At 38.0% G+C, this 110319-nt stretch overlaps 1 protein-coding gene across 3 annotated transcripts; it reads left to right on the plus strand.

Annotated features, from left to right (window-relative positions):
• Nucleotides 1-13407: 13407 nt before the first annotated feature.
• dlg4a (discs, large homolog 4a (Drosophila)) lies at nucleotides 13408-100182 on the plus strand. 3 transcript variants are annotated; one of them, XM_032576911.1, is made up of 22 exons: nucleotides 13408-14074; nucleotides 60274-60435; nucleotides 69130-69186; nucleotides 84691-84744; nucleotides 85387-85437; nucleotides 85560-85684; nucleotides 87074-87243; nucleotides 87395-87531; nucleotides 89278-89422; nucleotides 91231-91366; nucleotides 91455-91611; nucleotides 91701-91803; nucleotides 92808-92922; nucleotides 93416-93592; nucleotides 93697-93739; nucleotides 93813-93843; nucleotides 94174-94221; nucleotides 94359-94460; nucleotides 94628-94800; nucleotides 96300-96412; nucleotides 96500-96591; nucleotides 97266-100182. In XM_032576911.1, exons 1-22 carry the CDS (start codon nucleotides 14045-14047, stop codon nucleotides 97370-97372), a joined length of 2328 nt encoding a protein of 775 aa, XP_032432802.1. In that variant the 5' UTR covers nucleotides 13408-14044; the 3' UTR covers nucleotides 97373-100182. The 3 variants fall into 3 exon arrangements, with proteins under 3 accessions (XP_032432802.1, XP_032432801.1, XP_032432800.1); XM_032576910.1 differs by lacking the exon at nucleotides 13408-14074 and adding an exon at nucleotides 31462-31571; XM_032576909.1 differs by lacking the exon at nucleotides 13408-14074 and adding an exon at nucleotides 48377-48530.
• The last annotated feature ends 10137 nt before the right edge of the window (nucleotides 100183-110319 follow it).

Below are 110319 nucleotides of genomic sequence, written 5' to 3' on the forward strand. Positions count from 1 at the left end.
CAGACACAAACCAAGACTTGTCTTTACAATCAGGTAGCGTTTGCATGCTGCACAGACACTGTAATAAAGCTTCAGTTCTTTGTCACAGGCAAGCATGTTGGTAGCACCATAAGTAACCAAACATGTGCCTATATTATGGGGTTCCTATGTGGCTTTGAAAAGTCTGTAAAAGTATGTAATAATAAGATCTGAGCTTGGAAAAAGACTTGCATATTACAAACAGTTATTTGAATAATTTTCACCCATAGCCCTAAATCTCACAAACTCCACTTTCATTATTTCTATGGAGGCCTAATGCAGTTAAAATATTGTAATAAATTATATTGGTTGATTGATTATTTTTCAACTAGAACTGCACATAATAATTCAACAATAGAAATGTGATTCTATTGTTGAATGTTGAAATGATAATATTGATAAAAAGGAATCCAAATATTCTATTTTTTCCATCACAATATCACCTGCATTTTTTGTTAGCCTTATATTTTTTGATCTCCATTTCCTCAATGCAAAGGTAAGTGGAAATCTATCCAGTAGGCTAAAATATTAATGGCATTCAAAATGTGCATTTAAAATATATTGAGATCTATTCTGTCAAATATTGCACCCGAGCAGTCCTTTATGATTGCATTACTGAAAGTGTATTTATGTATATTGTGATATACATGGTGCAGCCCTATTTAAAGCCCTTTGTCACAGAAACAGATAAAATTTGAATGAAACAAGAAGTAAAAAACAAGCAGCAAAGCAAACTCCACTTGTTTGTAAGAAAACTTGTTAAACTCTCTTACCGTAAATTTACCAAAATTCTCTATCAATATACGAGAGAATCTATTTACGTCGCTGTTAGAACTCCCCATAAAGATATAAATGACGTGTTCAAAGAGATTACTAGTCTGAAATGAGACAGTTCTTGAAACAGGCTTCTCAGTCAAGCAGTCTCAGTCATTGATTTCTCAATAAGCACTTGCCAAAATCTGTCCTCACTTCATTGTCTTTAGGGCATTTCACATTCTCTACAGTTTATTTTTTTCAGTTGTCTATAGTCCCTCATATGTCCGTTACCTTATGCCAATGCCCTCACCTTTTTCAAAACCAGTAATCACTTCTTGATGGACATAAACACTCCAGCAATTGTCAGATCCTCCTGTTACAGAGTTTTTGCTCAGGTTCTCTCACTGGTTTGTCATTTCTTTGTCTTGTTCTTAAGTCTCTGTGCTTCTAATGATGATGCATGCCCTTTGTTTGCTTTGGAAGCATATTCTACTTTAAGTAGTGTTATTCATTCTGGCTTATACAGTAATGAGCAATGAACACGAACTAAGAAATTAAGAAGGTATACAAAGCTTCTGTAGTCAGAAGCAAACAAGCTAAAATAAATCTGTTCTAGGGAGGGTAAGCAAAGAAACATAAATTTGGAGAAAATTAAGGAGCCAAACATAATCCTGACTGCATAAAACATTCAAGAGCTTTTACAAATAGTTTAAGCATTTGGTGTAAACAGATGGTTAGGTACTGCATTTCCAAAATGACAACAAACTGCACTAACACAGTGTTCTGTGTTAAGCTTTGTGGGAAAATACTTAGCTAGCAGACTGTCTTGTACTTGTCTGCAATTGTATTTAAGTGATGTTTTGAAAGTCTGGCTCAGTGAGGTCATCTAAACCAATGATGTCCAGAGTTTCTTTCTTTCTTTAACTTCAATACAGCCTTTGTAAATGTGAGAAATATCAACATAAAAGACTTGATGGAGACCTTGCAATAGGTCTCAATGTGTGGGACGTCAGTAGAAGTGTGGCAGCGCAATGACACATTATCACATCATTATCATTATTTAAGACTGCTGCTACTGCTTTCTTAAAAGAAACTTAAACATGATATATAACACCTACAGAATACATCAGCAGCAGGATTTCTGCAACAAAAGGCAACACCTGAGAACTAGTTCAAATGATTTGCCTTACACTCCACAAACACACATCAGATCCAGTCTGGGAAGTCTATTGAAGATGCAAAACTTTATCCCTCACTCTGCATAAGCGCCTGCAGCTGTGTGTACTTTACTTTTCTCTACAGCTTCTGCACCACCATTAGCATCTTTTGGTAAGCCCTGAGGTAGAGAAACTGACATTGTTCTTTGAGTGGGAGCCTAGCAGCCAACCTGAAACTATTTTTCACAATGAAGGTCTGTGTGCAAGTTGTGTGAGTAAAATTGAGAGAGAACAACAATGGGGAACTGTTGACACTGTGATTTAATACATGTATTTTATTCAATGTTTGGAGAGCTGAAGATAAATGTCCACCTCAGTGGACAATCAAGATTATCTCACCTAGTCTTTACTGTTCTCTATTTCAAAAAATGAGCAGTAGAGTGATGACAACTTGTCAGTCTCTGTGTAAAAATAAAGAAACAAGGGGGTTTCTTTCATTCTTCCCTCCAAAACATCATCTTGGACTTGAAAAGTTAAATACGACCAGGAGATTTCAAGGTTAGAATTTATTCATGATCAACACAGAAAAACTGCAAGTACTAGTAAACCAAGAACTAAATAGTAGCTCGTTTTGAATGTATATTTTTGTTTGTTTGTTTTGATATGAAAACTAGAAAAGCCCATGGCATAGCTTCATTGGAAACTCTACATTACAACTTATGTGAGTGTAAAAAAAAACAACAAATGAGAGTAAATATTCTGGCACAGAGTGGGTTGTGAGTGCTATGTTATTACAATTACATTTCTGAGCCGCACATGGCCTCTTCTACTCACTTTTTACTTTTAAAGTCTTTAATAAAACACACAAAAGACAGTAAATTACTTTGGTGTGATTTTGCTAACTTTGCTCCGAAGTTTTAACCATGAGCAACTTCAAAGACTGAACTCACAGTTCTTGTGTCCACATAAAAGTCAGATTTACTGTGCCAAAAGAGTAGTTCCTTAGAGAAGTGAGAAGTTGATACAAACTAGTATCAATAAAGACGAGAGCTTTGTAAGAGTATTAGAAAGCTTGTTATACAATCCTACAGCTTCAAAGAATTTAAGGATATTGTTTAAATTATTATTACTATAAACTGATTGATTAAAAACAACCCAGTTCAGCTTATCTTTCGGAGTTTGGGAGTTTGACCCAGCTGGGTCAGGTTTTCACTGCAAAAAATGGTTGATGTGACTCTTATCTGATGCTAAGACTAAAGGTTAAAAATAACTCTAAACCTGGCTTACTAAAGAACTTGTTTGGTTGAATGAACAGTTTCTATATCTGGTTAAATTCTCCCCTAAAATAATCAGTTTATCAAAGGATATGGGCACCGAGGTCATCATGTCTAAAAAGACAAAATATTGAACTTGAATAACAGATTTTAGACAGACTATGTAGCACTATATTAAATATTGCCTCTTTATATTTACTTTATGACAAATTCTTTGATCTAAGTGTGAATATTGAGCAGTAAAGTAAAAACCCAGTTTGATGTCAGGGCTGCTTTCAGTCATTGACTGTGGCTCTTGATGCATGATGCAGAATTGAGATGTATTTTTATTTTAAATTTAACAAGGCTTAATGTCTGCAGACTAATGTTATTAGAAGGCAGACGAAGAAGAGCGTCTTCAGTGTTCCTTTAAAGAATTTATTAGTACTTAATAGTGGCTCATTAAACTTTTAATTCTAGGGGTCAGTTGTGCCTTTAGAGGAATTTTATCCAATTGAAAAAGGGGCAAAAAAATGTGTCTTTGGACTGAAACCGGTGTCAACCAGTGAACTAAAATCATTAATACAACCTATGGACTTTATAATAATAATAACACAGGGTTTACCATCTTTTAATTTCTTATTTTATCCTTTTGAAAAGGTTGATCAGATTGTCTAACAGACTATGAAGAACAAGCAGATCTTTTCTAGTCTCTTCTGCAACAACAACAAAAAATTTCTGACAGAGTGTACCGGGTGTTAGAAAAAAAAACCTGGGCCTTGGACACAAACAAAACAAAATGAAAAAAAAAAAGATTTCAGCCGAGTTGAAAAAAGTGGCATGAAAAATAAGTGAGAATTGGGGTGCTATATGGCATAATGGCAGAGTGGGTGCACCAATTATGAAGGGTGTTGAGCTCCGCATTTTAGTTTTAGCAGGCTGGAATTTAATTCCTGGTTATTGAGCCTTTGCAGCATGTTTTCCCCTTCTTCATCTACCCTTTCCTTTCTGAGTGCTGAGCAACAAAAGAGTTTAAAAAAGAAAACAATCAAAAATCGTACAAGCAAGCTGCAGGTATTCAAAACATTATGAATTAATACCAACAACAATCATGTGTGTCCAACTAAGATTAAATCTTCAGCAGCAACTCAGAAATTGACCAGCAGATGGTGTTCAACTCCATGCATTACCAGCCCAGACAGTCTTCCGTGTTCCTTCATATCTCAGTGAACATCTTCTTTAAAAGCTAATTTTACTCTTCATAGCTGCTGTATATAACAGAGAATATTCTCAATGTACTATTGTATGGATCAAAATTTCTGGTTTTAGGCAAAAATTAGAAAATATCAATGGGACATCTATGCTACCTCTGCGTAAAAGCAGTTTCTGAAAATGTTGTACCTCTGCAATTAGTGACATCAACCTCAACTTTGTGTATAATCATTTGCTGTGTTCATCCCACACTAACATCAGCACATACATTGTACCCACAAGGTTACATAATCCCAGAAACATTCTCTTACTCTGGTGTATTTTTCAGATTAACATTAGGGCTTTACTCCCACCACCAGCTACTTACTCATGCTGATATGCCATGAGGGCGAATGTGAGCTATATCATTACATGCTGCAGTGGACAAGTGAATGCATTAGCACCCTAAGAAGTCCCCAGCTGCCTATTAATTAGCAAGCTTGTGGGTTGGTGGGCAATATCAGCAAGGAAAGGTTACTGCAAGCTAACAAGCAAGGCGAGTGTTAGTCAGCATAGTACGTTGTCCAATGTAAGACTGGTTTTGCTGCATCTTAACAAGCCTGTGAGATAGCTGTTGAAACATGAGTCTTTTTTATGGTGCTTCTTGTGTATTGATCTGTTAATCTTGGTATTCCGAGTGAAATAACACTTTTTTTTGTCTGGTAGCTATTCTGTTTGCATTTGACAAATCTTCCTTATTAATGTGATCGGCAAGGAACAAAGAAACACAAATGATCCTTTTAGGCCAATTTCCATGTATTACTCATGCTGCCGGCATGTGCATGACGCCCACGACGCTTTGTCAATGTTCTATGCTGCAGCCTGGTTTACCTCTACCAGCCACTTGCATATCAAGGACCGCAGGGACGGCTTGAGTTACATTTTTGCTTCGCTTGGTGGTATCACGGCTCAGTCTGACGGTCAGACACATTCTCTGCCTGTCTGCACAAGAGGAAGCTATGGGATACATGTCACTGTACTACATGTTGTCAAGGCTATGAAGGAAAGCAAAGAGGAGGAGACGAGACTCTGGCTGCCTCTCATGCCCACTTGACATCACAATAAAATATGTTGGGCTTAAAGACTTCTTATCCTCTGTGACTTTGTCACTGGCTAACCCAATAAAAGAGTTAATTAAGTTGTTTGCCACAGACCTGTAGCTCTGCTAATAATCACCTATTTGATGGGATGAATAACACAGTGCTCTACAGGAGTATTTGTACCGTTTCAGGGGTTTGCCACATTACAAACACAAACTTTGACCTAATTTATTGGGATTTTATGTGATAAGCCAACAAGACGTTGTGCATTTCAGTGATGAGTGTTTTTTAAATGTAAAAATCCTAAGCAATTTTCCTTCTAGTACTAATTTGTATTGGTTTATCACAAAAAACTCCATAAAATACATGCTAAATTGCAAATTGTGAACAAGCTGAATCAGCGCACTATATGAATCAGTCAATATTATCAATTGACTTCTTTATGAGTGTATGTTTGGATCTGTATGTAAATCTAAATAAAAAAAATGTTGTACATTTTTTAAAGTAGTAATTCTTCACTTTATCATTTCCATTCTGTTGTACCATTTTCTTTCAGATGTTGGCAGTTTATTTTTAACCGTAAGTCGGGTTAACATAATATTGCTTTGAGTCAACAGTTCACCTTCCAGCAGGATGATAATCTTGAGGCGAAACATAGAGACAGAACAACAGAAAATCAAAGTTAAGAGCAAATCATATTCATTTGTTAAAATGGCCTAGTTAAAGCCCAGACTTAAAGCAAGCATAGAATCTGTAGATGTGCAATTTGACAGAGCTCAAACTATTTTGCAAAGCATAAAATATCATCTGATAGAGAATTATCCCAAAAGACTTGCAGCTCTGTAAGTATAATGAAAGCTGGTTCTACACATGTAAGAATATAACAAATGCTTGCCACACTCTTCAGATTTTATTTTTAACCTTTTATCTTTGAGTGATTTTTGCAGTTGTGTCATGAAGAAGAAGTGTGAGTCAAAAATGATTTAAAAGTTCAGATTGCATAATGTCAAAATGCCAAGTGCTGCAGACAGACTCCAGGCAGCATAAGCAATGTTTTTGTTAATGACACTTTTCTTTTTAAAAGAAGCAGAGTAAAGCCAGTGCTTTTATCAGTGCATCAAAAAATATATTTATATTTTTAGGTTTGTCGCAGCAGGTGTATCAACGCACCACTAACAAACCCCAAGCTTGCTCGTATGAACCAACTATCAAAAGCAATCTGTTGAGGCAGTCTTCATTACGTCTCTCAGAAACTAATTTGACGTACATCAGGAACCATCAGTGGCCATCTGTGTTGTGACACACAAATCCATACCCGGAATCCAAACTGTAGCATGTTTCCGCACATATGGTGAATTGCACACATCACCTGCACTGAGCATGGTATGCTGCTGGAATAAAGAGAGCAGCTGTGCCCGCCTAACAGTGACGACCCTCTAAGCAACACCAAGAAATTGGCACTTTCTCAAGCTAGTGAGCTGCCACCTGTGGGTGTCTCCTGTCCCTGACAAATCAGGAATGTTCTACATTTTTATGCAAGATGAATATTTTTGGCACAGAGCTAGTCTGCATGTAAAAATCTGAAATGTGTATCAATCATTTAATAAAAGCTAATGTTATTGTCATTTCTTGAAATAGACTTATCTTCCCCAAATAAATGAAGATTCTCAAAAAGTATTTTGAAAATATTTCAGATCACAAAACACATTTTAATATCAACGATAACTTGAGTTAATGCAAGATGAAGTTTCAAATGACAATTCAATCTATTAAGGGAAACAAGTAAATATATAAATGCTCCCTTGTCTTATATCATTTTTGTGTTTAGAGTCTTTCAGACACAGGTATGCTGGAAGATCTCCAAAAACAACGCACAGAGAGCTCCAACAGCAGATAAAAAAAACAAAGTCACTGACGTCTATCAGTCTGGAAAGGACGACAAAGCCATTTTGAAGCCTTTGGTACTGCAGTGACCCACAGTGAGAGAAAACATGAAACAGTGGCGATCTTTCCCAGGAGTGGCCAGCCAACCAAAATCACTTTAAAGGTGCATAAATGGCTCATGCAGGAGAGCTGAACAAAAAAAAAACTAAAAGAACATCCAAAACTCAGCAGTTTAAGGTCCATGATTAGGCAATAAGAAGAAGATTTGGTAAAAATCGCATCTATGAATATTGTTTTCCTCTGTGAAAATCTGAAAAAACCTTGTGAAAAACCCAACACTTTGGGGGAAACAATACATTTTGTGAAATTACATTTCCGCACAAGCCAAGGTTGGCTTGATATGTTTTTTTTTTGCTTTGCTTAATAAATGAAATCATCGTTTAAAAACTGTGTTTTGTATTTACTAAGTTTATCTTTGATATTAATGTTTGTTGCGCTGGAATGCATGTGATAAAAAGGCAAAAACTGAACCCGTCTATAAGGAGAGGAACGCATTTTCTTGGCTGTGTTCCTTCTGATGAGCTAAAAAGGTAGATGTGATAAATGCTGAGCCTGTGGCCCCACCTAATGTAAAAGTAGGCCACTGTTCAAAACAGCAGCCCCATGATCTGGATGCGCTGCTTGGGTCCAGCCTGTTTAGATGACCAAAGCTCGTCCTTGTCCTACTTTCGGGTCAGAAGCGCACCATTAGAGCCAAAAACTCTTAAGTCTTTAAGCAAAGCTGCACAGCAGGATGGACTCTGCATATTTCTGGGTGAGTGCTTTTGAAGTTTTATTAAAGGACTATCATAATGGAGGTTTGTCTACACCAGCTGAATTGCTTTCAGCATTCGAGCTCGTCCGCAGGGAGAGGTTTTTCTCTTTGCTTCTTGTAGCATGATATATTTTTAACAGCATGTGCATGTGTAAGTATGTGTGCCTGTGCGTAAGAGTGGGTGTTTTATATGGGAAAGAAAAGCCTTGCTGGTTGGAGATATATACTTTCTCCTCCTTTACATAATCCTCATCAGTGTTATGTAATTTTCCACAGACAAATTTTTTGGTAAGTTAAAACATAAAGTGTACACAATGTACCTCAAGGAAAAAAAAAAAAAAGTTTTGTAAACGAATACGTGAAGTCAAAACTGTTGGCGCACTTCACAGCACAATTGTCTAATCTTGTATAGAGGTCAGCCACGTTAGATCATGTGAGCATACCTATTCTCTGTCTCACAGCACACGCTCAAAAACAGCCCCTGTTATTGCTGGGCTATTATGTAACCTCTGAATATATTAATTTGTATCGCCTTTGCAAAACCATGATCACCTTTGAGTTTATAACTGAAATATTTAGTTTGTTAATCAAGTTCTGAAAAACACAGTCAAGGCATTCGACTTCACAGATTTTTACTTGCGTTTTTTTCATTTCATGGAGAAAAAGAAACTGTAAAAGTAACTGGACGTTGCAGATTACTTGTAAGCAGTTTATATGTTTTTCCTTTTAGTCAAGAGCAGAGATGCACCAATCATTTGATCAGCAAACAAAATTGATCAAATTTACCTCCATCAGCTCTTACGGGTGATTGGCAGTTCAAAAACTCAAAAAGTTGAGCGGTAAAAAGTTCAATTTGAGTTGTTCAAAACCCAAGCTGTCTTCTCTTTTGTACAAATTAGAGGTCTGTTTTTCTCAAAAATTAAATTTTTTTTTGTTTGTTTTTATCCCAATATTACATATTAAACATTTGCAGCAGAACAAAATATATGGTCCATCAACTTCCACCAGTTTTCCTGTTCTTCCTTTTTACCACACTTGTACAGAATTTGAAACAGTTTATCAATCGGCTTTCATTTTGTCAACCTTGAGCTGTGGATCACTAACGCTCCTCCAGACTTACCAGGAGTTTCCTGACTTTCTGCTCTCTTTTCCCTTCCTCTCTGTTTAAAGAGGAAGTCTTTATGTTTGCAGTTGTGCTAATATTAAAATAATTTCTGATGCTTGTCTGATGTGTTCCCTGGCCTTCATGATGCTGTTTGTTTACTCTAACAAACCTCTGAAACCTTCAGAGAACAACTGTTTATACTGAGATTAGTGGTGGACTTTAACATTTACAGAACGTTTTACCTGGATTAATTAATTGTTCTTAGTCAGGGGGTGAATACAAATAAATATTTATATACAGTATATATATATTTATTCTTCCACTTTACAACTATGGACTACACTGCAATGAAACTGCAGTAAAGTATAAGGTTTTATTATGGGATATAATCTGAAAAGCTCAAGGGTAGTGAATATTTTTTTCACATTTAAACTCTGCTTAATGATAAGTCCATGAAAGGCCAAGAGCTATGACTCATTAAATCTTGGGTCTTGTAGTTTGAGGGCTGTCTTGTAGGGTCTGATGGTGTAGCTCCTTTGAGACCTTTAGGTCTGAATGTTCACTGTCTGATTAGCGGGGCCCATTTTGTATTTTTATTAAAATACCAAGCTGAAACGGTTCAATCTTTTATTTAAATCTAAATAAAACTCCTCTCACCTCACGAACTGTCTGTGCATGTGGATCTGTCAGGATCTAAAAAAGGCAGTGGTAAATATTACATGTGGGGGTGTGTGGAGGTCAAGGCACAAAGTGCTTCTTGAGTTGTGGAGGGGGATTTTGTCCTTGTGGTGGACGGTGTCAGGAAATGCAGTCGCCATTGGGGGGAGTGCGTGGTCTGCCACAGTGTTTAGGTGGGCGGCATGTGTCACAGCAATCTCCACATGGGGGCCAGGACACTGTGTTTTTCTGGCAAAATGTTACAGTTTGATGTGAATCTATAATGAATTTCATCTGTCAGGGGATTTTATTGTTGCCGCTGATCAGTATAAGAACATATACAGTATGTGCATTTCACGTGTAATACTGGAGGCTGGCAGAGCTCCCTGCTGGGAAAATGAAACAGTAGTGTAATCTCTCAGTGGGTTTTCTCGTTCTTGATAATTTCATAATTCAAAACGGACCAAAAGGTTTCCAACAAAGATCATTGAGAAAGGAAAAGATGTCACACTAGTAAGGTTTTAAATACATAATTGATAAAGTCGTCACAAGGCATTAAAGCCTGGTGGGAAATATTAAATGTTATATGATGAAAGTATGAGATCTTACTTTAACTACCTCTGCTGGCTCTCTCAATAAAACTGAGTCACATTAGACTGATGTGATTCTAACAAGATGATCAGATGGTTTAGATCGGCGTTTCCCAATTCCGGTCCTCAGGCCGCCCTGCTCTGCATGTTTTAGATGTGCCTCTATTCCAGAGCAGCTGATTCAAATGATTGCATGACCATCAAGTGCTGCAGAAACCTGTTGATCACCCATATATTCAATCCAGGTGTGTAGCAGAAGGGAAACACCTAAAACATGCAGGGCAGGGAGGCCTGAGGACCGGAATTGGGAAACACTGGTTTAGATAAACTATAACTTTTCTGTAAAATTACACAAACCATATTTAGACCTATAGAACATTTCAGGTCCAGTTTTATCTGCTTCTGCTATTTTGTTGTTAATGGTTATATAGTTAAGATTAAATCTGCCTTCAAAAAGACAAGACTTCCATAAATAGATTCCACTAGTTGTGTCACATCAAGCGTCAGACAACTGATCACAGTCCTCTTGAGCAAGTTCATTTTTCTTTATTTTGACAACTATTTTGCTGGTTTTTTTTTTTTTTTTTTGATAACCCACTTTACAGGAATTTGCTTCATTGTCATAATAATGTAGCATAGATAACAGTAATGACAGCAATAACAGTAGTCTGCATAGATTACAAGAACATGTAGTGACAATAAAGACACTTTATGGCTAAGTTGTTAAAAAAACGACAACATATGATTTGTATCATACAGGTTTCCTAAAAATGAGCTAGTAGAACTTTTAAAGTTTCCTTAATTTCAAAAGTAGGAAAAAAATATATAATTTTGCTCCAACAAATATTAAGCCTAAAAATTATACTTTTATATTATTTATTAAGTCTCTTTTCAATTGTCCTCACACTTTTTTCAACCAACAAATACAAATAATAACATTAACAATAGAAATAACTGCTATTACATCATGTCTTTGGGAATAAATTTAAAGGCAATTTAATTGGCCTTTTTTGAACAATCTGGACAATTATTGTTACATCAGAATCTAAAATACGGCAAAACTGATCTGAATACTTTTAAATGAGACTATTAAGATGCACAAAATGTACGATATTTGTCTTTTTGTCACAAAAACCATCTTGCATAAAAGGCAGCACAAAGCCCGCAATGCAAAGACTGGTTAAGCTTTTTCAAAAATATTCTACATTTATAACAGATTTCTTTAAAACAAGGCGTGATTTGAAGACAAAAAAGTGAGTATCATTAGTTTTGTCAAAATATGACAAAAAACTCTTATTGTACCTAATAATATAGAGATAGAGGAGCATTCATGCGAGAACGGCCACTGAATCAGCATATAGATGAGACGGCAAAATCTGGCATAAACAACTGGGGTTCAAAGTTATGTATTCTTCCAAATTCACTTCTCAATTCTCAAACATGATTAGGTGCTCATGGCTTATAGTTCCAGGAAGAATATTTTTAAGCTCTAATGATGTTTCTGCTGCATCACCTGGTGCTATCTGGTACCATCTATGATGAAAATGTGCATGAGATATGATAGATCTAAGCGTTTTAGGTATAGTATTTGATATTTTGTTAGATTTCTTCATGCCTTCTCTACCTTTCTGAGGAAGTCTTTTAAAATTAATATGTTTCCAAAGACCTTTTCTAATACGATACTTGAAATTGCACATAAACAAAGACAGCTAAATGTAACTTTTTGTGACCATCATTGTCTTTAAGATTGTATATTTTAGTTTGGCCGTCCATGGCCAGTATTCATCAAGGCCTAATGGAAACTTGATTCTCCAATCCAATTTGAATGCTTCAGAATTTATGCTGAAATCTTTGAAAAGTTGCATGTCCCACCTCATATATACTAATTACAGCTAATTACATTGACATTTTTGGATTTTTATGGAGTCATTTGTTCAAAAATCACACAAGGGAGGATTATCACTGGAGAGTTTTTTAAAGGCTACCTAAAAAAGTGAAAGAGGAAGGAACTTTGATTCCTTTGATTTCCTCTTTCACACATTTGTAAAAGCATGCCTCTAAGTATTTTTGTAACAGTGGCCATCTGCAGGATCTGCCCATCTGTGGATGCCAGTGTGTTTGTATTGCACTGTTCATTTTCGATCAAAGCCTCTACTATTTGCCCTGGGGGATCGAATGTGTGGTCATCATTTAAAATTGCTTTTTTGCTGCACCATTGCTCCGGCGCTGTCGGGAGCTGGAAAGTGGGGACGAGGATGGGTGATGTCCAATTATAGATCTGATGATGTAAAGACACGAGAGCACATGTCTCCCCCCCTCTTTTTTTTTTGCTCTTCCCAGAGTGGTACAGTCCGCAGTCTTAAAGGCAGAGTGGTGCAAGAAAAGTGCTTTAACTTTTGCAGCATTTTCATGAAACTTTGCAAAATAGTTATCATGATGAAAGAAATGACAAAAACGGAAAAGATTCAGGGCCTAAGTAGTTTGTGGAAGTCACATTAATATGGATAGTTAGATATAGATCATGGTACCAGTCTAACGATTATCTGAATGTGATTTTCTGTGATTTTTACACTTGATTTTTAAAAAATTTAACGGACAAATGGATGCAAACACCTACACAGAAGCACAGTCACATGTGACAGTCTGAGGCAGGCACATTGCAGCATTGCTAAGGCAACAGCTGCAGAGTGCTCCAACAAGCAGATAAACCTCGGTGTGCTCAGCCTCTCGTCGTCGTTTTCATCTGGTTAATACAAACTCAGGTTTCAGGGGGATTTGCTCCTGTCTAAGAAGCTCTCGCGGTGCTTCATGTCTTTTTCTGTGATGCATATGTAATTCACACTCTCCTCCTCAACACATTTGCTTTCGGTCTAATTCCTTCTGTCTTCACATGCACACACTCGCATGCGCTCACCCACTCTCCTTCTCCTTCACGTCCCCCTCCCTCGCTTTTTCCTCTCCATCCTCTGCTGCTTTGCTCTTCTGTTGTCTGTTTTCTCTGTTTCCCTCCCTTTCCACACTGTGACTCCCCAAACCCCGTCTTTTCTTTTTGGTTGTTGTCGTCGCTAACCCCACCACCTCTGCTTTCCATCTCCATCCTCCCTTCTTTCTTTTTGTTTTCCCTCATTCTTTTTCCACCACCTGTCCTTTTGGATATCGGATACACGCCTCACCTTCCCATCTCTCTCCATTCTTTCTTCCCTTTCCTGCTAAATTCCAAAGACCACCCTCTCTCCTCTCCTTCTTCTCTCTCTTTTTATTGCTCTCTCTCTCTCTCTGTTTCCCTGTGGCCCTCCCCCTCCCTTTTCATGTTTCCCCCCTCCCTCCATCCTCTCTTTCCCTCGCTGGTTCAGTTAGTCAAAGAAGAGATTCACGGAAGGAGAGAAAAGGGGGGAAAGGCAGGACGAGAGTGAGAGCGCAGGAGTGGGGCAGGCTGGGGAGAGGGGCGTGGGGTCTCAGCCCTCTGTCGTGGGGGGTTGGGGGGGTTGAGATACACCCCAATATTTTGTTCTAAGTACCATGGACTGCCTCTGCATTGTGACTACAAAGGTAAGCTTATCTGTTGTCTCCTACACAAGCTCGTGCTCTGTGTGAGTGAAAGAGAGTGAGAGGTGCCACAACTGGAAAAAACAATTAATAGATTACAGAGGTATGCCATCTGCATAGATTGATATTCCATCTTGGAAATTGTTTCAGTCTTTGGTTTCTGTTTTGGGATTTGGACATTTCAGAGAGGCGCTGAATGAGCTGAGATAGCAAAGGTGTGTGGACTGGATATTCTTTGATTTCTCCCTCCCTGCATGACACTCTCTCCCACTCTCACCGCATCTCCTACTCGGTGTCATGCTTTAGGAGTTCGTACACCGGGGCTGGCTGACCTGCGTGGATGTTTTAAGGGCAGAGAGAGCCAGTGCTTTGCGGTGGCTTTGTGAAGCCAGAGCTGCAGGATGTGTCAGGAAGAGATCCTGGGTGGGAATTCTGCATGCCGTCCCGATATTCACCACCGCTTTCTATTAATCCGGAAAGCTAGAGCTAACGCACGGCGCACTTTTTCTACCACGCCAAATAAGTGATGTGTTATATTACAGACAACTGCTCAGCATCTCCAGTGCTGTGGTCTACAGCGTTGACTAAGAGAAAATAGTGCAGCTCTGATGCAGGGTGACACCTAACACTCTGAAGGGTCAGACGGTGTTCAGAGAGCTACAGTCTCAACTGGGTTCACACTTACATCTGAACTGATTCAACAGCGAGTGAGCAATACACCGTAGCACCTGCACCTGAGCGCCGGTACCAGCAGGAAGTGATGACAAAAAGTCAGAAACAAATAAAAATGCACAGAGGCTCTCACAGCTGTGTGAAGGCGGCGATCATCAAAGGCGTTTTTTCTTCTTTTTTTTCCTGCATTTGTGCTTATTTCATATTGGTAGCACAGACGTGAGTGCAGCTGGTGCTTTCGGATGTATTACATAAATTTGTGCTTAACTGTGGCATACTCATTTGCTTATCAACGTCTCTGTTTCCGTGGCAACAGAGAATATTGGTCAGTTAAACTTAGATAAGGAGGTGCAGTCAGATGAGGTGGCAGACATACTGTACAGTTTTAAAGAAGTACACACAGTACCTTGCAAATGGATGCATAACCCTTGATGCTTCTTCACATTTTGTCACATTAAAACGAAAAGAGGTATTTTACTGGGTTTCTATGTGATAGGCCAACACAAAGTAGAGCAGAAATGTGAAGTGGAGGGATTAGGATTAGCATAATTTTCCTGCACTTTTTAAAACAAAAATCTGAAAATACCCTAAATTTAAACTGCAGTTGAGTCAGCTGATTAGTAAATACAGACATAAACCCTGTGGAAGAAATTAATGTTCTTTTTTTGGGTCCACATATTAAACACTATATGTGATAAAAACTAAAACTGAGCATGGCCCTGGAGTAAAGCGTGGTGGAGGGAGCATCAGTCTGTGGGAATGCTTTTCATCAGAAGGGATAAGAAAGATGGGGCTAAATATGGAATGGTTTAACTGGAAGAAAACCTGTTAGTAGCGGCAAAAGACTTGAAACACAGGTTTGATCTCAGAGTACACACATGGATTTTATTTTAAGGACATCAGAATAAATAGCACTTGAAACAAATGCACACCACACTTCTCAGATTTTTACTCTATCAACATTTCTTTTCTCTGTAAACGTATGCGCTACTTTGTTTCACATAAAATTTCAATAACATTTATTGTTATGTAGTTTTAACATAATAGGTTGCGAAAAAGTTGCTATATATGAAATTCTGAAGATTAATTCAGATCTTTTTCCTGCTGAAATAACTTCCATATTGAGAATCATGCATTCTGTTAACCACTTATGGTAACCCTGTGTTGTTACGTAACAGTCCAGTATGATAAAGTCCAGAAAAAAAAGCAGAGTACGGAAGGTTTTAGGTTCCAGGGGTACATGCATGGAAAAGGCAGACAAAAAAACCCCCAATAACAACTGTGAGTTAAAGACCACAGTTGGTGGCAGTGGATATTTCAACAAACCCGTTCCAGAATCCTGCATCGCTATCAAAGTGAGAAAGGACTTACTGTAAAGCTGGCAAAGAGGAGTAGGCTTTTGCCAAGAACTTGTGAGACAGATGGTCAGTTTATAATAGAGCAAGTTAGCACACAAAAGTATGTTAAGGAATGCGTTGACTGATCTTCAAACTAGCCCTTTGTTAAGATATAGAAATGATAGGCTTTATTTTTCACAAAACTCTAAATACTATGAACAATTAACTGTGTGGAATTAAACAAACATTACTTTTAAAAGGTTTAAAAGGCTAGTTGAGATTTAGATACATGTATGCCAAAGTTGAATGAATTCAAATTCACAAATTATTGAGTATACAGCTTTAAATGTGACCTATTAAAATTTTATAAATGCCGGCTGCATTGCAGGTAAGGAGTGTGGCTTGCCATCATGTAGCAGCTGATGGGTAAGCAGCTCCCCGAGTGAGCTGTTCCCTGACACCCACATACTGTATAACAGGTTATGTGAACAATGTTGCTTCCCCTGCGAAGGTCTGTGCACAAAGTTTTACTGTGTGGGTGAAGGCACAATGAGCCAGCGAGTGACAAATGAATTAAATCACTATTGTACTAAGCGGTGACTTTTGTAATAAAAGAAATTGAAGCAAGTCTGTGGCCTTCTTTAGCACATCTTTAAATCATGAATACTCAATTCGGTTTATTTATATAGTGCCAATTCACAACATACAGTATGTATTGAGGCACTTTACAAAAAATAATTTCAATTTAATCATAAATACATTCCAATTGATCCTATTTGTCAAACAGTACAGTAAGATAAGCTTATTATTCAAATTAGTTTAAAAAGTTTCTGTCTAAGGAAACCCAGCATATTGCATGAAGTCATTGACTTAAAAATAATCCTACATCAGTTCTTCTGGGGTTTTTTTGTGTGTGTGTATGCTCCATCTTCTCAAACCAGTCGGTTGTGGCAGATGGCCACTCCTACCAAGCCAGGTTCTGGTTTCTTCCTGTTAAAGGGGAGTTTTTCCTCTCTACTGTCGCTACATGCATGCTCATACCAAGCACTCACTAGACAAGTGTTGCGTATTTTAGCCTAAATTTTCCTTTGCACACAGTTATGAGCATAATAAAATGACTGAATGATATATTTTAGTAAATAAATAGTTGCTTTTCACCTTGAAAGGTAGAACTGCAGAAGCTGGTCTCTCCTTTCCATATGTCTGCATTTGGAATGCAAGCTAAAAAAAACAACTGAACCTCCTAAAAGGCTTTAAAAATAGTGCATTTGTTGCTTGTCTGGCAGTGATGTTCATATAAAAGTAATAGGTTCCCATCTGGGAACCCTTATGTCATGTAACAGCAACAGTGCTCCAAAATATAGAAAACTTTCTTTCGGTTGTGGCCTAATTTTCCAACGTATGATTTGCATGTCTTGTTATAGTGGATTGGAGATAGTTAGTGTAGCGAAGGTCTGATGCTAAACTAAAAGGTGAGTTCACTGGTATGTTTTGCTACACATCTTCAATTTCTGATCATTCCACGTTTAAAATCTGACATACCAAGACTGATTCAATTCAAACTGTATTATTCTACACTTAATTCTATTTGTGAAAACTCAAAAAGAAATCAATATTGCTTTTTAGACACCTTCATTTGCCTTCAGTGAACTTAGCACACACAAAAATGTGTGTAATGCAGGTCTAAACATGAGAAAACATTGTGAATTTACTGGAACATCTAGTCTTGGAAGTAAGTTGTATCTCAAAAGGGAGAATAGCAGATGTTGCGCTAAACTATAAGTACCTTGTAATACCACAGACAGATGGCCACCTCTTCGTGGTGGTCATCTGTCTGTGGTATTACAAATACCTGCAACAAGTGATGAAAGTTCAGAGAAGTCAGCTAAACATCAGGAACAAGGTCAACAGACATGCCTTGCTCAGGTACCTAGTCAGGTAATCAGATACTCTGCTAGGGTAACTGATGTTAAAACACAAAAGCTACTCACCATGTTGGAGTCCACCTTCAATCCAGCATCCATAGGTGATGCACTATTTGCACAGAGGATTAGTGAGTATCAAAGAAACCATCCAGGATGAAATATCAAAGCTCCAAGAATACATCAGGAAAATGGCCCAGAAAGATGAAGCACTCAGTCAATGTCTCAGACAATGGAAACTAGAAGAGGAGGAGAAGAAGGAATCATCATGGGAGGAAAAGCCACTGCATGAGATTTATCACCGATAGCTTAAGTGGCTAGTATGACCAAATGATAACAATGGCTAGAAAGGGCTGGGCAGAAGGACAGCACAGAGGCGCTGACAATAGCAGCCCAGGAGCAGACCTTGAGCACCAAAGAAATAGAAGTCTAGATCTACCATACAAGGCATGCAAAGAGGCCCTAGAAACAATCCAACATCTTACAGTTAGGTGTACGATACTAGCAGGAAAGCAGGAAACTGGAAACCCCCAGGTCGTTCCCTACGAATCACCTCCCAAGGTGATAGAGAATGACTGTGCTAATATTCTGTGAGACCTTCAGATTCAAACAGACAAGATGGTAATGGCCCACCAACCGGACACTGTGTTTCTTAATCAGCAGCAGATGAGAGCTGTTATCGATGTGGGCATCCTAAATGAAGGAGACATCAGGAATAAAAAAACACAAGAACTACTAAGGGGCTCAGGAAAGAACTAGAAAGACACTGGCAGATGAAGGTAACTCTAGTGCCCATGGTCATCAGAGTCTGTATTATCCCTACTCTGGAGAAATATCTGACATCTCAGTCCAGAGCGCAGTCCTAGGAACAGCTAAGATACTGAGATGAACCCTCACAATTCAGGTCCTCTCTACCAGAGAGGACCTGAACTTGAGATGAAGAGCCATCCAGGGGGTGGGTGAGAGAGTAGTTTGTATACACACACACACACACACCCTAATGTGTGTAATGCAGGTCTAAACACAAGAAAACATTGCGAATTTACTGGAACATCTAGTCTTGGAAGTAAGTTGTATCTCAAAAGGGAGAATAGCAGATGTTGCGCTAAACTTTAAGTAACTTGTAATTCCACAGACAGAAGAACACCTCTTTAACTGTGGTGAAGAGGTGGTCTTCACCTATATATATATATATATATTCCTTAGGTGTCATTGACACCTTAAACATGAAGACCTAATGTTTCTGTTAAGATCTAACTTTTTTTTTTTGCCAGTTTATGTAATTTTCTACTCCTTCCTACACTAAAGAAATCTCTGACAAAAAAAACCCAATAAACTGCTAAATATTATACCAGTGACTCGCAGAGGAGTGATGTTACATAACACTTAGAACAGGAATATTAGGGCATATCAGCTTTGAAGAGACGTCACAGGATTTATATTTGGTTGTGAGCTTGACGTATCTTTAACTTTCTTTCCCCGTTTGGCAATGAGTCAGAGACGGATGGTTTTATGTTTCGGAGGACAGAACAAGTAAAGCACACAAAATCTGATCCCACCTCTGTTTTCTAAAAACATTCAGCAGAAAAATTTGTTTGCGTGAGAACAAGGCTATGGAGCACATTTTTACAGCGTTTATATTTTTCAGCCCTGTTTAGCTTGTTTCTCTTTCATTATCACTCCTCTTCTTGTTGCCACCTTCATTCCACTCCTCGGCTCTCACATTTCCAATTCCTGTAAAAAAAATATATTTGTCCTCTCTGCCTCCTTCACCTGCTTAATCCCTCACTCTGTCGTCTCTTCCAGACTCTTCCTTCCTTTATCTCATTTTACCTATTTTTTCCTTCTCACTCTCTTTCTCCCTTCTCTCCACTCAATACTTACCTTCTGCCCTCCTCTTCAGCACTTTCCAGCCTACTCCAGTTAGTGCTTCTTCTTATGAATTATACATTCACCAAGATGTATTCAAAGTCAGCAGCCTTTGCACATCTTACTGGCTTCATGTATGGCTACATTCTCTTTCCTTGAGTGGATTTTGGCCCGTTGCGTTTGTGTTTATCTTCGGTTGCCAGTCGACTAATATGAATATTTATTTCTCCAGAATATGTTATTGTGTGCATATGAGGGTGGGAAAGCTTATGGCTGCCGCATCTAAGACTTTTCAACAAGAAGTGAAGCTAAAGCCCGGCGCTCAGCCTTCCAAGAGTGTGCAACGCTACATGTACAATTTGCAGTGAGCCAGGATTAATGATCCAGTAGTGAGCTCAAATGATCCCCATTCAAGGACACGGGCGTCCATCAGGCCTTTACATGAAGCCACAGATCCTGTCAAGTTACTCTAGGGGCAGAGCGAGAGGAGGAAGGGATACCCCCACAGCAAGTTTGGTGGCATTAACACTTCTGTTGGACAATAGAAAATTGCTGAGTGGATAAAAAGAAATGAAAAGTACTCTACAAAAGAACAAATACTCTATGAACTTTATAATTTGCTGAATTACAACCACAAACTTCAAAAGTCCAGAAATGTAGGAAATGAAAGGAAAAGGATACATGTATATTTTTTATTATAATATTTTGTTAGGGAAATCTGAAAAATGTGCATTTGTATTAACTGACACTCCAAACCTCCAAGTGTTGGTCCATTCTGATTTAAATCAGATTAGATTAAGAACATCAGGCTTTAAGTATTGCTTTGAATTTTTAATTAGATTTAGGTCTAGACTTTGACAGGACCATTCTGCCAGATGGATATGTTTTGATGTAAACCCATTTACGTTCCGACTGTTTAGGGTTTGTGAAGGTAACCTTCGACCCAGTCACAAGTTTTTTGTAGCTTTTAACAATTTTTCCTCAAGAAATTCCCTGTATTTATTGAGCTCCAACCACCTTCCCATCAGCTATGAAAAAAATCCTATTGACATTGTAAATTATGCAATTAATAGAAACATAAAGAGCAACAATGAAAACACGTAGTTTTCACACCTACCTCATTATAAATTGGTACAGTAGCAAGAAGATATCGTAACTAATAGATTAATTCCTGGATTACAAGTCACTAATTTTTCCACATAACGTATGGATTTTTACCTATGGGTTTTGAAAGGCTGCAATGCTGCCTGATGAACAGGACAGAACAAGTTCAAGAGCGAATTTGCCTCAAAACAAATGACAGTAGATGTTTCCATCCACTTGTCAAGCAGATTTTGAGCAAACTTTTAAAATGTCGCAAAAAAAACATTTTGAAAATACGAATCAAGTGTGTATCATACTACTAGGCGGGAGCGAATCGACAATATGGACAGCTGCGACTTATAGACAAGTAAACTATATATGTACTTATTTTTCTTTTCAAAATTAGTAGGTGAAGTGTTTATTCTGGTGTGCTCAACAATACAGAAACTACAATAGTTGGGTTATGTCCCTAAAAGTTTTAATACTAAAAATGTATCTAGACATAGACAAATGCAAAATAGGCTTCTTAATAAACACTGAAAACATCCCTTATTTCATTAACAACTCATGCCCAATCAGATGCTAACTTCAGTGTCATCAGGCATATGTTGTGTGAAGTAATTTTTTCTAATAATACTAGGCGCCCATTCCCATTGACAGGACATGCAAATAGAAAATAACAGAGTCACTAAGGGTGACAGTGACATTTTTTATGTATTATTTCAGTCCCGTCTGATGTTATCAGATACTGATCTGATACAAAAAAATAGTGCAGAATTGACTTAAAACATTTTATTTTTAAACACATACATAGATGCACTGAAATACAAATTTATTTGCCAACTCTGAACCAGTAAAGAATATTTAAATACACCAGTAGTTTCACAAGTTGGGTCATACTTTCAAAAACAACACAACTTTAATTGGCTTAGTTAGTGCAATTAGGTACAATAAATAATAATAAAGAAACCGAAACTGACAAAAACAATAGGTTGACCTTGGTCAACAAGTAGTAATATGTTTCAAATGGTTGAGAAAGTTCAATTAGAAATTCTAAATATGATGTAAAATAAATAATAAAGCATAATGTTGCTCAGAGCACACAGCACAGAATTATACTGAATAGCCCTGCCTTTATGAATCAAGCACATTGTCACAACACCCGATCTAGAATTTTTTTCAATATCGGGACCGACACAGATATTAATATGGGATCGGTCCATCTCTAGTAGCAACCACATAAAAGTGGTGGAACAAGCACTTTTATATATCTGAATACAGGCTTTTGTGGCAGTATCATCCCCACAGCATGATGCTTCCACCACTGTTTCACTGTTGGTATAATGTACAGTGTTAGATTTGCACCACACACCACTTTGCATGTAGGACATAAAAGTTCAAATTTCGTCTTTTTGTTTAACCACTGCTCTGGGTGCTGGCATATGGCAGTCTGCATTAGAAGCACCTCTTGCCATTAAAGCAAGAGGTGCTTTCTTTCAATAATAGCTTTGCTGTTATCATATTTGGTCTTTAGTCAAACCCAAATGCGGGCAGAACCAGATGCAGAGAGGTCAAGGGAGTTTTTAATAGCTAAAAATAAAGATTTACTCTGCTGGCATGAAGATGTCGGAGCATGGAACTAGTTGTGAGGGTAACAAAAGAATTGAGCAATGAACAATGGAGAATAAATTACGAGGAAAGGGGGATGAATGACACTGGATCCAGGTGAGCTTGATCAGGGTGAATGTGGAAGAGCTGTGGCAGCATGAAAGCAAGGAGACTGAGGGAGGGAGACAAAAAAACACAGATAATAGACAGGGAACTGAACTGAAACACAAAATGATATATTAAAATGCCTAACAAGCCAAAATGGACAGCAGGAAGAACACAAGAAAGAAGTAACTAAACACAACGGAATAAACTCTTGGCAATACCCCAACACAAAACTAATGATAACAGAAAAATGAACTGAATGGCAATAAACCCCCCAGAAATGATCAGAAAACAAGCACATGAAAGCCAACACACAAACACCAGTGAATCATGACAATTATTGCCATAGTTCTATGAAATGCAGATTAAAAAAAAAAAAAATCGCACTCTCTTCTTCTTTATGTTACTCTACTTCATAATGGTTTGTGGCATAAAATCCCAATCCAGAACCTTAAAATTTGTGACATGTGGCAAAATATGAAAAGGCTCATATAGTATGACTATTTTAGCAAGCTCTCATAAACCTCCCAAATCCTAATTTCTTTTTTCTGTCAGTGTAGCCTCTTTCTTTTGAAGAAACATTGAAAATTACAAATGTTGTAAATGGTTTCCCTGCTTCTTTAACTGCATATTGCACCACTCACCCACACGTTCTGCCTCTTTCTGAAAAAGAAAGGCACACCTACATGATCAGACAGAATCCACACACACGGTGTCGTGCTCCTGCACAAGTGGCTTCTGTGCTGTTGTGCATTGTAACTGCAACCTTGTTTGAAGAATGCTGTGTGACGCTGCTGCGACACCAAAGGTGTAATTACTCAAGAAACTTCATTGTTGAGAATGTTGCTAAAGCATTAAACACCTCATAACTTTATCATGTTGGTGGTGGCTGAGTCAGAAAGACATCGTTTCCCACACAAATGCTCATCAACATTCTCATTTCACCAACTTAGACTTGCAGAACTAACAGAGGGGCTTGCTGTATGTTTTAGCCACGAGTAAATGTTTTAGTTTATTCATTATACCAGTCATCCCACCAGGCATATGAGCCACCGAGGCAGTTGTTAGGAGCTTTTCTTTGTCAAATGTACACAACCCAATCTGTTCTCCACATTGCTTCATTGGTATTTTTTGCTTCAAAGCTGCTCCATGAGGAACGCTTAAATAATTTGAGGACACAATGGTTACAAGAACGTTTTCTTTGCTCTATTTCTAATTTTAGAGGTTTTTACTAACCCTTTTCTACAGCCGTCGTAGTAATCAGTGTATGTTACTTCAAAACATAAACAAATTTCAGTAAAAATTGTGGCGTGCTTTTATAATCAGCCCTATTTATTCTGGTGCTCCTAAATAAAATCCTGCTCAACCAATTGCCCCAGATGTCAACAAGTAAGTAAAGCCAATTTAGATTCTAGAAAAAATATCTTCATCTTTACTGCTCTAAATATGTTCAAGTCCAGGGACAGTCCAATACTTCATTTAAAAATAAAAGACTACACAGGAAAAAAAAAAAAAACATTTTCCACAAGTCATCAGGAAGATACTGCAAACGTGAAGAAGAAGTTGGTCCGGTTAGATAAGACCAAATTTGAACGTTTTGTCCCATGTCATTGGGGCAGAAAACAAAGAAGGGATTAAAAAAAATGATTGGAGCTAAATCAAGGGGATAATAGAATCATATTACATCATCACATCATTAAAAGGCTTTAGATTGGGGAAGAAGTTCATCAAGGAGCATGAATACTTTTTAAACAGTGCATGGGTTTCAAGATGAATGCTCAACAGAACTCATAAATCATTGATGTTAAGCAATAGCAAAGTAAAGAGATGCTCCTTCTGGTAGTGGTGGGAAGATTAACCGGTCTGCATTGAGCCACTGACATGCGCATGCGTGATAGGAACACATTGGTAAGGCAGCTTTAAATTTCTTTGAATAATAATGAAAAATCTAATTACACAGGATTTTTACCTCATTGTATCGGTTCAATTCGATAGTTATGCAAAACATAAAAAATACAATAAAATAAAACAACTTATTGACCAAACAGCGTTTCTTGTAGACCGCAAAGCAGTGTCGCCAACCGCCACAAGATGAAGAAAATGTGCGGTCAGGCGCGCGTGCGTGATCACGACAACTAGCAAACATGGCGGAGCCAGGGGAATCGATGCTTTCACCTCCACACTGTAAATCTAAGGTTTGGCAACACTATGAATTTTATACGAGAAACGGACACCTTGATAAGGCAAATGCGACTTGTAAAGTGTGCCACGCTGCTGTCAAATACACTGGAACCAGGACTAACCTCACAACTCACTTAAAACGGCACATGGAATCGTGGAGATGCCAGTCAGTTCACCGTCTTCAGAGGCAGATTCACGTCGTTCTTCTTCCTTCAGTTCCACACATGGTGAGACCAGCATTTCATAATTTTTCAACGGACAATTGGCTATTATTGACTCCATTCCTGCAAAAGCCATAATAGATGCTTTGGACCCTTTGCATGTTATTGCTTACACACGCCCGCTCACCCCCAGCCTCCCCCCCACACACACAACCCCACGGAAATTTCGCGCATGCGCATAACGCTAGACGGAAAAAGACTATTCTTTTATTTGCCATCCATAGTCGCGCTGCCGCGATACAACAATTCGGTTAACTAACTGAAACCTGAAGGTATAGGTGTTAATTCAGTGCAGTGCGCCACAGCAAAAGCGAAAGGCAGCGCAGAAAACCGTTGCAGAATAACTCAAAACCTCTGGTATTCTTTTTTCTCAATCTCTGTATCGGCTATGCTATGCAGAGTCGTTGCTATAGCAACCGACAACGCTGCCACAAACACTCAAACATTTCCCACTCAAAAATGGACATATTTTTGTAAAGATCCCTTATCTATGAAATAAATGGCAATTCATTAATAAATTGTTACAATTTGAATTGCTTCATTAATTTTTATGAATGAAAAATTATTTATACAAACAATATATTTTTCAGCTAAGTTAATTTAAATCGAGATGCATCGACGACGAGAAGGTAAACCTCATCTAATTGAACCCCTGGTTGATGAGGAGGAATCTTAAATGTATCTGATCGTAGTTTGTGGATCCAGATGTGTATATCAGAGAGAGATCAGAGATGTCCATCCCGACCTTCTAGGAGATCATGTTGAAAACAGATCCGACTGAGAATCTTACCAAATGTTTTGGCTGTCAGCAGAGCTGTGCTTTCTGAAACTGTTCATATGACAGGTGACACTTTAGATCCATCATGGGTGGTTTAGGCTGGCGATTTTATCATCCCAAATTGAGTGAAGCTACTAATGGTGTAAAGATGAGCCTGCAAGACAAGAAACATAACTAACTGTTGTGGTGCTTGTTTCAACAGAACAATAAATAATCAAAATCAGAAGCAATGAAAAGAATTATGAAAAACTTTCATACTGCCAGAGCTGTTTTGAGATTCTTTTGACTAGAGCTCTGACTCTCCATTTCAAACAATACAGGTGTTTATTGTGCCTACTGGCTGCTATGTGTCACGATGTGAGGCTCTAGAAAGAAAAGGAAAGTACATTGACAAATATGAAGTTGCTGCTAATATTATCCATTAGAAAAGAATTTGCATTGCCTTTGTAAACGGATTTTCATAAAAGAGAGCGGGTTGTCTTTTTTTTTGTCAATGCAGCACACAATGACACCTTGTGGCATGATATTAAAACTACAGCTCAGGAGCTCATGACAACCTTGCTCAGAGGGATTGTCATGTTTCAGTTGCTGGTGTCGCCCATGAAAACGGTTTACTATCTGAGCGCAGGTTTATGCTGCTTTAGGACCAACTGGGTCTGTGTTCACTAGAGACATCACTGTCTGTGCCCTCGTAGGTGAAAGGCTTCATGTGACTGATATATTTCATCAGTTCTTCATTCACAGGAGCCGAAAGATTTCCAGACAATTCAGAGTATGAGTCACTTTTGAATGATTTGCTTTATGTTCAGTACCCATCTGTGGCTTTCAGTCTGAAAATTATTAAAATTACGATGAGCAAAGCAATGTCAGCTGACGTCAGCATGGAGAAAAATCCAAATTTGCTCACACTTAACACAGTTAAGCACAAGCACCGATGGTTAGTGTGACTTGTTTGTCTCCGGCTTTGTATCTTCATGTTCCTCTTATAGGTGATGTCAGTTGCCAAGCAACCAAGCAATCAGGGCCCGATTGTTGCCATGACAACATGGCAGGGGTATCATCATGGAGAGAATGGAGATGAAAGGAGGAAGGGAGGATTCAGAGATGAGAGAAAAAGGGAGAGATGGGGAGATATAGAGGGAGTCCTGGCATTGAGGGGTGTTGATAATGTGAGGCCCACAGCGTGAAGGTAGGAGGGTGACCTCTGTGGAGGTGGGGGGGAAGGATGCTCATGAATAAGGAGAACGGAAAATAAGCACTGGGGCCTGTGTGGTTGGATCGGTGAGCTACGCAGTGTTTGACACTGTTCTGACGGGCTTTGTCCCAGATGGAAATGTCACGATGTGCTCCAATAGTCTCCAGTTACTGTCAGAGAAGCTGATGCCGAAGCCACAGCTCGGTGTGTCGCTGAGGTCCAGAGGGCTTTGGGCCTAACGTCTGCAGGTGTCATCATCCATCTATCACGCAACAGCAGCTCACTGTAAAACAGTCAAATGGGGTCATGCTGCATTTAGTCTGTTTATCCCCTCACACAACCAAACTTTCCCCGTGAAACAGCTGAAAATGCTAAGTAACTGCAGACAAATTCAACCATTAAAACAATAATCAATTGAGGTAGGAATGATAACTGGCATACAAACATTGTCTGTATTGTCTTTGAGTGTTTCAATAAATCTCCCCTGGGCAAAACAACTCAAATTTTGATTGTGGCATGAATAAAACCAGAATGGTGGGCTAAACAGAATGAAATGAGAGAAGAGGGAACCTTCAATTCTCAAAAGTAACATATTTTACGGATTTCAGAACCCCATGAAATTATAAAACCTCATTATAAAATGAATGAAAACGAATATGGTGTCACCTTCACTAAAGTGACTTACAAAACTTTATTTCCCCTTTATTTGCTTTTTATCATGCTTCAATTGCAAACCTCAAAATATTTATTTGGGATTTTATGTGATAGACCATTTCAAAGTAGGCCATTATTTTCACAAGTCTTTTAGGGAAAATGTCTCTACCAAACTCAATTTTTTGTTCATTCTTCTTTGTAAAACAGATCAAGCTGAATCAGATTGGATGAAAAAGGCCTGCGAACATAAAGCTTAAAGTCTTGGCACAGATTCTCATTTGAATTTTGGTTTAGACTTTGATTGTGGCATTATATTAGGTGGAAAAGCGTTGATCTAAACCATACTGTTGTAGATCTGGCTGTGCATGTTTTTTCCAGGATCATACATTCTTCTGCAGTACAGTACAATATGAATAGGGCACAGCAAACCTATAGGCTGGTTTTCTTTCTTTCATGTCTATCTGTTTTTGAATGGTGTATTAAACATAGCTCTGTGAAATGTTCACTTGGGCAGTGCTTTGCAGATGTCTGTTAATAACTACTGTTATTATTGATACTGGGAGTAAATTAAAATTGGAAATTCATTCTCAGTATTAATAATTTGTAATTGGTTTCACTGTTTTTAGGGGTACTTAAGGTGAAAACATTGCAAACATTTTAGATTTTAGTTAAATATTTTTTAAAACGGTGCATAAATTTACATAATTTGGTCTCAATTTAAGCTAAGTGACCAAAGATTGCTTTGGACACGCTAAACAGCTTCACCACACCAGCGCCACAAATTTCACATGCCTTGTATGTTCCACTTGTGCCCACATGTGCAACATACTGTACATACCCATACATCAGCAATGACAAAGTAGTAACACAAATTTATCACTTGCAACACTTGCAAGTGTGTCTGTACTAATGAAAATGTATTTAAATAGACATGTTGGATTCTTGAAGCTGAAAGTTTGACCTACTTTCTAATTATTTCAACCTTTTTTTGTCTGACGCTTATAGGCATTCATAAAGCCACGGAATTTCAATTCAAGATGTTCAGCTGTTTCTGAAATATAAAGGCAGCTCCAGATCATCAAACTTCCACCAACATGCCTGATTTTAAAAAATACAAATTTTGAAAAGTTGCGTTAATGTTACAGGAAATGTAGTGCACACATTCAAAAAGAAAAAAAATCTAATTTGAAACATATTCCTAAGAATTTTTTTTTGTAGCTTTTACAAAAAATCATATATTTTTCAAATGTTTGTTAAAACTGCCACCATCCTGTGACAGTATAAGAGACACACTATCTGTGAAAAGCTCGAGCTGCCCCAGTTCCTCCCAGTGCTACTATTACCATCTGCAAAAATGCACCGCTCCCAGTCAAAATTAACCATTGAGAGCCAGAAGGAAGGTCTTAGTGCTGTCAGTCAATCTTGGGTACCTGCTGCTTAATGTACTGATGTTGGAGAAACAACTCCATTTATCTGCAATCATCAGTGGCTGTGCTAACTAGCCTAAGGATTCACGGCAGTCCCTGTTGAAGGAAAGAAGCTGTAGCGTAGCAGAGAGCAAGGGAAGGGTATGAGCAGTGCGTACATGAGCATGACTGACAGTGCTAAGACCCTCCATGCTCTGATTGGTTGCTTCTGATTGAGCTGGGTAGTTCTGTACTTAGCAATTTTGACAAATATGAAAAAAAATATATATATATATACTGTATATATATATTTAAAGTTAAACATCCAAGTGTTAATAAATTTCTGGTGTACAAAACTTATGATGAAAATAATGTTTGAATCACACTTATCTCCTAATTCTGAGGCTGACAGCTGCACACTGCTTCTTCACAAGGTTACTGCTCCAAGGCCCTGAACTGAATACAACACAAACATTCTGGACATTCTTTTTTTTTTTTCTTTTCAACGAACCGTTTCATTTCTAGAGGATAGAATAAGTAAGCTTTAAAGATGTGTGCATTACAAAAATAACATAATCAGATCTTTTCTTCACTTGGTGAGCCCTGGGAGATTGCAGGGTCCTGTTGACAGCTGGCCTCGGTTCCACAGTCTCAGTGACCTCAACGGGGCAAAGGAGGTTAAAAAATAAATAAAAAAAATAAGTGAGTGGTCTCAAAATAACATCTCAAGCTGGGTTGTTGACTCTGAAACCCTGTTTAAACAAAATATATATTTACACAGGATTTTCCTCTCTATTTTAATGTGATTTTATGTTAGACCTACAGAAAGTAAAAGATAACTACAAAGTGGAAGAAAAAGGGTAAACTGATTTTTTTTCATTATAATTAATCTGAAATTTGTGGTGTGCGTTTGTTTTTAAAACCCTTGAGTCAAACCTTCATAGAAACATATTTTGCTGAAATTACAGCTGTTAGTCTTTATCAGCTTTGTGTATCAGAGACCGAATGCTTTCCCCCTTTTGTCTTAATAAGATAGCTCAAGCTCAGTTAGACTGGATGGACACATTTTGAAGTCTTCCCACAGATTGCCTATTGTGATAGTTCTGCACTTTGGACCTTTAACACGTGTAGTCTACTGTATGTATTACCCAAGCCATTCATTTTGCCATCAGCCCTGAACATCTCCACTTTACCCGTTTTAAAAAAAGCTTGATCATGCTGCCATCGCCATATTTCATCATTGAGATTGGAACCTGTTGTTAGTTTTTTTTGCAACAGTCTATTACATGTTGGTCAAAAAGAAAACATTCCTTTTCATGTTTGCTGTATTCTGTACATGGGAAAAGGCTTTCTTTTAACAATGTCTCTCTTCCAAATCAGTGGACTGCATAAGTAATAGTTGCCTTGTCAACAGATTGTTGCACTGAAGCTGGGGATCTCTGCACGTCTCCCAGAGTTATCATGAACCTCTGCTTCTCCGATTTATGTTCTCCATGCCCACATTGTCAACTTAGGTGGGACAGTCATATCTTGCTAGGTTTGAAGTGGTGTTGTCCTTTTTTACTTCCAGATGGTAGATTTAACAGAACTCTGCAAGAATAATCTTTAAAGCTTGGAGTACTGTTTCTTTGTCCCTTTACTTTCTCCTTGACCTGTCTGCTGTGTTCCTTGTTCATCATGGTGCTGTTTGTTCAGAAATGTTGTCTAATAAACCCCCGAGGCCTTCAGAGAATAGCTGGATTTATACTGAGACCAAATGACACACAGGTGGACTGCACTGAAGGGTATTTAGAGTTATCAAAGCTAAGAGAGCATTCTCTTCAAATATCGGTAAAATAAATAAAGTATTTATTTTGGTAGCATTAGGAAATGTGAAAGAGTTCAAGGGATAGTAACACATTTGCTATGCCCATGAAATCAAAATAATAATTGCAAAGAGTTATGAACATGTATTGTGCCAACATAAAGTGCCTCATCAATGTATGATGGTGTGAGTCTTTGTGTGACAGTGCTTCAGTGAGGACACGAAGGGAAAAAAAATCTTGGAAAAGAAAATACTACCGAAGGTTGATTCATTGTCTGTACCACTCCTTTCCTTGTCCCTCTCTCACTCACCGGCAGTGGCAAACATATTTTATGAGTCACGATTGGAGCAGACTGGCCATCCTTCCTTTTCAGAGTCTTGTCTTTAACGTCAACACACATCCAACACCAACTACTCTGGCTTCTAGGAAAACTCTCTCTTTTCATCTGGTGTGACCCCCTCCTTCCCCATCTTCCTGTCTACCCTCTCTCCCTCCTCCCTCTGTTTTTATTTCCTCTTCCCCTTCCCCAGCCTCTCATCCCCTCTCTCTCTCTCTTTCTCCCCATCCCTCTCCTCCTTTACTGCGGGTGTCTGGGAGGCTGTTTTTCCTCTGTCTCTTGCTCATGAAGGGCCGCACTAAGCTCCCTTCGCTCTGCCCGTGTGTGGTAGGTAAAATCACCTCTGCGTTTGTGTCGTCTTTCCTTCTTCCATCACTCATTTGCTGCCTCTGTTTTGCATGTTAGCTCAAAGTCTGCTAGTCGCTCTGGCAGATTTAAGGGAGCTTAATATCTACATCAGAGTGCGCTGCATGGAGCATGCCCATAATTCGCTCCACTGTCATAGATACGTGTGAAATATGTGTGTGAGGATTCTGGTTTTGCTTTCATTGTACATGTGCTCTGTGTAAGGTTAAATCATCCACTCTGAGTGTTGCGTATGAACATGGCCTGGCACATGTGGTGCTGTTTAAGGGCGCATGTTCAGAAAAGCATATAGAGGGAAACTCTTCGAGACTTGTTGATTGTATCATTACACATTTGTAGTTTTATTCTCTTATTTGATAGCTTAGCTTTTTTAAGATATTTGAAAATAATTTATATAACTACATCACCATCCATCAGAGGACACAAGGACACTGGACTAGTATCCTCATAAGAGAAAAAAAAATCCTTCATAAAAAATGTCATTATTATTTTGCTAAAGATTCTGCTGATCTTTAAGTATCGACAAAAAAGGTATTTTAATCTTCTATAGTCGAACCAGATATATCGTAAACTGTGCAAATGAACGCATAGAAGAAAGTCCAAGAGTCCTCCTGTTTTAATTAAAGACGACTTCTTAATGCAACTCAACAGCCAGAAACCACTGCTAGTGTCACAGTATGTTTATAATTGTGGGAATTTGTGTTTATATGGTTGAAAACTACTTAGCAATTGGTAACCTGTGGAATTAATGTTTGAAAATTTATTTTAATTTTGAAATTTGAGACAATTGTAATTTCCATTCACTTCATGGTAAGACTCAACAGTTAGACACACTATTTTAGGTACACCTTGCTAGGACGGTGTTGGCTGCCCTTCAGAACGACACTAGTCCTGCATGAGTGATTCAACGTATGGTGAGAAACATTCCTCTGAGATTTTGGTCCATATTGACTTGATGGCATTGCTTTGTTCCTCCTGAGTTGTCTACTGCACATCTACAGTGTTCCATGACGTCACTGGATTGAGAATTAGTGATTACAAAGACAATTGGATTACATTGTCACATAACTAGCTTGAGATTATTTGAATTTTGTGATGTAGAAGTAACCATCTGATGGATAAACTATGGTCAATTAGTACTTAAGAACACAAAGTGTTCCGGAAAAAAAATATCCCTTAAAAGTGGTGGTTCTGGCAGGCATGGTGCTCAGGGTAAGCTCCTGCTTTTGTTGCCATCAATCTATTAAAACGAGAAATTTAGGTTCTGGGATAAAATTCCTTAATTTCTATTTATTGGTCAATAGTGGAACAGCTGGTAGCAGTTTTCTTGCAGCACGAAGGTCCGGGGTTCAGATCCTGATCTGAAGGATTTCTGCGTCAAGTTTGCATGTTCTTCCCATGCATGCATGGTTTCTCTCTGAATATTCTTACTTTTTCCCACTATCCAAAAACATGACTGTCAGGTTAATTGTTGTCTTAATTGCCTTTAGGTATGAATGTGTAGTTGTCTCGAGTGTCTTTGTCTTCCCTATGACATACCGGCAACTGGTCCCCGCTGTATGCTCCTCTTACCTTGTGAAATTGGATTTAGGCATCAGATCCCTCACAAGTGGGCATATGTGGATGGCTGCATTATTCAGTGAGAAAAAATTGTGGCACAATTAGTTGTACCACATTTTTTTTTACTTGTTTTAATTAGTGATCCATGACTTCTAGTTTCATTGGGGTATAAATATTAAGTGACATAGAAGCTAATTTTTCTTACCTAACTTTAATATGAAAAAGACAAGGGAAATACTTTTTATTTTTTCAGTGTACTTATGCAAAAACAACAACAACAAAAAAAGACAATATATAACCAAGCTTTTTATACATATGAACAAGTGGGACAATAAAAAAATTGGAGGGCACTTTAAAACCTCAAGTTCTGTCAGGCAAACCATTCTAGATCTGACTAACATAGCAACGTTGCATTATCATCTAGCATGGTTCACCACAAACCTCAATGCGACTCCAGGAAGCTTTTAGGGTTTCAAATGGGTTGTTGTGAGCATGGGAAACTAAACGCTGAGCTTTGTTTGACTGATCCTGAGATTTAATTGAGAAAAATAAAGATGACTTCTTATCGAAAACATTTTTTTATATGATGTTTGACACCTTGAACATTGTGTTACATAATGGTGTGAGATTACATGCAGCCGCTTATTTCAGAGAAAGATGACGTGGGAATATGAAAGCATGGAGATATTCTGATTGCTTGTCTTGAGTAGCCTCACCCAACCCAACAGCCTTCTGTCAGCCGCAGGAAATGATTGACCTGCATTAGTTTAAAAACTGAATGACAGACGTCATTCAAAATTAAAAACTGAACACACGTTGACTTAAACAGCTTTTAAAAACTTTTCAGCTGATAAACCACAAAAACAAGGCTCAGAGATTTAAGAAGCAAATTTTTGGTGGCACAGGCTATGCTGATAAATTGGTCAAACAAGAATGTAATGTCAAGAGAGCATTAGCAACCACCGCAATAGCAACTATTTTATATAGATTTGATTAGATTTCTGAGGGTCCTTTGGACTTTGGGACACCTTTATTATGCTATGTTGACTTAATCAAAGAAATAGGTAAACTTGTGTTGCTTTAACCACTGAATGTAGCTAAGATCATTACTGTTAAGAATTTCATTAAACATAAAACAAATGGATCAAGCCATTCTACTTTTTAACTTCCATTTTCACATAAAAATAAGCAATTTTGAATGTTAGTTTCAGAGAGGGCTTTTGAGTTGGGCAATATGGCTCACTGCCACGGGTGGCATAGAGGATACTAGAAGTACACTAGACAAGTTTTATAATGTTTATATCATTTGGAATGCTGGGGAATGAGTGGTTTCTTGTTTTGGACCAAATTAAATGATTGTTCCCATGTTTTTTGTTTCTTTTTTGACTAATTCTGATCTATATTTAAACATCTCAGTCTAAAATATCTAGAAGGTAGAAGGGTCAACCTTGGACTTGATTTCTCTACAGTGAACAAAGATCCTTTATATCAATTATCCAAAGATTTATGAAATATATTCTGTTTTGGATTTTAGGGATCTAAGTGGAACAATTTGAGTCAATCATGGGCTGTAAAGGATTCTCAAACACAAATGATCACAGAAGATATGATTGTAGCTGGGATGCAACAGTCAATTTTCTACTGGTCAATAATGATTTCTGGTGTTGTTTGAGTTCTTAGCTGCCAAGTTGGATATTGCATGATCATATTTTTTTAAGATGGGCAAAAAATAAAGATGATGCTGCAGATTCTTTGAGAGAGAATCTGTAGCATCTGTAATCCAACAGAAAATAAAGCACCTAAAGCACAGGTGTCAAACTCCAGTCCTCAAGGGCCGGTGTCCTGCATTGTTTAGATGTACCACAGGTCTAACATATTGGAATGAAATGTCTTAATTACCTCCTCCTTGCATAGATAAGTTCTCCAGAGCCTTGCTAATGACCTAATTATTCTATTCAGGTGTGGTGCAGCAAAGGCACATCTAAAAGTTGCAGGACAGTGGCCCTCCAGAACAGGAGTTTGACATCCCTGACCTAAAGGAACTTTATGCATCAAATCAGATGTCCCTCCTAGCTTTTTATCTGTATACATCCATCCATTTTCTAACACCCTTGTCCCTAGTGGGGTCGAGAGGGGTGCTGGTGCCTTTCTCCAGCTAATGTTCCGGGCGAGAGGCGGGGTAAACCCTGGACAGGTCGCCATTCTGTTGCCGGGCTAACTGTATACATCTTCTTTCAATTCAAATTTCCCCAAAATGTGTATTTTTAGACTTCAAAGGATAGAAGGTTTTTTGATTTTATGCTTTTATTGTTTAAGAAAAAAAAAATATTTTTAAGTGTTTGACCTGCTGATCCCCCATCAGAGCCGATCGAAACCTAATTCTGATGTCAATGCTCTGGATTTTCCCTCTCTGTTTGTTAGGTCCCACTTTGCCACATTATTATGCAGAACTACAGAAATCATTGCAACAACATCAGGGTCAACTTGATTTACTTTCAAACAACTCTCAGCTGTGATTAGAATCATCAGAACAAAAACATAATTCAACATCCACATGGATTTTGGATAAAATATTTTATAATCTAATATTAGTTTGAAATAAATTTCAAAAAGCTAAATTGCTTTCAACTACTACTTTTCCTTAATTTTCTTGCTTTTGTCATTTTCTAAACAGTGATGGTCATTTTATTGCACATTATTGCTTCTTTTAGTACCATGAATGGTCCTCTGATTGGAGAATTGTTTTTTTCTGTCCCATATTGAGCTGAAAAGAGACAGTAACATCTCAGTATGCTCATTGTTTACTGCTGTAATTTCCTTTTCGTTTGTTGATTAGCCCACAATTTCCAGTAAGCAGAAAAATGGCAAAAGCAATGGTGACAACTGACCAGTTGAGTCTAAAGTTTCAAATATTAACAGAGTTAATGAGGTTTAAAAACACCATAATGCTCGTGGTGATTTTGTTTAATACAATGCTAATTTAAAAACATTATAATTTGCATATCATTAATATGGAAACTTTGACCCCAAAAACTACAACAGCAATAAAAACGAGAAGCTATATGAGGTTGAAAAAGTAAGTGCTCATTGTTTTGTTGCTTTGCTAGTTTGTACTTTTGGAGTTTGGCCTTTTTGTGCTTGACTTAAATAGGTTTTTGTTTCCATGGTGGTTATTGAGATTTGGATTTTAAAAAAAATAGAAGTTTTTCTTGCTTTTCTTGTTTTGATTCCATATCTATACTTAGTGACATTTTAACCACAAACTATGTTTTTAAAGAATCTCTCATCCATGTTGACCCATCCAGTTCCGGCTTTCAATTTTAACTGGTGATGATCAAATTCAGTCCAGCATAATTCATATACAATAAATCAATCATTTATTTAGAGTTTAATTGGATCCTTTCACAAAGACACCACCTTTAGCAATAATTAGACAACTGCTGTGCACAACAACAATTTCTGACCACAATACACACTGTTGGTGGGTAACTAATCAACTCACCATTTACTAGTTTTCAAAAAATTGTAGAAAATTGATCTGGAAACTGACAGGTGACTTTCTTTCTGAATGTGCTTTCTTGTTTTTGCCATCATGGGCAGAGAACCATAGGGCTCATACTAAAGGCCTGCACTATTTTGCCCCAACCATGTGTCAGATTGAATGTGACTTGGGAATGTGTCATACTTGGTGTGATGTAAAGTAATTTTCTACAATGTCCACACAGTCTGCAGTAATAAAATATGTTCACAATCACAGTAATGTGATTGTGAACATATTTCCTCCTCCATTTGGTTTATGGTTCTAGACAGAGATCAGAACCAAAATGAATTGAAATTGGATGGCATATCAAATACTGTATTATATATTCAAAATTGACTTCACAGTGTTTTACAAAAAAGAAAATCTCAATTGTTAATATTCATGGTAACACTCATAATTTAATGTTAACAATTGTAATTTAATTACTGAGCTGAGAGATCAAGCATGTGAAATTTAAAAGAGATGTTTTTGATGCCATGATGAGCTCAACTTTAAGTGGGCAGTTAAATCGGGTCACAGTTCAACACTGGGCCTTTTTTCTCTCTGATGTGTCATAATGCAAATCTACGTACAGTATATGCAACACCATGAAAGTATTTTCAACATAAAGTTGATTAGCAGCTTTCTTAGAGCAGATAAAATAATTTCCTCCCTTTCTTTATTTAGCATGAAATCTGATACAGTTTCGCCTCCAGATCCATAAGATTTAGAAGTAGAATTGTAGAAACCTGAAGGTCTTTGTTTTTTTTTTCTGAGGATGTTATTGCACTGTTTTGAGACTGAATATTTTTCAGGACAGTTTATTTTCTTTAACCTCTAAAATACGTTTAGGGTAAGTACAATATCATACCAAATTCTTGTTAATGTTAATGTGAATTGATCTTCAAAAATAGTTACAGAGTGCTTTAGGTGAAGTAAAGTAGGGTTGCATTTTAAGAAAACACATAAATGCCATTAAATTAAGAGTCCTTACTTTGTTGTGTGTAATTTTGATCATCTGTATTTTGCAGGATATGTACTAGTACATTTTGCAACTGTTTTGCTTCCAGTTTTCAAGTGAACTACTCCAAACTTGTTCTCCACTTTTTAGCTAACCCTTGTAAACAGTGGAAAAATACATCCTGCCACATTTACCTGACTCTCAGCATCTTGGGAGGAGGCTTTGTTGGTTGGACTAACACCCTGTTGGGTTTCCTTCTTTCCAAGCCTCAGCCATAAGTGGGGGCCTGAGCCTCTTTGTTGCAGTTCATCAGAGTTGGTTAAAAATAGAACTACCTAGACTTTGATAGTCTTATAAAAATGTAAAACAGTTTGTAATGAATTGAGATTTTTATTAGCTCGCCTTGAAGATGATCGTCAAACTGATTGGGGGCTTTTGATGGTTTTTTTTATTTGTTCTTTTTTCAGGGTAGAATGATACAATAAGCAACTTTCTTGTGCACCAGATTTTTAAAAGCTAAGTTAAATGCACAAGTGTAAATGTGTTACAGATGTTCTCTATACAGCAGAGGGTCAAAATTATCCACTAATATTTTGATAAATATTATTACAATTTTCAGAGACTCACTAAAAAAATTGTCCATAGATTATTGACAGGTGCAGATAGATTAATTCTAAAATCTCAATGTCAAACTGCTTTATCCTTTTCAACACCGCCTCAAACATGTTTGGGGTCATAGACCTGTTGGAAGACATAACTTTGTCCATGTTTCAAACATTTGACTCCTCTCATCATTGAAGTCACATAGCTCGGTCTTTGTCACCTTTGACTATAAAACTTCTCTGCATAAGAAATTTGGTTTGTTCTGTTGGCAGCTACAAACTGAGATTCTGAGAACAACTTGCCCTGAGTTGTTCTTGAACATCCCAAACAATTTCTTTCATCTGGATTTGTTTGGAGGAACCAAGCTGAAGGTTTCAAACACTATGAAGCATGGTGGATGAAAGCATGCTTAGACTCTGGTTTGCTGCCAGTGGAACTACTGCATCCCTGGTAGTGAATGGAAAAATGAAGGCAAAGGAGTATCTACAAATAATTCAACTTCACATTAAATCAACAGACGAGAAAAACTTGGAGAGAATGTGTTATTCCAAGAAGTCAACGATCCTAAACACATGTCAACCAGTCTACAGAAACCTAACCTTGCCTTGTTAATGCTAAGGATTAGAGTGGTATATTGCATTGTATTGTCAAATCAATAAAAAAAAATCCCAAAATTGAATTTGTATTTAAGTTTATGAGTAATCTCCTGCCCAGTTATCAAGAAACATTCGAGATATTGGAAATACAGCAGTTAGCGTAAAAGTTTCTCCAGTTCAAAGGTTTCTTTGAAAGAGACTTTGTAGCAGAGGTGAGATTAAATCAAAGTTTGGTGCCAGAACCTGACTGTGGTTGGCTGTCCATGGTTACTGAACCTGTCATTGATTCGAACAATTCTGTGGTGAAAAAATAACATTTCTGAGCTGTCTCAGAAATGTTATTTTTTCACCACAGAATGTGTGAACGTGAGACATCTCTGGGATAACGTCACAAATAAAAATGAATGAAAGGCATTGTTAAAGCTAAACTTCTGGAGATTAAATCAGTTTGCAGAATCCCGGAATGCCGATTTTATATCCAACTTTAGAATAAACATCAGCCAGTTACTGAGGCAAACTGGTCCCAACTACACTGCAGTCTTGTGACCATCTCCTGTTACCAGAATAGTACACAGAGTGAATTGGGAACTTGAGTGCTTCAGTTGCCACAGAAACTAAGTCAAGGCTTAGCAACTCAACTCTGTGAAAACCCTCAATGTGAAACAGCAGAGGCAGCTCTTCTGCTTTGCTTTTAATAGTATCTTTATAAATGCATAAATGTGAATTTAAAATCTAATTCTCATCTTATGATAAAAAAAGAACTCTTTCTGTAATAAATTCTATTTTTATCAACAAAGGTTCTATCTACTCTCATTGCTGTGGAAAGAAATTGCTTTTATTATAGTATTTCTTTGTAATATTATTATTTGTAGGAGAGATAAATTGATACACCGTAAAATAACTTTCACTCCTACCCTTAAATACTTCACTGTTTATCTGAAATAAAACATCCACAGTTTAAATGTGAACTGTAACTTCTAAGGAGCTTGCAAAAAGTGCAACGTAAGGAAAAATCACAAACTTAAGGCTTTTAACATTGAAGTTTAGTGCAGTACTCATACACTGCAGCACTCTCATGGAGTTCATAGAAAGAAAGGCAATTCTTGACTTATTTTGATCTTTTTTATCAGCTTAATACAGTGCCACAAAAGTATTCATATGCTATAACCAATTTCACATTGTGCTAGATTAAACCACCAGCTTCAGTGTAATATATTGTGATTTTATACTTTTCATTGTCATAAATTTGCACTTAATTATGAAGTGAAGGGAAATTATTACATTATTTTCATTTTTAGGCCAAATAAAATGATGGAAAATGCAGCTTTCAATTGTATCCATGTGTTGGAATCAATCCTTGCAGAACAACTTTTCACTGCAATGCACAATCTTTAGACATTTAAATATGGATATTTTTGCCCATTTTTCTTTGTAAAATAGTTGAATCTTAGTCGTCCTGAGTTGCGCCGAAGGTTTTCAGTTGGATTTAGGTCAGATCACCTGAATGAACCTTACTGCAGCTCTGGCCGTATGTTTCCAGTTGTTGTCCTGTCTTACTGGATGGTGTAACTCTATTCAAGTCTTTTGGATTTTCATGTGGTCTAGCAGCCATCTTCCCAACAACTCACTTTTTTTTTTAACCTGTCCTGGCTGTTGAGAAAGAATGCTGATAGCGTTATGCTGCCAAAACCATGTTTCGTGGTGTGGATGGTATGTTCATGGTTCATGTTCAATGGTCATCTTCAGTCATAGCATTATGCATGAAACCAATTTTCAGTCTCGGTTGGTCTTCCTCCATGTTTGTTGTTTTTTCTAAATGGGTGTTAAGACTTGAACTTCTTATGCTTTACTTTGAACATTGGTTTCTTGCCACTCTGAACAGCTATGTGAAGGGCAGGCCTAACAGTTTTCTTGTCACTAAAGTCTCTCGTTCGAGCTGCTGTGCCTCCAGAGTTACCACAAACCTTTTATAGTGCATCTTTGATCACATTAGTGGAATGGTAGGTGCCATGGTTTTCATTTCTGAATAATCTTTGAGGTCTGATCAAAGCTTGAGATATTGTTTTTTAAGCTGATCCCGCTTTAGACTTCATCTTTAGCCATGACCTGTCTGCTGTATTCCTTGATCCTGATTGTTCACCAATCTTCTCTGAGAACTTCTGAGGTCTTCACTGAAGAGACCTCAGATTTATGCTGAGATGTTTCACACACTGTTTGACTCTACTGATTACGTGACTTTGGAAGGGAGATGGTTGCTGTTGATTTTATTTAGGGGTATCAAAGTCAAGGGATTTAAATGTGAACAATCACTAGGTGTAAAGCACTTATGCTGCTGTTCGAAAGACCCTAGTTAAAGGCTTTATTAATAAATGTCCATTTTTTTTGCATTGTATGCATATGGTTGTACTGAGATAGAGGCCGGATGAAGCTTCCCAGAGACCTGCACCACTAGTGTCAGCCATCGTGTAAACCGAGCCATGTTGGAGAAGTGAGAGGATGGATACAAAGAATGAGATGAATAGATGCTGTGAGACATTCTCTGCTCGTCAGAGGAAGAAAATAAGCTCTGTTTTCATAATTACAGTGTGAATGATGTTCTCACCCGATTGAAGGGGGGTTTGGATAATTATTCCCCAACAGTTTCATGTGACCATTCCATCTCTGTCTCTGAGCCTCTGGTTACCACCAACATAAGAAGAGAAATAAGTGCACTTTTGAAATGATAAATGATTAATTTTTAGCATGTTGACTTCAATCTTGCACAACATACTTTATACATAATGGATTGCTTGCACTCATGACTATTTGGAAGGATTCCATATGGACACATGAAATTTACACAGCTGGCTGATTCCGCATTAAAACAAAACCAGAAATAGGAAACATGAAACATTACAGGAAGATAAAACAGTAAGGGCGTTTTCATATCCTAAGCAAGCACTTCAATCCACATCATCCATCTTATTGTCCATTTCTTATAATTTGTCGACAGTAATCCAAGCTAATTTCAATAGTCTAGGTGAATGTACTCTAAAACAAGTGGTCGCAGGAGTAAATTGAAATACAACTCTCCTGAAATCTGATACTGCAGGTTTTGTGTGTGAATTCTGTAATTCTCACATTTGTCGTTTTTCAAGAGCTGAGATATCCTCAGGAGATTCCCAAGTGTCTCCAACTCCTCCAGTTCAGTGTTAAATCTGCTGAAAGGTGGACACTGGTGAAGGCTGGAGATTAGATTTGCTGCTTTTTTCGCGTGACAGATGACACAGAGTTGCTGAACTGCATAATACTATCTTCAATCGTGATCTTTTTAAATAAGCAAACACTGTTCAATTGACACCAAGAGATCATTTTACAGTCTTCTGTCTGGCACCTTTAAATTTGTTCAGTACTTCCTTCATGTCAACTAAACAGAAAATGCCACTTTAAGATTGCAAGTGAAAATGGTAGTTTAAGGTTTGTAGTGATTGTCAATTTATTTTTGGTTAAGGAGGTCATTTCCTTTAAAGACACTGAGTTTATTTTTTCCACTCACAAATGAAGACTGACAATAAAAAAACACAACTGGTTAATGAAGTGTATATTTAAACTGGAGGTTTTTACAAAACACAAAGTGTTCAAAAGAACGCCCCAGGAAAAAACTAATTATTCTACCTTTTTGTATTTGGGTTGATGACATCACAAGAGGCACAAGACCAGAAATAGACTTCTAGTATGTTTCAACATATATTCTGGAGCATTTGAGCATTTAAGTCTTTGTTTCAGCTCCAATCTATGATGATACTGTCACAAATTTGCCCTTGGAATTAGATTTTTCCAAGGGCAAAATAAATGCACATTACACTGTTAATATGCTGTTTGTTTCAGGAAGATAGGTATCATCACAAACAGTGTGATTGCTACTGCTGCTGCCTTATAGGTGCTGCAACCAGTTATTAGGTTTAGGGAGCAAATTAAGTTTTGTAATTTTTGGGATGACCTCAAGTCTTTTAATGTGAAAAAAAGCACAAATCCCTAAATTGGTTAGTGGAACAATACTTGTTTTCCACACCGTTAATGCACATACTGTATAATCTAACCGTGTATGTCTTACTTCGTGTATTGTAGTAAATTATTTTTTCAGAAATGTGTGTGAATGATATGTGTCACATCTGGCTCTGAACCCAGGACTGAATCAGCACAGTGTTTTGGCACTGGCAGTCACAGAGAGCCAACCTTAAATAGACAACGCTCACTTATTTTCTATCTTTTTTGGCAAAAAATAAAATAAAATCTCAAAGATAACACTCTTGATATATATAGTTCTGATTTAACACACGACGTTGCTAAAGTCGTACAGTTACAGACACAGTAACAAAGGAAAAATCTAATTCAATGGAGAGTGGACCATTTTTAGGTATCTACCACCCCCTGCAGATGTTGTCATGGAAACACTCTTTTGGGGATGTCGTTCTCTCTCTCTCTCTCCCTGCTTCTCTCTCTCTTTTCTCTCTTTCATACAATGCAGCATTAGGATGATAATGCTATGCTCAGCACACCACGCTTCAGATTTCCATGTGACTCCCGCTCTTACATAAGACTGAACTGGAGAGGAAAAGCCACTTAACTCAAATTATATCAATAGTTTACAGTATAGGTGTTTATTCATTCCCATACTGCTTGTTTGCTGATTTAATAATAAAAAAAATTATATAGATATACAGATTTTTCATAAATTGTGTTGCTGCCCTGTTGTATATTCTGGTAAAATGATAAAAAAAATACTGGTTTTCAGTGTCTTTCCTTTTTGACAGTATTTGTATCTTTAAAAGAGAGGAATCTATTAAGCTGAAACCAACCCTTTAATCGGTGTTGGAGGTTATCACTTGCCTGTGTGTGGACGTGGTGAAGTTGCTAATGAGTTTGGCACATTGCAGATTTCCCAGGAAATCCCCCCACGCTCTGGGGGGAGGATAACATTAAAAGAACCATCAGCAGGACACCGATGTATAGAGATTGGTCTCTGTATTCGATTTAACGCTGACATCACCCAGGGAGCCTTGAGCCCTGCGCCGCAGTCGGTTCTGAGATGAATGCACAATATTTAAATCCGGACTACCTGGTTCTCTCACTCCACCCTGTGGACTCAACAGGGCAGCACAAAGAAATGCAGGGGGCATCTAGGAGGATAGTGGATAACATATTGTTCATTCCTGTGGAAAGTGTTCAGTGTGATTATTCTTCTACTTTATTACAGATATTTAGAGATGTTAACACACAGTATCACCAGCCTGCTAGAAAAGGATGAATTACTCAAAGCATGTTCACTGTCTCTTGTTCAAACTTGTCCCAAAAACAGTATATTTTCTTACATTCCTGTCAAAAATTGCTGTAAGGGGCATAGGACACCTTTTTGATTACCTATTTCAACATTTACATATATTTTAGTAAAATGTATTTGTAGTGTGAGTGTAGCTGCTATTCAGATATCACAAGTAAAGGATAGAAATCTGATGTTATTTTTGGCTAGTATTATATAAAAATATGTTTAAACCTGCATAATGTAACTTTTATTAAAAAATATACAGTATATATATTTTTTTACATATTTGTTGAACTGTCATTATGTCCTGACAGTGTGGTGTGGGACAGTTAATCTGTGAAAACACTGAGCTTCTCTGCTTTTTCCCAGTACCTGGAGGCGGGTCTTAGCACTGTCAATCACAATCTTATGTGACGCTGCTCACCCTCTCTCCCCCATTGCTCTGTGCTAGGCTGCAGCTATCATAGCCTGTTGTGAATGCTTAATCTCGTCAGCAGGGCCACCAATAAACAAAAATAAATGATTCTTTCTGTAATTGTAAGTTGTTTATCCACCATTAGCACATGAATGTAATTGTTTAGGAGCAACAGCACCAAAATCCTCCTCCTGGCTCTGATTGGTTTGTTTTTGGTCAGGAGCCGTGCATTTCTTCAGATGACAATAGCAGGACATGGAGGATGTGGAGGAGATCGGTCTTTTCGCAGATTATCTGTCTTATAACAATGTCACGACATGGTGAAAGTTTTAACAAATATGTAAAAATCATATTCTTTATAAAAGTTACTTTCTGCAGCACTAAAGCATGAACGATTCTTTGGCAAAGGTGTACAAATTATTAATATAATTAAGAGGGATTAAAACACAGTGGGGAAAAAGAAAATGAATCGATTCTTTCTTTATCCAGCCAAGTTCAAAATAAAAACAAATATGGTTTGCATTATTGTCCAAAAGGCCTAAGCCATTTATTGTTTTTTTTTTGTACTTTGCTTCACTAATTAAAACCTTCCTTCTAATTTTTTTTTAAGTATTTCTTTGAACTTCTCTAGTTTTTGTCCACATTTTCACAATAAAGATATCAATTCTTCTTTTTTTGATATGTGTTTATTTTCCTTACCCTCTAAAAGACCACATTGGACAATGTGTGGCCAATTATGGGAACAAAACAGGGAAAAAAAGCATCTAAAGTCCAACAAGAAATTATGAAAGACATTTCAATAAGACTGGGTGTTAGTGGGCGTTGGTGGAAACCAAAAACATATGACAGGAAAATTAGTTTTCTTCAAAGCAAAAACTTTTACAGTAACAAACTTTCCTGAATTTCCAATTCCGATCATATTTTGGATGAAGGTTGAGGAACAGTGTGATCTCTTTTTAGTATGGGGCAGCTGTATAAGCCCTGTGGGTGAAACAATAGCCTTCAACGGAACAAGTGCAGATTCAGCAAAAACAGTTGCCACTGCTAGCACCAGTAACATTGATTTTTTTTACAATGTATTTTTTATTTAGTGGGCTTTTAAACACTTAGTCTGACTCTAACCTCATTCGGTAGATCTGCTTTGAAAAGTGGCCTGCCTTCTCCGCACAGCTACTATTACATTTACAGGAAATAAATACTCTGACTAGAGGAATGGTGCAGTGGGGGAAAAAAAACAAACATTTCACACCAGAGATCTTCTGTTTTTGATTTTTTGTCATATTTGCATCGTTTCAGATCTTTAAACTAATTTTAATATCAGCCAAGGATAACCTGAGTAAATTTATAATGCTGTTTTAAATGATGATCTCAACTATTAAGGTTGGAAATCTATCCAAATCAACCTGGTCCTACGTTCAACTATAATTGCCTTGCCTTTTTAAATTGTGAATAACTTTTTTTTTTTTTTTTAAACCAAGTTCAGTTACATCACCAATGTTTACAATGGATCTGTAGAATGAAGGAATTCTCATAAATACAACAATGGCAATATTAAGTATTCTGGGAGATTTTAAAAACTAACTCATTATGTCCTGATCTAAAATAATTTAAGGATAAATTTAAAAAAAAAACTGTTATTAGTCAAAATAGGGTTACAAACAATTTCTTAGGTTTGAAACTCCACTGGATCACAGAGAGCTATTTTCCACAGACATAGAAAACATGGAAAAATTGTGATCCCCTCCCAGGAGTGGTTGATCTACTAAAGTTATTTCAAGACTGCATTTATGATTCATTCAGGAGGTCGCACAATAACCTTGAACAACATCTAATCTCACCTTTTCCAGTTAAGGCTATCTGTTCATGATTCAGGAGTAAGAAGGGCAAATATGGCACTAGTGACAGAGCTCCAAAGTGTAAACCAATACTGGCCAAAAACAACTCAAAAGTTCACATTTTTCAAAAATATTACCCTAGATACATACAACTGAATAATCAAGACCTGAGATTAAAATGAGATGAAAATGTGATGTTTTGGAAGGTGTGTGCTATTACATCTGGGCATAAACTGACAGCATTTCAAAAGAAAAGAAAAGAGAATATGGTGGTAGCTGGATATTCATTGGTGTCTTGTTCAGGAGCTTGAATTCTTGCCACCATAGTTGGAACTACAATTTCACGTCAATGGCAACGATTCTGAAAGAGAATGTCCAACTATCGTTTGGTGACCTTAAGCTCAAGTGCACTTAGGTTATATAGCAGCACAATGGTCAAAAACATGCAGGCAAGTCCATCTCTGAAGGGCTCAAGAAGGCAAAGGTTTTGGAAACTGTTTTTGAAGATGTGTGGGCTAGCAGTCCTCCATAATGATGAAAAAAAAAAAACCTCTTGATGACAGTTGTTGACCCCAGAAGTTAGGTTAAAAAAAACAACCAAAAAAACAATTTCAATCAAGGAATTGTGAACTTTCAGTGCAACACCACGCTCAAGAAAATCCACTGTTGTTCCAAGATGGTGGAGTGACCTACCAAGTGTAACCAGAACCGATACATTGTTGTCCATCTTCAATAAACTCTTGAAGATCTAGTCCTCCAGAGTATCTCCTGTCCCAGCACACACACTGTACTTTCATGTTCCCTGTATCAACTTTCTCTTTCTGCAATTCCCTCTCTGCCTTTACTGTATTTCTACACTGTCACACCTGTCAAAACCTGATAGTGGTCGTCCTTTTAAGTGGCATATTAGTAGTTTTGCTTCCAACTGCATTGTTACACCCACATGTATAAGTCACTTTGGATAAAACCTGTCTGGCATATGTAAAAACATAAACACAAGCACAATAGGTTCTTTCCCTGATCTGAAAATTGCCTTTTGTAATTGCGCAGGTTATCTTGGTCCAATATTAGAAGTAGTTGTTAATGTAAAACATGTAGGTGTATCAAAAAAGCTAAGAAAAAAAAATCTTTCTCTCGATCTGGTGTCTGCCATGTGAATCAAATCATTCATAAAAATCATCTGTTTTTGTTGTGAACATAAAGATCATCGACCTTCCAGATATGAATGAATTCTGTCCTTTTAAAAGAATAGGGACAAAAGTCTGCACGTGGATTCATGTATGTTGCCACGTGCGATTGATGACAGACACGAGCAGCCAGTGTGTCAGTCCTGTGAATAAATAACGTTTATGCATCCACAACTTTTAGGGTTTAGCACCTTGGAGAGCTCCAGTTGCTTCATTCTATTTCAAGCCAACAGGGGGCGCAGCTATCACGCCGTTACATGTAGAGAGCAAACAAGCAAGCTACAACGTTGAAAATGTTTCCCAACCCTCCTGTGTAGTTTTTTTTTTAAATATATAATTGTGTGTAATTTACTTTTTTTTTTTTTTAAATTCCGTTTTATAGGATGGTAGGCGGTTTATCACTATTTGGACTCTGTGCGGCTCGCTGTTCAGAATCCAGCTGCGCTTTGTGTACAAACTTTACGGGTACTCAAGCAGAGAGCGGGGTAAAAGAGAGCAGGAAACAAACTGTGAATGATGCTCCTGCTGCTCCAAACCTTTAGTCTAAACGTGTGGACTCACGCGTTCATCGTCGAGACAGAGATGAATGATTTCCATTTTTTACAGTTACGTGCGAGCGCAAATATCGGACACTGAGAAAAGCGACGGTATTGCGGTCGCAGCGGGGCAGGCGGCCCTTTTTTTCTTTCTTTCTTTCTGTCTTCTTTTTTTTTTTTTTTTTTATCACCGGGGCATCAGCGACCCTTCCATCCATCCCCACATTCCTCAGCCTCGGCTGAGCTCTGGCTTCTCTGATCGTGCGGTGCTGTGCATGAGTGAGTCTGTGAGGCTCCGGACTGATGTCTCTGCCTGTCAGGAATTTAAAGTGTCTCTCACCGGTCATGTGCCAGTGTAAGGTCATCTGCAGCAACCGGACCCTCTCTCTTATGTTCGGGTGTAAGGTGAGCCAACATGCAAATCTGTATTCAAAGAAACGAGGCCTCTGGAGAGGGGGAACCGCCGTTCTGGTTTGTTTCCGCGGCTGATCCTTTTGTCTGTCGGGTTGATTAGCTTATCTATTATTTCTTCATCACTGAGTCCTTCCACACACGACCCCGGTTTTACCTTATAAGCACCGGGCGACCGAGCGTTTATTTTCATAAATGACCGGTTCCCATTTACGCACAGCAGGATGGTATTGCTGAAAGCTATTCCTTGGTATTAGCAAAAAATAAAAAAAAAATAACAATGTTTACTTCTAATAAATAAACGAGACATCGTTCATTTTCAGAGCTCTGCTCACACCAGGGCTAAAAATAAAGCCTTTAGGTTCACATTTCTTCTTTGCAGCCCAGCAGAGCAAATTGCATGATAGGATTTTGACCTTGGGAGATGCACTTTAATGCTCAGGGCCACTTAGATATCATTCATCATCAGGGAAACCATACACTGACACAGAGGCATAATCCCATCTGCAAACCAGGGAACATGAACTGTGCCCCCGCTGTTCTCTTCCATCCCTGTTGTGTTCCTAATCAAAACTGAGCAGTGGTTGCCTGCTGCTTATCAGAGAAAACAGCCTTTCTTGTTAAGTTGTGTGCATTTTTTTTTTTTTTTTAGATGTTTTGGGTTTTTCACTCTATCACAGATTTTGCCTCTCTTCCAGGTGAAAGTAATTGCAAAGCGGGTACAGTTGAGACTTTCCCTCTATATGACTGTCTGTTAGCACTACAATGCCAAATCATCTCTGCATTTAAAAAAAAAAAAGATATTTGTGGGACATGCTAGTGGTAAGCATATTTGAATATTTTATTCAAGATTTAAAAACAAAACATGTAACCTTTAATTTGTGTGTGATTAAAAAATGTCTGCAGATTTTTGTTAGAGAACTGTAGCAAGGATTGGCATCTTTGGGTTTCCATAGAAAACAGTAGACAGGGTGTGATGGCAGGACAGAAAAGGTTTCTCATTGCAATACTCCCAAAACAAACACAATTATGTGGTGTTTCCTAAACTCTGCTTGGATTTTAAGTGAAACTGTGAGAACTTAAACTGGTGGACTTCATGTAAAACAAAAATTGGATATATGGACAAGCATCTTGTGACTATTGCTAAGTATGATGGATTATCTGTAATAGGCATGTTTTTCCTCCAAATACTCTAAATGTTGTTTGAGGGCATCACATCAAAACGTTTTGAAATGCCTGGATGTTTAAAAATGATGCATTTCAGTCAGCCCACAACTCTCAACGCTCCAGAACTCCCAGTAGATCTTGTAGAGAAACCGTGGGGGCAAAAAGTGGGTTGTCCAAAGTTCTGCCAATAGTACCAACATATATTCTAACAGTTGCTTTTGTTGAAAACAAATATGTTGTAGCATATACATTTCATTCCTCATAGATTACAAACTTCATTGCTTTGTGCTGCTTTACGAAAACTGATTTGTTTTCAACCTTTTTTTTTTACAACTTTACCACAAGAGCCAATTCATTTTACAGTTTTTTGTTCATTGGTCCCTCATCCTTGTTTGCTGCCCTCTTTTGATTTATACGTGTGCTTATAATATGAACTAGCTACATAGCATAGCATACATGATTGATATGGTTTATTGTTGAGCTGAATTTCCATATTTGAAAGATGCAGCTGGTTTGTGGATGTTTGCTGAGAAGGTGGTCCTGCTGTTCTCGGTGTATTACAAGTACAGATATTCCCTTGTGTTCTTGAACCCACCTTGCTCCTGCTTCCATGCAGTATAATTATTTTTACCCAGGGTTTAGGCTACAATCATCCATCCTGCGATATCATAACTCCACAATTGTAAACTGTCTTCAGCATCTTTTCTTAGTGATTAACTGTAATAATCGTGCTTAATGTTTGTTTTACAAATGAGTAGAGTCTGTGTTTATTAGGTAGAGAATGCAGGAAAAACATTAGATTTCCAAAACTGTTTACTGAAAATTACTTAATTGTAAAAGAAATAGAACTAAATGAACTAAACATACTTTCTACTGGTGATCAAACATATTATGTCACTTTTTTTATTCTGATCTCAATGATTTCTGCTCAATATGTCCAGGATAATGGCGTAATATAAGGATAAAATTGATTCTGCTTTTTGGATTACTCATTTGGCAGCTAATTTATCTGTTCATTTTCTCAATACATCACAGATGTATTTAAGAAATATATTTTTATAAGTATATTGTGCTTTGATTTGGTCTCTAATAGTGTTTCAAACATTTAAGTCCTACAAAAGTAATAAAAATTAATGACTGCCTATCAATATGCAAATTAACAAAGGATTATTTACAGTATAGTGTATAATACTTCCCAAAATGATTAAACCTACAGTACAGACCAAAGGTTTGGACACACCTTTTAGTTCAATGAGTTTCCTTTATTTTCATGACTATTGACATTGTAGATTCACACTGAAGGCATCAAAACTATGAATAACACATGTGGAAATATGCACTAAACAAAAAAGTGTAAAACAACTGAAAATACCCCTTATATTCTAGTTTCTTCAAAGTAGCAACCTTTTGCTGTGATTACTACTTTGCACACACTCTGCATTTTCTTGATGAGCTTCAAGAGGTAGTCACCTGAAATGGTTTTCACTTCATAGGTGTGCCCTGTCAGGTTAATAAGTGGGATTTCTTGCCTTATAAATAGTCATGAGAATAAAGAAAACCCATTGAATTAGGAGGTGTGTCCAAACTTTTGGTCTGTACTGTATATAAGTCTGAATTAGTTCTCCATCCTAAAGAAAGGGTTTGCATGTCCTTGGAAGTGAATAACATTAATTGGGACTTTCATTTGCAGTCATCATCTTAGCTTTCATATTCAAAAGCCAACTTTTACCTTCACAATATTAAGTTCTTTTGAGCACAGTTACTGTAACTAATGTGCTGCACTCTGAGAACATGTGAAAAAGACTTCTAAGTATTGCTCATTTTCTTCTAGAATCAGGCATATTACAATAAATATTTAATAAATGTGTGATCATCTCTAATTAAGAGTTGATATGCCACTAATATCCCTGTTTGTAGGTGGCTAGTGGATGTATTGTGATGACACTGAGACATTTATCTCTAAGCTTTCCATTTTGCTGCTGTTAATAATGAAAAGGGTTCATGACTGCCACCTGCATTCTTCTTTCAAGGCCAATATTTGTGTGCAGGTTCAGTAATCCTAACAGCTTTGTTTACACTGTCGCAGTCTCCTGGGAAGTTGATATAGGTGGGAATTAATTTGGATCTTGGAGATGTACAGTATATTGCTGCAATGTACAACAATGTGTTAGAATGCTCCTTTATGGGCTGCAGCTATCAATATTTTATGTTTTATGCTCTTGTTTTTATTATTGTCAAGAGGACTGTCTTAGCAAAACTTCTTCCATAGGAGAACTTTCCCAAGGTGATGGTCTAAGGAATATATTTGCATAACCTCTGTTCTTTATCAAAACCTGCCACAAATTCTGATTTTACACTTTAATTAAGGAAGGTTTTTGCCTTTTTTGCTAGCATTCATCAGTGCTTTAATGTGCTTTTTATGCTTAATGCTCATCAGCGGCCTCGCAGCATTTAATCAAAAACAGCTGCCCTCACTGGAGTTTGTCTTCAGGCGATGATTCAGCGGCGCACTCACAGTGCAGGGCCCTGGGAGACGGAGCAATAGACAGAGGATCGAGTTTTGATGGGAACAGAGTGTTCATGTGATGAATGATTTACAACTTAGGGACCAGGGCGCCTTCATCTCGGTTTTAGGATCGATAATTATCTCATTGGGGGAATTGATTCAGTGATATCTTTACTGGGAAACAGATATGAAAATGATCTGCTGCCACTCACTTCCGGGCAGCCAATCAGATGATGCACAAAACAAAAAAGGAAGGACTTTGCTTCTCTTTGTTGTCTGGTTTTCACTGTATGCAAAATATTTTTTCTCACTATGTTTTTGACCTATTTTATTTATTTAAATCACAATCAACTGATACAGAGACATTGAAGCTCGCATCTGCCTTGCAACCTTGTTCTGTTTTGTGTGTGTGCCTGTACAGGAAAATGATGTGCCTGAAGCAAGTAAATGTTCAAGTAGTACTAGTACACTGACAATAAAATGTTGCATTCAATCTGCCCCTTGCAAGCCAGAAAAACATTCCACGAGATTTAATGAAGATCAAACTTAAAGCAGCTGATACAAATTTAAAACATGAACGTTTTAACTAAAATGACAATTATTTGCACTTCTAACAGTTTGGAAGTGCAAATAAGTGCACACGTACAATATCACACAATCTTAAAATGTAAAGAAGAGAATGAGTGAGAGTGAGAGAGAAAGAGAGAGAGAAAATGAGAGATATTATCTGAAATCAAATCTGAGTTTTATATCATTTTATAAAGTTACTCTCTCATCAAAAACATAACTGGAGTGTTGCTTTGATTCTTTCATATATTTGTTAAAACTGTCCCTGTCTCATGAGAATATTAATAGAAAGATAATCCGTGGGGGAAAAAAATCAAGCTCCTCTATCTCTTCTATGTGGTCCTACTGCCGTCTGCAGAAATACACAGCTTGGTCAGAAACAACCAATCAGAGCCAGGAGAAGGGTCTTAGCACTGTCAATCATTCTCATGTACATGCTGCTCACTCCGTCCACTTTGATCTGTGCTACGCTACTGATTATCTACTTTAAACAATACTATCACAACATAGTAACAAAAGTATTTTTGTTTAATTTAATTAAGATGCCAGAGAGAGTGCTGCCGTGACCAGAGTTTTATCTGGCCGCATGGCGCAAAGCGTAACACCGTTATACAAATAAACTGAACTAAACTGAATTGACATGCAGCCATTCCCTTCCTCCACCTCTGGGCATTGTCGGGGCTCTACTGTTCTTGCTAGGAAAGATAAATTTAGCTATTTCACTATATGTTGGGAACAGCATGTTCCCAACAAATTGAGGTGTGGATATTTTTTATTATGCATGACATATCAAAATGTCATAGAACCACGTTTTATTTTTAAAACAGTGTTTAAAACTGTTAAGCAGTCAACTCCAGGCTCTACTCAAAGAAATGGTCCGATGAATTAACCATGTAATATCAGCTTGATATACATTTAGTTACATTTTCTGGACCATAAACACATAAACTACTGGTACTAATTTATTCAATATTCAAAATCCACTCAAAAATACATATCATAGAGCAGTATTATAACCGGACTAATCAATGTGATTGATTTAGAAATAATTACTGATGCTATGTTTTAAATTAAACCAATTAGATCTTTCACAATAGAGTCTAATGAGAATGACACCTTGTCCAGCGATGAAATGGCGTCCTGTCCAGGGTGTACCCTGCCTCTCGCCCAATCACTGCTTGAGATAGGCAACCCCCCTGCCCCCTCCACCGTCTCCACCCAAGGACAAGCATGTTTAGATAACGGATGGAGGGATGGAAAATGATCCATGCAATGCTGGCCCACTTGCAGTAAGCAATAAAAATGGCAGCACAAAATTTAGTGTTTTTTAAAAGTTAGTTTTCCACAAAATTAACCAATTCATACCCATTTTAGCAACCATTGATTTAAAGTAATGTGTCATACTCTACTTATTGTCTGCTAGGACATCAAAAAAGTGACATAATACGTTTGTTTCTCCAACAAAATATCTTTACCAGCAGGAGATCCCATGAAGTTATTTTTGATTGGATCAGGGGTCATAATCTGTCATATTTCATAAACATGACACAAGCAGTCACCAGAACAAAGATGAATGAGAAGAGAGTGTCACACACATCAGACAAAAGTACATGAGATTTGACAACTTAAAAAACATGGCTGCAATTTAACTATTACTGAGATAAAACTCATACTTTAGGAATCATTACATAGGCTGCTGACTGGTAGGTGCCAAAAGTTGATTATAAGTACATTTTACATTTACTTTAAAAACAGGAATCATACCATCTAATTTTTCTATTTATTTTTTTAAATAATTGTCCAACAAAAAAACTTAAAATCACAAAAATAGCTACAATGAGCAACAATACCCCTTTTTCATGCTTTGTTGACTTTAACCTATATTTTGTCAGAACAGTTTATTTTTAGAATGGCCACAAAATGTGCAGCACATTTAGAGACCAAAGTTAACGCATACATTTTTTGCGTCGGTCTGTGTTACGATGCTGACGCTATCTTTTATGAATATCACCGTGATGTTGTAACATGGAATACCTGTCTTAAAGGAATTAAACCAAAAACTACCAGTAAAAGCTTTACAGTAACCAGTGGTGGGCTGGAAGCTAATGCAGAATAAACTGAATTAATTGTGCTGTCAGAAAAAGATCATGTTTCTGCGATACACCCCAGTAAGCATTTGGTACACAGACATGCATCAGCAAGCTGTAAAATGTAATCAATTTTGAGATTCATTGAAGTCCAAACAGAGTCACAGTTACTTGCCCAACAGGTTTCAAATATTCTTAAATAGCAAAATACATAAATAAGCCTTTAATACAGCATTTTTCACAAGAAGAGAAAATGGACAAGTGCCAGTGAAAGAAAAACATCAATATTAATCATAAGATCAGCAACAAAAGGAGCCGTTTTTCAATCTTTTTTTGTTGTATTTCAATTGGCCTGAGTCAACTTAAAGGAAAATTTAGATTTCCCTCTTTGTTACCTAGAATCCAATACCAAGCTGCTGTTTACCCACTTAGTTCAACCCATTACCCCCTCTGTGCTTAAAAGGCTCATTTTAAGAGCAAACCTTATGATCATTTGCTCTTTTTACTACATGTTAATTTCCCTGAACCTCATCAGATGAGGTAAAACGATGTCCACCGGCTTGAATATGTTTGCGGACAACTGGTGGGGATTAACACTAACGATCCCTCACTGTGACTGCTACAAACGTCAGAATGCATGCACTCAGCATAAAAATGGTGTGCACATGCTTCAGCGGACGGAGGGGGGATGGGATGAATTCACAGTTGCGGAGCTTTGCCTGAAGTCTAACCTGAACTGTGAGTTCTTTCATTCACTCAGGTTGATGTGAAGAGAACCTTTCTTTGGTTAATGAAGCAAAGCTTGCGGTTAAGATCGGACAGATAGTCACACTATAGACCCCACTTACTTTACCAAATGTCCAATTCACACTTTTTAAAGATTGTGGTGTTCTTAAGCTCTAAATGCTCTGAAAGGGCTTTAATGCAAACCAACAATAACAAAAAACAAGTCAGATGAAGGCTCTAAGAGTCCAGCGTTCTTATATTATTAAGTCACATCATCCACTTGAGCTTCTTGCCGCACAGGAAGCAGGTTTCAGTAAAATGTGGCACGATTTACTGTATCTATAACTCTAATGTGATTATTCAATTTGAAGATTGTTATTTGTGTGGATTTCTTATTCACAGAAAGCACGATCAGAAAATCACTTACCATGTGAAAGTTTCGCAATAAAATATATTGTATTGTATAAAACAGTTTTGTATCTATTGAAACTGTCACTATATCCAAACTGTATAATATGAGACAGATAATCTGTGAAAAATCTGTCTCCTCCATGTGATCCTACTTCCACCTGCAGAAATGCAAATCTCGGTCAAGAACAACCAGTCTGAGCCAGGAGGAGGGCATTAGCACTGTAATCATACCTGTGTATTTGCTGCTGCACCCCTTGCTCCCTGGTTCACTGCAGCTCCTTCTCCACAGAGGAGCCGACTGAATTTGCAGATTAGTTAGCATTTCCAGCGACGATAGTGGATAAACAGTTTTATTGTAACATTAAATTGCTTCTCCGGCTGCAGCAAAACGGCAGTCTTGAGGTTGTAGTCGCTGCTTACACCGAGCAATGCGTACATGAGCATGATTGACAGTGCTAAGACCTTTTTCTTGGCTCTGATTGGTTATTTCTGATCGAGCAGCGTATTTCTGGAGATGGCAATAGGACCACTGAAAGGAGGCAGGGCAGCTAGACTTTTTCACAGATTATCTGTCTTATATTCTGCTGTAAGAACATAGTGAAGGTTTTGACAAATATGGAAAAAATAAATAAATTTAATACAAGTTACCTACCTATCAGAACCACTTACAACTTAACCTTATGAAGACACAACTGAGATTTTTCCACGTTACTTCATATGACTGCAGCATTCTTTACTCTTTATCCAATTTAAATCACCTTTACTTGGAAACCATTTTTGCTATCAGTGAATGCAACTTTGTTAATTTCTTCATTATAGTATGAAGAATGCTGGAAAAACTGCTTAAATAGAAGCTTCCGTTTTGCACTGCGTTGAGATTAATGACTCCACCCAATTGATGAGTTATATTTGTGTGAAGATGGGGAATCTAGAGCGTCTCCGTGGGGGAAATAAAGAAGCTCTCCTTTGCTATAGTTCCCCGTTTTTATTTAGGTTGTCTGGATTCACACACTAGCATCCTGATGCGTGCAGCTCTAGGCACTCTGCCCCATGGTGAATGTTAAGTCTGTTGTTGAAGCGCGCACCGTAAAGGACATGAACACTTGTCAAAGTGCTGTGCTGAGATGCCCTGGAGTAAACGCCTGAAGGTAACATTTGGCAGGATATCTGAATCTCCTGATTGTTGCATATACATGAAATAAACAGTTTTACTGGTAGGTGTCGGCTGGCAGCAGCAATCGCGATACTGTAAATGAGATGAAAGCTGTGTTTGAGGTTTAGCACTTGCAAAGACACTTGTGAGTGAAAATAAACTGAGAAGGTTTGTATTTTTGATGGACTGTATTGGAGGAAAAAAAAAGAATTCAGATAATCATGACAGACAAACGGCTCTTTGAATGTAGTTGTCGTTCTGCGCATGTTTTAACTTGAAAGATAGAAAGCCATAAACTTAATATGTGGCTGGTTTAGGCTGGTTTATATACCTTAGAGTGAGGCGGTGTGAAGCTTTCTTAACTGCCATCCAGCAGGTGTTCTGGCCTACATATTTTATGTATAGAGATTAGTTTCTGCTGCTCAGATAGAAGACCTATTTCTAAAGCCTGGACCACTGATGAAATAGGTGAGCTCAGGAAGCATACACTGAATGATCTTATATTCCAACATACTTTAGGTCTGGGTGAATTTTAAACACATTAGCTAACATATATCCTCCACAAAGTATGCTTGAAACAAGCCCATCTAAAACTTCTCAAATAAGAAATACATTTATTTTGAAAGCAAATGTTGATAGATTACTCTGCACTGCTTAGATTCTTAGGAAATACCATCTTGACAGTCCCACTTTTTAAAATTTATAATAAACTCCAGTTTATATTGTTGGAATATTATGTGATGGATCAACACAAAGTGAGGTGCAAATTATTAAATCAAATATTTTTAGGGAACCTGCAAAAAAACAAAAACAAACTGTGTGGTGGAAGCAAACACTGCACTTTACCCTGATCCCCACTGTGAAACATAGTGTTGGCAGCATCATGGTTTGGGGATGTATTTCTTCAACAAGGCAAGGAAGCATGTCATAGTTTATAGGGAAAAAGAATTTAATAACAATGAAACATTTTTAGAGCATATTTTAATTTATTTGGCCTGTCTTAGGTTTATTCTTGTGAGCTAAATCTTATTGCATTTTCAGCAACTAAGTTTATTACTTATCTAGTTTAGGGTTGTAACTCTTGAAATCAGGACTGTTGCTGCTTCTCTTCCCTCTTTTCTCTCTGCCCTCCTTCCTGACTGATCAGTGTGAGGAAAAAAACCATGAGGGCCATAAAAACATCAAAAAGCCTCATTACTTGATTTCATGGAGAAATTTCAATTAGATAGATAAATAGACAAATATTTATTTTGTCAGGGACTATGCACAATGAAAACATTAACCACTAATTTCTACTTGTAGTCAACTGTTGATCACCAGGAGTGAACTAACATCCTTTGAGATTTAAATGGCTGCTCTTCTAACTGCCTTTAGACTCTGGCTGTACTGCAATGGTAACATTAGTTGATACATGAAGAAAAAGAAAACATTTTTCGCCCCTACATTTATTTTTGTCTATCTCTACAACAGAGCTGAAGCTCAAGCACTCAGGTCATCTGCAAAACGAAAAGCAAACCCTTCACTCAGATTTATTATTTATCCAATTCGTTACCTTTTAGTCAACTTTTGTTTTAATGCTGACTTATACATTATACGACTAATAAAGTTCATTTATTTCAGTAGCTCTTATCCAATTTACATGTCTGTGAATCCTGTTTCTAACCTCACAGTTTCCTACATGCCTCTCCAGAAGGGCACTTCTATTCTGCTCCATGAACTGAAAGTCACATCCCCCACCAGCAGGACAGAAGGCAGAGTGGCACCATGGATGTTGGTCCTGCAGGAAAGGGAGATCTGTGGAGCTGTGGGTTGTTTTGACCACTGATACATGAACATTAATAATGGTACCAAATTCTGTTAGGGTTTCTTAATAATTTTAAATCATTATCAGTTACTGTTAGAGCTGGGTGCAAAAAATGGGAGTGAGGGATATTTGGCTATATGATGCAGCGTTTGCATTAATATGGCAATAACTGACTGTGCAGAAAAAGCTTGTTATTCTATAATTAAAGAGCGGTGCATTCAACAATTACTCCTTTTTATTTGTCCTACTCCATCTTGATTTTTTTCTCCCCCACTTTGTGGCGGTGCTGATGGTCTCACTTTTTCATTTTACCCAGACCTCATTTGCTTTCTCCTCTATCTTTATCTGTTTCTCTCCCTCACTTTCTTGCTGTCTCAGTGTAATGTGATCGAGGACCGATGCTGCCAGCCCCAACTGTGGCACTGCAATCTCTGCTCTGCTCCGGTTGCTAGGCAGCCCGTCTTAGACAGAGCTCAGCGATGCACCTCCTTCTCCACGTCTGCTTTGGCCCCCTCCCCCAAAAAAAAACAAAAATAAAAAGAGCGAGGTGGGAAATTGTCAGGAATAACCAACAAACCAAAATGTATTTCTGAGGATTTATCTTTTTTAGAGAGCAGTGCTTCACATCTGCAGTGCAGCACAGTAAGAGCATTGTGATCCTGGGGGCTTTGGAGGTTGCGCGTGCGGATTTGTTGAATACAGGCTTCGAGGCACCGAACAGTGTGACAGATCTCCAGTGTGACTGCGCTACCCACCTTCTCGTGTGTTTGCGATGGAAATCGCAGTGTGCAGATTTTGTGTCATCGCGCCTAGAATGAAGCCTACCATGTGTGGCTGAAACAGTGGGCTGCTGGCAGGTTGCCCAGGTGTGGGATATTGGTAGGGGAGTGAGGTTGCCACGAAGAAGCTGCATGAACTGCTACCTCATAAAGCACTCATGAATCAATGCTCTAGTAGCTCCATGTGGCTGTGGGGGAGAATAACTATTCAAAGTAAAATGCCAGAACTCTTTCAAGGCCTTTGTTCCTATTATGTCTCCACTTTTCACTTGTAGGCGTCACACATGTTATGCGATGCACAAGCTGTGCTTATAGACTGCCAACATTTGGTTAAAGGAGGCAATCTGACAGGAATACCGCTTTGGTTGTCAGCCGAATTTGCTTTTATATTTCAGAGTTGTATTTCCTATGAATAAATCTCAATTTCTGATGATTTTGATAACATTAACTGATTAAATTACTACCCCAGGACCTGAGATCTTCTTAGTTGGATAATCTTGTCTGTGCCTCTTTGTTTGTGTGTGTGTCTTCTTGCAGAAGTACAGGTACCAGGATGAGGAGACGCCCCCCTTGGAGCACAGCCCAGCACATCTGGCTCCAGGGAAAAGTGCAGAGATGCTTCATATGAGTGACAAGAACCTCGCTGCCATGGAGGCCATACACGGCTACACGCCACACACACATATCTCTCCTGTCAAGGTATTAAATGCACACGTTTACTTATAGACGTTGTGGATGGATAGGTTGCAACATGCGGTGCAATGGACTCCAATTTGCAAATGCAGTACATTTCAAGAGCAATTCATTATTTCTTTGCTTGTGGATCCCAGTAATTTATCAACTATGCTTAATATTCAGTGCAGCATTGACAAAGTGATTGACCTCCTCTTTCAATAATCTGGAACACATTTTGTGCAGCAACTTTGCTGTCAAAATTTTTAAAAACCAAGATAATGAAGTCTTCACAAATATTTATATTGTGAACAATGATTAATGAACAGTTCCATTTAGACGTCTACATGGCCACGAACATTTTTCGAATCGTCCTTGACATTTGCAAAAACAGTAAGTGCATTTCTCAAACAATTCATACAAACAGCAACGCACCAATGATTACCTAAAAACAAAACAAAATTCTCAAAAAAATTAATATCTGTGTCAATGAACATGTTAGTGCCATCAGAATGACAAGTCCTTGAGTCGTTGTGTATGGATTACACAGTCAAATTGCTTTGTCATATTGTCAATATAACTGTGTACTCCAGAGGGATATTTTGAAATAAACTGTGACTACAGCTACTGGGCCACAAATTCTCACCCGGACCACAAGGATGATCTTCTTTGGCGATGCAGCGTGGAAAGAAAGTTTTAGAGTCAGTGTCTTATCCAGCCGTGAGGTCATCTCACGCCTCATCCACGGCATCCAGAAGGGTCAGCTGAGTACATAGCTGGCATATGCTTTACATCTGTTGAGAAAATTCCTCAGTGGGATTAAGGATTTATATTCAGTTTAAAAAACACCATAAGTTTATTGACGGTGCTACAACAAGCCTGTTGTCAAGGCTCGACTTTGTAAGGAACATTTTAACCAAACTTTGCAAATACCATATGTCATAATAAACAATAAATCAATTAATTGCGATATCAAAAATCTCCAGTTGGATGATTTATAGTTTTCTTTCTGCCAAAATTGGTCTTCAGTCTGGTACTTTGGACTCAACTAACCCTTTTGTTTTAGAAAGACAATTCTGTTTACATATACTTCATAATTCCTTTGATTTGTTGTTTCTGCTGTTTTGTTTATTTTGGATATTTAAAATGTCTTCCAGTCCCAGTGTAAAATGTTCATTATAATTTTTAAAGTTTACTGATCTTTGAGAATGTGTTCTTGCATTATTTTACCATCACCATTATATTATTTGAAAATGGTCTCAAAACAACAACATTATCATCCATCTCAATAATTACTGGGACAATTTATCGTCCAGCAAAATGTGTTCTTGTGACAGGTCTAACATGATGTATACTTTCTAACTGTTATCCTGAATAAATTCAAACCAGGGTTTTCAACTGTTTTTGCTAAAAATCCTCAAAGTTGTTGGGAAAAAAATAAAAATAAATACAGTATTTAAAGTCCTAAAATCAACTTGACATTTAGAGACATGGTGAGGTTTTCTATTTTTATCCAGAATTGCATGCGTATAACTGATTAGACCAAAAATGCACACACCCTGTTTAAAAATGTTGAAGTTACATTGGTTGGTGTCCTTCTAAATTTCTTTATCATTGGAAAATCCTGATGTAAGCAGGCTGACATTATGCTTTTGTTCATCATACCACCCAGACACAAAGCAGTATCTGATTTAACGTAACACCACATGTTGGCTGGTTTGGAGTCCTGCATTGCCCACCTAAGGGCACTGATAGGAACATAATCTTATTTGATAATTAAATATGGCCTGCCGTGCCGTCATGCATCAGCTTTGAGCCTGTATGAACATGAACATCAGGCGATCTGATATCTACACTCACAATGCGTCTGGACACAAGATACCTTAAGGACAGACAATAGGCAGATAATATGATCAAATAAACCAGGCATGGTCAAAGAGAAATGAGCACAAGTGATTCCAGTCAGCTTTTTTTTTAAAAACAAAGCTGTCATCATTATTTGTATGGATAAAATATGCTAAATTACATTGAACCCCCGCCCCCACCCCACAAAGATGGAGATCTTGATGCACTTAGGTGTGTGTCTGTACTGAGACGGACATCATAAGAGCTACCATTAGCAAAGCAAGCTGACATCAGTGGGAACATGAGCAGCTTGCTTGAAGTGCACTAACTCAGTTCTTCTGTAACTACAAATGTACCGGTGTAAGCTGCGGTGGCCACTTAAACAGGATGTATCTCATGTATCCACATATGTTATCCAACAACCTTTTTACCAATTGAGAGTGAGAAGATCCTGTTTTTATTTTTCTGTGATGGGGGACCAGTTCTTTCATATTTCCCACAGGCGGAGAGAAGTGAAGTCCCTAGATGAGCCGAAATGAAATGCTGCCATTTAATAAGCAGCAAAGAAAGGCTGGCTTATTGTGATTTCTTGCTGTCATTTAAATTATACACTCATCTCTTCGTGTGAGGAGAGCTAACCATTGCCCCTGAACATTGTCATTCTGATCTCATAAAGGGAACTTTAGTTACAGCTTATATATAAAAATACACAGCTAGATAGATAGATAGATAGATAGATAGATAGATAGATAGATAGATAGATAGATAGATAGATAGATAGATAGATAGATAGATAGATAGATAGATAATCACAAATTGTGTTTTAAAGCTGCAATAACTTTTATAAAGAATATATTTCTTTACATGTCTTTTTAAACTGTCGCCATGTTGTGACTGTATGTTATGAGACAAATATCTGTGAAAAGATCAATCTGACTCCACTGCCTCCCTGAGCTGTTATTGCATCTGAAGAAATGCACCGCTCCCGACCAAAATCAACCAATCAGAGCCAGGAGAAAGGCGTTGACGCCGTCACTCAACCTCATGTCACTCGCTGCTGTCTTACCGTTACAGAAAAACCGTTTGTCCGCCATCATTGGTGGCTATGCTAACTAGCCGTAGCGTTCACAACAAGATCTGCTGATGAGAAAAAGGTGGAGCGGTATCGGAGGGTGCAGAGAGGAAAGGGGATGAGCATCACCATACGAAATTGTGATTGACAAGCACTAAGACCCGCCTCCGGGTTCTCATTGGTTGTTTTTAGTTAGCACTGGAAGCACTGGGAAAAGGCAGAAAAGCTTGATTTTTTCCACACATTGTCTGTCTCATACCACAGTCGACATAGTCATAGATTCTACAAATATGTAAAAAAAAAAAAAACAATTTTTTATAAAAGTTACATACTGCAGCTTTAATAAATGTTATATTTTTGTGTCCTAGTTTAGTTTCTTTTTCTTCTAATCTTTGTGTTTAAGTCTCAGACAGAAAGAGATCTAGGTAAAAATAGGGTTTTGGACCGTTCGTGGTATTTCGTCCATTTCCTCGTGGATGAAAACATTTCTGAAAATGCCCCCATGTTGTTTTCAAAAAGAACATGCTGTTTTAGAAAAAAAAAAACATTTCTGTGTGGATTGTGCTTAAATGTGATAGATGATCCAAATGTTAATGTAAGACAGAACAAACAACTCGTACGTCAAAGAGGATGGGCTGATTAATCGAAAACTGATAAATACATTAATTAACGTGATAGGAGAGAGGCTTCATTCCTCTAAGTTGCTCTTCTAAAATCTGCCGTTATGTGTTAATCAACTCTGTTTAAGTGAGAGTAAAAATTATGATTAGTGCCTTCCAGTGTCTTCAGATCATTACTTGTTCAATCAGCTTACAGATGCTTGTGGAGTTTTTGTATCACTAGTACCACTTTGATTAAAAGTTCAAATTTAATGAGCTCGACCACAATCTGTAGTTATTCATTTATGACCAATACTATGATAAATCAACATCCATTTTAAAACATATTTATGTCTTTTTTATACTTTTTTTTTTTTCCTAAAACACGTCTCTTTAACCACAGTTAGCCAAATTTGCATACCCATTGTCCCCTAGTGTTAGTTATTATGGTACGAATATATTACAATAATGTTTTGCTGTGGAAGTTAAACCAAGTGCATATGAGCTGCACCAAAAACATTTACTTCTGACAATCAGCTGGGTGCACCAAGAAATTAGTTCTTTAGTTTTTTTTGTTTCAGTTGGTCGTGCTTTGTCTTTTTCCACCGATTCACAGAGTCAGAATAACTAAATGAATAATTATGTTGTATAAATAACATAATGTTAGTCACAAAGTTTGCAACACATCAAAATGTAGCAAAACAATGTAATACAAGCAGCACATGAAATTATTAAGAAACTCCAGGATTAAAAGCAGATATCATTAATCATTTGCTAAAAAGATGTCTACAGTTGTTCCACAAGGATGTGTCCTTGCACAACTATTGTTTATGTATCATATAAGTTATCTCTGTTTTAAGTGTATCATTCATATGGAATCAAATGACACTTTAACTTTTCAAGATTCAAAAGTTGTAATTGATTTTTATCTTTCATGTAAAGTGAAAACTCTTTACTGGAGAGTTGAATTCAATCTCTCTACGCCTCTGTCCATTTTAAGTTACATCCCAATTGAATCTTGTACATGCACTCTATTATTCTCTCACATTTCATGTGTTGTTTCAACAACTGGTTACATTAAAATATACAAAGGCAATAAAATATAAAACAAACAGAATGTTTTATATAACTATAAAACGATTATAACTAATCGTGCAGCTGTTCCAGTTGTCTAATTCTAATTACTAAGGCTGGGAAATTAGGATTTATTTTGCACGTAACATTTTATGGGGCATCTATAATGCATATTTTAGTTTGGTTACATGAGTAAATGTAATTAAACTAAACAAAATTAATATGACTATCAACAAATACAGTTTGTGCAACAAAAGGAACAGTTTATTTTGTTCAATCACTTTAAAATGCCAACTTTTTGGTCTCTAAAATTATGTTAATTCCACATCATTACATAACCAGTGACCCTGGAACATTTAATTTTGTGCATCAGTCCACCAGCAGTGTTTGTACATACTTCAAATTTCTGCAGATTTTTGGTGTCTTGGCTTTAAACCATTGAGGCCACTTTACCTTGAAGTAAAGGACAGACAAGCTGTTTCAATTTCCATCTCTATTTTCCTTTTGTACTGTTTAAAATGGCCAATGAAAAGCCTTTTTGAAAAGTGTTTTTGGCAATATTGTTCTCTTTTAGCTGCCTTGATTATGTATATATGTGCGTATGTACATGCATCTTAGGAGCTCTGGAAGTTGTGAGTTGAAATGCAGTCTTAAAAAAATCCACTGGGAGCATACCATGTCAGCTTGTTCGCAATGTTTGCCTAAACCTGACTAACTCCATTTCTATTTGTGGGTTACTGCTATTATTTATTTTTAAGCTTCGTGCTACTCTTCTCTTCTGGGAGAACCGAATTCACTGCAATGGAAAAAAAAATGTTTTGAACTTATTTAGATCAAAATTAACTGTGTGAATCATGTTATGGAAGTGTGAGAATCCTCTGGAAGGCAGAAACGCAAAAATACACTGAAAATACATAATTAACACATGGATGCTGCTTAGAAGCAAACCTCAAAATCCTTTTGATATTCTTTGAAAAGCAGGCTTAACTGACGAGTTTTAGGTGTGATACTTAAGATTAAGTTTACTTCTGAAATTATCTGCACCTGGATTACAAAAGTAGTGTTTTTTATGTAATTATATCCGTCTCTGTATTTACTATAATCTGCTGCTGTTACTCAAGGTCATGAAAGATGCAATAATGATGGCTGAGTTCCTATTACTAATTTATTACTAGTCAGTAAAAACAAGATGCCTGCTTTTAGATGAGATTTGCAATTAAAACACATTTTAAAATCACTTCAGTATGAATATAAGTCTTTAAAAAGTTGTCAGTGGGGATGCTGTGCACAATATGACTTATGTGAGCCAGATGTGGTTTGGGCAAAATTTTAAAATGAATTCAAAACACCAATAGAACACAAAATCACCAATGGCATGCTCACTAGCACCCCTGCTGCTTATTGTTTGTACAAAATTGTTCTGATAATAAAGTAGCTTTTGGTCTCCCTCTGTAACGTTTTACCACAAAGTGTGTGCCTTTTCCTCTTTCCATAATCTCTAAATCATCCAGATTCCAGGTGATGTTTTATGCTCTCTTCTCTCCACATAAGCCCACGCATAAAGGAATATGTATTTAGATTTTGTATGCGGTCGACCATTTCTTGTTGATTTGTTTATATGATTTAGATTATCCTATGACGCAGCAGTGAAGATATTTTTTTCAGTTTTCAGTCAGAGATTCACAGTTTTCAATTCAAATATTCTGGTATTTTAAAGCGTTAATGATCTAGTGCCTCTAACATGACACTCAGGACTTTTGAATGAGAAAAAGACCCACAGCATCACATATGCTCAACTGTGTTTAACAGTGAACATGGCGTGCTTCACTACATTTTCCTCACTGAACCTGTGGGCGGCGATTTAGGTTGAAATTTCAGTCCCATTATGGAGACACGATGATCCCAAGATGTTGCTGCATCCTTCTCACTGTGCAAAGTGGCAAGATAAATATAAATGGCTAAATGAATTGGGCCCCTTTGTTCTCTCACATTTAAACCCTAAGGAAGCAAGAATTGGTAATTAAACATTTTTTAGATTGTCCGATCAAAATTAAAAAGTAAAGGCTAATTTTAAAAAAACAAAACTACTTATGTTTACTGTAACAGTTGTGCTGCTGTTAATTTGCTTAAAATGATTATTTCCTATTGTAAGGCAGAATGACCTCTGAATGAACAATTTCACCACTAAAATCACTTTTTCTAAAATGTTTAGTGAGAGATTATGATTTTACTTAGTTGTGATTTTAGTTTTGGTTTCTTTTGATGTTAATATAACTTATAAAGGAATGTTGCACAGAAATGATCATGTGATTGATGATGACAATGATGATGACAATGCTTGGTATTCATGATTGATGTGGTTACTCTTCGCATAAGGATTTCCTCCTCACAGTACCATGACAACCAAAACACTAATAGACCCTTTATTTCTGCATATATATATTTTTTTTTACCAGAAGGCAAGTCTCGTTTAAAAGGGATTTTTTCCACGTTTCTAATGAATTTTCGCCTTTTGCCCCCCTTTTTCATCCTGCTCACCTTCTTCCTGCTCTCCTTCCCTGGCTCATCACCCGACGCTGGCAGCAGAAAATTAACTAAAGCTCAAATATATTAACAGGTTCTGGTGTTTGAAACTCTGCAGCTTAAAGGAAACTTACAGAGAAGGAATAACAAATAAGCAATATCTCACAGCCTAATTGTGCTGCTCTTCATTTGCAACAGAGGGAGAAAAGCCTATAACATTTCCAATGAACCCATTAAATAAGGGACAGTTTGATTCTGAGAAAAAGTGAGCAAAATTAAAGAAAAAAAAATGGGATGGTTTCCTCTTGATTAGTATTGTGCTGGAATACATCAACACAGCTGTCTAAATACTAAGACCTCAGTGTGCACTGCTGGTAGCTAAAACCTTTGCAGTGCATAGCAGCCACAGCACTGCTGTTAATTGTAAAAAGGGAGTTTTCAGAGTGGCTGTTTCAGCTGTGCAGAGCCTCACACAGATTTAAGAGGCATAAACAGATGTGCTGTTTGAATTGATTCTGCTTTTTATTCATATCTTAACTATCTTATTTATGAGCAAACGCTGACCCCATGCTGTGTTCTGCAATTCTGACTCTATTCTAGCTAATGATTTAAATCTGTAATTTATTTATAAAGATTCAAGGCTTTGATACGTCAAACATAATATAGAAAGGGTAGGAGAGTTAGGTAATATTTTTCCAGCTTCTCTGAATAAAGTTAAATTTGCAAGAAGATTGTTGCAAGTCTCATAAAGTGTTTTTCAATCATACAGTCAACAGTATGATTGTATCTTTATGCTTTGCGACTGTTTTCATGCCTATTTTTCGCCTTTTGTCACACTGCTGCCACATGTTTCCCTTTACATAATAAATACAAGAAGATGCATGGCTTTCAAAAATGCCACTGTCAAACATCACCCTTAAAACACCACACCCAATGTGAAACATGGTGTTGGCAGCATAATGCTGTGGAGGTAATTTCTACCGCAGGAACAGAGATGATAAATATATGGGAATTTTGGAAATAGCGACAATAATGCTAAACAAACACCCAGCCTTATAGATGTGTTAGAGTGGTCAAGTCAAAGTCCAGACCTAAATTTAATTCAGAATCTTACAATTTAAATGTGCTGTTTACACATACTTTACATCCAATCTGACTTAGCCTGGGCTGTTTGTTTTATGGTGGTAGATAGAAATATTTTTGTCTCGTTGCATAAAACTTGTAGAGACACACAGCAGAAGAGCCGTAGGTGTAAATGCAGCCAAAATGTGCCACACCTGTACTGTACCTGTAAAGGAAAAAAACAGAAAGCCATGTTTTATTTTAATTCTACTTCACAATAATGTTCTACTTTATGTAAAATCTAAATTACATTCAAGTTTGTGTTTGTGACCTGGTAAAATGTGAAAAAAGTTCAGGGTGTGTATGTATCGTTTCACTAGACGATGTATACGTCACACTTAATATAGATTTCTCAATAATCTTCAGAATTATTTGGCATATTTCACAAATGATGAGATAACGTGAAACTACATAGTGCCCGCTGTTCTTCCCTTTACCCATCCGCACGTCCTGCACAATTACCCTGTCCCTTCTGTTGTTTTACAGCCTGTGTTGATGTCCACGGGACACACTCCAATGTACACCTCCGCAGTTTCCACACTGGTAAGACCACGGCGATCCGTGATACTCCGTCAACGGTAACATCAGCAGTGTCATCATCTGTCATCATCCAAAAGCGGGATTTTTTTTTCTCTGTGTTTTCTTTTTTTAATATTTTCAATCCTCACTTCCTGTTTTGCGTTTTGTGTGGCTGGTTGTCGGCTGCCCATTCATCTGTATTTAATGTTCACTGTTATATTTATGAGGTCATGAATTTCCGTGTCATTTCAGTGTATTCATTCTTTATCAGTGTCATTTGAATCTTCTCTGTCGAGCAGATTCGTTCTGCTGGTGATCACTGTCTACTTCTGGACACAAAATATGCTGCTTCTTTCCACTGCAGTATTTCAGTGCATGAGGACATTTCTATGGAATCAGTTATGGCTCAAGAAAAACCCACAAACACAGCGATGCCTCGAGTCTTGAAGGTGTAAAATGAGGGGTTAAGAACATGTAATCTTTTGCAGGACACATTGGATCCTGTAGGTGGCAGTGTTAGACTGCACCCACTGACTTTCATAACCTTGAGAAGACATTTGTGTTGCACCAGTGGAACAGTTTTATGATCAGACAGGTTTCACTTGACTCGTGTACTATAACTTTTTATTGCAGGGCAAAGCGTGTGCATTATGGAATAGCGGTACACTGAAACGCTGCCTCTTATGCCTTTCTAGATATACGCATATCTTACCATAATTTCCGTCCCATTAAATTAAAGTCTGAGATTTTGTACGCACAATAAAAGATTGATTTATTTTAAGACTTCTCCTATTTTTCCAGGGCTGTGGTATGCATTAGAACTGAAAACAAACTTGGTGTAAAACAGCACAAATTTGAAAGTTCTTTTAATCAATCCTTTTAAGTAGAAATCATATTAGAAAAAGCTAAATTTCTTACATTTTGTCAAAATAGTTCAAACTTTTTATTTGATTAAATAGCAATAACTAATTTGTTTTGTGTTTGCCTAAACTTCACTTCTGCATTGGGGAATATTTGTCAATTTTTTGTATGCAGAAAACATGCTTTTCTGCATATATATACAGTATGTGTATATACAGTATATATATACAGTTCAGACCAAAAGTTTGGTTGAATTCCTTCTCATTGAATTCAATGAGAAGGTGTGTCCAAACTTTTGGTCTGTATTGTATGTATGTATACAAATTAAAACCTGCAGCCTGGATGTGTCCAGCATTCAAACTACACTTTCTCTCTCTATATATATACTATATATATATTTTTTTATTCGTCTGTGTTTGAATATACATATCAGTCTTACAGTTGTTTGCCTGCATCCCATTCAGTATTAAAGTGCTAGTTCCAGTTAAATATCAATTAAAATACCTTGCAAGCATTTTTTTTCATTTGTTACAATTTAAACTGAGTAAATATATTGAAATTTTTCCATGGTCCATATCTAATACGCTCCAAAATTCCCATTTTTATTGTTTTCATCTCATCTTGTTTTTGTATACCCACCCTGACCCTGTATAGAAATCTTCTAATACGGTATGTTTGTAATTAAACTGTAAACAGTCGGAGACAACATGTACAGCAGAAACTCATCAACCAGAAAAGCACACATGCGTCTCCGTAGTGGTATGCAGAAATCTTTCATTCTGCAGATGAGTGCATTACATTTTCTTCGCTGCTTCGGTAAAATGCGTACTGCCCTAAAGATGCATTGCAGTAATGCCTTTGAGTGTGTCTAAGTCTTTGCTGGTGGCATCGTGCCCATGTGGTTGTCATTGATGTGTAGGTGGTGTCGTCAGTCTGTCTCCTTATTGCTTTAATGGTGTAGGGTTTGCCAGTTTCAGTCCAGGATCCCATTGATTTATGGGTAAGATTGTCTCTGGAAACACCGCCAGGGTTTGGCAAGAGAGGGGGAGGTCTTTGGGTTGTGTGCATGATTTAGCAAAGAGGTGCTTTAGATGGAAATGACATCAGTTATTTGAAAAATTGTATGTAAAGCAATTAGACACGTTTTTCACATTGTAAAAAAACTTTTCATGTAGATGCTCAAACAGTGAGTCATATCACCTCTTGTTTCATGTGAACGAAGAAAGATTTAAATGTCATGCTGTTAATATTTTAATTAATTCAAATTATAAGAAGTTGAACAAGTTGTTCTTTAAAAGAGGAGATCCTTGCTGTATAAGCAAAACATGTCTCATCTTAACAGATCCTCTAATCCTGTAGGTATAAAAAAAAAATTTGTTTTTGTGTGTTTGATAAAATGTTTACATTCCCTTTTTGTTTCCGAATTCTCTTATATGGGCTGGCACTGTAGTTTCCTAGGTTGCCTTGGTATATTTTGGACTAAATCTAAATTAAATGGATGCCAATGAGACTGAAGGAGTTTGTGATGAAGTTTTCTCTTGTTGCTAAATCTATCAGTTTCCTCTACAAAGGTCTGCTAACAAAAATCCAAAATTTCAGTCTGTAAAATCCTCATGGAGCAGCAGGTGAATAGAAAATTAAAACAACAAGAAGAGTTTTACAGCTCACAACTAATTAGATCAAACTACATATGCGCTGTGGGAAAAGATGAGCAACAAAACAGTAGTTGAGCCGTCGCAACAGAAATGATCAAATTGAGACATGGCCGAGATGAAGCAGAGTGGATTTGCAGGACCAAATTGGTTTTAAGATTCTGAAATCATTATCATAAACTAAAAATAGAAGTTGAATTTAATTTTCATCTGTCAGAAGTTTGGAAATGAAGACAAAGGACCAAAATGCAGGCAAATCCCACAGCCAGACAAACAGCCAGAAAGCAGAAATAGCAAGAACTCCTTAATCTGATAAAGCTGCATAAGCTGGATACAGATATCAAGCAACAGGACGAGGAGCATCTAAAGACAACAATGTTCTGGCAGAAGAGAAAGAAAATAGAACCTATTAATATTTAGACTCTTACTGATAAACCTGCATGCTTCAAATAAGAGATTGTGCAATCGCTAAATCGTCCGAAGTCCGGTATTCTCTCTTACGCTTCTCTTTAGATTGGATTTAGGTCTGAGTACTGTCATTACCTCTATGCCTTCACATTTGTGATGGTAGGACAAAAAGTGGTTGTTGTTTTTTTTCCACATCACTCTGAAACATCTGGTTGGCATGCTAACAATGAAATTGCTAAACGGTGGCTCCCAGGTCAGATCCGACCAGCTCATGTGTTCACGGTAGCCAAAGTTTTACCTGATTACCAAATTAAGCACAAACTGATACAGTTATAACTATAGCCTAGCTTTAGACTGGCGTGACTAAAGCAATTTGACTGTTGATAAAACGTGTAGTTTGGCCAAACTCAATCACTCAAACAAGGCAGGCAGAAGAAGAAAGCTAAGTGAAACTTCAGCAGCTCCATGTTATATTCACAGCTTGCTTATGCATATTTCCAGATTTACTGGCCCACTGGCGACACTTAGAGGGTGAGCTGGGAAGGGGTTGATGATGTGAAAATAATTATTATACACACCAGAGACACATGATGAAAAAGTAATAAATACGAGTGCATGCCGTTAGATATTAAAACATCTGAAAAGTGATGCAGAAATTACCTTTCCGTACAATGTCTCCAGCCTCATTAGAAATAAGAGCCAACGGTGCATTTAAAGACACTGTATTTAAAGACACAGATGTATATAGAGCACATTAACCAGGTTTATCAAATTACCATATGATTATGTTGAATAAGCCAACAATTAAGAGCAGTTTACTGCAAGAGCCAGTTTCTCTATTGTGACTGAAACACCATCACAAGACAAAGATGAAGCATTTTCATTCTTTCAGAGTAGAAATTATATGTGATGTGCAAGTCCTACTTACACCGCTGTGGCTTGGTGGTTTGGTTCAGTCCAGGATTCATTAATTGTAATCAACAGAACCGACTAAAGGCTGGTCCAGCATGGGGCGGGTGGCTTCTTGACCAGATCCAGTTTTCTGTTTTTTTGCTGGTTGAATTACAGTTTTGGACTGCTCTACCACATTTGTAATGTTAATGGGGAAAAGTGCAAGCGTAAAATCTGAAATGCCTCAGGCTCACATTTTACTTCGATCTGGTTTGGTCTTTTTTTTTTTTTTTTTTATTTTGGTGATTGCCAGACATTAATCTCTCTGACCTCCATCTTCGCCATGTTTTATTCTGTTCTGCCTGTGAAGGCACAACATTGACACACTGTCCAACTAACTCCTCTAGAGATTGGCCTCAATGCCAGAAAACGGTGTCCCAAACAAAATATGTTCTTGTTCCTCAACTTTACCCAGGAACTTCTCCAACTCATCTTGTGAAAAGTTTCTCTTCTTCGCACATGCAAGCTGCGTCAGAGAATCGCTATAGGGATTTTATTTTTCTTTAATTATGCCTGAATTTCATTTTTTTTTAAACAATTAAAAATGCTGATCGTATTGACTATAAGCACTACTAATCAAAGACTTTCCCCTATCTTGGTTGGTTGAGAAAAATGTGTTTAATGTTTTTTTAAATATTAGTCTATGCAAACACATCTTAAGCACATTTGAACTGATGCATCATTTGTGAACAGTTTGATCTTATGCATTTCAGATTTTCTTCCCACAGTTCTCTATTCGCCTTTGTTCACAGTTGCTTAGAAACTTTGACTACAACCTGTTGGAAGTTGCTCTATCAACTAACGGTTGAAGGGCCCAAAAGAAAGGATACCATTCAACAAAGAAAAGCAACAATTATTTCTCCTTTAGCTAAAATAGTAAGGCAAACAAATGATTAGTAATAATATTTTTGTCAAAAACATGTCATGTATTATTATTTCAAATTGGATACAGTAAATAGACAAAAGCAAAATGAAAACACCTGAATATTATGAATTTAGTCATTTTGCTTTTTGTAGACTAATGCTGATATTAACTGGTTAATTATTTTGGCTGCCTGTTAACTAGCCTGCAGTGGGCTTCTTAACAAACACTCTAGTCCGAGTTGTGATGGGCAGCATTTTTATAGTCTCTTTTTTTCCACTTTTAAAAGTTGTTCTAATCAGTTGAGTTTCTAAAAGGAAATTAGTGCAATAGTTCTCTTTCAGCCAACTGACCATCGGCAACAGGTGGGGGAGGGGCCGAGCTGCAAGATTATTTGCACCGTGCAGGCAGAGAACAATGTTGCCAGTCTTTTTCTTGCATTTTACTAAAAAGATGTAAGAAGCTTTTTGGTATGAACTTTTTAAAGTCTATGTATGCTAGAAAGTTCCTATATAGCATAACTACTTATGCTCTTCTACTATCAAAAAGTGGAACTTTTAATATTTTTTGTTCCTTTACTGCAGGACTCTGATTCGGAAACCTGATTTAGATAAAACAGCCAACTCTTGAGATTTGCTTGACGCAAATTCATCCTCTAAAATGTCCCGATGCAGCTGCTTTTTGTACTAACAAACCTGCTGTTTTCTACGGTGCTTTCCCCCCATTGGTGTTCCTCTGTTGAGATCCTTCCTCATTGATTGTGCACTCCTGTCCGGTCAGTATCTGGCTTTTACCTTCATCTTCTCCTACCTGCTGACTTTTCTTTAATAAATGTTTAAATATGTCCCTGCAGCTTCAGTGTAATTACTGTGCAGCCGCAGCTCAGGTCTCTTGGGAAGAAGAGGCGCGAGAGGAGGAGGAGGAGGAGGAAAAAATATGCACACACAGAGAAAGGAAGAGAACAGTGTTCATGTTAGATGAGAATAGGGGGGAGATATTCCTGCATTCGGAACAGCAAGGAGCATTAGACGTTAGAGTAAAGGTAAACAGTTTATTTAACAGAGGGAAACCGCCAGCTGAAAGGTTTCTCCATCAGTCTGCCCTTACATAAATGTATTGGTTCTGCAAAGCCTCTAGATGCAAGGTCCACATACATTACATAACTGTGATAGATGTTTGCTTGCAGAAAAGAAAAGCTCAACTTTTAAACATGACAGTCAATGTCCCCAACGTTTCAAAGTTTTAAAGATAAAAAGTAAAAATACACTGGACCGCTCTAAAGTTTTATGTGTGGTCCGAAGAGGCAGACCTTTTGAAGTGGTCTCAGTTTTGAAATAGCTCTCCAGACCTTCTGGAGATAGTTTAGGGTTTTCATTTCAACATTCGCCATGGTTATTTCTTTTTAGTCAAATTCTTGTGCTTGACCACGACAGCATGTTGTGAAGCATGAGGAGTATTAGTGGAAAAGTCGCTGACGCAGAGAAAGAGTATCTTCAATTCAAGTCTTTAGGAATTAGGAAATAAATTCAGCAAAGACATGACACAGAACCTGATCTATGCATACGTTTTAAGTTGGATGTTTTCGGTTGATCGTTATTTAGGAATAACATTTCTGGAGTTCTCATATTTTTTGTGATTTACAAACGTACTCGTAGAAGATAAGGCGATTAAGCCAACGCACACCACACCAAAGCAATGTCAAAATGGTTGGCGATAACGACAAGGGGTTGAAGATTCCAATTTTATGTGACACAGCGTCAGTTACCAAGTGACATTCACTGTTTAAATAATGGTTTTATTTTTATACATATGTATTGTTGCATTAAGAGAAGGTTTTCAGGTCCTGTATGGAGTTGTTTTTTTTTTTTTTTACATGAATTCAAACGTTATGACAAATTATCAGAATCAGGTTTTATTTTAAAAGTGATTGAGTTTTTGACTTCATTAGAGTTAAACGCATGGGTTGTAGGGCTCTGTTTAGTTGAAACCGGGTAAACGTTTTGAAAAGTTTATAATCTTAACCCCTTACAGTCGAAATTAATCTACTATCACATATTTAAAAAATTGTGTTTTTGCTACAGTACAGATGCAAATTTGTTGGAGATCTTCTGTGAATATGTCAACATCTTAGCAATTTAGATATAAGACATGTTATGGACTTTAGGCATAATTGGTCTTAATTCTTCTCAATAATGGATATTAATTTATTTATGCTTTTATTGATTACACAAACACTTCAAATTTGGTCCATGTTGTTACACGGGATGTGACAAATACTTAGACTTCGGTTTGATAACATCAGCACATTTGGAGACTGAAAATGGAACAGGTTTCTTGGAGACTTGAATATAAAAAAATCGGATCATAAGTGATCGACTGAATGACGAGAGTCTTCACCCCGGTGTCATCGTGTTTAAAATATTTTTGCACTTATAGGATGAAGTTCGCAGTCCAGTCTCCTTCGGTTTGCCATTCTATGGAGGAGTCCGGTCAATTTGAGCTGCCTGTCCTTCGAGGTTCAGTCAAAGAATACATCCTCCCCCTCTCACATCACCAGAGCAGACATTACGCAGAGAGACAGCTAATTAATCGGCATCAAACTTCCCCGCGCTCTCCCTCAGCAGTGAGGATGGGAGGGGTGCCGAACAGTGGCAGCAATAAAAATGAACTGCTCTCTTTCTGAGCACAGACCAGCAGCAGCAGAGAGCCACCGTCATCGCAGTGCAAGGAGACCGGAGGACGGCAAGATCCACTTTTTTTTGTCTCGTTTTTATGTTTTCTGATGACGGATGAGCCGCTCTGAGAAACCGAAGAGCCACACTGGCTAGAAGCGATTTTTACAACTCAGACGTTGGTGGATGGAGATGAGCATTCTCTGCTAAAGTCTCCAGTGCACACTCAGGAAGAAGGAACCACTAATTGGGCTGTGCTCTGTGATCCTGGATCTGAAATGGTTTTAAAGCAGCATCCCGTGTCTTGAGGCAGTCTAACTTTGGCATCATGTTTTATTTAGACTGAATGTAGGCTCAAAGGGGTTGTGTTGATTGGAAAAGACTTTTTTTTTTTTTGAAGCAGTCTGGTTTTCCATGGTTTCTTCATTATGGCAGGGCCAAAGCCCACTGGATCGGTTTGCTCTCATTTTTTTGGTTGCACTTTGAAGAGGTTCCAAAGCTTCTAGAGCTTTCTTTATTCCACTTCTATTGGTCTTATTGGGCCCCCAGCAGAGTTTGATGTGGATTACCAGCAGTTTGCTTTTTTGAAACAGCAGCGTGATGTTCATGTCTGTGTGGTACGCAAAGAAGATGGGCAGCAGATTCCTCAGTAATGTACGGAAAGCCAAGAAGTATCGACATCATAAGATGGTAGGCAAATTTTAAAGACACCATGGTTCCTTACTTGGTGCTTAATGCAAAGCTGTCATCATAGCTGTATTTTATTTTATTTTTTCGTCATTCAATCTGAGAATTCATATGTGATCATAGCAAATATTGTAATGAGTGTTTAATGCTTCATTAAAATCAGTCCGATATGTAGGTATATGCATTAAAATAACATACTGGCATTGTAGTTAATTGGACCAACCAAGACTGAGTCAAGTTAAAACCAATGAGATACATTTCAGGATTTCCACCAGAAAACTTACTAAGCCTGGTTGAGCACCAGCCCTACCACCCTGAGCAGAAATGTGAAAATATCACTTGATAATTATGCGTTATTGGAAGACTGTAAGATTAATGCCTAAACACCAACTATAAAGTCTTACTAAAAGGCAATAATTAAAAACAAAACTAAGATAAATTAACAATGCCAAGCCTGGTGGGGGCACAAGTAAAGCCTGGAGGCCCTCCAGGCTTATAACACACTGAGGGAAACCCTGCATTTTAATAAACATTGATGTATTAATATTTACTGACATTTACAGCTGTAGACATAACTGTAGATGTTTAAACCAAATCTTCCTGCGGCAGCTTATTAGCAAGCTAGCCTACAAACAGAGCTCCAAACCAGTGGATATACTGGTTCAAATCAGGTTTTCATTTCAAGATCCAAACTTATTTGCCAGCAGGTCTTGGCAGGTCTTTGGAAGATAAATCCTGAGTCCTGCATGTCCAAGACTGGTCATTAGACGACAGTATCCAGTTTCCTGCACAGTAATTTAGCAACTGATATTCTAACAGGAGTTTCCACAGGACAATTTTACATTCCCAAACACACAAAAAGCCTCAATACACACAGCCACTGGGTTTAATAAACTCACATCTTGCGTCTCATCACAATGTGGGCTAATACTAGCATGCTTCCTCTTTGTTTTTAAATGACTTGTTAGCGGTTTAGGTTGCAACAAATGTTAATGTTGTTCCAGTTCATTTAAAAACAAAACCTTCAATAGGAGGCATTCAATTTAATTTATTATATGTTTGGGTTTGAAGCCTCCAAAATGTCACAGTTTAACATTAAGAAAAATTTCTCGTGGCGTTTATTTATTGTTTTTTATTCACTCGCTAATATCACAAAGTGGTGCATAGTGGTTGAGGTGAATAAGTAGATGTGTGAGTCACATTCAGGGATTTATTTAGTTCAGTGTCTTATTTCAAAGAACATTTTGTTGGCATGGAAAAGGGGGCATAGTGGTAAAATGGGCGTCTCATCTGCAGAGGCTTTGCCACTTTGAGGCCTTCGCTACATGTCATACCCTCCTCCCTTTGCCAATTTCCTGTGTGATTACTGTCAGTAAAAGTGACCAGACACACACACCAAAAAAATCTTTAAAGAAAGATAACATTTTACTGACAGTAAGTCAGGGTGGAGCCAAATGGCAGTGGATTTGCTTTGAGGAGAAAAATGCATGTTTTCACTTGTGTTTCAGCAAAAGTTTCCAATACACCAGCAAAACTCACAAGATTTGCTGCTAATCCCTTTTTAGAAACAAACAATAGAGAAGTCTGAACACGTACTAAATATAGCAACAAAGCGGTTGGTGCAGCATTCTGAGGATTACAATATGTGGAGACAAAGACAGTCAGTGCACTGCAGCAACCAGTACAGTCCCAGCTAGTATCAGTTTCTAAATATTTTTGCTTCATTAATATAAAGCTGCTCTTGAACAAGGAGACTGAAAGCACACAAGCTTTATAAGAACAACATTACTGTGAAGACCACAGCTTTAAGTATGTGAGTTTATTGTCCGGACTTGATTTGAGGAAATAATCTTGCTGCATATAGATGCTTCCTCTGTGGAGGATGAAAAGCAATGCCGTCTGCAGAGGCATGCCAGAGGAGAGCTTGGCTGAATAGCTTGTGCTGAAATATAGGTGGGAAAGAGCAGCCAAGCCCTGTAAATCCTCACCGTCCCTGATGCTGAAAGACTTGACAGAGTGGGAGAGAGGACACTGTCAAATTCCCTGCAGGGAAATTGTCTGCACTGTAGGCTTAGTTTCTGCCGGCTATACTTATTATCTCTCCCACCAGATAAAGATGTGTTTGACGTAGTGTTCAGCAGTAGACCCAGGCTACACAATGAAACCCTTACACAGGCACCATTACAATCGAACAGAGAGCAATAAAACACCCAAAGCTATTTGTGGAAAGCATGGGGGGAGTTTTATGTTCTCTCTTAGATATAACATGTTCACCGAGTTACACTTTAACCTCTTATTGTGTAAAAGTCACCATATCTATGGATTGTTGCAGGGAAATCACAATAGAAAGCAAATTATTTCTATTAGTACTGTGTAAATGTTGGTGCACAGTGACTTAATCTTTGATCTCTGCTGCAACAATGATTGGCAGTGCAATATGTAATGATATAAATAACACACATTGATGGTTGAAAGTTGCATATTTTCTGTGCAAGTAACCCTGAGTCACTTTCACAAATAGACTTGGCTGACTAAATTAAAAAGTATCCTTTAGAAGAAGCAATCCCACAAAAAGACGATTCAAAGCTTCACCTATGTAATAACATTCACAAAAGGCACTTGAGCACCAGGTGAGAACCAGTGTTGTATAAAGTACTGAAATCTCAGAGTCAAGTAAAAGTACAAGTACCTCTCCAAAATATGACTTTGGTAAAAGTCGAAGTCACTGACTGAAATGTTACTTGAGTTAAAGTCTTAAAGTATCTGAAACTTCTTGTACTTAAGTATGGAAATTACTGTAAAAATGGATGTACTCAAGTAATGTAATGAAAAGTACAAGTAAAAAGTAAAACAAAGCAAATGCAGTTTGAATGACATTTTTTATATTTTGGTAAACTTGTCAAATACACTTAAAATAATGTACACAACCAAGTGCAGGCAAAATTAAACCTGCTAATAGATATACCTGCAGGCATCATTTAGTTAAGAATATTAGGTGCTTTACCTATAGCACAAGGTTAACTTAACCTGCTTTACAACTGAACCAGCTTCTTAGTAAACCCTCCAGGACAGAAAATACAAAGTTTTTGTAAGCCTTAAGTTTTCCCTTCAAGTAAGGTCAGTGCTGAAAATGAGAAAAATAAATAGTACAGAAAATGCGGCCAACATGAAGAAAAAGAGCTGTTACGATTACTCTACTTCACAAATCAGTGAATCAGTCAATCCTACAGTCAGTAGGTGGTGCACACAACTGGTCATTATGCAAAAGAAAAAAAGAATTGGGAGGGAAATGCAGCTTATTGGCATCTGTAAACCTGGTTTTGAACTTGCATGCCTTTCCTATATTCGTTAAATTTAGTCTAAATTGCTATCGCTATGGCTTCTGTCCCCCCTTGAACAGAGGAGTCTAGGTAGCCTGCTACAGTCAACATTAGGCCTAAGCTAAATACACCACGCGTGGAACTGAAACAATGCCAAACAAAGTTCATTTATACAGGTAACGTTATGCTCAAGATTTCACAATAGTGCCTAGTGACCAAGCTATAGTTACTGAAACAGGAGGATTATAACCATTTCATAAGAAGTTACCTCGATGTGTTTCTTCAAGTTGGACGGGGAGTTTTTGTAAGATAGAATTTCCACATCTTCGGGCAGGAATAACATAAACTGCATGCGCTACGACGAATCTGTAACACCCACGAAAGAGAGTATTGTGTTTAAATAAGGCCATGGGCTCTCATCACCAGCTGGTGGTTCCCCTGGAGCCGTGTCCGACGTAGTTGCAGTCGTTGTGGTCTCCGTCTCCAGCTCCATGTGGCTGCTGCTGATTGCGAGACTTGCTTTGTGTTTAATGGGAGAAGCGAAACAGGTGTATCCTATTGGTGGTGATGAACCAGCCCAGGCAAGTAGGATACGGACTTTGTTCGGTAGCCTGCTTGCTACTTGCTAATCAGTAGGTGGGATCAAAACACTTGCGTTTCTCTCTCTCGCTTTTTTGTAACGAGTAACTAAACCACACATTGAAAATGTATCGGAGTAAAAGTACGCAATAAAGTTCGGAAATATAGTGAAGTAAAAGTGAAAGTCATCAAAAATTTTCATACTCGAGGAAAGTATGAAGTACTCCAAAATATACTTAAGTAAAGTAGTGAAGTATTTTTACTTCGTTACTATACAACACTGGTGAGAACCATTGCCCACACTAGCAGACACATTTACTCTCAATTAATGTGGCAGGTTGTGTCTCTTTCCACGAGACGCTCTGCCTTCTGATGATCAGTTTACGGTGAGCAGGCTTTGGTGGCATCAGTACCCGCTGATTGCGAGGGCAATTTAAAACATCGCATAAATATAACAAGGTGACGTTAAACTCTGGCAGGATTAGTGAGACAATGTCTGGTGGTCTGTGTAACATGTTGAAGAAGAATTTATCTCATTTTAGGCTTCAGGGCTTTGCTGTTACCTTGTGAAGATCTGAGCTCCAACATTACGATGCACTTAGATGTCTTAAGAAGTTCATGTTTGCTTGTTTTGAAGCAGTTTAAGAAAAGATCAATCTTCCTTGTATTCCTTAGTTACAATTCATAGTCAAAGAAAACCTGGATGACTGGACCTATGCACATTATGAATTTATAAATAATCTGTTTGAATATCTAAAGCACATTTTTCCTACTGGGTTTTTCAAACAGAATGGCTACTTTAGTTATTAGGGACCACAGTTAGTTGTTTATACAGGTCATTATTATATACTTTTTATGTTTCAGACCCATAGATGAGCACATGCATCATAAAACATAGTTCAGTGTGTTCAATAAGTATTTCTTTCCTTACTCAGTGTTTTAAATAATGTGAAGGCTTGCAGACAATTTGATTTTGTACTGTATATCTACATTAGCTGTAAAAAATGTGCACAGCCTTGTTGAAAAGCCAGATCTGTGTTCTTGCAACTTTAATGCACATTTTGTTTGAAAAATACATTTTTACAAATATTTGATATATTTATTTGTTTCCTGCCAGCATTTGTCACTCCTACTAAATTAAGCTATATAGCTACTCTCATCTCATCACAAAAAATTGGCACAGAAAACATTTTGATTAAAACATGTTATAGATATACAGTCTCTCGGTGCATAGCTGAAGGATTGTTGCTGGCAGGCAGTTTATCTTAAGAGCTGGGAAATGAATTGAGTGTGGCTGTTTTGTTGTTTGTGCGTGTCGCAGCTGTCAGGTCTGTGAAGGTCAGCAGGCTGGTTTCATACTGCTCTTTGCTGTTGTAAGCACTTTAGATACACTGTCTTCTCCATGTTAATCAGTTTGGTAAAGCACAGGATGTGCTTTCCAACGAACAAATGCCTCACTGTGTGTTTCCATCTTTCAGGATTACCTTGACGACGGAACGCGTCCTCGACAGAAACATGAATGAACAATAATGTAGCAGAGTTAGAGGTTTCTGGAGCTGCTTTTTAATATGCAAGCCTGTGCTTTCTTATTCAACTTGGCATATTGTGGTTCGATTTTGTTACACCTTTCAGAAAAGCTTCTGGAGGATCTAAGATCAGGGATGCTGCAGTGATTTTATGAATAGTGTCTGTCTTACAAACGTATTGAGGTTGTTTAGATAATGTTACGTTAAAACCCCAAGATCTTGTGGAATAGCAGAGGAATCTGCGATTAGTAGAGCTTTTTTGGCAGGTGCCTCTCCAGTAGTTCTTCAAAATTGAGCAAAGTTTTTAAATGTAAATTAATAAGAAAGACATGTTATAGCATTGTAAATGTTCTTAGGCGATATCAGCTGAAAATGTCCACAAAATAATGACTCTAACTGTGGATTGTTTTATCTACTTTAATTATTAGGTCAGACACCACATGCTCTGTGTCCTTATCTTCAATAGGTGTGGGTTTGAGTGGATGTAATTATCCCTTTTTGAAAGTTAAATTTGTCTAAGACATGAATAAAAATTCACAAGCTGTCTTTATTTTTCAAGGTTGTGTTGGTTTTCAGAAAAAAAAACATGTTTAGAAGGATAGAAGTGTAAAGATGGCTGACCTGTGTCATAAACCAGACTCGGTAAACCAATGTTTGTTTACACAAGAGTAAACCAACTCCTGTGTGTTTGGAGGAATATGATACCTAGTCACCAAATTGTTAGGGAGGGATGAAGAAGAAAGTTGGTTTTGAAAGAAATTTATGAGAACTTCTACGTAGGAGACGAGAAAAGTGAAACATGGCGGTGGCAGCATCATACTGTTGGAATTACGTTCTTCAGAAAACCATGAAGAGCAAGGCTGCTGAAGTCTTGAGACAGGGTTGAAGGTTGAGAAGATTATTAGTCTTTTGGCAGGATAACAGCTTAAAATATACAACCAGATATACAACAGGAAGCTTATTCATTAGGTATAATTGCGATACTATTTTAAGACCTGTTTTCTACAGACACTATCCATCCAGTCTGATGACTTGTAGATATTTTGAAAACAAAAAAATGGGCAAAATGTTCACTTTCTATATGTAACTGAGGAAATATAGGGAGGCTGAACTCACATTAACTCCACGTCTTTTTTAGTGGTGAAACATTGTGAAAACCGTATATCATTTCCCTCCGACTTCTCACTCTTTATCCTTTCTCACACTTTTCTCTCGAGTGCTCATTGAAAGAAGCTAAGAAGGCATATCATTGTAAAGACAAGCACCCTCACACCTCAAACAAGCTTAAGAAAAAAGCTTCGCCTGTAAGGCTGAAACAAAACAATGCCCCAAATCCCTATCCGCTCATTGATTCTCTATGTATTGTTCTTGATTAATAACTATTATAAACCTTGATAATTGGTCCATCCATTAATTTTGCACTAATGATATTGACTGTTACGTTGCAGCTAGTGAAAAAAAAAGGCAACCAGGAGGGACAGCCATTGTCCTCACAGAGGATAATTGGGCTAACGGTGTGACTTGACACCATCATTTTACCAACGCGGCTGTGTCCTCTTCATCCTTGGAGCATGCTGGATCATCGCCCATCTTCTGTCACTGCGGCTGCGTATTATAATTTAACTCGGTGCTTTTAAAAGATCCGCTGGACAGCGGGCGGACATCTTTGTCCTCAGTATTCATGAAATCACCATTTACAGCAGCAGTATGTACAAGCTGTAATTTAATTAGGCCAGTAGCTGCTGCAACACAAAGCAAACACCAAGAAGCTCAGTCTGAACAAACATTTCAGATAGCCAGGTTTATTTCTGTGTCTGTAATGGATGGTGTAACGACAAGTGGTTGTGGAGTTGTACTTTTGGTCTTTTAGCAGAGTGAGAACTGTATTGTGATGACTAAGAACTGTAATGGCCATCACTCTTAGCTGTTTTTGCAGCTTTCAGCGTCATATTAGAGCTTCTCTTATGACTTTGTGTCATTAAAGCTTGTTTTCTTCCCCTCTGCCTCCAGGGAAACACTCCTCCAGTGGTGGTGAACACTGACACACTTGATGGCTCGCCATATGTAAGGATAAAGTCTAATACTCTCTTTATAATTTTTTTCTGTGTCATGCTCTCTAGCTGTCCTCATAACTGATTGGTGTTATATGTATTGTACAATGTCTTAACCCTTAATGCAACAAAGTTATTGCTGAGTATTTCACTCTGTGTGACCATTTTTGGTGGAAACAGTGAGTTCCTACAGAAATTTCAGGTCAAAAAAAACCATTTTCAATCCTTTTAGTAAACTTTTTATGGATAGATGGATGAATGGACGGAAGGACAGGAGTTAAGAGTCGACTTTATTATCAGTTGTCGGAAAAGAAGATGAGACTTTCCACGATACTGTTGGTTTTACAAAGTTGCAGCACTCAGAAAAGTTTTTTCTAGGTCAGAACCTAAAAACAGCTGTTATGAAAGTTTCCTGTTACCTCTGGGATTGTTTTAAATTACAGCAGGAAGGTTGGTATTTTTAGTTAAGTTGTTCATTCAGAAGTGAGATCAGCCTAACAGAGAAGTGCTGCCTTATCAGTCACAAACACTTGATCACATTCCTTCACGATGATCCGACTTGCCATCATGGATTGTGTGTTATTGAAATATATTGTGCATCTGGAATCATAAAGGAAGGTAAAAATCGCTTAAATATGATGGTTTCTCCTGACAGGTAAATGGGACAGAAGGAGAAATTGAGTATGAGGAAATCACATTGGAAAGAGTGAGTTTGGGAATTTCAAATCTCAAATCTTTGTTCTCAGATTTTTGTTTTATAATTTCTCACAAGAATCTAAAACCAGATTTTTGAGATAGAAGTGTTACGTTTGTGTTTTCCCTCTGCAGGGCAATTCGGGCCTGGGCTTCAGCATAGCAGGGGGCACAGACAACCCTCACGTCGGGGACGACCCCAGTATCTTCATCACCAAAATTATACCCGGAGGAGCCGCTGCTCAGGATGGACGGCTCAGGTAGAATATTCCTTCAAACGAGAGCAGAACTCAGAAATCAAACCGGGATGCGTGGATGCTCCTGCAGCTAGAAGGCATAAAAAAAAACTCTCATACAATTTGATACAATTTGACAAAATATGAGAAAACTACTGGCAGCAAATCTTAGATGTAAATATTGTGCTTTTACCAAATGGGCTGTGGCAAATTAAATGTGTAATTAAAATGAAGGCATTAAAGGGTAACAGGAGGTTATTACAGTCAAGTACAATAAAGTTTTTATTTTCCCCTTATACACAATAAAAGCGTTGTCTTCCTCTTAAAGACAATGGAACAGAGTTTCCCCCTCAGAATAAGTACATGCGCTTATAGATTGTTTTGCTGATTATGCTGCAATAGACAAAATATGCACAGACATCTTCCTATTTCCAACTGACCTAAAAATGTCTGTCTGAAGTGACTGAGGCAGGAAAGCCTTTTATTAGTCTTTGCAGTTCGACACCAGCAAACACAAGTAAATGCACAGTAATAAAAGTGAAAACATTTCTCAAAGACTACTGCAGTACTTGTTGGAAAATGCAGCTTTATTTACCAATACCAAATTACTTATGCATAAACTCTGAGCGAAAGCAAAAAATAAATAAAAATGTGACCGCTTTTATAAAAAACAGTCACACAGCGTCAACAGGGATTGGTTTATTTCTGAAATAGGGACAGCTTTCTCTGGTTCAAACTCCCACATCCAATACCATATGTAGAGTGTTGCAAACTCCTACAAACCATCGTTTATGTTTTGGATCGTTATCATGTCAAAATACCCAATGGGTCACTGTCATCAATTAACTTTGTATTTAAAATGTGGTATTTCCAAAGAGTTTTGGATGTACATGGTTTCTAGAGCCTTAGGAAGGGAAAAAGACCCGCAGCATCACTGATCTAACATTGTGCTACACACTTGGTGCTTTCTGGAGCTGTTTGAGAACATTTTATCCAGCCGGCTGGGTCACGGTTGGATGAATGTTTAAGAGCCAGGTGCTTCCAGTTTTACATTTCATAGTAAAACCTTCATGTAATCAGTCAAGGACAGCATGATGATTTCCTGGAGATCAATGCTTTTCTGTGGTTAAAACTTCACCTTCACCTCTTCACCTTTTCAAAATTCTGCAAGCTATCATTTAAATTGCATAGTTTAGCTAATTGTTTTATTTCAGACCCAATGATGATGCATTTTCAGTTGAGCTGTGCAGTCTGCCGTACTTTAATACCAGGTATTTTAAAGAGTTGAAAATGCTATCTGCTCTAACATAGCCTCTGAACAACTATTGAACAACTCATTCTGTGTTTTCACATTTCCCACCCACAGTCTATCTCTGCACCTCTCTCTCTCTCTCTTTCTCTCCGTTTTCTTAGCGTGAACGACTGCATCCTCTTTGTGAATGATGTTGATGTGAGGGAGGTGACACACAGCCAAGCTGTAGAGGCCCTGAAGGAGGCAGGTGCTATTGTCCGCCTCTATGTTCTCCGCAGAAAACCAGCAGCAGAAAAAATCACCGAAATCAAACTAATCAAAGGGCCTAAAGGTAAGCGACTACAGCGTGTAAACCGTCAGCCCTCTTGAGCGAGCTCTCAGATGCAGTGCACCCAGCGTAAGCTCTGCCCTCAGGATTTTACAAAATCTGCTGTGTGTTAACCCACACTTTCTGCTCCCCTCGTATCTCTCCTTTTTCTCAGGATTAGGTTTCAGCATCGCCGGAGGGGTGGGAAACCAGCACATACCGGGAGATAACAGCATCTACGTCACCAAGATCATCGAAGGCGGGGCGGCTCATAAAGACGGCCGCCTGCAGATCGGGGACAAAATCTTAGCGGTCGGTCACTCAAAAAAAAAATTTAAAATGTGCCAGCGCGCCCACACACAAACACCACATGTCACAGACTGTCTAAGACCCACATCTTCTGAACACATGGATGCATATTCACACATTTACACACTCACATATTGTGTGCTGAAGCAGTAACGACCCAGAGCCAAGATAATTACAGCTGTGATTTTTACTGCCAGACAATACTTTCATTGCCATCTTAATATCTGTGTAGGATTGAGAACTGTAAATATTTATTTGTATTGCAGCTAACATGATTCTCAAACAGCATTACTGCCATCTGCTGGACACGACAGAAAGTCACACCAGAAACTCCAAAATGATTCTCAGTTCAAAGGCTTCAATTTTAAACACTTTTTTTTTTTTCTCTGAGAGTTTTTCATCACTAATATGCATGTCCAGATCAAATTTTTTAAAGTAGTACTCACGAAGCAGTTACCTTAAAACTGCTTCTGCCTACATGTTTGTTCAACTAGTGACACCTTTAGCTGGTTTAAATCATAGTGACAGAGATACTGATGCACAGAAGGAATGTCATAGGTGAATGATGGAAGAAGAAAATGAGATAATGTGTTTTTTGTTTAACATAAGTCAATATAAGCAATAAAATGACAGATTCTATGTTTAACTAATGCATTGTAGTTCTAAAAAATACACCTTACTTTGTCTAGTGTTGTGTTTTGAACGAGTGAGAAATATACAGCAGTGACGTGCGGTCACTGCTGTATATTTCAGTGTATTTTGTCTATTGCAGCATAATCAGCAAAACAATCGAGCCTCACCTGCCATTATGGAAAAATAATATATAATAATAAAATAATTCATATTGCTATTTTTACTCTGTGGTTTGTACTATAAAGTACCTATTTTTCATTTAGCTTAACCAATTCTGATTATTTTTTTCTTCAAAATCGCTGAATTTTTGCATTTTCTCATTCAAATGCTCGGTAGCGAAGCCGGTGAGGCAGCAGCGAGCCGAGCCTCACCTGGGATTGATCAACCTCTCGCTCACTGCACTGGCTGCCATTCTATGGGAGCACGTTATTTACATTGTACATGTTTTGATTACGGTTTCTGGATGCTTTGTTTGTCTCCTTTCACTGTTAACGTCATTGTTTGTTGCTGTCCTTTCATGTAAATGGATGCTGACAATGTTATGAACCAATTTCCCTACGATAACAAACATATCCATCTATCTTGTGCATAAGCACCTTTCCTCATACAATCCACTGTGACATTAACTAAAACAACCAGAAAAGGTACAAAGGTTTTTGGGTTTGTTACATCTCTTTACGTCTCTATCAGGAAGTTACTTTTACCAGGAATACTTTATATGTTCTGTTGTCACTGTGTTTGTCATGCCAGGAAAGTCTCTACTTTCTACTTCAGTTTTCCATGAAAACAATCAACATCTTTCCCATATCGCTCTGCGTAAACAGAAGTATGTTGTACAACTGCAGCCACAATGAAACATGTGATCCTGCACAGAAAAGGAAAAAAAAAAACATTTACGCTGGACACTATGTAGTTGTATGAAATAAATACACACTTGAGGCTCAGATTTGGCCATATTAATACATCAAGAGAGATTTCTGCTGCAGATGAGATACTTGTTTCTAACATTTTAACCAAACAACAAACTTTGAACTATCTTATTAAGAGTTCTTGTATTTATTTTTTTATCTTAATGTAATCCTGCTCATGTTTACCTGCATTTCGTTACAAATCCAGGTGAACAACGTGTGTCTGGAGGATGTGATGCATGAGGACGCGGTGGGAGCTTTGAAGAACACAGCTGAGGTGGTGTACCTCAGGGTTGCCAAGCCAAACAACCTCTTTCTGACAAACTCCTACAACCCACCAGACCTCACCAGCAGTAAGCACTTCTTCACGTTGTTGTTTGTCCACTGGGAAACTGGATCTATGAGAGAAAACGTGAACCCTAAAATACCTTCTTGGATTTCTATTAAAAGCGTAGTAATCTGTTCAAGTTCTTCCACCTGAAATGCAAACACAAGAAACCAGTTGAGGTGGAAGCTCATTCCACCTTTTGATGAATATGCACTGTTATTTTTTTTTTTTTAAAAAGGCGCAAATCTTTATTTCTGTGTTTAAGTTTGACACATAAAGATGATTTCTCTGGAGAAAATGCATTTGGACATTGAGAAATATGTTAATGCTGCATTTGTATCAGTTTATACAAGCAGTATTCATTTAGTGGAAAAGGGAAACTATTCAAACCAATTTGGCAATATGTGGAAAAGTGTGTGCTTCGTAAACATTCTACTTTTACTGACAAATGATCTCTTCCATCACTATGGAGAAATGTAGGCCCACTCTTCTTCAAAGAATAGTTTTAATTTTAAGACAGTGACATAAGATTTAAGTTGGATTTAAGTGTATTTTGGATTTAACTAGGCCACTCCAGAGCCTGCTTTTCAGTTTTTTTGAGCTGTTCAGCTGAATCACTGACCTCCTCCGTAACCAAGGTGTACTTCATAAAATTATGGCTGCATGTTCTTCAAGATCTTCCGTTAGAAAGCAAAGTTAATGGTTCCTTCAGCTGTAAATATTCGCATTACCACCACGTTTAACTGTTGATATAATGTTCCTTTTCCTGAAACGCTGTTAGTGTGAGGCCAGATGTTACAGGGCACATACTTTCTAAAAGTTAACACTTTTATCTCATCAATCCACAGAATATTTTTCTTACAGGAATCACCTGGAAGGTTTTTTTTTTTTGTTTTTTGGAACATGTAAGACAAGTCTTTGTGCTTTATTATATCAACAGTAGTTTTGCGCTTTAAACTCTCCCCTTGATGCTATTTTTGTTCAGTGTCTTTCTTATATTTGGTTCGTGAACACTGACCCTGACTCAAGTGAGAGATCCAGATCTTAAGATGTTGTTCTTCGTACTTTTGTGGCATCTTGAAGTAATTTTGATAGGCTGGCTGCCCTGAGAAGCTTAGCTAAAGTTCGAAATCTCCTATGTGAATAAAGGCCTCCACTTTGCTGGACTCCCAAAGCTTCAGTAATGGTTTTGTAAGCCTTCCCTGACTGATGGATTTCCATGACTCTGTTTATCATCATCTCACCATGTTTTGGGTTTCCAGATCTTTCAGTCTACTTTATGTTGTTAGACAGGGTCACTGATTCCTCAACTCTTCAGGTCTGGTTGTGGTTTTTGAAGTTGAGCTGTGGTTTAATAAGGGAGACGGTTACTTTTCCACAAACCCAAGGTTGTCTGATGTTACAATTTGTTTGATGTTCTGAAAAATGTAGGTGAAAGAAAAAAAGCAATACTAGATGAAATATGTAATGGACAAATACTTATGTCACAGCATGTAGCTTCTCACTTTCAAATGTCATTTGTGAGGCTGAACGTTTACATTTATAAATTTTATTTCCATTTTAGTGGGGGTATTCCGCTAGGTCAAGAGTGTTAGCATAATGCTAAAGCTATTTCCTGTAACTTTTCTTTTACTGGCGCAAACTGCAGAGGAAACAAGTTGTTTACTAAAATCTTGAGTGCACTTCATTTCTAAGTTACATTAAACAGTTTGTGATTTACAATTCAGACTTATTCAGGTAGGTACAGCGTGACAGAAAAAAACTTATCATATTTTATGTCCAGGACTGCTCTACTATATAATCCCTCTTTTGGTTTCTCGTGTGTTTTTCCAGCATATTCCCATATGGATACTGAACTTAGCCACCCCAACTATCTTGGATCAGATTACCCACAAGCCCTCACCCCCACCTCGCCGAGCCGCTTTTCTCCTGTGCTGCACGGCCTGATGGGAGATGACGACATACCCAGGTGATTTTTGAAGCACCACGTTGTATTACTAATCCACAACTTTTACCAGTAGAGTTTGTATAACCAATTAAATGAATTCTGGTTGCAGGGAGCCTCGCAGAGTCTTGATTCACCGAGGCTCCACGGGTCTGGGCTTCAACATTGTAGGGGGAGAGGATGGAGAGGGCATATTTATCTCCTTCATCCTGGCAGGAGGACCAGCCGACCTCAGCGGGGAGCTTCACAAGGGCGATCAGATCCTTAGTGTAATGGCATCTTCTGTCACCAGAAATTTGAAACGCATATGCCTACCAGATGGGGCTGTAAACATTCTCCCTGTGTGTACATTTCTTAGGTTAACGGCGTGGATTTGCGCATGGCCACGCATGAGCAGGCTGCCGCTGCTCTGAAGAACGCTGGCCAGACCGTAACCATCATCGCTCAGTACAGGCCCGAAGGTAAAACCGCTGCACACGTTTTCACTCCACTTTCCATATAATTTGCATAGACTGCCTAACTGATTACTCAAGCAGTAACACTTGCAGCTTTTAGCATAAAAGTGGCTACATCGAGGACATCTGAGAATGTGTTTGGGGGGATGATTAAATTTTTTATGAGGTTTCATTAGATTAGTGTCATCCATTGGAGAGATGAGTTTGATTTCGGTTTGCTACCTCTGGCGGAGTGTGTTAATTTGTTTACTGTGGCAGCCACAGTATATCCTAAAGTGATAGCAGCGACACCAAAACATTTTGTAGGACTAAAACTCACTGATCAAATCACAGGGAGAATCAAAATTATAGCGTGTTATAAGATGCAATTATCTCTAAGCCACTTTTACAAGGTACATACTGTAGTTTTTACAACTTTTCCTTTTCCATTTTATTGTAACGATATTCATTTCCATTTCTGAAGTTAAGAAATATTCTTTTGCTTGTCTTTTTTTTAGAAGCGAAACAGCACTGGCAAATTGTCTCCTAACCCACAATGACAATCCCAGTCTTCCTGCAGTTTGCTGCTCTTCTGTTTTTCTGTGGTGAAAAATGTCAATTAGGAAAATATATATTAAAATTTGTGTAGTATCCAGATAGTTTTTGCTCTGGTTCTGACCAGCATTTTTACTCAAATGTTTACAACAAAGGTTGTGTAAAGCAAAAACGACAGTAAATCAAAATCTAAAGGATTTCTACACAATGCCTTAGATGGTGTGGGTTTAATTTCACAGCTGAAATGTAGTCAAAACATTGCCTCAGGGACTAATCTGTCCTGCAACTGAAACTTTATTTTCATCTTTGATCAATTTTCTCACAACAACTCTAGAAAGTCGCACCAGTAGAGCTATCAGCTATAACTGTATTCGAATATTTAAGGTTTCTTGGCTGTAAAATCAGGTGATTTTCACTCATTAAAGTGACAGTTATAAATAGCTGAACATTAAATACATTTATTTTTTCTCTTTTAGAGTACAGCCGTTTTGAAGCTAAAATCCATGACTTGCGGGAACAGCTGATGAACAGCAGCATGGGCTCTGGGACTACAACACTAAGGAGTAACCCAAAGAGGGGCTTCTACATCAGGTACTGAAGGAGATCTCACAAACTGCTGAGAGAATAAAAGGTCTATGTATTTTTATTTTTACATGGATCTTGATGACATTATGAATAACATAACGTTTAAGCAGTTAGAAATGAGGTTGCTTGCATTCTAGCATCAACTAAATTATTACTTATTACTTAAAGTAATTGTTACTCAGGATTGAAGATTCACTTAACGTGGTCACAGTTAAGTGAATCTTTAAATTGTCTGTATAAAAATGGAAAATGAAAGAAAACCTCACTAACTGGCTAACAATACAAATCGTGAGTTGATTAGTCTTAAGTAAAATTATGCTACATGGCAGTTTTTTATAAGCTAATAATGCTGTATAACAATGTTCTTTCCTTCAGAAGAGTCATAGCTGTGACTTTAGTCACAATCCTCCTTAAAGTGGACATTTTGATCAAACTGTGGTCAAATTGAAGTTGAGAAGCTCCGTATTAAGTGCTTGCTTTGAACTCTTACATCACTCAGGGCTCTTTTTGACTACGACAAGACGGCGGACTGTGGTTTCCTCAGTCAAGCCCTGGGCTTCAAGTTTGGGGACGTTCTGCATGTGTTGGACTGCGGTGATGAAGAATGGTGGCAGGCCCGGAAGGTCAGCCCGCAGAATGAGGCTGAGGAGGTTGGCTTCATCCCCAGCAAACACAGGTCAGGGAACGAACTCGCCTTGGGATCCAGCAGCTGCTAAGAACTGTGTGTAAGCAATGTTGTGTTTGGCAAAAGGCCGTCAGTAGAATCTGTCATTTCAACAGGGTGGAAAGAAAAGAGTGGTCTCGTGTTAACACCAAAGAGAGGGTAAGTTCACTCACTACACTTTAAATCTGAATTTTTCATACATGTTGTAATCTTTTTGTTCTCTGTATTGCAGGACCACGGTCGAGACAGTGTGGGCACTCAAGGTGATTAGCATATAGATGTGCTTTAGCTTGATTGTTCAGATTAGTTAGTCTTGAATCCATCTGCATGGGTTTGTTGACATGAACTCAATATCTTTGTTTATAGATGAAAAATTACTGAGTTTCATCATTCAGAAAAATAAAGGTCTCCCTCAGCCTCCAATGAGCAGGATTTAGGGAAAATATTTGAATGTCTTCTAAATTAAAACAGCAGCGCTCGTCACAGATAAATACATGCTCAAATTTAGAGACACACATGGAGAAACAAAGCCAGAACTCATTTTGAAATAATGAAAAGAACTGCGGCTGATTGCTGCTGTGTTCTGTCACCAGGGAGAGATAAAACCCCACACAGTTATGAGACAGTTACTCAAGTGGAAGGTAAGACCTCACAAAGGCGTGTTTTGAGCTCGCTATCCAAGTCTTTAATGTGACATTTCATTTTTGTTTTTATTTCTCTTTTGTGATTGAAGCCTCTCTGTTTGCTCTCTCTCTCTCTCTCTCCCTCTCCTTGTAAGTACATTACGCAAGGCCGATCATCATTCTGGGTCCGGTGAAGGACAGGATAAATGACGACCTGTTGTCTGAGTTCCCTGATAAGTTTGGATCCTGTGTCCCTCGTGAGTAATTTTGCTGTCGCGCTCGGAGACTGATCTGCTCCGTGCTTCCTGTTCAGCGTCGCTGGTTGTCGGATGACGTGTGAATAAAAGCAATTGTTTTGATTCTGAGATTCATAACAGGATGTTCGTGTGCATTCATTTGTCTCTGCTTGTCCTTCATTTGACAGACACAACGCGGCCTAAGAGGGATTACGAGGTGGACGGGCGAGACTATCATTTTGTGTCCTCCAGGGAACAGATGGAAAAGGACATCCAGAGCCACCGGTTCATTGAAGCCGGGCAATACAACAGTCATCTGTACGGCACCAGCGTGCAGAGCGTCCGCGAGGTGGCCGAGCAAGTGAGCAGCCATCTTTTCCTCTCTGCAAAAACAAAACAAACAAAAAATTCATAACCATCTTATAATACAAATGGTTTCTATATAAATTAACATGTTTTAAATTAGACACGTTTAGTCATCTAAAATCTTAGAATATACTTTATTGATCCCCAATTGCTTATTTGTTTTCAAGCTACTCCATCTATGGTGTTAAATATCAATAATACAAATATAACCATAAGAGATAAAGTTTATAAAATATATATATATACGTAAGAGTGATGCAAGTCATTCAATATGACTGAATATAAATAAATAAATAAATAAAAAACATGTACATGCAAATATAATTTTCTAACACCCTTGTCCCTAGTGGGGTCGGGAGGGGTGCTGGTCGAGAGGCGGGGTCACCCTGGACAGGTCGCCAGTCTGTCGCAGGGCAACACAGAGACATACAGGACAAACAACCATGCACACACACACACTCACACCTAGGGAGAATTTAGAGAAACCAATTAACCTAACAGTCATGTTTTTGGACTGTGGGAGGAAGCCGGAGTACCCGGAGAGAACCCACGCATGCACAGGGAGAACATGCAAACTCCAAGCAGAAAGACCCCGGGCCGGGAATCGAACCCAGGACCTTCTTGCTGCAAGGCAACAGTGCTACCAACTGCACCACTGTGCAGCCCTACATACCAATATGTTAATCTAAAAATAATCTATAAATGAGTGCAGAGAAAATAATACAATGACAATAATAATAACTATTATTATTATTATTATTATTATTATTATTATACAATAAGAATCCAATAATACAAAACATCTACCTGCCTTGCATAAGTATTCATACCTCTTGTTCCTTTTTTACATTTTGTTACTTTAATCACAAACTTTTAAAATATTTTCATTAGGGTTTTATGTGCTGGACCAAGTCATGCACAAAGTGACAGGAAAACGATACTCAAAGATTCAAGGAATTTCTTTATTCCAGCTTTTCGTCATACCAGCTTTTCTTGTTTGTGATGCAAAATTTGGACCCAGGTCCCAGATAAATAAATAAATAAATAATGCAGTAATTCATGCACATAAATCCAATCCAATCCATAAATCTATCCACAAATGCACTTGAAAATCAATGTATACAGGCACTGCAACTGTTTTGCAAAGAACGGTCAAAATCTTCAGCCTGTAGTTCAGCAGAGCTAAAACTTCATCAAAATGTGATTCTATAAAATATGCAAAACCCCAAAACTCTCCTTTTAAAAAACACATATTTCTCTCCTCTGTACATCCGTGAATTGAGTTAAGTTGTTCTATCAAATATGCAATGCGCTGTGTTTGGAACATGACATCCTTACTGCACAAGAAAAATACGTAACTAATTACACTTGGCCTCCAGTCTCTTATCGTCCAGCCAGTTAGCAGCTTAATCAAAACTAAACTTGCTGTTTTCTTTTCATAACCCAAAACAATTCATGTCAATGTTTGTTTTTTTTTTCTTTTTGCCCGAGCAGCAGGGAAAACACTGCATCCTGGATGTTTCAGCTAACGCTGTGCGTAGACTACAAGCTGCTCAACTTCATCCCATTGCAATCTTTGTCCGGCCCAAGTCACTGGAGAATGTTTTGTACGTATTTTAAGAGAGATTCCTTTAGCAATTATTGTTGCAGCAGAAAACGGTGTGTGATAAAGTTTCTGAATATATCATCACCAGAGAAATCAACACTCGACTGACAGAGGAGCAGGCCAGGAAAGCAATGGACCGAGCCCTCAAACTAGAACAGGACTTCATCGAGTGCTTCTCAGGTAAAAGGAGACACATGTTGGATGAAAATACCTTTTGTCTCAGTTTATTAACCTAAGTTCCTCCATGTTCTCCCCGTGCTCCCGGGTGTTCTCGCCAAGTGCTCCGTCTTTTTCCCACGATCCAAAGATACAATTTTTATTTTAATTGGTTCTCTAAATTGCCCTTAGGTGTGAGTGTGTGCACGGTTGTTTGTCCTAGGATAAAATGGTGATCTATCCTCACCTAATAAATGGATGGATGGATGGGCTAATAAAACATTCTCTTATCCATTTTTAATCAGTTTTTCCTAATTTTTTCCTCACAGTTTAAATGCCAACACATTGCAATGGCCACTTACTCTGCCTTCACAATGACAAGCTGCTTCTGTTTAACTGAGTGAGTTAAATGCTTTGAGCCCTCCTGGTGCCTTTTGGGAGGCCTCAGAGCGTTTTAACATTTCACAGACACATTTAGGGCAAATCTCCCCAGTAGTCGGAGCGCGGATGCCAGGTTTCTTCTCAAATCTGGTGCCGACCATGATTTACAACCAATCACAAAGAGTGAGAATCATTTTCCGGATGTTTGTTTTAGGTAAAATACGATGCGTTCCACAGCATCTTGTGCGTTAAATCTCTTCATGTATATATATTTTTTTCCAACATTTTCTTACCTCCTCTTTGCTTTCCGGTGGCAGCCGTCGTGGAAGGGGAGAGCTTTGAAGAGGTTTATCACAAAGTAAAGACAGTGATCGAGGAGCAATCAGGGCCTTACATCTGGATCCCCACTCGGGAGAGGCTGTGATGCTGCAACCGACCTGAACTGCCCTCGCCTCCCGACCCTCACAGCCACAGACCGCCGCCGCCGCCATTCACCCTTCACAGCCGAGCCAGCCTCGCCTGCCTTCCCGTCCGTCCTCCAGCGAAGTCCGTGCTTAGGCGATCGCCGCTTAACGACACAGAGAGACTAATGCCTGCGAAGAGCGGGAAAGCACGGGAATCGACACCGCGAGGCAAGTAAGGATACCAAAAAGGAGACTTTTTCTAAGAAAAATAACAAAACAACAACAAGGTGAACAAGCTGATGTGTAGTTCAACTGAAAGAGATCGGGAGAAAAGATTTTAGTATAATTTTACTTTACCATTTAGGATCAGTTGGTATTTAGTATTAAAATGAACGCTGGATTTAAACAATGGATTTAAATTGGCCAAAATTAACTTGCGTTCAACAAAGATCCGGTTTAATGTTTCGGCCATTGAAAATCCACACACAGACGGCCACTGTAGGCAGACTTTAACTGCATTTTGACCCTGTATGTGAGCTGCGGTCCATGTTCTGTGGATCTCAAAAGCGTATAGATGTGTCTGAGTAGACTTTGGAATAAAGCAGAGGGTAGACCTCACTTCTACGTGACGGTGATCCCTGGGATGGAGATGCTAACAAAAGAGCCTTTTAGCATCTCTTTTTTTTTAAACAACCTCCTAGTATCTTTGGAGAGTACTTCAGATCCTAGCGAGGCCCGCTCCCTTGACCAGGAGTCTTTTCTCAGCACTTTTTGTCAGCCTCTTCCTGGTTCTTGGTGCACACTTGAAACAACATCTCTGTAACCAAGGCAAACATTTCTTCTGTTGCCCATTTTAAATATTGTGAGGCAGATTTTAGAGGCGTTGCAGTTAATTTTGTTTAAAAGCTCATTAAGCTGAAGCATGCATCTTCACTGATGGAGTTATCAGAGAAAAACAGAGGAAAGAAAAAAATCTCAGAAAATAATAGGAAAAACAAAGAACGGCTAAAAGGTGCAGTGTCTTGCAAAAATATTTGAACTTTCTCACGTTTTGTCATGTTCAAACCACATGAACAACCTTTTATGATTTGTGATAGGTGAACAGAATATTGTCCATAATTGTTAAGTGGACGAATAAGGATTTATGTTTTCCAAAGTTATTTTACACATATAAATTTGAAAAATCTCATTGTGCATTTGCATTCAACCCCTATGAGTCAATTCTTGGTAGAAACTCTTTAAAAATACAAAAGCTAAAATGGCTTTATCTAGTCTGGAAGAGTCCAAAGCGCTTTACGCATCTATTCACACAGTGATGGGGGGGAAAGCGACTACATTTTACTCTGTTTTGCTCATTCGAACTGGACGGACACTGTGTGTCACGATCATCTTTGAAGCTTTGCCAGAGATTTCTTATTGGGTTTAGTTCTCGCCTTTGACTGGGACATTCAGGCACATTATTATTCTTTGATCGCAACCGTTCCATTGCAGCTCCGGCTATATGTTTAAAGTCTTTTCTCGGAGATGAATCTCTCCCCCCAGTGGATTGTTCCCAGGATAATCCTGCGCTTATCTCCATTTATCCATCAGATTTGGCCAGCTTTTGTGTCCTTTGCTGAAGAAAAACATCCCCACAATATGATGCTGCCGCCACTCTGTGACTATGTGTGGACGGTGTTCTCAGTCTGATGTGTAGCTTCAGAAAGTTATTTCAGCTTTTCTATCTAAGAATTCTTATCACTTCTTAATAGGGGTCTAAATTTAAATATGCACCGCTGTTTTCAGATTTTTATTAATTGAATATTTTTGAAATAATATATCCCTTTCTTCCCACTTCACAAATATGCCCCACTTTCCGCTGGTCTATACTGGTAATACTCCAACATTTGAAGTTTTGAGGTTGTTGAATGACAAAACGTGGTAAAGCTCGAGATAAATAGATCCTTTTGCAAGGCGCTGTATGTTCTTCTTCTCTGCCTCTTTATTGCAAAGGAGGGTTTTAGCATGTCATATAAAAGAAGAGGAGTAAAGAGACGAGAGGCTGGCCTTGAGCGGAAACTGATAATCCGACACGGTTTGGCTTCTTATGCACACACGCCCCCGCACGCAAAACACACATACAACCTCGCATCCCATCCAGCGACCCTCACACACACACACGCGGAGTTGGACCCTCAGCTGTGTGAACCTGGCGCACCCCTCTGCAGCTGTTCTGACCTGCTAGTCAGAATCCAGGATGAATGTTATCTCTCCAGGCACAAACAGCAGAGCTCTCGGCTTCACCTTGCTGGTCACTCTTCCAGGAGATCCCCTTTCAACGCGCAGACATGCGCACTGTTTCCAGTGGCCGCGGTATAAGCCATTGCGTGTGTGTCTGCATCCGTAAGCATCTCTGCACAGCTGTGCGTGTGTGGAAACTCCTCTGTGTGTGTGTGAGGAGGAATAGGTCTTCTTTTATTCTCTCCTTTCCACTTTTCTCTGCTTCTTTCTCCCTCTCGAGTCCACACAAATTAACTATAAGTCATGTTTAAAGACTATAAAAAAAAAAGAAATGGCCTCTATATATAAATATATATATAAATATATATCTTTTTTATGACAATTTCTAACAGGACTAAGTCTGTAAAGAATAATCAACATTTCCAAATAATATTTCATTGATTTCTTTGGGTAAAACAGTATTTTGGTTGTTGGGTTTACCCCCATATTCTCATTTTATTGTTGTTAAGCAAAAAGCTACACAGATAGAAAAAAAATGAACCATTTAAAGCTGATGTAAAGCAAACCTGACATAAATATGAAAGGGTAATATTTGAGGGGGGGGGGGAAAGTAAAAAAAACAAACAAAAAAGAACTAATTGAAAAACATGTGCAATGCAGCTGTGTGTCTCTGTGTGACTGAATGTGTGTATTTGTTGCAGGAAAGCGTCCGTTATGTATAAAATATAGATAATGCTATAAGAGGAATCCAGCCTATGGTGGTCATGATGTATAATACATAAATGAGTGGCGTGAGCTTGTGGGTGCGTGCGTGAGAGGGTGAGACACACACGTGAAGATGTAGTGCAATACTGCTATGATGTTATGCAATGAAGACGGTTTTATGTGTAAGATTAACAAGAGTATCTATGAAGTTTGCACTGATGGCTATTAAACGTTGGAAATGTCAGCAGGACAGAAACAGCGACTGAAGGAGAAACGAGACGAGACGGAGAGTTTTAAGAGCATGTGTTTGTATTATATGTTCTGAATTATAAGAGTGAATATGGAAGTATTGATGGAAATAACCATTCATATTTATTGTTTTTGTTTACCTGCTTCTCTCAGCACAAAGTGGATCTGCTTTTTAATGAATGGCAGTTTTTTGGGGTTTTGGTTTACAGGTGCATGTAAATAAATCTGGAAAAAAACAAAAGGATTATAATCAAAAGTCACTTTACTTCTGTAACCAACATGGGAAATTCATATGTGGGTTCGCTGCACACAGTGATATATTTCAAACTTTTATTTCTATTAGTCTTATGATTATGGCTTGCAAAAGATTTGACTGTTACAAACCAATTAATTTATTAATCAATGAAGAAGAAGAAGAAAAAGCTGCTTGTTCACAGAGTACAGGCAAAATAATGGAAAGTTTGGTGGAAGAAACACATGATGACAGTGAACAGAGTCAGTTTTTACAGTGCCACCGCACAGTGACCAGTCCAGGAGACGAGCTGCAGATGCTACATTCCTTGTGCTAAGCCTATCCTGCACTGGAAACAATGTCAGTGTCTGAATATTTGCTTTTGATGCAGATTTTATTTTTTTTGCCCAGTATGTTAAATGTATTAGTATAAAAAAAGAAATCAGGTTTATAAATTTGAATCCTGTAGACAATCTGTGAGCTTCCATGCAGCAGCGTATTGATACGACACAGTTTCATGCAAAAGAAGCCTGAATCAAGTATTCAGTGCATGTATTATTGCACTGTATTCAGTGCAATAGGCCTGTCAACGATGACAAATTATGCTGGACAATAAATTGTTCCAGAAGTCATTGCGATAAATGATAATATTGTTGTTTTGAGACCATTTTTAAGTAATATAATAGCAAAAATGATAATGCAGGAACACATTCTCAAAGATTAGTAAACTTTAAATTCTACTGGACATTTAACACTGGAGCTGGAAGACATGCTAAATATCCTAAATAAATAAATAAAACAACAAATAAAATGAATTTTGAAGTCTTTGTAAACAAAATTGTCCTAGTTGAGACCAAAGCACCAAACTGAAGACTTTTATCATCCAGTTTTTCGTGTGACTAATTGATTTATTGATTATTGTGACAGGCCTATACAGTACATGGAGTTACTTTTCAATATGTTATCATTCCTGGACATAAAATGTTCTTTTATTAGTTTTATGTAATAGCTTAACTATAACTCTGGGAAATTGGATTTTGCATATTTGTTAGCTGTAAGCCATAGTCATCAGAATTAATGAAAAAAAAAAGAGAAAAAAATCAATGTGTTCAGAAGCCACCTATTTAATGAGGTTCACTTTTTTAAATTGAATTTCTGAAAAGAAAAAAAAAAACAACTTTTCGATGATATTCTGGTTTATTAAGATGCATCTGTTTTATTTATTAAGAACTGTCACTAAAGCTCCATATCGAGTCTGTATATTTTTGTATTTTTCTTTCTTTCTTTTTTTTTTTCCAGCCTCCCCCGCCCCACATTGAGAAAGCTCTTGGGTCTTGGATGCAAAACGCTGTAAATACAAATAATGTTAGGTTTTTTTCGCGTGGCTCTCGGCGATCACTATCCTAAACGAGACCAAGTACGAGAACCCTCCATGGGAGCCACGGGCCCAGTTTAACTGCATTTACACACTCTGGGTGGGAAAAAAACACACATATTTACACACACACACAATCTCAGCATGTCTACACATGCATTTACATTTACTACACTGACAGAAGTGACGACTCACACTCATTGATTGAATAATATGTTTTCAGTTTCTTTCTTTGAGGGTTTTAATGTAATCTTAATATCTCTCTCTCTCAGCCATCCGTATCATAGTGTGATATTCCTTATAAAGTATATGAATTTTTACAGAAAAGACTGATTACAAAGTTACAACTGATGCAGAAGAATATATTCAATAATGACATTATGAAGCAAAATAAAATGTTCCAGTTCAGTGAAGCGCTTGTTGTAAATTAGCTATAAAATAATAAAAATGGATTTAAAAATGCTTTCTGAACACTTGGACTCGGATGCCTTCTTGTTTTTCTGGTTTGTTTAAAATGGTCCCTTGGAGTTCCACAGGTGGAGATTAGCAGGAAATCCAGAGGGGGGCGCTCATCCTCTACGTTTAGCCTCTTATACAAGCACCACTCGCTGCATCTGCACAGACTTGCTTTGTGTGTTTTTTTTTTTTTTTGCTTTTCTAGGATGATGGCTTCCCTACCACCCCAACCTCTTTCCCCTCATTGGGGAAAAAAAACATGTTTTTTTTTCTCAGGGAAGCATATATTCATGAACATCCCTCGATCTGATCACATGTTCTGCTGTAGGGCATCAATGTCTGGATATTTGAGAACGTTCAGACACTCAAGATTGTGCATGCATGATCCTGCAGCCAAAATCAATCATTCAGCTGAAAAAGAAGAGAGGAGAAGAACCAACTCTTTGTTACCGACTCATAATGCCACTGAACTTTTCTTAGTTTCTAAGAAAGACTTTGAAGCACTTAGCAGATAATACTTACTTAGTTTTAAATAATTCACGTTGCTTCCATCGTCAGTCAGTTTCACTCAAAGGTCAACAGTCATTCAGGTTTTTTAATGAGGCATTTAGACAGATTGTTTTTTCACCGGGAAGTGGTGACGACACCGAAAACCTTGCAGAGATTTTTAAGATAAGAATCGGTTGCACAATTCAGAATTTAATATGTTCCCTGATCTCTGGATAAAAATCCTTTAGCTTGTTGAAGAATAATCATCATATTTCTGGAGCCGTTAACAAGCTTCTGGCGAAATCCTGGCTGTGACCGCTCTCCTTTGCAGAATTGGCAGACTTGATTTAAATTGGTTGGTTGGCTGGCACAGATGATCTTGAGCAAACTCCCTACATTTTTTAATTAGGTTTAGGTCAGAGCCATTCAGGAAACTTAATTTTATTCAGGTTTATCCGTTCCAAGCCCAGTTTTGACGTGAGTCAGTGTGTTTATGCGCTGGAAGATTTCGCAACTTCTGACAACAATAAGCAGAATGTCTGGATGAGTCGAGGTAAGGAAAGAAGTGGAGCAACTTTGAAGCAAGGTGGTGGAAGCATGTTGCTTTTAACTTTATGTCGTTTCTCTGATTTTCTCAATTAAACTTTACAATTTCTGACCAGACAAGTTAACAAATGCTTCAAGAAGCACAAGGGCTAATCTCCTAATGGATGTTTTTCAGAAGGTCAAAAGAGGCCTTTTGATTCTGTAGCGATTCAAGAAATTAAATTCAAACTTGTGCGCCAATCTTTCCCAAAACTAGTTCAACCGTCTGACAAGGGCTGATGATGAGGGCATGTAAACATCCGACTAGAGCTGCTGGTTCAGAGTTGAAATACAATTTTTATGGATGTAAACAATCAATATGTGCAAATTCTGTGTGGAGACGGAGCTGCTTCACTCATCCATCTCTGTGAGTTTTCTCCCTGCTGCATTATACCATCCGACAGTGACACAGAGAGTGAGAGAGGAAGAGTGGGAAACATCCATCACGGGCCATAAACGGGATCTGAAGCTTCAAACTAGTAAAGCTCTCCCGCTATTGGGTTCCTCCCACCCACATGATTTTGTTATCCCCCAATCAGTCATTATGTCTCCGTCCGTGTACCAGGTCTACCCACAGGCTGGCAGAGGAATGTGCAGTTGGACTCTTGAGGAAGACAGATGCTTCACAGATGGATTATTGGAAAAATGGCCAAAGCAATATCCTTGCTTCAAAATTAGAATGAGAAAATTCCTCTTTAATTATTAAATGGTGTGTGATTTAAAAACCTTGAAACGTTTTTCACTGCACACATGCTCAAACACTCGGGGGTTTTGTTTCAGTGCCACTTCGTGCTAAAGAGGAATTATCAGTAAACACTCATGAAATAATTCAATTATGCATGTGATTAGCTTCAGATTTCACTTCAAGAGAGAAGAAATAAGGTGACAGAGTGAGATTAATTGTCAAACAGTTGAGTCTTACAAGTCTAGATGGCATCCAAGTGATTTTCTTTTTGAACTGCAGCTGATTCTGTACACAATCACAGCCTTTTTTCAGAATATCGTTTCCCCAACATTAGACTCTAGGTACGTTGCAAAAGAATTCATGTTACTTAAAGCTTTCGCATTTTGCAAGAAGTTTTTTTATTCAAATTTTTTAAAAAAAATGTCAACACAAAATAGTACATAAAAGTAAAGCAGAAAAATAAAAAACTATGTGGTTTTCTAAAAAAAAAAAAAAAAAAATCAGCCTGTGGTTGTATTTAGTAGTCAATATTTTAAATCTCTTCTTTTCCTGCAGTTCTGTCTAAAGACTAACACTTTTGTCTATTTTCCTTTGCAAAACAGCTCAATGTCACTCATGTTGGACATAAAACTCGTGCAAATTATCACGTGTAAGCTTTACCACACATTTCTGAATTGATTTTGATCTGGACTTTGACTAGACCTTTCTAAAACATGCATATTTTTCCCTCCTGCTGTATGTTTTGTGTCACTGTCCTGCTTTAAGGTTTTGCAGCGATTATAAGGATTTTTCCAGGATCACCTTGTATTTGTCCATTTTCCGTTAAACTAGTTTCTCTGTCTCTGCTAGACAAAAAACTCCCCACAGCATGATGCTGACTCCACCGTACTTCACCATATGGATGGTGTGTTCAGGCTGATGAGCAGCATTCATTTCCCAGCACCAGTAATGTTTCGCTTTAGGGCCAAAAACTTTAAAGGTTTGGATCTTCTTTTTTTCTGATGCATGACTAATAACAACTTTCCTTCAACAATAGTTTTATTTCCATCAGTCTATGTATTAAATGTGATTTGTGGTGTGCCTGACAAATAGTTGTAATGCCGTAGGATTCTGCCACCTGAGCTGTGGATCGCTGCAGCTCTTCAAGAGTTACCAACGTCCTGGCATGTTTCCAATTGTGTAATCCTCTCTGAATTCATAAGATGATGAAACAGTGATCAGACAGGTGTTGAGAGCTTTGGATGTTGTTTTCTAACTTAAACCTGCTTTAAACTTCTCCACAGCTTTGTCTCTGACTTGTCTGCTGTTGTTCTTTGTCGTAATGAGGCTGTTTGTTCACTGTCGTTCTCCAACAAACATTTGAAGCCTTCACCAAACAATCGAATTTATACTAAGACTAAATTATGCACAGATGGACTGTATTTACTGTACTTAAAGAGTACTTGCACTGGATTTTATTTAGGAGTATTGGGGAGAGGGAAAAGAATAGAAATCACTCTCTACAGTTTTCAAAAAGAAAATGGAAAACAATGTACCCTTTTCATTTCTCTTCATATTTATCCACTTCTTTGTGTTGGTCTACCTCATTAAATCCCTGTGAAATACCCTGAGGTTTCTGGTTGTAACATGACAAAAATTCCTTGTTCAGAAGGCTGATGCTGCAGTAAAGCATCTTTTTGTTTGCTGCCGTGGTCCAGGCTGCGGTGACAGAGGTGGATTCGGATGAAAGAACAGCAGGCATGCATGTCATGCGAAAACTGCAGAGAAGACTCAGTCGAGACTCATTTCAAAGTAACCTCAACATTTCTGAACTTCTGTGTGCCTCTGTGTGGGGGAAACCAGCGAGGCATCTCGGCAAAGCATAAGCACTCAGAAACCTCAAAGCCAGTATTATCAGCAGACTGAGAGCTGAGGTATTTTTTTTTCCAACCTTTAGTTTAGCTCTGAATTCAGTGAGAAATCTCTCATGGTCTTATGAATTTATGGTTGTGGTGTTTATTAGGAGGGCAGAGCAAAAGGTATTATCAATATTTTTTTTTAGAATTAATAAACCTTTTCATTGCATACGCTTTTGCATGTGTTGTCTGTGAGAGATTTCATTCCTCCTGAAGCCAGATGATTCCCCAGCAGGCATTTTTCTACCCAGGAGCTTCAGAAACCTCACAGAATTTATTTTGTTAGCCACAGACTAATTCCTCCAAGACACTTCCCTCACGCTACCAAGTACACTGACAATAAACAGAGTGCTGTCAACTTCATTTGTTACCTTTAATTACAACATGACAGCTGTGAGCCCGAAGAGCAGGATCAAACACAGATCCTAACCACCTTCATCTTTTCTACTTTGCCTCACCCAGCAGTGGTTTTGTCTCTCTTATTATTCTTCCTCTTGTTTTGCTCTATCAGGTTTTCATCAAACTGTTCTACAAGATAACTTCTGTTCTGTTCGGTTGTGTTGTGCAAGTAAGGCGTCACTTTGGCTGCAGTCCTGCTCTTTCTCCATATCGCTGGTGCCTGCGTGAAGATTGGTCCTCAGATTGGCGCTCGGCGGGGTGTGGCGCAGGATTCTGCCGTGGAGATGTCACTTTGCACGGCTTTTGAAAATCGTCGCCTTCTTAAATTCTTACGACCAGATAACACGCACTCCTGTGGTTAAATCTAATGGGTTTCTCTACTTTCCTTAAGCTTAAAGCTTTGTTGAAACGCAACGTTGTGGAGGGTGTCGCACTGCAAAAGATATGGCACTTTGTTAGATGAAGTAAAAGAGATCGTGTTTCACGTCTGATGAAACAAAACTGTGACCATGTCACAGCTGTCAAGACGGCTTCAAAGGAGCGTTACCTCACTCCTTCCTTCAGGTGTGTTTCGTTTTAATCAAAAATCACAATTGCAGTTGTAATTGTAAATGTAAATGTAATCCAGCCGGCGCAGTGGGATTCACACGACACAGAGAATCTCTGCAATGCTGAACCTCAAGGTGTCACAAGCTGCATTTGCAAAATGAGAGCTTAACCAGTGAGTGCTTGCAATGTCATCCGGAGAAAATGCATGTAATAATTTTCTGAAGGTGATGGAATAATAATCCCGGAATTGGTAGTGATGACCTTCAGGAATATGCAGTCTCTGGAGTTTGAAATATTACTTTTGTCCTCGTGGAAATAGCACACAAAAGCCCAAAAGCAAACAGAAGAACTGGTGCTGCTGCATGAGAGATCACTGGAGATTCTGGAGATGTGTGTTTGAACTGGCTGCTGCCGGCTTGAAAAATAGCATCCTCTGCTCATTACCTGCCATACACCATTATCTCCCTTTGAATATGAATTAAGGTTGTTAAAGATCTAAACCTGGTGGCCTAATTTATTGTTCTGGTACAGGCAGAGAGCCACCTCTCTGTGCAACATAATCAAACCCTAATGGGCCAGGTAGGACGGGGTGGGGCATTGATTACTGGGTGATTTGTGATGCACCAGCATCAAATAGTTCTCTAAGAAAACACAAACCAAACAAGCTAACAGTTTGCCCAGTGAAAATTAAAGAGTTTCATTTTAAGTTGGTTTCTTCCTCATTATAAGCGATAGACTCCATATCTTTTCTGAAGAGAGACTTTAAGCAATTGGCAAACATGTAAATCGTTTTGCTAATGTACACTTCGAAAACCGGCAGATTGAAAACAATCCCATTTGGTTTATTTTTTTGCTAATCTAGTCCTGTAGTGAACCTGGAGGTTTTCAGCAACAAAAAAATGGCTACAGTGACAAATGACCACTGCTAAGGCTACCCAAGAAAGGACTGATAATAACCTGGATTAGCCAACATCTAATATGTGGTCTGCAATAAATGAAATTTACCAAGCTATCCATCCATTTTCTGTTGCCTCTCTACCAGTTTGCAGATAACAGAGGAGCTGGGGACTCCTCTCACAGTAATTAATGTGATTGAGATAGGAAATGCAGTCTAAACCCTGGAAAAGTCAGGGTACAGCCTGCACCCCACCTTACTCGCTGTTTCCTATGCTACATTTTTTGTGCTTGCTTAATTCTTAATGTTTCCACCACTGCAAGCTCTGGCTTTTGTCTTAGAAAAAAAATGGTTCTTGCTTAAAAGCAAGTTGGATCAGGACCTGAAGAAGCACTATTATCAGAAGGTCATAGCGTCAAAAAAACCCCAAAAAACAATGGATTTAATTTGAAAATTTAAGACAAGGACATTTTTAACACAATGTGCTTCGCCATTAATAAAAACATGAGCTTGGTATTTCTGATCTTCCTGCTGTTTATTTTGATATCACCTGGCACTGAGTTAATGTAGGCCCAAAGGACACCCAGAGTCGTGCTTGAAGATATTATTTTCTGCTTGTTAGAAAAGCCTTTAGCGGCTGGATTAGGCAGGAAGATAAGAGGAAGGCTTGAGAAAGATAAGGTGCGGGCAAACTGAGTGTTTATTCAGCGACGCTGGACAGGTGCACAAACAGGCCATAAAATCATATTCTGTAGGTCACATGAGGTCTCTGCAGCAGCTCACAAGGCTTTTAACCGGCAGCCTCTTAAAACCAACCTGACCCCCAGATTAACAGACCCACCATGAAACAGGCTTTTAAAAAAAAATGCATATATGCACTGACAAACATTTACAAAATGACTAAAACACTAGAAACAATCTAAAAGCATGTTTCAATTTAAAAAGTGCTCAGTAAACTTTCCATCTTTGAAGTCAATAAGAGGGTCTTCTGGAACCTCTAAAATTTGCTCAGGCTTTGGGGAATCATTTAGCTGAAACACGCTGATGTGGACGAGTCAGAGGTACTGTAAGTCATCTGCACAGCAAATGTTTCAACCCATTTAAAATTAATAATTAAAGCTTGTTATTCATTTAACTGCTTGTTTTCATAGGTGCCAGCTGAGAAGTAGCCATAACCTTCTTCGACCTGTTTCTTATCATACAATTTTAAATATTGAAACAAATTCAATATTTCAAAAGTGTTTCAGTGTAAGTAATTAAAACCTTCATCACACTGTTTAAAACCATAAACAGTGTGAACGTAGCCATTTTCTGGCTAAGTTCTTAACCACTGTAAATCATGAATATGGTTGTAAAATTTGGGTTCTTGAGTTGATTGGGATTGGGAAGCATTCACAAGGTTTTGATTGTTTGACATAGTAGGAGGATTAAACTGTCACTGACTGGGATGTTTTTATTGATGCAATGATGTGACTCAAAGTTGGCTCCACGTTTATGTTTTACTAATTCGTCGAAAGAGTCACATAAGGCCCGACTCAACACTGGCTAAGCACTGGTACTGATTGGTGGAAACACACACACATTGATCTAACTATATTTCATACCTAATCGCAATTAAGATGGGTCAGTAAAGCTCAAATGTTTGGTGTTGGACTATGAGGACTGCTCTCTGGAGAGGGCAGCACACGTCTGCGAAGAGAGACCAGTCAATCTTTGGTTGAAACCAGCTCATTTCAGAAGATGTTGCTAAGAAGGTCGTGGAGGAAAGTGGGCCATGAGCAATCAGTGGTTGACTGCTTGTGCCGACTTCAGTTCCCTCTGAAGTTAAAAACGTGGTTTTGAGAATAACATCAACCCCAACTTAAGTGTGCCCCAGTTCAAAAAGCCCATGGGAACTGCTTCCTGTTCTGGTCAGTGGCGAAGCAAAAGCTGCTACTTTCAAACACTGCAGCAATATTGTCCATGGAGGAGGTTATGTTTGTATTACAAAACATCAGCAACATTTTTCTTCAACTATCCTAGGGTTGTTATTATTATTATTATTATTATTATTATTAAGGCAGCCATTTTGGATTTTGACTTCATTGTTGGTGAGAAAGTTTAAGTTTACTTTACTTTCACTTTACTTTGTTTTCCAATTTAGAGTTTTTCCAATTTCAACCTTAAAAATGCCAACTTGTAAATAAAACTAGAGTGGATATTTAAAACATGCTCAACTAATCAGGCTGTGTCA

Source organism: Xiphophorus hellerii, chromosome 11, assembly GCF_003331165.1.
Source record: "Xiphophorus hellerii strain 12219 chromosome 11, Xiphophorus_hellerii-4.1, whole genome shotgun sequence".
Lineage (NCBI taxonomy): Eukaryota > Metazoa > Chordata > Actinopteri > Cyprinodontiformes > Poeciliidae > Xiphophorus > Xiphophorus hellerii.

Excerpts from the sequence above, each read along its gene's own strand:
- dlg4a (XM_032576909.1), top strand. The coding sequence starts at position 48,429 with ATGTCTCTGCCTGTCAGGAATTTAAAGTGTCTCTCACCGGTCATGTGC. Across the intron at positions 48,531-60,273 it reads CTCTTATGTTCGGGTGTAAG|AAGTACAGGTACCAGGATGA; the intron begins GTGAGCCAACAT and ends GTCTTCTTGCAG. Across the intron at positions 87,532-89,277 it reads TCGGGGACAAAATCTTAGCG|GTGAACAACGTGTGTCTGGA; the intron begins GTCGGTCACTCA and ends TTACAAATCCAG.